The 144,179-nt window shown below is 41.9% G+C and overlaps 3 protein-coding genes across 3 annotated transcripts; 1 reads left to right on the top strand and 2 right to left on the bottom strand.

The window, feature by feature from the left end:
• Positions 1 to 33,819: 33,819 nt before the first annotated feature.
• Positions 33,820 to 38,447, bottom strand: LOC123729872 (uncharacterized). The gene is made up of 3 exons (XM_045706417.1): positions 37,392 to 38,447; positions 36,712 to 36,994; positions 33,820 to 36,180 (listed from the first exon to the last, which is right to left on the bottom strand). The coding sequence occupies exons 2-3, from the start codon at positions 36,919 to 36,921 to the stop codon at positions 35,347 to 35,349; spliced, it is 1,044 nt and encodes a 347-aa protein (XP_045562373.1). The 5' UTR covers positions 36,922 to 36,994; positions 37,392 to 38,447; the 3' UTR covers positions 33,820 to 35,346.
• An 8,422-nt stretch (positions 38,448 to 46,869) lies between these two features.
• On the bottom strand, positions 46,870 to 115,923 carry LOC106583972 (cytosolic phospholipase A2). Its single transcript, XM_014168697.2, has 18 exons — positions 115,798 to 115,923; positions 88,861 to 88,990; positions 86,293 to 86,374; positions 85,779 to 85,927; positions 83,256 to 83,372; positions 82,774 to 82,811; positions 80,576 to 80,720; positions 79,551 to 79,687; positions 79,118 to 79,340; positions 78,860 to 78,974; positions 76,491 to 76,628; positions 76,229 to 76,318; positions 75,320 to 75,385; positions 64,958 to 65,203; positions 57,043 to 57,227; positions 53,467 to 53,656; positions 49,001 to 49,158; positions 46,870 to 48,326 (listed from the first exon to the last, which is right to left on the bottom strand). The coding sequence occupies exons 2-18, from the start codon at positions 88,891 to 88,893 to the stop codon at positions 48,198 to 48,200; spliced, it is 2,241 nt and encodes a 746-aa protein (XP_014024172.1). The 5' UTR covers positions 88,894 to 88,990; positions 115,798 to 115,923; the 3' UTR covers positions 46,870 to 48,197.
• A 1,100-nt stretch (positions 115,924 to 117,023) lies between these two features.
• On the top strand, positions 117,024 to 125,646 carry LOC106583970 (prostaglandin G/H synthase 2). The gene is made up of 10 exons (XM_014168694.2): positions 117,024 to 117,181; positions 117,539 to 117,655; positions 117,754 to 117,897; positions 118,103 to 118,246; positions 118,559 to 118,740; positions 120,739 to 120,822; positions 120,931 to 121,177; positions 123,170 to 123,456; positions 123,725 to 123,872; positions 124,729 to 125,646. Exons 1-10 carry the CDS (start codon positions 117,118 to 117,120, stop codon positions 125,139 to 125,141), a joined length of 1,830 nt encoding a protein of 609 aa, XP_014024169.1. The 5' UTR covers positions 117,024 to 117,117; the 3' UTR covers positions 125,142 to 125,646.
• Positions 125,647 to 144,179: the final 18,533 nt, after the last annotated feature.

Here is a 144,179-nt window from a genome sequence, read left to right as displayed (position 1 = left end):
GCCTAATATGTTGGCATGTATAACCTTTTTTTTCTAACCAATTCTGATGGTTGTTAATAACACATTTGGACAATATTACCCTTATATCAACACACGCGTCGCTCCTGTTTAAAAACTCTAAATCGCTTTGGCAAAGTAGGCATCAAGTCACTTGCCGATAATGTTGCATACAACGTTTTAATTAAGGTCTGTCATTTTCATCTAACACAATCAAAGTTAACGTAAGCCGGATACACTGAGTATACCAAACATTAGGAAAACCTGTTCCTTCATCTTCACTGATTGAAGTGGATTTAACAAGTGACATCAGTAAGGGATCATAGCTTTCATCTGGATTCACCTGGTCAGTCTATGTCATGGAAAGAGCAGGTGTTCTTAATGTTTTGTATACTCAGTGCATTCAATTGCCCAACTTATAGGAATGCCCAATTTAGGCATATTTTTTTACATCGTGATGTTGCGCTACAAAGTGATAACATGATGTAGGTAATTAAGTAATCCAAAGAAAGGCGTATTTATTTATTAGCGTAGAGGTTATAATTATTTAGGCATATCATGTGAATAGGCTTCATGTGAAATAATTGTCAAAAGCAGAAGAGATACTGTTGCATGTAGGTCTAGATTATATATGGATTGATCATATAGAAATATCAAAACATTATTTTAACAACTCCAAAGCAACTGCATGTGGCGCACAAACCACTGACTCGCTGAGTAGCTTTTATTTTTACCCATAAGACTAGGAGCAAAATGTCTATATTGTCAGCATTAACGACCAATTTCCTACTCTGAGACGCTTTGTGAATACTGGCCCAGGACTTAAATCTGAGTATATCATAAAACTAAGTCTGAGAGACAGTGGATTTTATATACACCACTTTCTGTTTTAAACAGTGTTTATTCAGTAATTGATGGGGTAATTGTTTCAAAGTCAAATATCTATATTCAATCTAAAATCTCCCTATAGATATAGATGAGTGCAGAGACGGGACCCACCAGTGCAGATACAACCAGATCTGTGAGAACAGCAGAGGGAGCTACGACTGTACCTGCCCCAGGGGCTACCGCTCTCAGGGTGTAGGAAGCCCTTGTGTGGGTACGTCCCCCCTCTACCCCCAAACCCCCTCACCCACTACCCCTCACCCCTGCCCTCATCTTCCCTGCTTCTGTGCGCAGACCTCTGTCTCTCTCCATCCCCCTCTCCCGATGCCTGCTCAAAACTTCAATAATACCCCAGCCAGCTGTGACATCACATCCCCCTTTGCTTTCTAATGCTAACGTTGCTAAAGCACTGCTAGCTGTCTGCTGTGGAAACCCTGACTAACCATTACAAAGAGAAGTTGAACATGCTGAGTACTGACTGAATATATGTGTAGTTAGAGTACAGCAGGTAAAGACAATGGAAACAACCAGCAAGGTAAAGAGGATGAAAAGGAGCCACAGACAGGAAAATGACCTGGCAGAAATTTGACGAACTGACTTGTTGGAAGGGTGGCATCCTATGACGGTGCCACGTTGAACGTCACTTAGCTCTTCAGTAAGGACATTCTACTGCCAATGTTCTTCTAAGGAGATTGCATGGCTGTGTGCTCAACGAGTGTTGCTGAAATAGCTGAATCCAGTTATTTGAAGTGGTGTCCACATACTTCTGTATACATGGTGTATGATCCCAAATTGCAAAAACTGTCCAGTTGTGCTGACATTCATATAATGTTTTTGTATGTGTGTGCACAAAACCTTCCTTTGATGTTGCAAGAATATTAACAAAACAGCAATTCTGAGTTCTTTAAATGTTCCCAGAACATGTAATTTGGTTGTGGGAACAGTGTGGGTACATTGCAAGAGATTCCCGAAACACAAAATATACCCAGTTGTGATGATGTGTAAGTTAGCTTGCAGAGGAAATTCCCTTAATGTAGTAAGAATGAAATCAGTCCGTTTTTATGACATTCGTAGAATATTTTCTTTAGGTTTAACATAATAGTTAATTGATGTTCGCGCATATACACAGTGTGTACAAAACATTATGAACACCTTCCCATGGCATAGACTGACCAGGTGAATCCAGGTGGAAGCTATGATCCCTTATTGATGTCACTTGTTAAGTCCACTTCAATCAGTGTAGATGAAGGGCAGGAGACAGGTTAAGTATCAAATCATTAAAAGTCCAATTTCCAGTGTCAATATCAAGTCAAACTATATTATAATGTAATGACTTCAATGTGTATTTATTTTTATTTTTTATTTTTTTTATTTCACCTTTATTTAACCAGGTAGGCTAATTGAGAACAAGTTCTCATTTGCAACTGCGACCTGGCCAAGATAAAGCGTAGCAATTCGACACATACAACAACACAGAGTTACACATGGAATAGACAAAACATACAGTCAATAATACAGAACAACAAAAGAAAACAAAAAGTCTATATACAGTGAGTGCAAATTAGGTTAAGGCAATAAATAGGCCATGGTGGCGAAGTAATTACAATATAGCAATTAAACACTGGAATGGTAGATGTGCAGAAGATGAATGTGCAAGTAGAGATAGGGGCCAGAAGTATACAGAATGGTGTCGTCTGCGTAGAGGTGGATCAGAGAATCACCAGCAGCAAGAGCAACATCATTGATGTATACAGAGAAGAGAGTCGGCCAGAGAATTAAACCCTGTGGCACACCCATAGAGACTGCCAGAGGTCCGGACAACAGGCCCTCCGATTTGACACACTGAACTCTATCAGAGAAGTAGTTGGTAAACCAGGCGAGGCAATCATTTGAGAAACCAAGGCTGTCGAGTCTGCCAATAAGAATGTGGTGATTGACAGAGTCGAAAGCCTTGGCCAGGTCGATGAATACGGCTGCACAGTAATGTATCTTATCGATGGCGGTTATGATGTCGTTTAGGACCTTGAGCGTGGCTGAGGTGCACCCATGACCAGCTCTGAAACCAGATTGCATAGCGTAGAAGGTACGGTGGGATTCGAAATGGTCGGTAATCTGTTTGTTAACTTGGCTTTCGAAGACCTTAGAAAGACAGGGTAGGTAGATATAGGTCTGTAGCAGTTTGGGTCTAGAGTGTCACCCCCTTTGAAGAGGGGGATGACCGCGGCAGCTTTCCAATCTTTGGGAATCTCAGATGATACGAAAGAGAGGTTGAACAGGCTAGTAATAGGGGTTGCAACAATTTCGGCAGATAATTTTAGAAAGAGAGGGTCCAGATCATCTAGTCCGGCTGATTTGTATGGGTCCAGATTTTGCAGCTCTTTCAGAACATCAGCTATCTGGATTTGGGTGAAGGAGAAATGGTGGGAGCTTTGGCGGGTTGCTGTGGAGGGTGCCGGGCAGTTGACCGGGGTAGGGGTAGCCAGGTGGAAAGCATGGCCAGCCGTAGAGAAATGCTTATTGAAATTCTCAATTATAGTGGATTTATCGGTGGTAACAGTGTTTCCTAGCCTCAGAGCAGTGGGCAGCTGGGAGGAGGTGCTCTGATTCTCCATGGACTTTACAGTGTCCCTGAACTTTTTTGGTATATATGGTGTAATACAAGCCAGAATATAGCCTAGAGCAAGTTTAAAACTACCTGGACCAGTGAAATTGTCAAAGTCTGCTCTGATTTAGTTTGTACTCCCTTTTGCACTGTATTGCTTGTTAGCCAAGTAGTTTGTGCTAGCCGGGGAGGGCTTGTCAGAACATAAGTCACAAAAGCCTCACGTACGTGGAGACCCAAACTGTCCTATTCCTAGCTCATCCTCTGTTTGACGTAGTGCACACTTCCTCTCTATTCTTCAACACGTTTTGTGAAGTAGTTCATACGTGCAGCCTCTCGTATATCTTGTGACACGCATGTGCTAGGATCGGTCATGCCTGTGTGTAAGCCACTCACAGGGATGAGAGCAGAAGTGGGAACAACATCAATCTCCATTTGTTCATCTGCTGGGAGACATGATTAAGTGGCACAGATATGATCCAGAGAAACGCCTCACTCTGAGCCCCTAGACCCAACACACGTACACACACACACACATGCAGACACACGGACACACACACGGACACACACACGGACACACACACGCACACACACACACACACACACACACACACACACACACACACACACACACACACACACGTGCACACACATACACACACACACACACACACACACACACACACACACACACACACACACACACACACACACACACACACACACACACACACACACACACACTGTAACCACACATGTACATGCAGCACACACACACACCAGCCACACACACAATCACACAATGTGACGGCTTGAGTTTCAGACCCTGGGTAGATTGACTGGCCGCTACTCCCTGTCCTGATTTATTTTTGCAAATTGAAAGATTCCAAGAAGTAAGTCAGTTTTTTTTGGCAAGGCAACCGCCCAGATCGGTTACAGGCTGCACCACGTGCCCCCGCTGCTCGCTATTTTCATGGTACACACTGTATCAACCATGAAATGATACCAACACTAAAACAATATTAATTAATTGAGATTGCTGCAATACTTCAGGGTTTTGGCTCTGGGCCCTGGAACCTGGGGCTGTCCGGTCGGACCTCCGGTTAGGGCCTGGAATTCTCCCAGGCCCTAGCCTGAGTGATGGCTGGGCTGGCAGGGATCAAAGCAGCGGATTGTAGCTAACGTTGGTGAGATGTATGCTACGGTACAGTAATCTGACCTCACTGCAAACACAGGTTATCATAGAAATGTTCCTAACACTGGCTGGGGGTTTCTGATTATATTGAGTACAGCTTGGCACAGCCTCCCTCCATCATTCTCCACTGCAAGGACCCTGCTCTGCCCTGCCCTGGCACAGGGCTTATAATGAGGAACAACAAAATAAATACACTGCTAAATACTTTTTTCTTTACATAGTTGAATGTGCTGACAACAAAATCACACAAAAAGAATCAATGGAATCCAATTTATCAACCCATGGAGGTCTGGATTTGGAGTCACACTCAAAATTAAAGTGGAAAACCACACTACAGGCTGATCCAACTTTGATGTAATGTCCTTAAAACAAGACAAAATGAGGCTCAGTAGTGTGTGTGGCCTCCACGTGCCTGTATGACCTCCCTACAACGCCTGGGCATGCTCCTGATGAGGTGGCGGATGGTCTCCTGAGGGATCTCCTCCCAGACCTGGACTAAAGCATCCGCCAACTCCTGGACAGTCTGTGGTGCAACGTGGCGTTGGTGGATGGAGCGAGACATGATGTCCCAGATGTGCTCAATTGGATTCAGGTCTGGGGAACGGGCGGGCCAGTCCATAGCATCAATGCCTTCTTCTTGCAGGAACTGCTGACACACTCCAGCCACATGAGGTCTAGCATTGTCTTGCATTAGGAGGAACCCAGTGCCAACCGCACCAGCATATGGTCTCACAAGGGGTCTGAGGATCTCATCTCGGTACCGAATGGCAGTCAGGCTACCTCTGGCAAGCACATGGAGGGCTGTGCGGCCCTCCAAAGAAATGCCACCCCACACCATGACTGACCCACCGCCAAACCGGTCATGCTGGAGGATGTTGCAGGCAGCAGAACGTTCTCCACGGCGTCTCCAGACTCTGTCACGTCTGTCACGTGCTCAGTGTGAACCTGCTTTCATCTGTGAAGAGCACAGGGCGCCAGTGGCGAATTTGCCAATCTTGGTGTTCTCTGGCAAATGCCAAACGTCCTGCACGGTGTTGGGCTGTAAGCACAACCCCCACCTGTGGACGTCGGGCCCTCATACCACCCTCATGGAGTCTGTTTCTGACCGTTTGAGCAGACACATGCACATTTGTGGCCTGCTGGAGGTCATTTTGCAGGGCTCTGGCAGTGCTCCTCCTGCTCCTCCTTGCACAAAGGCGGAGGTAGCGGTCCTGCTGCTGGGTTGTTGCCCTCCTACGGCCTCCTCCACGTCTCCTGATATACTGGCCTGTCACCTGGTAGCGCCTCCATGCTCTGGACACTACGCTGACAGACACAGCAAACCTTCTTGCCACAGCTCGCATTGATGTGCCATCCTGGATGAGCTGCACTACCTGAGCCACTTGTGTGGGTTGTACACTCCGTCTCATGCTACCACTAGAGTGAAAGCACTGCCAGCATTCAAAGTGACCAAAACATCAGCCAGGAAGCATAGGAACTGAGAAGTGGTCTGTGGTTACCACCTGCAGAACCACTCCTTTATTGGGGGTGTCTTGCTAATTGCCTATAATTTCCACCTGTTGTCTATTCCATTTGCACAACAGCATGTGAAATTTATTGTCAATCAGTGTTGCTTCCTAAGTGGACAGTTTGATTTCACAGAAGTGTGATTGACTTGGAGTTACATTGTGTTGTTTAAGTGTTCCCTTTATTTTTTTGAGCAGTATACAAACGAACCTAACTGAAAACAAATGTGCTGCCAGGAGTGGTAATATGGTATGTGGGTCAAGTTTTTCCATGACCATGCAACATCAGCAACAACAACAAAAAAAGGTCATATGCACAACTCCTGGACCTAGTGTGGAGGGCACTCCACACTAAGCATTTAACTTCAGGCGATGTCTTTTGCACATATTTCTTTGGTCCTTCTGTCTTTTTTAGGGTCTTTTTTTGGTGCAGTCCCGACCGGTCTTGATTTCAATGTTCACGGACGTTTAGTTTTGGTCCAGACCGAACCAAATCTGAATCAATCATAAACATCTATGTTTCACAAATTTGGACAGCACAGTACAGTAGAGCACATCAGAGTACAGTACATTGCAGTACACAGTACAGTAAAAATAAGTATAGGACAGTACAGTACAGTAGAGCATACTAGAATACAGTAAAGAAAAGTATACTGTACGATATTGTGATCTACTTTACTCTAATCTACTGTACTCTGCTGAACTAAACTGTACTGTATTGTACTGTACTCTACTGAATTAAACTATACTTTACTATAGTATTCTCTACTGTACTGTACTCTACTGTACTCTGCAATGTTTGATTCCCAAGACAGGTTTTTTATGCTCTGCACCACCTTGGAAGCTGTCTTTCATTGTCTTTTTTTCAGTATATATCCATGGCAGTACAGTAGTGGTGGTGCCTGGGTAAAATCACTGAGGAAGCCAACCCAAGCCTGTAAAAAAGCCATATTACAACCTATGTTGTGATAATTGCTTTGTAACCCATTTATTCATATGCCACCATAATATATAATAAGGCCGTGACAACAAAACGACAACGGTCACACAGTGGTGGAATACATTCCACTACACATACGTTTGTTTCATTACAAAACCGGAGCGTAACATCTGTCCTGTGAAGTCCACAAAGCAAATATTACATGTAACAAACAGTTATATCACCTGCAGCATGGTCAAGCAAGTTAATCTTTTCAAAAGTTTACTAAACCATTACCACGGAGTTACCGCAAGTCAGCACAAAGACAACAGGAGCACTGCCTCAGCTATTCCAGCACCATTTCAAATTAAACACTTAATCATCATCAAATCAATAAGGCTTAGTTTATTCAATGAAAACAAACTAAAAGATACCAAAAACGATTTAGTCCAATCAATGTTGGTAAATATCATGTTGCTGTCCATACCACTGACGTGTGTGTGTGTGTGTGTGAGCGAGTAAAACAACAAATGTTGACTCACCCTACTTGTAGACTAGTTGAATGCCAATGCCATCCTCTCTTTCATGTTGGAAAAACGGTCTATGGCTCTGTCACACAGTACACTTTTTTAACGTTTTTTTTGTCATAGGCTACCGAGCTGAAATGCTTGCTAGCCTAACTTCATCGCATGGGCAACAATGAACCAGCTAAGTGAGCTTGCTTGTTAATGTGAGCCTACTAGGCTATATCTAGGCTACATCTTGAACTTCAATAATCTCAGGCCAGTTGCACAACATATTCATTTATGGTTAGATCAGAGTAGCCGTCATAACCTTGGCCTGTACAGAGAATCAAGAACAGTCCACCACCCAAAGGACATCCAGCCAACTTGACACAACTGTGGGAAGCATTGGAGCCAACATGGGCCAGCATCCCTATGGAATGCTTTCGACACCTTGTAGAGTCAATGCCCCGACGAATTGAAGCTTTTCTGAAGGAGAACTAAGGCTGTTACAGTGACCGTATTACCGCCACACCGGCGGTCACGAGTCTTGATGGCAGTCAAATTCCATGTGACCGTTTAGTCATGGTAATTAGGCTTCTCCAAGCTCTGATGCTGCTGATGGTCATTAGTAGCCTACAAAACTTTGCTAACTGCCTGTTACTCAGCACTCTATTGTACCTCTAATCACTCAGACATCAATGCAAATGTAATCGAAAATCTAATCAAACACTTCATGAGAGCCCATGATTTTGTGTGCAACATTTCTATAGGCTATGCAATTGTGTGAGAAAACAGAGTGATGGTTTGTATCACAACTAAAGTGGCCAAATAACTTCTTAAAATTAAGCACATTAATCAGCTTTACAACAGGTTTAGAGCCTAACTGGCATACATACGCAGCACATGAGTTTCAAGTGTGGTGAAGATCATTTTCACCATAAAAATTGCACCTTTATAATAAAAGCATTACATGAATAATTGCATTTGTGGTCACTTTTGAGAATGGTGTTTTCCCGCGAATATAATATTTGCGCTTATAGCTCTAATGTACACATTGCTGCGTTTATAATGTGAAGAAATAGCCTAATAGTTTATCAACATTTTAAGCTAAATATTCTGATCCATTGTGTCAGCCTCATTGCTTAAAAATGTTTTTTTTTTTATGCTAGTGGTTGTATAAATTTGGGATCTATCCCATCCCGCAACTGTCCCAGACTATGTTTTGAATATTTATTTCTGAAAAGGTCAACTTTTGTACTATGGGGGATAATAGATTGACATAGGCTAGTAGTTTTGCTGTTCATTAGGCCTACTCATCTTGTTGGCTGACGAAAAGTAAATGTGGACAGTTCTTCCAATATCTTTAATATTCACCTCAGAATTGGATAAGGATGCGTGCAGTTGAGTCCCCGATGGGTCTGTCTTCACTTCTAGCCTGTGAGAAAGACCCGATCAGGTGACGGAGAGCCATTTGAGTGAGAGGTGCTTTGGAGCGTGCAGCTGGGAGAAGGGAACGATAATTATTATATTCAGCCCAAGAGCATAACGGCCATTGGCTGCAAAAGGCATGGATTTGTTTAGGGGGGATATGGCCACGCAAAGGGATGCCTGCCACGCCCTGACCTTAGAGTTCTTTTTAATGTCTCTATTTTGGTTTGGTCAGGGCGTGAGTTGGGGTGGGCATTCTATGTCCTTTTTTCTATGCTTTGTATTTCTTTGTTTTGGCCTGGTATGGCTCTCAATCAGGGACAGCTGTACATCGTTGTCGCTGATTGGGAGCCATACTTAGGCAGCCTGTTTTCCTTTGGGGTTTTGTGGGTAGTTGTTTTCTGTCTTGTGTTTTTCACCTGACAGAACTGTTGGCTTTCGTTTTTGTTTCTTTGTTTAAGTATTTTGTCATTTATAATAAATCATGACCACTTACCACGCTGCATCTTGGTCCCCTCTTTCAGACGATCGTTACAGACCTACCCACCACAACTGGATCAAGCAGCGTGCTCGGGAGAAGATGGACACCTGGTCTCATCAGGAGTGGATTGGGAGGAGAGACTGGACTTGGGGCCAGGTGATCGACAGATATCGGAGCCTACCCGGGAAGAACGAGAGGCAACCCCAAAAATGTTTTGGGGGAGGGCACACGGGTAGTTTGGCTGGACCAGGGGTGAGGCCTGAGTCAACTACCCGTGCTTTTTGCGGTAAGCAGGTGCCTGCCTCTCGCACTCTCTCTCCAGTGCGCCTGCCCAGCCCAGTACGTCCTGTGCCTGCTCCCAGAGCCAGGCCTCCTGCATGTCTCCCCAGTCTGGTGAGTCCTGTGCCTGCTCCCAGAGCCAGGCCTCCTGCATGTCTCCCCAGTCTGGTGAGTCCTGTGCCTGCTCCCAAATAAATAATGGATTTATTGTGAAGGTGTAGACTTTATTACATGGATTTATTGGACTTTTTAAAATGTAGATGTTCCAAAGGTCTGCATTAGTGGCTTGTAGGCTATGTGTGGATGACAGGAAATGCTAAATGTGTATATGATAATTAACAGTCAATTACCGTGAGTCCGGCAGTTACTTGCTTGACAATCACTGGCTGATGAAATGACCGCTACAGCCCTAGGTGCAACCCAATATTAGGAAGGTGTTCCTAATTTTTGGTATACTCAGTGCATGTTAATTAATTATCTGGCAAGGGAACCAAACATTGCAGGTTCAAACCCCACATGTACTGTACATATGAAGTGTAAAAAATATCAAATCATATGTTATTTGTCACATAAGCCAAATACAACAGGTGTAGGACCTTACAGTGAAATGCTTAATTACAAGCCCTTAACCAACAATGCAGATTTAAGAAAAATACCTAAAAAAAAGAAATAAATATAATTTACACATAATTAAAGAGCAGTAGTAAAATAACAATAGCGAGGCTATATACAGGGGGTACTGGTACAGAGTCAATGTGTGGGGGCACCGGATAGTTGAGGTAATATGTACATGTAGATAGAGTTATTAAAGTGACTATGCATAGATAATAGCAGAGTAGCAGCGGTGTAAAAGATGGGGGCAATGCAAATCATCTGGTTAGCCATTTGATTAGACGTTCAGGAGTCTTATGGCTTGGGGATCGAAGCTGTTTAGAAGCCTCTTGGAACTAGACTTGGCACTCCGGTACTGTTTGCCGTGCGGTAGCAGAGAGAACAGTCTATGACTAGGGTGGCTGGAGTCTTTGACAATTGTTAGGGCCTGGATAGCCGGAAGCTTGGCCCCAGTGATGTACTGGGCCGTTCGCATTACCCTCTGTAGTGCCTTGCGGTCAGAGGCCGAGCAGTTGCCATACCAGGCAGTGATGCAACCCATCAGGATGCTCTCCATGGTGCAGCTGTAGAACCTTTTTCCTGAGGGGGAATAGGTTTTGTCGTGCCCTCTTCACGACTGTCTTGGTGTGCTTGGACCATGTTAGTTTGCTGGTGATGTGGACAACAAGGAACTTTAAGCTCTCAACCTGCTCCACTACAGCCCCGTCAATGAGAATGGGGGTGTGCTCGGTCCCCCTTTTCCTGTAGTCCACAATCATCTCCTTTGTCTTGATCACGTTGAGGGAGAGGTTGTTGTCCTTGCACCACACGGTCAGGTCTCTGACCTCCCTATAGGCTGTCTCATCGTTGTCGGTGATCAGGCTGACAGGAGTGGACGGAGCACGCACGCCTGAGGGGCCCCCGTGTTGAGGATCAGCATGGCGGATGTGTTGTTACCTACCTTACCAACAGTGGGCGGCCCGTCAGGAAGTCCAGGGTCCAGTTGTAGAGGGAGGTGTTTAGTCCCAGGGTCCTTAGCTTATCAATGAGCTTTGAGGGCACTATGGTGTTGAACGCTGAGCTGTTGTCAATGAATAGCATTCTCACATAGGTGTTCCTTTTGTCCAGGTGGGAAAGGACAGTGTAGACTGCAATAGAGATTGCATCATCTGTGGATCTGTTGGGGCGGTATGCAAATTCAAGTGGGTCTAGGGTTTCTAGGATGATGGTGTTGATGTGAGCCATGACCACCTTTCAAAGCACTTCATGGCTACAGACCTGAGTTCTACGGGTCGGTAGTCATTTAGGCAGGTTACTGTAGTGTTCTTGGGCACAGGGACTATGGTGGTCTGCTTGAAATATGTTGGTATTACAGACTCTGACAGGGAGAGGTTGAAAATGTCAATGAAGACACTTGCCAGTTGGTCAGCGCATGCTCGGCGTACACGTCCTGGTAATCTATCTGGCCCTGTGGCCTTGTGAATGTTGACCTGTTTAAAGGTCTTACTCACATCGGCTGCGGAAAGCGTGATCACACAGTCGTCTAGAACAGCTGGTGCTCTCATGCATGCTTCAGTGGTAATTGCCTCAAAGTGAGCATAGAAGTATTTTAGTTCGTCTGGTAGGCTTGTGTCACTGGGCAGCTCTTGGCTGTGCTTCCCTTTGTAGTCTGTAATAGATTGCAAGCCCTGCCACATCTGATGAGCGTCAGAGCTGGTGTAGTACGATTCGATCTTAGTCCTGTATTGATGCTTTGCCTGTTTGATGGTTCGTCGGAGGGCATTACAGGATTTCTTATAAGCTTCCGGGTTAGAGTCCCGCTCCTTGAAAGCGGCAGCTCATTGCGGATGTTGCCTGTAATCCATGGCTTCTGGTTGGGGTATGTACGTACGGTCACTGTGGGGATGAAGTCATCGATGCACTTATTGATGAAGCCAGTGACTGATGTGGTGTACTCCTCAATGCCATCGGAAGAATCCTGGAACATATTCCATTCTGTGCTAGCAAAACAGTCCTTTAGCTTAGCATCTGCTTCATCTGACCACTTTTGTCAGAGTCGCTACTGCTTCCTCCTCATTTTTGCTTGTAAGCAGGAATCAGAAGGATAGAATTATGGTCAGATTTGCCAAATGGAGGGTGAGGAAGAGCTTTTTACGCGTCTCTGTGTGTGGAGTAAAGGTGGTCTAGAGTTTTTTTCCTCTGGTTGCACATTTAATATGCTGGTGGAAATTAGGTAAAATGGATTTAAGTTTCCCTGCATTAAAGTCCCCGGCCACTAGGAGCGATGCCTCTGGATGAGCGTTTTCCTGTCTGCTTATGGCCGTATAGAGCTCATTGAGTGTGGTCTTAGTGCCAGCATCGGTTTGTGGGGGTAAATAGACAGCTACAAAGAATATTGATGAAAACTCTCTAGGTAGATAGTATGGTCTACAGCTAATCATGAGATACTCTACTTCAGGTGAGCAAAACCTTGAGACTTCCTTAGATATCGTGCACGAGCTGTTATTTAGAAATATACATAGACTGCCACCCCTCGTCTTACCAGAGGCTGCTGTTCTATCCTGCCGATACAGTGTATAACCTGCCAGCTGTATGTTATTCATGTTGTCTTTCAGCCACGACTCGGTGAAACAAGATATTACAGATTTCAATGTCCCGTTGGTAGGATATACGTGCTTGTAGTTTGTCCACTTTATTATCGAGAGATTGTACGTTGGCCAATAGTACGGATGGCAAAGGCAGATTAGCCACTCGTCGCCAGATCCTCACAAGGTACCCGGATCTCCTTCCGCAAAACATCAGTCTCTTTCTTCTGTGAATGACGGGCATGAGGGCCTGTTCAGGTGTCTGGAGTAAATCCTTCTTGTCCGACTCATTAAAGAAAAATTATTCATCCAGTTCAAGGTGAGTAATTGCTGTTCTGATGTCCAGAAGCTCTTTCCTTAATAAGAGATGGTAGCAGCAACATTATGTACAAAATAAGAAAAAAACTAACAAAATAGTGCGGTTGGTTAGAAGCCCATAAAACGGCAGCCATCCCCTCCGGCGCCATCTTACCGACAATTAATATGCCTATGTTTCTGTAAGTAAATTCTGTTAAAATGCTCTGTGAATGAAATTAAAATGCCATGTGTCTTTATTTCACCTAAAATACAGTCAGAGTTTCTAAACCCAGTGGCGAGACTTCTCGGGAATGCTTGCCAAAAAGTCCAGGCTGGGGTTTGAGAAGTGAAATATTCTTCCTTAGTTGTTAATTTTCACAAAATCTGAAGACACAACTAAGGCTGTTGCGGTGAATAGAATAGGTTAACTTTTGTACTTTGGGGGATAGTAGATCGACATAGGCTAGTGCTTTCGCTGTTCGTTAGGCCTACTCATCTTGTTTGCTGATGAAAAGTAAATGTGGACAGTTCTTCCAATATCATCAATATACACCTCAGAATTGCATAAGGACGCGTGCAGTTGCTTCCACGATGTGTCTGTCTTCACTTGTAGCCTGTGAGAAAGGGCTCCCGAGTGGTGCAGCGGTCTAAGGCACTGCCTCTCGTACTTGAGGCATCACTACAGACCCTGGTTCGATTCCAGGCTGTATCACAACTGGCCGTGATTGGGAGTCCTATAGGGCATCACACCCTCAAGCGCCAGAGAGGGAGAGCGGGAGCAGGTGTGACAGTCCCCCTCTTCTAGGGGTGCCGAACGGTACATGTGGAGGCTGTCAAATCAAAGGCAATCAAAACGTGAATGAGTCCAATGAGCGATGATGCGCGTAATGATGGTTACAGATGTGCGAATTGAAAGGAAGCCTGGTGCCCTCGAGTGCCAAAGAGGGAAAGCGGGAGCATTTATTTAGGGTGCAGGGGATGCAGGGGATGAAGGGGATGAAATTCTAGGCATTATCAAGTGCTTGTCAAATAGTGAATGAGTGACTGATGTAGTGTCCAGTCTGCACAAATAAATTAGCAGAGATCATGCCTTTCAAGCAACTTTTTTCAAATCATCAGTCGCATCATGCAGCCTTACAATGTATTAAAAACCTAACATATCTACAATGTTCGTAGAACAACCAAAGTTACATGAATAACTCTAAGTTATGCATATATGAGATAATATCCTTTCTATTTTATTCAGCTATGTTTGATTGTATGATTCATACTATAAAATAATCCCACGGAATTCAAAGCAAAACTAGTGTAGCCCACAGCCATTTGGCATAGCCAGATCAGGACCTAACATAAGGACAATTCAGAGTATGCTATTCTGTTCTCTGAAATAGACTAAATTTTCTCCATATCATGCTTCTTTAGACCTGTCTAAAATAAATAATGGATTTATTGTGAAGGTGTAGGCTATATTAAATGGATTTATTAGACTTTTTAAAATGTAGATGTTCCAAAGGTCTTCATCAGAGGCTTTGAGTCTATGTGTGGAAGCTAGGAGATGCTAAATGTGTTTATGTTAATTAATGGTCAATTACCGTGATAAAGTTTATTTGCTTGACAATCACTGTCTGACGAAATTCTATGACCGCCACAGATCTAGGCACAACCTACATTCGAGCTAATGTCTTAAGTAGTTGAACATGTTATTACTCCAACCACATGAAAGTAACAAACTGGGACATTTTTATTTGTCAAAAATAACTTTGTATCGAAGGAGTGCCTTTAATTTGACGGCCTCCACATGTGCAGTTCGGCGCTAGATGACCGTTAGACTCTATGATGTGTTTCTACGCATGAGCTTTGCTAGCCAACGTCACCATGACATTGCCTACAAGTGTGATCAGGGATTTCTATTGGAGAAGCAGTTTTAGTTGTACTGTCTTTAATAGTACTCATGCTAATTGCCATTTCATCTGGAGATAAACATAATGGGGATGTATTCCAATCTGCTTTAAGGAGCTACAAATGTGCATGCTGAGAATGTTGTGGTAATATTAGGTAAAACTAAAAGACAAGGTAAAATGTATATTGTGTGAACATCAGTAGAATATGTCCTGTGCAACCTAACTTAAACATTGTATGAATAGCATCACAACTGAGCATATTTTGTGTTTTTGGAACTTATAATGTACCCACACTGGTCCCACAACCTAATTAAATGTTCTGGGAACCTTTAAATAACTCAGAAAGGCTGTTTGTCAACATTCTTGCAACAACAAAGGAATGTTTTGTGCACCCTGATATGAACATTATCTGAATGTCAGCATAACTGGAAAGTTTTAGTGTTTTGGGAACCTATTTCTTGTCGTATCCCCACAATGTTCCCACAACCTAAATAAATGTTTTAGGAACTTTTAAGGAAAATACTAAATGTGTTCTGGGAATGTTCTTGCAACTTTAGGCAAATGTTTTTTGCAACCTAATAGAAACGTTTTCATAATCAGCACACCTGGAACGTTTTTGTGTTCCCATAACCCAGCATTTCCCAAACGGGAAACGCTGGGGTGCACGTTTTGGTTTTTGCCCTAACACTACACAGCTGATTCAAATTATTAAAGCTTGATAATTAGTTGATTATTTGAATCAGTTGTGCAATGTTAGGGCAAATAACAAAACGTGCACCCCTTGGGGACTCGAGGACCGAGTTTGGGAAACCTTGTCATAACCTAATGAAACATTCTGGGAAATCTTTAAAGAACACATTAAATGTGTTCTGGGAATGTTCTTGTAACATCAGGTGAAAGTTTTTTGCACCCTAAAAGAAACATTGTAGAATGATTTGCACAACTGTACAGTTTTTGTGTTTTGGGAAGATATCTTTTGTGATGTCCCCACATTGTTCTCACCAGACTGTTTCCCCAACCTAATGAAACATTCTGGTAACCTTTAAAGAACATATTAAATGTATTGTAGGAACGTTCTTGCAACATCTGGTGAATGTTTTATACAAACATTGTATAATCATCACTGGACAGTTTTTGAGAACATTTGCCGCAACCTAACGAATGTTCTGGGAACCGTCACAGAACCAATTTTGTTTTTCTGGGTACACACTAAGAATGTCCCTAAATGTCCATGTTGTGTTCTATGTTGTAGGTTCTGTCTGAAGAACTGCCCACCCAATGACCTGGAGTGTGCCATGAGCCCTTGCGCGCTGGAGTACAAGCTGCTGTCCCTCCCCTTCGGCATCACGGCAAATCAGGACCTTTTCTGGCTGGTGGCGTACACGCACAACGGTGTGGTGCACCCGTGTACCTCTTTCCTGGTGGTGGATGAGGATGCGACATTACACTTCGCCCTGTGAGACGAGAACTTGAAGAGGATACTGTTCACGACCTGGGCCCTCAGAGAGCCCCACACCTACCGGATGAAGGTCCGCTCCTTGTCTTAGAGGGCTGACGAAGGCATCGAGTACCAGACCACCTTCATCGTCTACATCGCCATCTCCGCCTACCCCTACTGAGAGCACTTTAAAACAACAACATAAAGGGGCCCTGAAAGGTTGCGACCTCTGTATGCAGCCCCACTGAGAACGACTGTATGTGTGGATGTAAAGGTAACTGCCAAAATAATGAAAACACTTGAGTAAATGAGGGATACACAGTATATTGAAAGCAGGTGTGGTTCCTGAGTTAATTAAGAAAATAACATGTTTAGGGTCATGTATAAAAATGCTGGGCAGGCCATTATTTTGGTTACCATGGCTATGACCCCATAGGATGACAATGCCCCCATCCGCAGGGCACAAGTGGTCACTGAATGGTTTGATGAGCATGAAAACGATGTAAACCATATATCTTAGTCACCAGATCTCAACCCAATGTAACACCTATGGGAGATTCTGGAGTGGTCCCCGAGACAGCGTTTTCCACCACCATCAACAAAACACCAAATTATGGAATTTCTTGTGGAAGTATGGTGTCGCATCACTTCAAGAGTTCCAAACACTTGTAGAATCTATCCCAAGGTGCATTGAAGCTGTTCTGGCTCGTGGTAGCCCAACACCCTATTAAGACACTTTATGTTGGTGTTTCCTTTATTTTGGCAGTTATCAGTATGTGTGGTTAGGAAACTGCCACATATGTGGCCAGTTGCACGCTCCCTCAAAACTTGAGACATCTTGTTGCATTGTGTTGTGACAAAACTTCACATTTTAGTGGCATTTTATTGTCCCCAGTGCAAGGTGCACCCGTGCAGTGATAATGCTGTTTAATCAGCTTCTTGATATGCCGACCTGTCAGGTGAATGGATTATGTTGGCAAAGAAGAGATGCTCACTAACAGGGATGTAAAGAAATTTGTGCACAAAATGTTAGCAAAATACGTTTTGTGCGTATGGACATTTTCTGGGATCTTTTATTTCAGCTCATGAAACATGGGACCAACACTTTACATGTTGCGTTTATATTTTTATTCAGTGTAGTAGAAAAAGAGTGTTCATAAGTGAGAACTAAGACAGGACCGGAGAACAGAACAGCAAACCCCAGGAGGCAGATTAGGAAAGTTCAACACTCGCCCCTGGTGCACAACAGAGTTTACACATGAGCAAGCTCCTCTTGGATGGACGTAAACACATTAATTGGCCAGATATCCTAAAAAGAATATTGTACTCTCCCATGCTAAAGGATTTTTTGGTTCCCTGAATGAATTGTTTTACCCTCTTCTTGTACTTTACCCTGCCCTCCTCTCTCCCACCCACAAGGTGTAGTGATATTTAGAGATGACCCGGACTTATTCTCCAGGGACGATGATGAGTCCACCGTTGGCCCAGAATGTAGGCTCCCTCCCGCAGGCTCAATGTGGTGGAGACAAGAAACACTAGCTAGCCTTTATTTACATCTACCTATTAAGTTATTGGGAAGTACTTTAATACGAAAAAAAGGGTCAGTTCCCTCCTTTGCTCAACTCTCGTCTAGTTGGTCACAGAATGTTGTGACATCAGACCGGATAACTGAGCTGTCCATTTGATTGGTCAGAAATGGTGCTTGTAGAGACTAGTTGGCAAGAGAAGTTTGGCTGTCTGTCAGTATAACCCACCTCAAGTAATCACTCCTCCTCCCCAGGATACACAATACACTCCATCCTTCATTATCAGTGTCAGATAGGATCAGTATTTATTATTTGCAGTACTACATTATAGTCAATACAACCCCATCATTAAAGGTTCATGTAACTTTTTTTAACCAGTTCATCCATAGTCGGTTACAGTGCCAAGATGTATTCTATTGTTATGTTTTGTATATAAATGTTTTTTCTTATGTATTTCTATACTGTATTAAAAAATGTTTTAAACATAAATGAACAGACATACAATCAAGATAAAGGTAATGTGCTTCTGTGAATAATTATACCAACTGCACCACAAGTACTTTTCAAGTACAATAACTCATAACTTCAAATCTGTTTTCATATCAATTATATTATTTCATCACAAAGCACAAACCATTTTTTGTATTGTTATCAAGTAAGGCAGTTTGTACACCAGTTTGGTATGTTCAGTTGTATTTAGGGTGCCATTTGGGACTCACAGTCCCTTTGGAGACGAAGACATAATACTGATAGTGGTCCTCAAACAATAAGTGCTTGAGAGGAATGAACAAAAGACACTGATTTGAACATAAATAATAGAAAAATAATCATTTAAAACCTTGCATCAATTAACTTTTTGTAAATGTCCTGGGTCCCACCGCGAATGACACAAAACCCAGGGAAAGTGTTTGGTTGTGCACCACAAAATACTGTCCTACATAATGTATGATAGCATTTTTAACTGAACACATTCCCTGGGATCATATTCCAAATACATGGCCTTTAAAAAAGGAGTAAGCTCAACTCCTATTTAATGCAATATGTATTGATAATTCAATGGCTTTTTTTGAAGTACTGACCAATTAACAGGAAGACGCCCAAAGAGAGCTGTTTAAAAATAACAATAGAAAAGCATTACAATTAAACAAACAATTGCACAGGTTAAATAGTGCAAGAAAGATACACAGTGATTGTCTAGCAGTGATGGTATACAAAAAGGTAAGTTAGGACTCTGGTGAGGGAATGTGTGAGTGAGAGAATCAATGGCAACACAGAGCAAAGAATAAATCTGAGTCAATTTCTCTGGTAGTCCAAATAAAAATAATACAAAAATGAATAGGTCTAATTTCCTGAAAGTTCAACAAATGCCTCCCTTATAAAACAGTATAACACAAAACCTGACATGATAATGCTGTGTAGGTGCGAGTGAGTTAGTGATTCAGTGAGAATAGGGCTACATCTCACTACACCCATAGTAGCATACCACTTAGAATGCATGACCATTACATTTGTGGTAGGCTAGTGTGTTTACTGGAACACAGCCTAGGATTATTTAGTAGTAGGAGTAGTAGTTATACATTGTGGGTAATAATCCCTAACTAGGGCAGGCAGGATGGCTGGATCCCACCTTGTAGGAGCAAACGCTCTATCTGTGGCTGTGCTTTTCAGGAGCCTCCCACTTAATTAGGGATTTTGGAGGGGAATTATAGGCTTTTGTTCGATCTGGAATTCACTGATCAGCTTTTTAGCAAAGACAACGGACTAACAGAGCTTTAATGAAAATAGTATTACGGTAAACAAATGAGCTGACAATAATCAGAGATTTTTTCAGAAAGAAACAAAGCCAGACCTAAAAGCGTGCTGTAGCATTGTTTGTGTGTGTATTTGAGGGTCTAGGGAGGGAAGACAATGGAGTAAATACCATGCCAATTTGGTGTGTCTTATGTGTTTGGGTGAATGTGCGAAAAAGTTTGTCATTTTGTATCTGTATAGGTACAGGAAGACAGTGGGAAGTGAGATCTGACTACAAACAGACAGGTCTCCCATGTGGCATCCTGTGATCTACTGTATAATACACATATCATCCTTGTGTTGTGATGTGTACCAGACAGTTGCTGTGAAGAACATGGATCCTTTCCTCATTTGTAAGTTAGACAGTCTTTCTGGCTGTTAGTACTCTGAAGATGCATTCCACTCCACCTGCAGATAGAGCCTGGGGGAGGGGGAATACAGGGATAAAGTGTAATTTACATAAGTTTTCATATGTAACTTTGTTTATCAAGTCTAATTCACGTGTGTCTTGCTCTCTCTCTCTCTGTGTGTGTGTGACCACAGCAACTTGCCCAAGTCTCCCCTAATTTCTCCTTCACCCAAATCCAGATAGCTGATGTTCTGAAAGAGCTGTAAAATCTGGACCCCTACAAATCAGCTGGGCTAGACAATCTGGACCCTCTCTTTCTAAAATTATCCGCTGCAATTGTTGCAACCCCTATTACTAGCCTGTTCAACCTAGCTTTTGTATCGTCTGAGATCCCTAAAGATTGGAAAGCTGCCACGGTCCTCCCCCTCTTCAAAGGGGGAGACACTCTAGACCCAAACTGCTACAGACCTATATCTATCTTACCCTGCCTTTCTAAAGTCTTCGAAAGCCAAGTTAACAAACAGATCACTGACCATTTCGTATCCCACCGTACCTTCTCCGCTATACAGTCTGGTTTCCAAGCTTGTCATGGGTACACCTCAGCCACCCTCAAGGTCCTAAACGATATCATAACCGCCATCGATAAGAGACAATACTGTGCAGCCATCTTCATCGACCTGGCCAAGGCCTTCGACTCTGTCAATCACTGCATTCTTATCGGCAGACTCAACAGCCTTGGTTTCTCAAATGACTGCCTTGCCTGGTTCACCAACTACTTCTCAGATAGAGTTCAGTGTTTCAAATCGGAGGGGCTGTTGTCCGGACCTCTGGCAGTCTCTATGGGGGTGCCACAGGGTTCAATTCTCAGGCCGACTCTCTTCTCTGTATACATCAATGATGTCGCTCTTGCTGCTGATGATTCTCTGATCCACCTCTAAGAAGACGACACCATTCTGTATACTTCTGGCCCTTCTTTGGACACTGTGTTAACAAACCTCCAGACGAGCTTCAATGCCATACAACACTCCTTCCGTGGCCTCCAAATGCTCTTAAATGCAAGTAAAACTAAATGCATGCTCTTCAACCGATCACTGCCCCCACCTGCCCACCCGACTAGCATCACTACTCAGGATGGTTCTGACTTAGAATATGTGGACAACTACAAATACCTGGGTGTCATTAAGCATCTCCAATCATTAAGCATCTCAAATCCAAAATTAAATCTAGAATTGGCTTCCTATTTTGCAACAAAGCATCTTTCACTCATGCTGCCAAACATACCCTTGTAAAACTGACTATCCTACCGATCCTTGACTTTGGCGATGTCATTTACAAAATAGCCTCCAACACTCTACTCAGCAAATTGGATGTAGTCTATCACAGTGCCATCCGTTTTGTCACCAACGCCCCATATACTACCCACCACTGCGACTTGTAGGCTCTTGTTGGCTGGCCCTAGCTTCATATTCGTCGCCAAACCCACTGGCTCAAGGACAACAACCACCCGAGCCACTGCCTGTTCACCCCGCTATCATCCAGAAGGCGAGGTCAGTACAGGTGCATCAAAGCTGGGACTGAGAGACTGAAAAACAGCTTCTATCTCAAGGCCATCAGACTGTTAAACAGCCATCACTAACATTGAGTGGCTGCTGCCAACATACTGACTCAACTCCACCCACTTTAATAATGAAAAAATGTATGTAATCAATTTATCACTAGCCACTTTATATTATATAATGTTTACTTACCCTACATTACTCATCTCTAATGTATATACTGTTCGCTATACCATCTACTGCATCTTGCCATCTGATGTAATTAAATGTATCACTAGCCACTTTAAACAATACCACTTTATATAATGTTCTCATACCCTACATTGCTCATCTACTGCATCTTGCCATCTTGATGTAATGTATCACTAGCCACTTTAAACAATGTCACTTCATATAATGTTTTCATACCCTGCATTGCTCATCTCAAATATACTGCTCAAAAAAATAAAGGGAACACTTAAACAACACATCCTAGATCTGAATGAAAGAAATAATCTTATTAAATACTTTTCTCTTTACATAGTTGAATGTGCTGACAACAAAACCACACACAAATAATCAATGGAAATCCAATTTATCAACCCATGGAGGTCTGGATTTGGAGTCACACAAAATTAAAGTGGAAAACCACACTACAGGCTGATCCAACTTTGATGTAATGTCCTTAAAACAAGTCAAAATGAGGCTCAGTAGTGTGTGTGGCCTCCACGTGCCTGTATGACCTCCCTACAATGCCTGGACATGCTCCTGATGAGGTGGCGGATGGTCTCCTGAGGGATCTCCTCCCGGACCTGGACTAAAGCATCCGCCAACTCCTGGACAGTCTGTGGTGCAACGTGGCGTTGGTGGATGGAGCGAGACATGATGTCCCAGATGTGCTCAATTGGATTCAGGTCTGGGGAACGGGCGGGCCAGTCCATAGCATCAATGCCTTCTTCTTGCAGGAACTGCTGACACACTCCAGCCACATGAGGTCTAGCATTGTCTTGCATTAGGAGGAACCCAGTGCCAACCGCACCAGCATATGGTCTCACAAGGGGTCTGAGGATCTCATCTCGGTACCTAATGGCAGTCAGGCTACCTCTGGCGAGCACATGGAGGGCTGTGCGGCACCACAAAGAAATGCCACCCTACACCATGACTGACCCACCGCCAAACCGGTCATGTTGGAGGATGTTATAGGCAGCAGAACGTTCTCCATGGCGTCTCCAGACTCTGTCACGTCTGTCACGTGCTCAGTGTGAACCTGCTTAAATCTGTGAAGAGCACAGGACGCCAGTGGCGAATTTGCCAATCTTGGTGTTCTCTGGCAAATGCCAAACGTCCTGCACGGTGTTGGGCTGTAAGCACAACCCCCACCTGTGGACGTCGGGCCCTCATACCACCCTCATGGAGTCTGTTTCTGACCGTTTGAGCAGACACATGCACATTTGTGGCCTGCTGGAGGTCATTTTGCAGGGCTGTGGCAGTGCTTCTCCTGCTCATCCTTGCACAAAGGCGGAGGTAGCGGTCCTGCTGCTGGGTTGTTGCCCTCCTACGGCCTCCTCCACGTCTCCTGATGTACTGGCTTGTCTCCTGGTAGCGCCTCCATGCTCTGGACACTACGCTGACAGACACAGCAAACCTTCTTGCCACAGCTCGCATTGATGTGCCATCCTGGATGAGCTGCACTACCTGAGCCAGTTGTGTGGGTTGTAGACTCCGTCTCATGCTACCACTAGAGTGAAAGCACCGCCAGCATTCAAAAGTGACCAAAACATCAGCCAGGAAGCATAGGAACTGAGAAGTGGTCTGTGGTCACCACCTGCAGAACCACTCCTTTATTGGGGGTGTCTTGCTAATTGCCTATAATTTCCACCTGTTGTCTATTCCATTTGCACAACAGCATGTGAAATTTATTGTCAATCAGTGTTGCTTCCTAAGTGGACAGTTTGATTTCACAGAAGTGTGATTGACTTGGAGTTACATTGTGTTGTTTAAGTGTTCCCTTTATTTTTTTGAGCAGTGTATATATACTGTACTCTATACCATCTACTGCATCTTGCCTATGCCGTTAGGCCATCACTCATTTATACATCTTTATGTACATATTCATTTCATTCCTTTACACTTGTGTGTATAAGGTTGTTGTGAAATTGTTAGGTTATATTACTTGTTAGATATTACTGCATGGTCGGAACTAGAAGCACAAGTATTTAGCTACACTTACATTAACACCTGCTAACCATGTGTATGTGACAAATAAATTTGATTTGATTTGGCTCCAGGTCATCTATAAGTCTTTGCTAGGTAAATCCCCACCTTATCTCAACTCACTGGTCACCATAGCAGCACCCACCCATAGCACACGCTCCAGCAGATATATTTCACTGGTCATCCCCAAAGCCAACTTCTCCTTTGGTCGCCTTTCCTTCCAGTTCTCTGCTGCTAATGACTGGAACGAATAGCAAAAATCACTCAAGCTGGAGTCTTATATCTCCCTCACTAACTTTAAGCATCAGCTGTCAGAGCAGCTTACTGATCATTGCACTTGTACATAGCCCATCTGTAAATAGCCCACGCAAATACCTCATTCCCATATTGTTATTTCTTTTTTGCTCCTTTTGCACCCCCAGTATCTCTACTTGCACATTCATCTTCTGCACATCTATCACTCCAGTGTTTAACTGCTAAATTGTAATTATTTCGCCACTATGGCCTATTTATCGCCTTACCTCCCTAATCTTACTACATTTGCACACACTGTATATAGACATTTCTATTGTGTTATTGACTGTACGTTTGTTTATTCCATGTTTAACTCTGTGTTGTTTGTGTTGCACTGCTTTGCTTTATCTTGGCCAGGTCGCAGTTGTAAATGAGAACATGTCTTCAACTGGCCTATCTGGTTAAATAAAGGTGAAATATAAAAAAATAGCAGTACCTTTTCTTGTCAATGTAGCAGGACGGCACTGCTGTTATCCGATGGCGTCTCAAGGTCTTTGTAGATGTACTTCATGAGCAGGTCCACTCTGTCCTTATCCAGAGATTGGACCACATGCTCTATTATACTACTCTTAAAGGAGCTCAGCACCTTCAACACAAGGTCCGCACAGTCCTAAAAAAAACACAACAATCAAGTTCAAGAAAAAGTACCCCAGGAATGTACGCAAGGAAACCTCCAGGGAATCAAATTTAGCAACAGATCATGGCATTGCTGGCAAAATAAGCTACAATATAGCCTACAGTGCCTTGCAAAAGTATTCAGATACTCAACTAGTCTAAAGATGGCCAGTTTTATTGCTTCTTTAATCAGGAACAACAGTTTTCAGCTGTGCTAACATAATTGCTAAAGGGTTTTGTAATGATCAATTACAATGGAATGGTCTGCCTACCCATGTGAGAGACGCAGACTCAGTCTCAACCTTTAAGTCTTTACTGAAGACTTATCTCTTCAGTAGGTCCTATGATTAAGTATAGTCTGGCCCAGGAGTGTGAAGGTGAACGGAAAGGCTGGAGCAACGAACCGCCCTTGCTGTCTGGGATTCCACTGGGATTCTCTGCCTCTAACCCTTTTACAGGGGCTGAGTCACTGGCTTACTGGTGTTCTTCCATGCCGTCCATGGGAGGGGTGCGTCACTTGAGTGGGTTGAGTCACTGACGTGGTCTTCCTGTCTGGGTTGGCGCCCCCCCTTGGGTTGTGCCATGGCGGAGATCGTTGTGGGCTATACTCGGCCTTGTCTTAGGACGGTAAGTTGGTGGTTGGAGACATCCCTCTAGTGGTGTGGGGGCTGTGCTTTGGCAAAGTGGGTGGGGTTATATCCTGCCTGTTTGGCCCTGTCCGGGGGTATCATCGGATGGGGCCACAGTGTCTTCTGATCCCTCCTGTCTCAGCCTCCAGTATTTATGCTGCAGTAGTTTATGTGTCGGGGGGCTAGGGTCAGTCTGTTACATCTGGAGTATTTCTCTTGTCTTATCCGGTGTCCTGTGTGAATTTAAATATGCTCTCTCTAATTCTCTCTTTCTCTCTTTCTGTCTTTCTCTCGGAGGACCTGAGACCTAGGACCATGCCTCAGGACTACCTGGTATGATGACTCCTTGCTGTCCCCAGTCCACCTGGCCGTGCTGCTGCTCCAGTTTCAACTGTTCTGCCTGCGGCTATGGAACCCTGACCTGTTCACCGGACGTGCTTGTTGCACCCTCGACAACTACTATGATTATTATTATTATTTGACCATGCTGGTCATTTATGAACATTTTAACATCTTGACCATGTTCTGTTATAATATCCACCCTGCACAGCCAGAAGAGGACTGGCCACCCCTCATAGCCTGGTTCCTCTCTAGGTTTCTTCCTAGGTTTTTGGCCTTTCTAGGGAGTTTTTCCTAGGGAGTTTTTCCTAGCCACCGTGCTTCTTTCACATGCTTTGCTTGCTGTTTGGGGTTTTAGGCTGGGTTTCTGTACAGCACTTTGAGATATCAGCTGATGTACGAAGGGCTATATAAAAATAAATTTGATTGATTGATTGATTGAATTAGCCTTTTAAAATGCTAACCTTGGATTAGCTAACACAATGTGCCATTGGAACATGGTCAGCCACCTTGGGCGGCTGACCATGTCGCCTATAATGGTTGCTGGCCTATGTAGATATTTCATAAAAAATCTGTTGTTTCCAGCTACAATAGTGCGTCCTCCGAAACACAACCCAACCAAGCCGCACTGCTTCCTGACACAACGCACATCCAACCCGGAAGCCAGCCGCACCAATGTGTCGGAGGAAACACTGTACACCTAGCGACCTGGTCAGCATGCACTGCGCCCAACCCGCCACAGGAGTCGCTAGTGCACGATGAGACAAGGATATCCCTGCCGGCCAAACCCTCCCTAACCCGGACGACACTGGGCCAATTGTGTGTCACCCCATGAGCCTCCCGGTCGCGGCCAGCTGCGGCAGAGCCTGGGGTCAAACCGAGAATCTCTGGTGGTACAGCTAGCACTGCGATGGAGTGCCTTAGACCACTGCGCCACCCGGGAGACCCCTGACCCCAAACTTTTGAACAGTAGTGTATATATTCACAGTATTATGAATGAATTGTGGTTTATTTGGTAGAATTTCATATTGTGACTGATTTTACTAATTGCATTAGTAGTGTACAAAGCCAGAGGTGTGCTATTTGATAGATTCCCCTGCTCTCTCTACCTCGGGCTTCCAGTGGGGAGACCTGAGGTCAACCTACCCCAGCCCCCCTCCCCATCTTGTATTTTTGAGTGGGAGACCTTCCCAGGCAGTAGCCTGCCTAGCTCACAAACTAGAATCAGGGAGCCCACTCTGACAAGGTTAATTGACCTACAGTCCCACACGGTGACATGATATCATTGATGTGACGTGCAAATGAGCGATAGAAAACCAATAGCGCAAATGTCACCATTCCCCCAAAAATTGTGTGGGCGCCCCGTGCCGCCCCCGGCAAGATGCCACCTTGGGCGGCTGACCATGTCGCCTATAACTAAATCCGCCACTGTGGTACAGAGATAAGGTAGTCATTCAAAATCATGTTAATCACTATTATTGCCCACAGATTTAGTCCATGCTACTTATTATGTGACTTAAGATTTTTACTCCTTAACTTATTTAGGCTTGCCGTAAAAAAGGGGGTAAATTCTTATTGGCTCAAGGCATTTCAGCTTTTCATTTTTTATTAATTTGTAAACATTTTGAAAAACATATTTCCACATTGACATTATGGGGTATTGTTTGTAGGCCAGTGACAAAAAAACGAAATGTAAATTCATTCTGTAGCACAACAAAATGTAGAATAAGTCATGGGGTGTGAACCCTTACCGAAGGCACTGTATGTACTTTACCGACCGTGCTGTGCTGGTCCAGGGGTTAGAAACTGCCAGCCAGTCGACCGTGGTGGTCCCCCATGACAGATGAAAGAGAAACCCGGTGCAGCTCACACTCCATGATGTCACAACTACATCAAATTATTTTGAAGTGGTCTTTTTAAGTTTGCAGGAAATAAGGGAACGTTTCCAGCTGGTTTTAGCTTTGTCATCATGAAGCCCACCGAGACGGTCTTTGTTAAAAGCACAAAAGACACATCTTCCCAAAAAACAGTACTTTTAAATAAATTCCAGACTCAAAACAAACTGCACTTACTGGTAGGCCTAAATATCATTTATGAGAATGGACACACCCTAATATTACTGGGGCATTAACATTTACTGTAACACGTCTAATGGGCCGTGTCTAGACAGTTGGCCTTTTGCCTCTTATTGAAGAGAAAGGATAACATAAACACACTACTTCCCATTGGGTCAGACATGCTGGACCTGACCACTCTATCTGCCAGTTTCCAGTCTGTGTCAGATGTGTGAGAAAGGATTGCTCACTGTGTCGGGAGTGCATGTGGTGGAATCTGACTAACTGGAATAGAATAGCGCTGTGTAGTGTCAGAGAAAGTGTGAGTAAAATGGGAAGAGTGTGTGAAGCACTCTCTAATGTCCTCAGATGTGTGACCCGGCTGACCTTACATGTACCATCCAGACACATCCATGCACACCCTCCGAAGCAATGGCGAAAGCTAGTCTTACTGGGGTCTGACACATAATGAAAAAACATTGCAAACCAAATTCTTGACAATTTAAAAACATTAACATGTAGTGTGCGTGCGTTTGCATCTATCAGGTGCACATACTTGTCAGTACATACACACAAAAAGTAGGTCATAAAGTGGAGGTGGTGCTTTGTTTTTGAAACCAGGTATGCTGTTCACTTGCGCTATATGAAATTGGATTTCCATGCAATCATGGCTTTATATAATACTGTATGTTTTCTTGAATTTGTTCTGGACCTTTGAAAATACCCCTGGTGGCATGTCTGGTGGGGTAAGTGTGTGTGTGTGTGTGTCAGTGCTGTGTGTAAGTTGACTATGCAAACAATTTGGAATTTCTAACATATTGTTTCTTATAAAGACAACTCTTAGCCAAGAGAAACTTCCATGCATATTATTGATATTAGCCCTCTGATTACAATGAAGAGCAAAACATGCCACTGTTCTTGGCCAGCTGCAGCTAAACTAGGTCCAACAGTTTCTTTGCAGCACTTGACCATATGACTGGACAATAATTAAGATAAAACTAGAGCCTGCAGGATTTGCTTTGTGGAGTGTGGTGTCAAAAAAAGCAGACCATCTCTTTATCACAGACAGACCTCTACCCATCTTTACAAACATTGAATCAATATGTTTTCAACCATGACAGTTTACAATCGAAGGTAACACCAAGTAATTTAGTCTCCTTAACTTGCTCAACACCTACATCATTCATTGCCAGATTCAGTTGAGGTCTAGAATTTAGGGAATGATTTGTACAAAATACAATGCTGTTAGTTTTAGAGATGTTTAGGACCAGTTTATTACTGTCCACCCATTCTAAAATTGACAGGAACTCTTTGTTTAGGGTTGCAGTGATTTCACTAGCTGTGGTTGCTGACACTATAGGGTTGAATCCGCAGCATACATGGACACACAGGCTTTGTTTAATTCCAGTGGCAGATCATTGCTAAAAACAGAAAAGAGTAGAGGCGAAGAGAGCTGCCGTGCAATACACCACACTTTACATGTTTAACATCAAAGAAGCTTCCATAAAATAAAAATTCTGTTCTATTAGATAGCTCTGAATCCACAATATAGCAGAGGTTGAAAAGCCATAACGCAAAAGTTTTTGAACAACAGGTGATGGTCAATAATTTCAAAGGCTGCACTGAAATCTAACAGTACAGCTCCCACATTCTTCTTATTATCAATGACTTTCAACCAATCACCATTAATTTGTGTCAGTGCAGTACATGCCGAGTGACCTTCTCTATAAGCATACTGAAAATCTGTTAATTTGTTTACAGAGAAATAGAATTGTATTTGGCCAACCAAATTGTTTTCCAACAGTTTGCTAAGAGCTGGCTGCAAGCTGATAGGTCGGCTGTTAGAACCAGTAAAGGCTGCTTTTCCATTCTTGGGTAGCGGAATTACTTTGGCTTCCCTCCAGGCCTGAGGACAAACACTTCAAGTTGTATTAATCGTATGTACAGGATATGCATGGTATACATCTTCCAACGAAATGCTTACTTGCAGGATCCTTCTCGAAAATGCAACAACAATAAGAAATAATAAAAAATAAGAATACAAACAAAGTAAATGTCAATAGAATATAATATATTTTTTAGCATAAGTGTAATACAGGAAGGCACACTTTATAGTCCAATATTGACATGTGTATGGGGAAGGGAGGACAGAAGTTGTGATGTGTGTGTGTGTATGTCTGTGTGGGTGTTTGCATGAGTGAGTGCATCAGTGGACGCTCCTCCGAGGAGGAAGGGGAAGACCATCCTCCTCAGTGAATTTCATAAAAATAGTCAAACATTACTAACTATATTCATGTCACCAAATAATTAATTAAAACACGCTGTTTTGCAATGAGTAGTAGCCTCAACAGAACTCTCTGGTGTAGCACATGGTGTAGCCGGAAGACAGCCAGTTTCCATCCTCCTCTGTGTACATTGACTTCAAAACAAAACCTAGGAGGCTCATGGTTCTCATCCCCTTCCATAGATGTACACATTAATTATACCAACTTCTGGAGGACGTCCTCCAACCTATCAGAGCTCTTGCAACATGAACTGACTTGTTGTCCACCCAATCAAAGGATCAGAGAATGAATGTACTACAGAAAGCATAAGCTACAGGAAAACTTTGAGTATCATGTAGAAACCTAAACCTATCGATGTTACATTGAGCTGGGTGAATGGAATATGAATGACAGTGTTACGGATACAGTTATCCTGAGTGTGTATTTCTTTTCTCTCCTTCTCCCCTCACAAGTGACAATCATCATTCCCCAATCAGAAGACACCTGCTCCTTTTCCAATACCCTATCACATCCCCTTGGTTTAAAAAAAAAAATCACTCACTCACACACAAAAGGGGGTACCAAGACAAGTCACCATGGGCATACACTACCTGTAGGAATACTTTGTCTAAGTACCCTAGTTAGAACTGGGTGGACCACCCACTGTATTTTATTGGTTAGATAGCTAGCGGTTATTGAAGTAGGCTAGTCTAGTTTAGGGGTGTTTTTGGATTATTGTTTCTTTCCTTGTGTCCAGCTCAGCCCCTCTTCCCGCCCCCCTTTACCGTGTGTTTTAAAATAAACCTATAGTCTTTGACGGTAGATTTAAGTTGTCTGTGGTTTTTGTTCTCACTGTTCCCTTTTCACTGTTATAATTTGCATGAGTTATGTTACGGGTCTCGTTTCCATCCCCCTTAGACTGCAGGGCCAAAGGGATTCGTAACAGACAGTTATCAAATATGCTGTAAAAGAAATAAAGCCATGCTCATAAAAAATCTAATCGTCCTACCTCATCTTAAATGGCACCGACCACCACTGGAGTGCATGTGTGCTAAAGTACCGAGAATCAGAGCAGGTTGTCAGTCCAGTTCATGTGTTCAGCAGTCTGATGGCTTATAGATATAGTTTCTATCAGACCTCATGCTCCGATACTGTCTGCCCGACAGTAAGGGAGAGAACAGCTCGTGGCTGGAGTATGTGAGGTCTTTGATGATGCTGCACACCTTTCTCAGGCACCTTTTCGAGTAGATGTCCTGGATGGGTGGGAGCATGGTCCCAGTGATGTACTGGGCTGTCTTCACCACGCTGGAGGGAGTGGATGGAGCAATTCCTGTACCAGGCCATGATACAACCGGTGAGGACACTCTCAATGCTGCAGCCAGAGTATTTGGAGAGGACCCGGCGTGAGATGCTGAATTTCTTCAGCCGGCTTAGAAAGTAGACACTGTTGCGCTCTCTTGACAAGTGTGATGGTGTTGTTGGTCCATGACAAGTCCTCGGTGACTCTTTACTGCAATCCCGTTGATGTGTATCTGAGCATGCTCCCTCCTTTGCTTCCCGAAGTCAACAATCACCTCCTTTGTTTTGCTGACGTTGAGGGAGAAGTTATTGTCATGACACCACATTGCAAGTTCACTTACAGTACCTCCTCCCTATAGGCTGACTGTTGGTTATCAGGCCTACAACTGTGGTGTCGTCAGCAACCTTGGTGATGGAGTTGGTGTCGTGCTAAGCCACGCGGTCATGGGTGAACAGGGAGCACAGCAGAGGACTGAGGACACCCCCCTGAAGGGACCCTGTGTTAAGAGTCAGTGTGGTGGAGGTGTTGTTGCCTGTTGTCTGCCCATCAACAAGTCTAGGATCCAGTTGCAGAGGGTGGTATCCAGACGCAGGGCTCTGAGCTTGCTGTCGAGTTTGGAGGGAACAATAGTGTTGCATGCTAAACTGTAGACAATGAACAGCAGGTATTCCTTTTGTTACAGCTGTGTGAATAGCGATGGACATGGCATCTTCTGTGGATCTGTTGGAGTGGTAGGCAAATTTTCCTCACGTCAGCATCGTAGCAGCAGGAGTCTTCCTTGATGGCTCGGTATTGTCTGCCTTAAAGCGAGCATACAATGTACTAAGCTCCTCTGGGAGGGAGGCTTCGATGGGCACCGCACAGCTGGATTTGCCTTTGTAGTCTGTGATAGTCTGTATTCACTGCGATGCGAGTCTGAGTTGTCGAACATCACTTCAAGTTTGAGTCTGTATTGTCTTTTTGCATCCCTAATGAATTTGCGGAGCTCGTACCTGCTTGACTTGTACGTGTTGCGCGCCACCGAGCCATCAGGGTTCGTTCTGCTGACATTGAATGCTGTAGTACGGGCTCTCAGCATTGTACAGATATCTCCATTCAACCAGAGTTTTTGGTTGGGGTATGTCCAGATTGTTATTGTGAGTACAACATCATAAACACATTTCCTAATGAAGCCTGTGACTGACAATGTATATTCCTAAATGTTGCTGGATGAGTCCTGGGAGGGTGAATCTTTGAAGATATTCCAATCAGTATTCTCAAAACCATCCTGCAGCATCCTCTGTCCAGCACTGCACTATTCTCTGTGTTGGTGGCTCCCTCTTGAGTTGCTGTATGTAGGCGGGGAGTAGGAACAAAGGGACGTGATCCGATTGGCCGACGTAGGGGCATTGTATGCATCATGAATGTTGTGTATACATAGTCAAGCACGCCGGATGCTCTTGTGGTGTATGATACATGTTGGTGATATTTATTTAAATTTTTTAGACAGTCTAAATTAAAGTCACCCGCCACAAAGACTGCTTCTGGGTGAGAGGATTCTTGCTGGCTAATGATCTTGTACAGTTCACGGAGTGCCGCCTTTGTGTTTGCTTGTGGAGGTATGTACACAGCTGTGATAACACATGTGAATTCCATCGGCATATAGTGGGGTTGGCATTTTAGCATCAGAAAATCCAGGTCGATTAAACAGGAGCTCGCAATGTTTTCAACTTCGGTATCAGGAATTGTTTATGAGGAAACATACCCCTTCCCCGACTCTTACCAGAAGCGGACGTTCGAGCCATTCGGAATATGGAGAAGCCGTCTGGTTGAATAGCAGAGTCGAGTGTATTGTCCGTAAGCCATGTCTCAGTAAAAATAAAGACACAGAATTTCCTGATGTCTCTCTGCGATTGAAACCTTGCTCTGAGTATACAAAGTTTATTTTCCAGCAATTGGATACTACGAAGAGGAGGCCGTGTAGCCTTTTCAGCCAAGCTTGGCGTGCTCCTTTCCTTCCTCTTTGTCATTACGCGACTATCATTAATGTGATGATTGCTATTTATCGAATAATTACCTACTACATTTAATAGATATTCAATTAAATTAACCAGAACAATTAACTCATTAGGAATTTGGGGCACCACAGGAAAAGCTCTTTAACGAGTTACTATCTCCCGACTTAAGAGATATTTATATAAATTTAGAGTTTACGTCAATAAGTCAATTATTACCTCAGTCTTTTTCTGAACATTGCACAATTCTTGAATATCTCCACGAACTCTAACCTAAGAGATCAATCAGCAATACACAAATTGGCTTAATTATTTATTTACTAACTAACTAAATCATCACACAGAATACGTAAACACACAGCACATGTTATTGATTACATGCATAATACAATGAAAACAGTGGACTAACAAAAGCTTGACCGTTGGGTTACGCAATGTAAGGGGGAGGGGTATGTAAGGAGAAGGAGAGACAAAGAGAGTCAACTTATCGTACATACATTTGGAAGCTATACTCATGGGAATATGAATACTTTGCACATGAACAACCGCTCATTCGGAAAATAAATGCAATGTATACATTTATGCGTAGATGTCTTTGTCATCTCTCTGTTGAACTCGATGGTTCTATGGGAAGTGGTTCGATGTAAGTCTCTGGTTGTCCACCAGAGGTCATAATGTCCTTAATTGTAGGCTTCTTTTGTTCTGGAGTGTTCGTTAGATACTTCAGATGTACGACACAGTGTTCAGAGGGATCTGACCTTCCCTTTGGTCGTCTTTCCCAGTTTTTTGGTGGCAAAGTCTCTCTGTGTAACAAAGGATTTTCAGCCTTCCAATCCTGCCGAAGCCAAAGGAAGAGTTTCTGCAAGGTATTTAAGTCATAAAACAGGCCAATCCTCAAACATTTGCCTAGCTGATGGGTTCTTTTGATCCTCACCAAGGTGAGAGAGTCATGACAGTCCCTCTCTGGTGGGTTCAACCTTGGAATGATTCTGCAAGTTGCAACCCAACATAAAAATGACCACGGGATGTCCTGGTTGTGGATCATCGTTGCAGTCCCTCTCTGGTGGTTTACCCTGGTAGGCTTTCTGAAAGCTGCCGACCACCACAAGAATGGCCAGGGGATATCCTGGTTGGGAATTGCCGTTCCGGACCAGTCATCCGGTTGTCCAGGCTGGTAGATCTAGGCAGTAACTGAGGCAGATGTTACAGTTTTTCTCCATTGGTTTGGCTCATTTCTTGAAACAGAAATTACATTCTCAAAACTCTAAGATCATTTGGCAAAACAGTCTTACAGTTCAGCACAACACTATAGCTCACTTGCAAAAGCTCATATCTCTCCTAAAACTGTTCACTCATGCTTCAAAACTAAATTCCTTTCCCATATAAAGAGTCAGTGCCACGAAAATGGCAAAGATCCTTCTCAATTGCTTTGGCTCATTTCTTGAAACAGACCGGACGTTCTCAACACTCTTGGTGCTTTAACCAAAACTAAATTTCCTTCTCATTTAAACAGTCAGTGCCCCCAAAATGCTTAGTCCCTTTGGCATTGTGTAAGCACTGCAAGTCAAAATGTTTAGATGTTTTGTCACTATGGCAGAGGACCATTGAAATATCCCTCATGTCCACCTTTCAATCTTAGCCCAGTCATTCATTGACAATGGTTACTGTACTGTTTTTTGTCCAGCTAACAGAATACAATTGTGTATAAAACTGAAAAAAAGAAATAGGATTTTAGGGTAAGAGTAGCCTCCAAGGTTTGACATCACACATTGCACTCATACTGCCAAGGAAATTGTAACCATTATCATTCACACACAAAGTAACTTCCATACATCAGAGTAAAAAGAAAATGTATACAGCATAATATACTGTAATATAAACACACAAACAAAAAACAATGAAAATTATATGCAGCCTATAGTGCTGTAAATAAAGCTGGAGTTTCACAACTAACAGTTCTTCACTGGTCGCTGTCCCCACCCTCCCTCTCCTGACCACCATCCTCACCCTCCTGGCCATCCACACGCTGCTGTCTGTCTGGCCACAGATTCTCGTCCACATCACAGCGTATATTCTCCCTTGCGATGCAACGAGGGAAGAAACGGCGTGCATGTCGCAACCATCCCCTACACTGATCTCCTGTAATATCCTCACATGCAGCGTCCAATGCATGGAGCAGGGACCTCTGATCTTGAGCCCGATGCTCATACACTCTCCACCTCCAAGCGGAGAAATACTCCTCAATAGGATTGAGGAAAGGAGAGTAAGGAACACCATGACCATCCTTGGATGAGTAGTGAACCAGGCCCTGATGAGCGGGCCACGGTGGAAATTCACATTGTCCCATACAATGACATATTGTGGTAGGTGAGGTCCTACGAGACCTCTCTCATTTTCAGGGATCAAATCAAAATGAAGGCGGTCCAAGAAGATGAGGAGCTTCTGTGTATTGTATGGGCCAAGACTGGGGATGTGAGTGGCCACACCATTCTCAGATATGGCAGCACACATAGTTATATTGCCCCCTCGCTGGCCTGGGACATCCGCCGTGGCCCGGTGGCCAACAATATTACGGCCACGTCTTCGGCCCTTGGCCAGGTTGAAGCCAGCTTCATCCACAAACACGAGGATGTGATGGGTCTCGTTTCCTTCCAATGCCATTATTCTCTACAATAGCGTAAAAAAGAAAACATCAAATCAGTCATACAGAAGAGTCATACACTACAGTTACAGACAATTACATAGGAATGTTCTATGTTCTCCACAAGTTCAATATACTACTGGCCACTACTCCAGTGGTTCCAAACCTGGGGTACATGTACCCCTATGCAGAGGTACTACAGGGGGTATTTGACAGAAAGGGGAGGGGGAAATCATCAATGACTAGACTTACTGAAATGTTACAGTAAAACCCACAGTATTAGATAGATTTACATGGGAGGCACTAATTGCAGCTCTTTGACCCCTTTTCTTATTGTATGTTATATTCTTCAAAATAAGGATTATAATGATAATTGCATCATACAGTAAGCTGCAGTTTTTAGGCGAAATGTTGAAGTCAGATAAATCAAATACTTCCATACCTGGATTACCTGGATACACAAATCAGGTAAAGTGGGTACTGAAGCCAAAAAAGTTTGGGAACCACTGCTTAATTGTAAAAAGGTTATAATGATGGACAACCAGTAACTGACTTACATGTACATACTGGTACCGCAGCTCTTTCACTCTATCAGAGTTCCTCTCAAATGGTACCCTGTAAATTTGCTTCATTGTCATCTGATGCTTCTTCAATATCCGGTCTATTGTGGAGTTGCTTATAGAGTTGACATTTTGGAATATGGCATTGTCTTGTAGGATTGCAGCGCGGATCTGTCTCAATGTGATGGCATTATTTGCCATCACCATGTTACAGATCTCTTGTTCTTGTTGTTCATTGAGAAGTTTTCCTCTGCCACCCGTGCAAGGTTGTCATCCAATCCTAGATATAGAAGTCAAAGGACAACACTCCATTCGTAATGTATACCTTATGTATTCCTTACAGAATGAGTTACCTATGTAATTGTATTGTTGTTTTACTTACAGTAACTTTACCACAATTCTAATGCATCACTGCACAGTGACTGGAATACTACTGTAAACTGTATCATCAATACTGTAGAAAATACACTATTCCATAGTTTATTTTCTCCAATGTCTTTCTTGTCATTTTTAGTATCATAACATCCCATTGAGGTAAGATATTACTGTAGGCCTATCACACACACACACACACACACTAAATGAATAGGTAAATGTGTAAATAAATATATTTCTTGCTCTATGCACAGTGTCCTATCCTCTACAACATATAATTCCATCATTGACTGACTACATACCTGTTTTCCCTGCGAAAGGTTTGGATGATGGAGGAGACTGTTGAGCGAGGCACATTAGGCTGCACTCGGCGACCTGCCTCCGCCATTGTGAGGCCATGGTTGATGACATGGTCTATAATTGTGGCCCGAATTTCATCCGGGACAGCATGGTGTCTTCGTGCTCCTCGGCCTCTTCCCCTATTCCACCACCACGCACCCTTACTACTCCTCCTCCTCCTCCTCTTCTTCTTCTTCCTCTTCCTCTTCCTCGAGCAGGCAGTTGCCCTTGTTCATTTACTTGGCCAGGTGCCTCCATGTTCAGAAATTGTACTGGTCCTGCATGGTCAAGCTCTTTACATACATGTTTGGCAGCATTCACAGTCATGGACAGCACCTGTCAGGTAACTAAACATACTGTTTGATTGGTCATCTGAGATGTGTGAAACTCCTCCTTCGTTAGTCAAGTTTCACCTGACTGTCAATTGCTGTAATAAATTTATCAAATGTTCCAAGGGATTCATATATGGTATTCATGGTATTATGTTCTTGACTAATTTTGACAATTGAACAGACTATTGTGCATGTGATGACTTAAACAATGAAATGACGCTGACACGTTTTGGAGCGAACAACCATTAGACTGAGAATCAACAATCAGTTTAGATCGATAAGATCTATTCACTTGGAAATTGTGCTAAATGTAGGCTACATGTACTTAATCATTTGCAAAGATGTACTGAGACATTGAGACATGTACTTAGACATTTGCAATTTGACAAAATGAATGAGAAATTCAATTCTGTTGTGAACAATTGCCAAGTGGTTTGGAGGTTTGTCCATGTAGTTTTGAGAATGTAATTTCTGTTTCAAGAAATGAGCCAAACCAATGAAGAAAAACGGTAATAACTTCTTACGGGTACGTGGGACTGTAGCGTCCCACCTGGCCAACATCCAGTGAAATTGCAGATACTAAATTCAAATATTTAACATTCTTGAAAATATGTGTTATACATCAAAATAAAGCTTAACTTCTTGTTAATCCAGCCACCATGTCAGATTTCAAAAAGGCTTTACGGTGAAAGCAAACCATACGATTATGAGGACAGCACCCCATATACAAACACATGAAAAATCATATTTCAACCAGGCAGGTGCAACACAAAAGTCAGAAATAGTGATATAAAAAAATGCCTTACCTTTGATCTTCTTCTGTTGGCACTCCAAAAGGTCCCAGTTACATCACAGATGGTCCTTTGTTCGATAATGTCCTTCTTTATATCCATAAAAACTCAGTTTAGCTGGCGCGCTTCAGTCAATAATCCACTCAGTTTCCCTCCATCAAAATGCATACAAATGAATCCCAAACGTTACTAATAAACTTTTCCAAACAAGTCAAACAACGTTTATAATCAAACCTTAGGTATCCTACTACGCAAATAAACGATAACATTTAAGACGGAGAATAGTATGTTCATTACCGGAGATAAATAAGAAAGAATGTGCTTTCCTCCATGCACTTGGAAACACTACAGCCAAAATGGGAGCCACCTAGAAAAACTACAATTTGAGCTATTTCTCCAAAAACCAGCCTGAAACGCTTTCTAAAGACTGACATCTAGTGGAAGCCCTAGGAACTGCAATTTGGGAGGACTTGGGCATATAATTATAGAACTAGCCATTGAAAATAGTGGTAAGCTGAATGTTTTGTTTTTGGGATGGTTTGTCCTCAGGGTTTCACCTGCCATATCAGTTCTGTTATACTCACAGACATAATTTTAACCGTTTTAGAAACTTGAGTGTTTTCTATATAAATCTACCAATTATATGCATAGCCTAGCTTCTGGGCCTGAGTAACAGGCAGTTTACTTTGGGCACGCTTTTCATCCAGATGTCAAAATACTGCCCCCTACCCCAGAGAGAGGTACACACACTCATAAAATACATAATTCAATTTCTTTCCCAAATGAGCAGTGTTGTGGCACTAACTGATGGTCATATGGGAAACTTGTTAATGGCTCTATCACTTCCTAAGTGTCAAAGAAAATGAAACAAAAATTAATAAAAGCATTAAAAAAGATATAGTTACCACAACTTAATCATCTAATTGGACTGTATTCTATATATGTCCAAGGTCTTGGCAAATGACTATAATGGCATTGTGTCTAATGTCATATCTAGGGCGTTCCTACTTAGCGGTGTGTTGTTCTAGGACACTATCCTAAGTTGATAACTACATGATAAGTCTACAGCTGTATGGCACTAGCTTCGGACAGTCTAAAGGGATGACCTATGGACCTCTGGGGAGAAACTGGTGAGTACTGTAGCTGTAGAGTCAAAGGCCTCAGTAAAGTTGAAAATGTACCCTAAGGCTGGTATTTTGCTCATTAAATGTTCTGTTGTACGTGTGTGTTTATGCTTACACAAGCGCACATGCCAAGGGAAAGAAAACCAAGTATCTTGGTAGCTGCAACCTGTTCAGAATGAGTCTGACGTCATCAGATAATTTCCATGTCAATGCCTGGAGGTCAGTAACAATTGATGCCGACCTCAAGACATATGTTAAGGGGACCTGTAGTAATTTTACTACAAGTCACTGTGTCTTACACCATTGTAGTGGCGGTAGGTATGAAGGAGTCTATTTCATAGCTATGTTATCCACAGAGGAGCTAACATCACGACGGAAGTACTCTAGAAGCACTGAACCAGTCGTACGCGGTGTGATCATGGTTCATGACTTCTAATAATGTTCCTCCTGAATGGAGGGGTCCATTTATTAGTGGCATGTGTGTTAACCATCAGGAGAATGTTTTGGAGATTCCCTTCCACGTGTTGCAATCTAAGTGATACCCTGGATAGGGTCTCGAGTGAGAGCGGGGATAATTTGAATGTTTACAACCTTGCTAAGGGTGTTAATTCTGGAGGACCTATTGTCTGGCAATTCCACACCTAGTCATAGTGATTTAACTTTTTCCCTTTTCTCAGATTTCTCACTTTAGTACTTATTACGTATTAGAACGTCTAGAGCACATCAATCTATGTTTTGATTGTCAATGAACCCTTTGTTACCCTTGTGCTCTGACACTGTGTGGGTTGGGTGTATGAACGTAGCGATCAGGTTGATTGTAGCGGTAGCGGTAGCTGGCGACGTACTTTATAGTAATTTCGACCACGGTGGGTATTGGTATCGCGGTTTCGTGGTAGAAACAGTTGTTGGGTGTCATCTCTCAACGCTCCAATACCTGATAATGCACCCTCTAATTGGAGTGAGTGCTCCTGTCCAAACTTCAAACCTGAGATGTCAGGGTTCGCAGTGCTGCGCACTTTTGATGCGTCTTAAGCCATGCTCGCAAACTCTCTGAGTTCTAAGATTGGCAAACCAAAGTGGGCCGTAGGGCCCAAGTAGGTAATGAAGTTGGGATACATGTTCGACGAAACATTTGTTTGAATGGTAACAGCTCTTCCATTCCTGTTTCAGTGAGTAAGCCAAAGTAAGCTAAACGAAGCCTATCATAGTAAGCTTGTGAGTGTTCATGCCGAGCTTGTTTGACAGTGTTAGCCAGTGAGCTGTCGTGTTTTCGAGTCGCAGAACCACTGAATTATATTTTCAAAGCCGTGGCAAGTTTAGCGTAGTAGTTTTGCATGTGTTGTTGTTGTAGACGAATGAACCTTGTCACGTGTCTAGTCGACGTTCGACCTCAACAGGTAAAGCCTGTCAGAACCTGTAGTGTTCAGGTAGCCATCCAAGGCGTCCTCTGTCTGCTAGGAATGCCTCAGTGTCGTTTGGCTTACAGTGGTTGCTCCACTGACAGTTTTCCAATTATGCTGCAGTACTTAGAGGTCATGTGTAGTTTAGTACGGTACCCAGCGTCACCACTTCATTGCTCCAGACCAGTGCAAGGGGGAGTTAGAGCACTGATTATGCTTTTGGGTCCTACTGTGTCTCTAACTGACAATGAATGGGCAACATAAACCTAAATATAAACTGATAACTGTGCCCGACTTCAGTATTACTTCTTAAAACTGTTATTACACTTTTTTTGATTTTTTGCTCTTACTGAAGTACTGTATGTCACTCCCGACCGGTCACGTTGTACAGCGCCTAAGTGGCGCAACGGTCTAAGACACTGCATAGCTGTGCAAGCTGTGTTGCTACAGATGCTGGTTCCATACCTGTGCTGGCCTTGACTGGGAGACCCAGGAGTTGACTGTAGGTTTTTGGTTTCTCTCTAATTCTAAATAACTGGCTTTATTTACAAATTAGTAACAATGTCTCACCCCATGTTCAAGAATGGCTTTTTTCCTCGCTAATTTTACGTTACCTGAAAACGAAATCTCCAAAATATTGTTATTTTTTAAACAAAGCGATTATTATTAGTATTATTAATGTAGAATTATATAAAAGCCCCTTGGATATTTTCACAGATATATTATTAACCATGTTACTAGTAGGACAATATATTTAGGCCATATTGGTCATGTCTCCCGAGTGGCGCACAATGTTATTGCCTTGCTGTTCTCCAGCTGTATCCACTGAAAGCGCGCGAGGTTCAAGGCACGAGGGTACGGGGCCGCAAAGCCGCGCACAGAAGACAGACCTATCCCATGGGGAAGGGAGGAAGAGGAGGAGGGAGGGGGGTGGACCCCCACCTCCCCACATTGGGTAGCACAGAGCGACACTTTCATGGGCATTGCACTAATAACGGAGCTGACTAGCAGGTAACTGGACAATAGACTTGCCTACATGGAGGGTAGGGGAGAATTCTATCGTCAAATGTATTTAAGTTAGGTTCTAAGTTAATAATAATAATAATAATAATAATACTTATTTATCACATCCGACCGTGATTGGGAGTCCCATAGGGCGGCGAACAATTGGCCCAGTGTTTCTCTCCCTCTAAAAACAGAAATGTTTTGGCCTTCACAAATATTATTTTGGCCTTTATTCAGATTACAATCGCTCATTTTTTTTTTTTGAAAACGAAATAACCTCCATGTCAGGCGTGTGCGTACTGGTGGTGAAGTCAGGTGCAGGAGAGCAGAGAATTGTGAACAGGTGCACACTTTATTAAGGCAGGAGAGATATACAGATGGACGCAGCTGCGTCAAAAGCCTCCTCCAGCCAACAAGGCAAAGTGTATAGCGCGCACAAATGTCACAACATAAATGTGTAGCAATACAAATACGCTTCGTGAAAACACATGGAAAACAACAAACCCTTAGCCTAGTGCGTACAACACGTAACACAAAAATAATTTCACACAAAGACATGAGGGGGAACAGAGGAATAAATACAATTAGTGTGATTGGGGAATGCAAACCAGGTGTGAATGGAACAAGACAAAACCAATGGAAAAATTGAAGAATGGAGCGGCGATGGCTTGAAAGCCGGTGACGTCGACCGCCGAACGCCGCCCGAAAAAGGAGAGGGGCCGACTTCGGCGGAAGTCGTGACTCTCCAAAATATCGTTATATATTATCAAGTTGATGGCACAGTCACCTACATAAAGCTGAGTGACTCACCCATTCATGGCTTTGGGTCAAAATAAATAAGTACCAAAATTCTTTCTGATAGCCTTTAATAAATAAATGTTCTGGTTATCCTGACCTGGACACCATGTACATTATAATAATCCATTACGGGCTATTAGCAGAACAATTTACCTTTACCAACACCTCTCTGTATTTTGATACTTTGTGGATGGGGTCTCCCCAGTGGTGCAGCTGTCTAAGTCACCGCATCGCAATGCAAAATGCGTTGCTACAGATACACGTGCAGGCCGCCACCGGGAGACCCATGAGGCGGCTTTTGGTTTTAATTTAGAATCCTCTACATGTAATTATTGGCGGAGAGTCACGTCATATTTTTCGATATACTGTAGGTCTACCGTAGGCGACATGAGTCTCACTAGTGTTGAGTAATGTGCTGTTAAAAGTGGTTTAGGTCCTATTTAAAGAGCATATTGAAGTTAGAAGCAATAGCCTACAACTATTTTAGCACCGTTTTGCAGTGCTCTGAGAGAAGCATGGGGACTGGTCTTGATAAATCAATGAGATTTTATTTTCACTGAACCTCCGTTTTGGTATTGGTTAGACTACAATTATGGTGTACAAATGTTATGCTCTTAGTGTAACATTTATTTAACTAGGCAAGTCAAATTCTTATTTACAAGGACAGCCTACTCCTTCCTCCCTGTTGGGGAATTGTACCCCAGTCTCCCGTGTGCCTGCACAACATGGGGATGCTTTAGCTAAATAGCCCAGTACTGTATAGCCTACACCCAACTGTCACTTTGTACAGCACCATATTTTCCATTCCATCCTAAAGGTAACCCAGAGGGTTTTTCGTTTTTCTTGGAATATAAACACCATAATATTAATCAAATTAATCACAAACTCTAAAAATAATTGGAAAGGTTGATACAAATTAATTGATGTCGTTACAATAAAGAAAGTAAACAAGATGCTGTGTTTTTATTTACAGTAGTGATGGACAGCTGGTGCCATTTTGAAAACAGGTTTTCAAACACTTGTAGCCCGATTAGCAGGACAATACTCTTTATAGCCCGGCTACTGTAGGAGTGAACATCCCCCTACCTACAATGTGTTCAATGCTTAAGTATTAAGTACTGAAGTGTTACATTTCTAACTAAAAACAGCGGTACAGTATTTCTTCATCAACATCTTTATGCTTTCGTTAATAAAATAACTAGAAAAAAAGACTTTCAAAATGCAGATGGTTATTTAAAGTACATTTTAGTTGCACTTCCACCCAGCTCCCCAACCACAGGTAAAACCTTGCTGAGATGATCAATGTATTTGTTGCATTGTAGCATCTCAATTTCTCTAGAGAAAACATCTTGATGGCCTCAAAAGTTTGGACACACCTACTCATTCCAGGGTTTGAAGTTTCTAAAACTGTTTGAATGGTGTCTGTGAGTATAACAGAACTCATATGGCAGGCAAAAACCTGAGAAAAAAATCCAACCAGGAAGTGGATTGTAGTTTTTCCAAGACTGGGCCTATTCAGTATACAGTGACTTCGGGTTCAATTTGCACTTCCTAAGGCTTCCACTAGATGTCAACAGTCTTTAGAACGTGTTTCAGGCTTTTGCAGTCAACAGAGAGCGAACAAGACCTCCTGGAGTCTGATGACCGAGAGAATGACAGGCCACAATTACGCGCTTTCATGTGAGGAGGTAGCTGTGTTCCATAACGTTTTTCAAGACATTGGAATCGTCCGGTTGGAATATTACTGAAGTTTTACGTTAAAAAAGGCCCTAAAGATTGATGTTTTACAACGTTTGACATGTTTCAACGAACGTAAATATAACTTTTTGTCGTGAAATTTTCGGCGCGCTTCCTACATTTGGAGTAGCTTACTGAACGTGCAAAAAACAAGGAGTTATTTGGACATAAATTATGGACTTTATCAAACAAAACAACATTTATTGTGGACCTGGGATTACTGGAAGTGCCTTCTGATGAAGATCAAAGGTAAATTAATATTTCTAATGCTATTTATGATTTTAGATGACTCCAAAATGGCGGGTATCTGTATTGCCTGGTGTATTTTTCTGAGCACAGATTATTGCAAAGTGTGCTTTCCCCGTGAAGCTTTTTTTAAATCTGTCACAGCGGTTGCATAAAGGAGATGTTCATCTATAATTCTTTGAATAACAGTTTAATATTTTATCAACGTTTATGATGAGTATTTGTGTAAATTGTTGTGCTGATTCACTGGCAGTATTGGAGGCAAAATATTTTCTGAAAGTCACGCGCCAAAGTAAAATGCTGTTTTTGGATATAAATATGAACTTTATCGAACAAAACATAAATGTATTGTGTAACAATGTCCTAGGAGTGTCATCTCATGAAGATCGTCAAAGGTTAGTGCTTCATTTCGCTGTGTTTTGGGTTTTATTGACACATGTCCTTGCTTGGAAAATGGCTGTGTGATTATTTTTGTCTATGTACTCTCCTAACATAATCAAAATGTTTTGCTTTTGCTGTAAAGCCTTTTTGAAATCGAACAATGTGGTTACATCAAGGAGACGTGTATCTTTAAAATGGTGTAAAATAGTCGTATGTTTGAGAAAGTTGAATTATGACATTTTGTTGTTTTTGAATTTGCCGCCCTGATATTTCACTGGCTGTGTCCCGCGTCCCACCTAGCCCATAGAAGTGAAACAAATATAAATATACAGTTGAAGTCAGAAGTTTACATACACTTAAGTTGGAGTCATTAAAACTTGCTTTTCATCCCCTCCACAAATTTCTTGTTAACAAACTATAGTTTTGGCAAGTCGGTTAGGACATCTACTTTGTGCATGACACAAGTCATTTTTCCAACACTTGTTTAGAGACAGATCATTTCACTTATAATTCACTGTATCACAATTCCAGTGGGTCAGAAGTTTACATACATTAAGTTGACTGTGCTTTTAAACAGCTTGGAAAATTCCAGAAAATGGTGTCATGGCTTTAGAAGCTTCTGATAGGCTAATTGATATCATTTGAGTCAATTGGAGGTGTACCTGTGGATGTATTTCAAGGCCTACCTTGAAACTCAGTGCCTCTGTTTGACATCATGGGAAAATCAAAAGAAATCAGCCAAGACCTCAGAAATAAAATTGTAGACCTCCACAAGTCTTGTTCATCCTTGGTAGCAATTTCCAAACACCTGCAGGTACCAAGTTCATGTGTACAAACAATAGTATGCAAGTATGAACACCATGGGACTACGCAGCCGTCATACGCCTCAGGAAGGAGATGCGTTCTGTCTCCTATAGATGAATGTACTTTGGTGCGAAAAGTGCAAATCAATCCCAGAACAACAGCAAAGGACCATGGGGACAAAGATCGTACTTTTTGGAGAAATGTCCTCTGGTCTGATGAAACAAAAATAGAACTGTTTGGCCATAATGACCATTGTTATGTTTGGAGGAAAAAGGGGGAGGCTTGAAAGCCGAAGAACACCATCCCAACCGTGAAGCACTGGGGTGGCAATATTATGTTGTGGGGGTGCTTTGCTGCAGGAGGGACTGGTGCACTTCACAAAATAGATGGCATCATGGGGTAGGAAAATTATGTGGATATGTTGAAGCAACATCTCAAGACATCAGTCAGGAAGTTAAAGCTTGGTCGCAAACGAGTCTTCCAAATGGACAATGACCACAAGCATAATTCCAAAGTTGTGGCAAAATGGCTTAAGGACAACAAAGTCAAGGTATTGGAGTGGCCATCACAAAGCCTCAATCCTATAGAAAATTTGTGGGTAGAAATGAAAAAGCTTGTGCGAGTAATGAGGCCTACAAACCTGACTCAGTTACACCAGCTCTGTCAGGAGGAATGAGCCAAAATTCACCCAACTTATTGTGGGACGCTTGTGGAAGGCTACCCAAAACGTTTGACCCAAGTTAAACAATTTAAAGCCAATGCTACCAAATACTAATTGAGTGTATGTAAACTTCTGACCCACTGGGAAAGTGATGAAAGAAATAAAAGCTGGAATAAATAATTCTCTGAACTTTATTTCTGACATTTCACTTCCTAAAATAACGTGGTGATCCTAACTGACCTAAGACAGGGACTTTTTACTAGGATTAAATGTCAGGAATTGTGAAAAACTGGAGTTTAAATGTATTTGGCTAAGGTGTATGTAACTTCAGACTTCAACTGTATGTGACTCACCACCTGGATTCGGTCTTATGTAGCAAAATTTAAATTTCTGTTTTTGTACATTGGCTAAAAGTAGAGAGTCAGAGCTACAACAAATGGTATATCATACACTGCATTTAAGGAAACAATGGGAAATTAATTCTGCTTTGAAAGTTGATAAACTTGTAAACTCACTTTTGAGAAAACTGTCTGTTTTGGTACTACTATTTGTCTACACCCATTCAGCATTGCTCACACCCTCTTAAGCCTTAGCCCCACCCATCTCTTTAAGGGTTGATCTGAGCATTCTGTACTAACTTGCCAGCTTCATCCAGACATCGAGAGAGAGAGAGAGAGAGAACAGGTCACTGAACATTACTCGCCCTAGCAGAGCTGGTTAGGCTGTTATGTTATCCAGAGCGCTGATGACTGCAACTGTGCTGTCAGATTGTCCGTTGGTAATTTCAGAGCGTTTCTTGTTCAGAGGGCACACTGGACTCTCTGGCCAATAAGTAGGGTTGAGCCGAAAGCTCTGACCTCACAACAACAGTCAAGCACCCAAGCTAACTGGCTAACATTGGCTAGCTACTTCCAGGCACATAATGAGAACACCCCACTCTGACCATTTTACTCACCCTAACAGAGCTGGTATCCAGAGCGTTGGTGACTAACTGTGCTGCTGGCAACAATTGAATTACGCTTTGTTGCCGACGTTAACTGACACTGGACATATTCAACGGGTGTTGAGCATAAAAATGAATCAGTTATTCTGCGCTCTGGCACACTAAGACGAGAGTCTTTAGTTAAGAAATGTAGCTAGCTAGGTAAACTATGAATCCCAACGCATGACGTAACGTTAGTTAGCGGGCCAGCCAGCTAACGTTAGCTAGCTAGCTAACGGTACACTTTAACTTGAAATAAATACTTTATGTCGAGAGAATGTCAAGAGTGTGCAAAGCTGTCATCAAGGCAAAGGGTGGCTACTTTGAAGAATCTTAAATATAAAATATATCTTCATTTGTTTAACACTTTTTTGGTTGCTACATGATTCCATATGTGTTATTTAGTAAAAAAAAAATAAATGTAGAAATAACTTTTGAATGGTACTGTATGTCAATTCGCAAAGTCTTCTCTGATAGCTTGACGTCGCTTCTGCCAGCATTCTGGCTCTCACTTCTGGGCTTTCTCCCGCTTCAGGAACATTTTGTTCTGGATCTCGTTGAGTGAGAGGGACACAGAACAGCGTGAGGGATTCTCCTTCCTGTACATAATGCTCTCCTTAATTGCCTCTTTTATCACCTAGAGAGGTGGATGGAGGAGGTGGAATGGATTAAACACTGTATTAACCTACACATGGTTAGTCAATTGACCGTTAACAAGCAATCATAATGAATTCAAATGTGGTTATAGGTTAGATTAAAAAAAACAATCAGCATAGGCCTACACACAGGTGTTTGATGTCCGGGGGACCCATAATTAGTGATGGATAATTGAGCAAACTTTGATGTTGCTGGAATGTTTAACATACATTACATCTGGCTGGCTGAACTGACATTTACGTTGTTGAAATATTGTTTTACATACATTAGTTTTGGCTAACCGAACTCACCACTTTGTTGAGGGTGGTTTGAACAGGAGTCAGGATGCACATTACCATCTACCACATACAGTACTAATGTCATATTGGGAAACCCCTTCAGTCCCTGCATTTTAGTTCTGACCGACTGAACTGACTTTTTGATTCGTGGGATCTTTTTACACACCCACACACAGTGCTTAAGAATCAATTTGACCTTGATATTGTAAAACACTTCACAATAACGCACCAACCACAGACAAAACTAGATGGCTCCACATCAACATATTTCCTGGCTCTTTTAAGAGCACTTAATTGTTCCAAAAACTGTCTGACCTAACATATTAGAGATGGATGTATAGTAGCCAGTGGTGATGTTGTTGAAGGCTGAACATACCTCGATGTTGTTGAGTGTATTGAACTCCATGAGGTCGTGGAGTTGTGTGAAGGCCTGGTTTGAGTACTGGAAGTTAAACGTGGAGTACGGCGTCTCGGGGTCATCAAAGATGTCAAAGTCAGCCATCTTCTTCTCCTGTTCTGTCTCACGAGGCACTCCTTCAAACACACAGCAAAGGGATGATATGTATTTCAGGATGATAGTGACTATGACTAACTAATAAATGGTCATATACAGCTAATAATAGCCTATATCATATGACTAATTCAGAACTACGGTTATTTCAGCCCCAACTCCAGTGGATTACGCACTGTCAATCCATTTTAACAATGGCGAAGTTACGTGATGTCTAGTCATTTGTGACTCACAACCTGGATTCGGTCTTATGTAGCAAAATTTGAAATCATGTTTTTGACATAGAACAAAAGTAGAGACAGAGCTATAAAATGGTATATCATACACTGCATTTTTGAGAAACAATGGGAAAGTAATTCTGCTTTGAAAGTTGATAAACTTAAACTCACTTTTGCAAAAATGGCATTTGAATGTTTTGGTATCTAGTGTAGAGCTCTTTGTTTACACCCATTCAGCATTGTTCACACTAGAGGTCGATCGATTATGATTTTTCAACGCCGATACCGATAATTGGAAGACCAAAAATTTATTGATTAATCGGACGATTGTTATATATGTATTTGTAATAATGACAATTACAACAATACTGAATGAACAATGAACACTTTTATTTTAACTTAATATAATACATCAATAAAATCTATTTAGTCTCAAATAAATAATGAAACATGTTCAATTTGGTTTAAATAATGCAAAAACAAAGTGTTGGAGAAGAAAGTAAAAGTGCAATATGTGCCATGTAAAAAAAGCAAACATTTAAGTTCCTTGCTCAGAACATGAGAACATATGAATGCTGGTGGTTTCTTTTAACATGAGTCTTCAATATCCCCAGGTAAGAAGTTTTAGGTTGTAGTTATAATAGGACTATTTCCCTCTATACCATTTGTATTTCACATACCTTTGACTATTAGATGTTCTAATAGGTACTTTAGTATTGCCAGCCTAATCTCGGGAGTTGATAGGCTTGAAGTCATAAACACCGCAATGCTTGAAGCATTGCGAAGAGCTGCTGGCAAACGCAGTAAAGTGCTGTTTGAATGAATGCTTACGAGCCTGCTGCTGCCTACCACCGCTCAGTCAGACTGCTCTATCAAATCATAGACTTAATTATAATATAATAACACAGAAATACGAGCCTTAGGTCATTAATATGGTCAAATCCGGAAACTATCATTTCGAAAACAAAACATTTATTCTTTCAGTGAAATACGGAACCGTTACGTATTTTATCTAACGGGTGGCATCCATAAGTCTAGATATTCCTGTTAGATTGCACAACCTTCAATGTTATGTCATAATTATGTAAAATTCTGGCAAATTAGTTCACAACGAGCCAGGCGGCCCAAACTGTTGCATATACCCTGACTGCGTGCAATGAACGCAAGAGAAGTGACACAATTTCCCTAGTTTAATATTGCCTGCTAACCTGGATTTATTTTAACTAAATATGCAGGTTTAAAAAATATATATACTTCTGTGTATTGATTTTAAGAAAGGCATTGATGTTTATGGTTAGGTACATTCGTGCAACGACTGTGCTTTTTTCGCAAATGCGCTTTGTTAAATTATCCCCCGTTTGGCGAAGTTGGTTGTCTTTGTTAGGAAGAAATAGTCTTCACACAGTTCGCAACGAGCCAGGCGGCCCAAACTGCTGCATATACCCTGACTCTGTTGCACAGAACGCAAGACAAGTGACACAATTTTCCTAGTTAAAAGAAATTCATGTTAGCAGGCAATAACTAAATATGCAAGTTTAAAAATATATACTTGAGTATTGATTTTAAGAAAGGCATTGATGTTTATGGTTAGGTACACATTGGTGCAACGACAGTGCTTTTTTCGCGAATGCGCTTGTTAAATCACCCGTTTGGCGAAGTAGGCTATGATTCAATGATAAATTAACAGGCACCACATTGATTAACCTCTCTAGGATAGGTGGCACCAAATCGTCTCACCTACGTAACAGCCAGTGTAATCCCGTGGCGCGTTATTCAAAAACCTTAGAAATGCAAAAACTTCAATTTTTCAAACATATGACTATTTTACACCATTTTAAAGACAAGACTCTCGTTAATCTAACCACACTGTCCGATTTCAAAAAGGCTTTACAACGAAAGCAAAACATTAGATTATGTCAGCAGAGTACCCAGCCAGAAATAATCAGACACCCATTTTTCAAGCTAGCATATAATGTCACATAAACCCAAACCACATCTAAATGCAGCACTAACCTTTGATGACCTTCATCAGATGACAACCCTAGGACATTATGTTATACAATACATGCATGTTTTGTTCAATCAAGTTCATATTTATATCAAAAACCAGCTTTTTACATTAGCATGTGACTAGCATGTGACTAGCATTCCCACCGAACACTGCCGGTGAATTTACTAAATTACTCACGATAAACGTTCACAAAAAGCATAACAATTATTTTAAGAATTATAGATACAGAACTCCTCTATGCACTCAATATGTCCGATTTTAAAATAGCTTTTCGGTGAAAGCACATTTTGCAATATTCTCAGTAGATAGCCCGGCATCACAGGGCAAGCTATTTAGACACCCAGCAAGTTTAGCACTCAGAAAAGTCACATTTACTATAAGAAAAATGTTATTACCTTTGCTGTCTTCGTCAGAATGCACTCCCAGGACTTCTACTTCAATAACAAATGTTGGTTTGGTTCAAAATAATCCATAGTTATAGCCAAACAGCGGTGTTTTGTTCGTGCGTTCAAGACACTATCCGAAAGGGTAAATAAGGGTGACGAGCATGGCGCAATTCGTGACAAAAAAAATCTAAATATTCCATTACCGTACTTCGAAGCATGTCAACCGCTGTTTAAAATCCATTTTTATGCCATTTTTCTCGTAAAAAAGCGATAATATTCTGACCGGGAATCTGCATTTAGGTAAACAGAGGAAAGAAAATAAAGCATTCGGTCGACTCGGGCACGCGCCTAAGCCCACAGTACTCTGAGCGGCCACTTGTCAAACGCGATAATGTGTTTCAGCCAGAGCCTGCCTCGATATCCTTCAGCTTTTTCCCGGGCTCTGAGAGCCTATGGGAGCCGTAGGAAGTGTCACGTTATTGCAAAGATCCTAAATCTTCAATAAAAAGAGCCCAGATGAAACACAACTTGTCAGACAGGCCACTTCCTGCATGGACTCTTCTCAGGTTTTGGCCTGCCATATGAGTTCTGTTATACTCACAGACACCATTCAAACAGTTTTAGAAACTTTAGGGTGTTTTCTATCCAAAGCCAATAATTATATACATATTCTAGTTACTGGGCAGGAGTAGTAACCAGATTAAATCGGGTACGTTTTTTATCCAGCCGTGTCAATACTGCCCCCTAGCCCTAACAGGTTAAATTCAACGCAGGACAAGCTAGATAAACTAGTAATATCATCAACCATGTGTAGTTAACTAGTGATTATGTTAAGATTGATTGTTTTTTTTACAAGATAGGTTTAATGCTAGCTAGCACCTTACTTGGCTCCTTGCTGCACTCGCGTAACAGGTAGTCAGCCTGCCACGCAGTCGCCTCGTGGAGTGCAACATAATCGGCCATGATCGGTGTCCAAAAATGCCGATTACTGATTGTTATGGAAACTTGAAGTCGGCCCTAATTAATCGGCCATTCCAATTAATCGGCCGACCTCTAGTTCACACCCTCTTAAGCTTTAGCCCTACCCATGTCGTTTCACTCTCGGAGCGTTCAGAGTGCACACTTGACGCTCTGGCCATTGATTTGTTTACCACTCACATGACAACATGTGAGTGGCCCTCGTCATGAGGCCCTAAACACTATAATTCAGTGTGTGAGGCAGCGCAGAGGCCAGGCCAGTGTATATATGTGTTCCTACGGCTGATGATGTATACCCTATTTACACACTGCTCTCCCAGCATAGTGAGAGATTCCCCCCATAGCACCTGGTCACAGATCTGCTCCTTATGGGTTCATAAGTCACCCCACTAGGCAACTCGTAAAATACCAATCCCACATATGGCCCAGTTCTACACCATAAACCCTCAACTTCCTTAGGGGCATATTCCCTATGGCTAAACAGTCAGTAAGGGGCGTACTATTATGTATGGAATACATTGGAACAGACCAGACTTGATCGGAATACACTGGAATTGATCTAGGAACCAAAACCAAGATGTGGAGACCAGTCACTAAAATAACATTGCTTATAGCTAAAAGCCCCATAGCTTAATTGAAGAGGAAATCACTTTCAAACAGGGCTCACATATTTCACATGTACACAAACAACATGTACAGACATACATATGGTATACACTGTACATATACAGTACTTACCAGGGGCTTTGAACATCCTGAAGTTGATGTTGACCAGGACAAAATGGATGACAGTGGGGCAGTTCCGTTCCCCCTTTATTGGCTTGAAGATGTAGCACTCTTTCAGGCCCTCGCGGTCAAACACTTTGGGGTCGATCTTAGGGAATGGCAGCTTGTTCATCCGGGCCCACTTCTCAGCCAGCAGCAGCTCCTATATACCAAACACAAGTCAAAAAGTTCACATCTTGATTACTACGGCATAGTAAAATGATTAACTTTTATCCTAACTCATAACTACTTAATCATCACACAAAAAAATTGCTCACAAAATAATCTTCAATGATAAAATGAAATAAACATTTTAAAGTAAACTACTGGCAGGCGGAGCTTGGCAGTACAATGATCTGACCTGAAGGGTGACCACATTTAAAATACCTAATATATTAAAATGCACCCTCCATTTGCATTGTACTGCCTATGACCACACTTATTGTCTCAAGAATTTTTTTCAAACACCAAGTTAGGCATACCTAATTTCAAAATAGGCCATCATCACTGTCAATCGTGAATAATATTACTTAAACTGCATCTGCATGACAACCATTCGATCTTCTTGAACTACTGTTCGTGTGCAAATTAGAACAGATGGTGTTAACAAACTACAGTGGCTTGTGAAAGTATTCACCCCCTTGGCATTTTTCCTATTTTGTTGCCTTAGAACCTAGAATTCAAATGGATTTCTGGGGGGTTTGTATCATTTGATTTACACAACATGCCTACCACTTTGAAGATACAAAATATTTTTATTGTGAAACAAACAAGTAACGAGACAAAAAAAAAGGAAAACTTGAGCTAGTCATAACTATTCACCCCCCCAAAGTTAATACTTTGTAGAGCCACCTTTAGCAGCAATTCCAGCTGCAAGTCTCTTGGGGTATGTCTCTATAAGCTTGGCACATGTAGTCACTGGGATTTTGCCCATTCTTCAAGGCAAAACTGCTCCTTCAAGTTGGATGTGTTCCGCTGGTGTACAGCAATCTTTAAGTCATACCACAGATTCTCAATTGGATTGAGGTCTTTGGATTGGGGCTTTGACTAGGCCATTCCAAGACATTTAAATGTTTCCCCTTAAACCACTTGAGTGTCGCTGTAGCAGTATGCTTAGGGTCATTGTCCTGCTGGAAGTTGAACCTCCATCCCAGTCTCAAATCTCTGGAAAACTGAAACAGGTTTCCCTCAAGAATTTCCCTGTATTTAGCACCATCCATCATTCCTTCAATTCTGACCAGTTTCCCAGTCCCTGCAGATGAAAAACACCCCCCACAGCATGATGACGCCACCACCATGCTTCACTGTGGGGATGGTGTCCTCGGGGTGATGAGAGGTGTTGGGTTTGTGCCAGATATAGCGTTTTTCTTGATGGCCAAAAAGCTCCATTTTTGTCACATCTGACCAGAGCACCATCTTTCACATGCCTTTTGGCGAACACCAAACGTGTTTGCTTATTTCTTTCTTGAAGCAATGGCTTTTTTCTGGCCACTCTTCCCGTAAAGCTCAGCTCTGTGGGGTGCACGGCTTAAAGTGGTCCTATGGACAGATGTTCCAATCTCCGCTGTGGAGCTCTGCAGCTCCTTCAGGGTTTTCTTTAGTATTTTTGTTGCCTCTCTGATGAATGCCCTCCTTGCCTGGTCTGTGAGTTTTGGTGGGCGGACCTCTCTTGGCAGGTTTGTTGTGGTGCCATATTCTTTCAATTTTTTAATAATGGATTTAATGGTGCTCTGTGGGATGTTCAAAGTTTTTTTTATTAACCCAACCCTGATCTGTACTTTACAACTTTGTCCTTGACCTGTTTGGCGAGCTCCTTGGTCTTCATGGTGCCGCTTGCTTGGTGGTGCCCCTTGCTTAGTGGTGTTGCAGACTCTGGGGCCTTTCAGAACAGGTGTATATATACAATGAGATCATGTGACACTTAGATTGCACACAGGTGGACTTTAACTAATTATGTGACTTTTGAAGGTAATTGGTTCCACCAGATCTTATTTAGACGCTTCATAGCAAAGGATGTGAATAAATATGCACATACCACTTTTCTGTTTTTATTTTATTTTTGGAAACATGTTATATTTTTCATTTCACTTTACCAATTTGGACTATTATGTGTACATTTCCATTACATAAAATGCTAATAAAAATCCATTTAAATTAAAGGTTGTAATGCAACAAAATAGGAAAAACGCCAAGGGGGATGAATACTTTTGCAAGGCACATAGCCTTCCTGTATCATTCTGCATGGTTTGAGTTTGGCCGCATAATTATAATTTTTTTACTATTCAGCTGACCATCCTAAAATCTCATAACAAATTAGGTGGTGTTTTTGGTGTAACAGTGACGTTATATCATGTGATTATACTTGGTTCTGTTATGTACAGTGCTAATTATTCATTATGTGATCTTCCTAGACATTGATTTAGCTTTGATCTAACTTCACTAAACGAGAACCATTGTGAGAAGTGGCGGCACAATGCTCCGGCCACACCTGCTCCCGCTGCACTGAGCGAGCAAAGGGAATGTAAAACAGTTAGGAAGGGAGACTTAAAACAGGTTTGAGTGAAGTAGCAGCAAATATGTTGAATGAGAAACTAATGAGCATGGAGAGCCTCACAAGTTTGATGAAATTACCTTATATCTTTCAGTTTAATACGTCTATTTACTTACATTTGTAGCTCTTCGTCAGAAGTACGCTTTTTATAAGTTGTTAGGCCTAACCAGTCCCTCCAGGATTTTGCGAATTGTTTTTGTGATTTCTGCAGCCAAAAATGCTTGATTTTGTGGCAGCTTTTCTGAAATTCTGCGATACATTTTGCAATGTATTTTTTTTCAGGGTAATTTGGAAATTGTTTCGCACGGTCGTTAGCTGTTATTTTTTTTGGCAAATAAGATTGATTTCTGTTCATTGCACCCATCATCTTCGTACGTGAATATGCTGACAGGCCAGGGGGAAAACTTTGTTGACCTGTGGTTGGATTGGGCCATTTTCCATGGTAACAGTGCAGTAATTAGTCAAAATTCCAAACCCGCTTTTGATTGGAGCCTTTTATGCGCTAAAAGTGCGGGAATTGTTCAAAATTGCGAACTCTCGCATAATGTGCACCGATTGGTTGATTTTGCATTGAATTATGCAATCGCAGAATCGCGGAATCCTGAAGGGACTGCCTAACTGTCCTCTCCAATTTTAGCTGGAATTTAACCCGAAAGGATTTGAGAAATATGATTGATTGACAATAGGCATATGACATTGGCCTACGTCTCATCTTGCGTTGCGCAGAATATCAGATCTCAACAACGATTGAAGAAGTGTTTAACATCAGCAGTACCACATCCTTATGATATATATTTTTTCATAAGCACAACGTGACTGGAAGAGACAGGTTGGAATGTCTGACTGAAATATGGAACAAAACAACTTTTTAATTCTAAATTAGTGATGTTTGAATTTGTTGATAAAATGTGGAACATGATTGGTTGCGGGACTCAGGACAAAGGTCCAAATTGCGGGACTGTCCTGCACAATCCTGGACATGTGGTCAACCTACTGACCTTGAAGGGTGGGCTGGAGTCACTGGGGCGGGCTGAGAAGTCGAAGGAGATGATGAGGTCGACGCCACGCTGCGGGCGCAGGATGAGGGGGTATGGGAGGTTATAGGTCAGACCACTGTCCACTATGTGGATCTTCTTACTCTTCACGTCCAGTGGCTCGTAGATACCAGCAAACTCATCTGGGTCTGAGAATGTTATGGAATACAATGCAGAATAAATACAGAACGTGTTATAGTAAATGCATAAGGGAACAGATGTGTGTTAATTGTGTGTGATGGTCATGTTATAACTGTTTCCATATGTACACAGTAGATGTCTTCATGGATCCACCTGTACCCAAATACCCGAGATCCGATCCGAGAGGGTCCGGATCCAGAATTCGAAATAATGTCAGGGGTCTGGGTCGGATGTCATATGATGTGATTGTCACTGGTATGTGTAATTTTAACCAACTTGTCTGGAAGGGCCCATACAGATCCGAACGCGACTGTTGCAGTAGAGAGAAGTTCTATAATTTTTGCCGCTGCTCTTGCTTTTCACTAGAGTGGACGTGGCGTGTGTAGCTTGTTGTTGGCCAATCATAAGTCATCATTGCGGCAATAGGTTACAGTCATAGAGCCTCAGTGTGTGGCAAATGTTAGATGTCTAATCAATGGAAGATGGAATTAAAATTACCGAATTTAAAAGTTAAAGGAGAAGGATAGTCTACAACTACCAAGAGCCAACAGGTAGGCTGCTACTTAATATTCTGAATGGAGTTGATGTTATTTGTAAGTGTAGGATGAGAAAGTGCATGCACTGCAGCCTCAATTAGCCTAGCTAGCTAATGTTGGCTTGCTTGACTAGTGTCTCTCAGTTTTATGCAGTCAAGACCGGTACTACGTAATCATATTTGATGAACGTTAACCTAGCTATGGCAGCTATTAGACTACTATAGCGCAAGTCGGCTTGGTTGGTTGCTGTCTCTCATGTCTCCCTCCTTCCTGCCTGCCCGTTTCCCTCGCTCACAGTATGGCCCCTCCCCCGCCTGCTAGAGCAGCACCACAACCTCTCTCCCCCTCCTCTCGCGCTTTATCAGCTATGCTTAATAAAGTAGCTTAAAAAATGACTTTTCTAGTGCTTCCGTCACCAGGTTTGGACCAAGACTGGATCCAACCAGGTCAATACAGAACAGATCTAGTTGTCCTCAGGTCTGTTCGGAACCATTCTCTATTTCATGCATATCAGTTCCAACTTTTTGGACAAGTGAAGACCTCCCTGTGGCTCAGTTGGTAGAGCATGGTGTTTGCAACGCCAGCATGGTGTGTGCAACGCCAGGGTTGTGGGTTCGATTCCCACGGGGGGCCAGTACAAAAAAAATGCATTAAATTAAATGTATGAAATGTATGCATTCACTACTGTAAGTCGCTCTGGATAAGAGCGTCTGCTAAATGACTCAAATGTAAAAAATTTAAATGTTCCCAAACTGTGGGGGGCGCAAGGGGTCAGCAGGAGGGGGCGCGCCCTACAATTTATTTTTTAAAGGAACCCAGTCTGGCTTTATCCTTACTCTTGAAAGTAGTAATAGTAGAATGTACAAGCTGACATTTCGAAATTGAGTAGTGCATCATCAGTTCCTCATGGCATGTTCGTCTTTGCACACCTTAGAGGGCTATTTATAATTTGTCAGAAATGTCCTGATCAACTAGCCCATGTCAGCTATCATAGTGTCCATTGAGTTTTTTACTCTGAGAATTAGAACCTAACAGTTGGCGCTGCGAGCAGGGTTCACCACGATTTGTAGTCAAACCAGAGAGTCCAGATCAGTGGAGTAGGAGCTGGCAACAAACAACGTAGGCACAGTTCCCACACCTGTTATCCACTCATTCTGACATCTTGGGGAGATGAGAATCGTAGTCTGAACAATTATAGGATGTAGACCTAGAGAGCCTGAGTTTATTCGGTAGGCCCATTGTGTAACGACCAGTTGTAAATATCTGGTGGAGGGTAGGTTCCTTAAGGATAGGTCCCGAGTAGAGGTTTTCCTCTGAAAGATCTAGGAGTGACAATACAGTGTAGGGTACGTTCTGAATTAGGATAGGTCCCTAGTGGGGTATTCCCCTGCGAGATCTGTAAAAGGGACAAAAGTCCCAGCTGCAGTGAGTTTTAGGAAGACGAGAGTTCTAGAAGCTATTGAGTTTTAGAAGAAGATGAGTGTTCTAGAAGATAGTGAGTAAAAAAATAAAACAAATAAGATATTCAGACACTGTTTGAGTTACGTGTAGTAGCAGTAGCAATACAGAGAGAGGTTGGTTTATGCCCTATGGGGAGGGGGAAGCATGAAAGATTATGTGGAAATAGGAAGACAAGGATGAATAATTTTGGTAACGTGTGTTATCAACAACAGTGATTTTTGAGGCGCAATATTGGAATCTGTATTCTCCAGTAATACATTTGCAGACGCTATAGTATTGGTACTAATATAAGGTATTAAGTGCAATGACCAATTAATTAGGCACAAAAACCATAACCATTCTCCGGGGAAGTGGGTAGCGCTACCGTGGAAAATAGTTAATAGGTGTGTATTATAGACGGGAGTTAAGAAATCTAAAACACCCTAAACACAAATGGGAGAGGTTGGGGAATAATAACTATTGATATGGCGACAGACGGCCCCGATTCTCCATGCGGAGCTAGAGGAGTTTAATAAAGCCATGGAGGCGCTGAAAGAAGCGCACGAGCATTCTACCAATTCGGCTCAAATATGAATGAATAGATGTACTTGGCTACAAAACGACAGGGTATGTGAGTTCATTCATAGAATTTGTACTTTGGCTTTGATGGCAGGTTTGAAACCTGTGATCAAAACGGCAATTGCGGGGGTTGTGGATGAAATAGAGCAAGATGCTTTGAGAGTGGAATATAACTCCGCTCACTTCTCAGACGTGCGAGGAGTTAATACGGCCACAGTGAAAGTCACTAACAGTGGCTTCAATGACCAAGGTAAGACAAAGAAACGTAGCAAAAAAAACATCAAAGCGTAAGGAGATAGCTCCCTGTTTTAGATGTGGGACTATCAGACTGGAAGAATGAGTGTAAGTAGGAATGGAACCTGCTGCATTCGGAGGGAATGCTGCTATGCAAGTGTTTGCTTTTTTTCGGTTCGATCTATAGTGGTTCATACAGTTTCTATGTGAAGGAAGACATATGAGATCAAGTCTTACCCAACTTTTTAATAGATGCCAGGATCAAATATCACGGATTCTTTATGATGAGAAATTGGCTAAATTTGCCACAGGAAAAAGTATTTTGGGTTGAAGAATTTAGGCGAAATGCCAGAGGAATGGATTCTAGAGGTAACACATTTAAATTATCTGGCCAAATACTCAGAAAGCCTTGTTTTATTTTTATTTTTTTATCTCATGAGACATTTTGTGTGGTTTTATTATGAAATAGATTTACATTTTATGTTGTCTTATTCTGAAACAGATTTCTAGAATGTACGAAAGGGTGGTGGGGTAACGAGGAATTAGGAAAGGGGTTGAAATGATATTTTCTTTTTTTTAGTTCATGAACATTGTGGTGCGGTGGTTATGGAGAAAGGTACATGCTAAATACAAGATAAATAAATTATGGAGTAGGCCATAAACAGAGTTCCAGATAAGTGAGGCCTGTTCATGTGTGTTTTTGACCTACGGTTTACCACACACACACCAGCACGCACACACAACTGGTTATGAATGTGTTAGTGGTGTTGATACTGTGGGATTTATTTTGGATGGGGTCTTTTCAATTCAGTTTTAAATTGGGTATACAGAAGGATGGACATGTCTGGAAGGTTTTGAAATGGTTTCTGAAGAACAGGGAAAGAAAAGGGAGAGGAAATATTTAATTGTGTCAAATGCCCTGTATCCTGGCTTTCCGGTGAGCCCTGATCAAACTCACAAGAAATGATAGAAACAGGTGGGCTTTAATTATAAAATGAATGAGAAACACCAGTTTCTACTCTATTTTACCATTACTTTATGAGATACTATTATTTCCTTATGGGGTTATCAACAGTTGTAATTCTAAGTTGATTGGTTATTCAAATTTGTTTATTTTTTATTTAACAATGTTTTTGAATCCTGATGTGAATCATGTGTTCAAAGGGAAAATTACCAGTTTCCTGGGGTCCTGGTCCTTGGGTAAATATACAAATGTACTTTGTTTAGTCTGCATATAGAAGGAAAAATATGTTAAATAGGGATGACAGTTACTCCAAATGGATTGTGATATGTGTATTGCTGATTTCCTCTTTGTCTCGATACAAATTTCACCAGATTGGGACTTATGGAGTGTGGGATTCCCCGATGGGTTAGGGTGCTAACTTCCTGATCTGGTAACTCTTCCGAGAGCTTGCCAGTAAAATAAGGGAGTATGAACTAATTTGAAAATTGTTTTAACAGTAACAGTATGTTGCTATGCTTTTTGACATTTGTCGTAGAGATAATGTTATTAAAAACTTCTTAGGGCTAGGCGTTCTGGTGAAATTGGAAGGCGAGCAATTCAAATAAATAATCATAAAAATGATGGATATTAAGGTTAATGTAATAATTTGTCATATAGTCAATGCTTGTTTGGATTTCCTGAAACAGATATGAATTGAACTAAACTGTTGTTCTGATCTGTCCTTTTTTGAGGTTATCATGGAAGGTGCCGTCAGATCGTGTCTTAATGCATGGTAGGAATAATTTGACCACAAACAGTGAACCCGTGTGTGAACCTCAAAACCCCTCCCTAAATGGCTGAAGAAAGAGAGACAAATGCATTCAATGCGACAGTAACTTTTAACACTCCAATCTGAGTCCGAGCCAAACCGGGGTAAGGACGCCAGGAGGGCTGAGAGCCCGTGTGGAGTGAGCGTGGAGAGAGATAACGGCTCAGGTGAGAGACTTGTGTACGTGGTAGAAACGGATGTATATATTAGGATATTAAAATCGGGACATTATCAAGGGCCAATCTAATGTGACAGGCAGGAGTTACATGTGCCGTTGGGAAGATGAACTGTAAACGCTATCTGAAGAAGACACGCTAGAATGATAAGTGCCGGTAGAGGGGGGAGGGGGGTTGGTCTACACATAGCGAACAATTTAGACTAAGTATGCATTGAGATACTGATCTTACATTACCAGGCCAAACAGGGACAAAGGGGGGGCTGTAATGAGAAGTTCTGTTTATAAATGTACATTCTAACCGGGATGATGTGTGCTAAGTTGAGAGGCTTGAATTCGAGTCATAGACACAAAGTACACACTAAGGACTGTCATTATAAATTTGGGTTGGATCATTTATAAATGTTGTATTCATGATTCGGATACAGCGACAGAGTTGCTATAAAACAGTGAGGGGTGGGGGCACTGCTCAAATGTATGTGCCCTAGAGAGGTTCTAGAAACCTTATTCCAGTATCCTCCGACAGGGAGGTTATAAGTGAACTCACTGAATGATAGCTTGGGTCAACCATGAAGGTTTTTTTTGTTCTCTTTTGTTTTACCATGTCAAATCAGAATTTTTATGTTAAATCGCATCGATACATAGAGATTGCTGGATGATACAGTACAATTAATTGCATACAAGGCTCATAGTCTGTGTTTTGCGATAACACCCAAGAATGAAAATGAAGGATGGGGCATGGAGACCAGCATAACATGGCTATAGAATGTAAAGGATGGACGGTTCTTTCTCCAGTTTTAGTCACATCAAGGGTGGTGTGAAATTATTAAACATGTACTTTTTTTCCTCTTTCCTTTTTGAGTCAATATGTTTTTAGGTTTCGTGGAACATAAGAGTGCTATTTTTTCCAGAGGAGGGAATGATTTAGAAGTAATTTCCAAGTTTATGTAATGTTGAACAGTATGGAGTTAAATGTTCAAAACGGGGGACTGTTAGATTCTGGTTAAAGTTGGTACATTGTTACCCTAGAGACATGATACATCAGGAGTAATACTATAGTATCTGAGGAGTGATAGAGACTGCTTTTTACATCAGAAATTAAATGGTTATCTGTAGGAGACAGATGGCTTTGTAATGTGCTCGGTAGAGGGGAAGCAGTTAACCTCTCTAGGGTAGGGGGCGGTATTTTCACTTCCGGATGAAAAGCGTGCCCAAAGTAAACTGCCTGCTACTCAGGCCCAGAAGCTAGTATATGCATATTATTAGTAGATTTGGATAGAAAACACACTGAAGTTTCTAAAACAGTTTGAATGATATCTGTGAGTACAACAGAACTTATTTGGCAGGCGAAACCCCGAGGACAAACCATGCAGGATTTCTTTTCTTTTTTAGGTCACTCTTTTCAAAATGGGTTTTCTATGGGGATCTAGATTTCTAAGGCACTTTCTTGCAGTTCCTATCGCTTCCACTGGATGTCAACAGTCTTTAGAAATTGGTTGATGTTTTTCCTTTGTGTAATGAAGAAGTAGGGCAGTTCAGAACGAGGGTCGAGTGAAGTGTACTGTTTGTTACTGGCGCGTGACCTGAAAGCATGCTCCACTTTGTTTTCGTCCGGTATTGAACGCAGTTTATCCCGTCTTAAATTTGATAGATTATTTACGTTAAAAATACCTAAAGTTGTATTAGGAAAGTTGTTTGAAATGTTTGGACAAAGATTACAGGTAACTTATTAGATATTTTGTAGTCATGTTGCGCGAGTTCGAACTGGTGTTTTTCTGGATCAAATGCGCCAAATAAATGGACATTTTGGATATATAACGACGGAATTAATCAAACAAAAGGACCATTTGTGATGTTTATGGGACATATTGGAGTGCCAACAGAAGAAGCTCTTCAAAGGTAAGGCATGAATTATATTGTTATTTCTGAGTTTTGTGTCGCACCTGGCGGGATGAAATATGATTGTCTGTGTTTGTTTGATGGGGTGCTGTCCTCAGATAATCGCATGGTTTGCTTTCGTCGTAAAGCCTTTTTAAAATCTGACACTGTTGCTGGATTAACAAGAAGTCAAGCTTTAATTTGACATATTGCATGTGTATTTTCAAGAATGTTAAATATTTACAATTCTGTAGTTTGAATTTGGCGCCCTGCACTTTCACTGGATGTTGGCCAGGTGGTCCCACGTACCCTAGATTGGTTAAGGGAGGGCTATAGGTGATAAGGGTGGAGAGCTTTGGATTAGGCATCATGGGGGTTGAGGTCAGGTCACCTTAATTAAGGGAGGAGGAACAGTTTATTACCCCATCACTTCATCTTCCTGTCGAACCATAACAGATGTCAGGGTTGGAGAGAAGGAGGAGTGCATCTAAATTGGAGTATATATACACTTGTGTTGGTGGTAACATGTTTTGTCTAATGCAGCTGTATTGATCGTCTAGGAAGAATAAACTTGGTTAAGCTTTCATAGTGTCCGTTCAGTTTTTTACTCTGAGAATTAGAACCTAACAACCCTATGACAAAATGTGCAGAATTGCAGGAAATAAGCTTTAAACCTGCACAATTCTCTCCACCAACAAGATCGGTGTGAACAGTTTTTGTTATGAACAGTGCTTGTGCCCATAGAAATAGATGTGGCGCATGCACACGGGCACGGAATGTTCCCCAATACTGGAAGGGGGTCCCCGAGTGAAACATTTTGGGAACCTTTGCTGCAGTGGAGAGGGTCAAAAGCTTCAAGTTCCACAGCGTGCACATCACAGAGGATCTGACTTTTTATTACTACTTGTTATTTTTTTTACTTTTGCATTTGATTCTTGATGGATATTGATCATGTAATGCATTGTTGAGGAGAGTTAGCAAGTAAGCATTTCACTGTACTGTGCACCTGACAAATAAACTTTGATTTGATTTGCTTTAACTAGAATCTAACAACGGTCATAGACCTGTCATATCTGGAATGTGTTACATCTAGAACTCCTAGATCTCCAGATTTGACATCTGACCTGTGACAGCATCAACCTCATCCTCGAAGGAGGCGCAGGAGTTCTGGTACATAAAGTCTCCGAAGGTAGAGAAGGGCATGTTGGTGTTGAGGTTGAGGCCTAGCATGAAGTTATGGACCTTCCCTGCCCGCCCCTCTCTCGTGTTAAACAAGGAGTCGCCGCTGAAGAGGGAGGTGATCATTCGCTGGACCCAGCTGTTCTGGGCGGTGCCGTACTCATCTTCCGCCTCTGGGTTCTCCTTGCCTCCTGGAGAGGGGAGAGATGGAGAAAAAGAAGGGAGGCAAGGAAGAGAAAAGGGGACAATGTTGATAAAGAGAGGCCACATGGGATGTACAGTAGGCTTACAGTATGCATTTGGTGGCTAGAGGTGCTTGATAGGCCTTGATCTGAAGTGCACAGTTCCGAGGGTCACAGTTTAATTGATCAATCGTTTAGTCTACACGCCCAGGTATAAAAATATTATATACAGTGCATTCGGAAAGTATCAGACCCCTTCACTTTTTCCAGATTGTGAAATTACAGCCGTATTCTATAATTGATTCAATTGTATTTTTTCCTAATCAATCTACACACAATACCCCATAATGACAAAGCAAAACCAGGTTTTTTTTATGTTTGGAAATGTATTAAAAATAAAAACTGAACTATCACATTTTCATAAGTATTCAGACTCATTACTTTGTTGAAGCACTGCCTCAAGTCTTCTTGGGTATGACGCTACAAGCTTGGCACACCTGGATTTGGGGAGTTTCTCCCATTCTTCTCTGCAGATCCTCAAGCTCTGTCAGGCTGGATGGGGAGCGTCACTGCATAGATATTCTCAGGTCTCTCCAGAGATGTTCGATCTGGTTCAAGTCTGGCTGGGCCACTCAAGGACAATCAGAAACTTGTCCTGAAGCCACTCCTGCGTTGTCTTGGCTGTGTGCTTAGGATCATTGTTCTGTTGGAAGGTGAACCTTCTCCAAAGTCTCAGGTCCTGAGCGCTCTGGAGCAGATTTTCATCAAGGATCTCCCTGTACTTTACTCCGTTCATCTTTCCCTCAACCCTGACTAAACTCCCAGTCCGTGCCGCTGAAGAATATCCCCACAGCATGATGCTGCCACCACCATGCTTCACTGTAGGGATGGTGCCATGTTTCCCCCAGCCGTGATGCTTGGCATTCAGGCCAAAGGTTCAATCTTTGTTTCATCAGACCAGAGAATCTTGTTTCTCATGGTCTGAGAGTCCTTTAGATGCCTTTTGGCAAACTGTCATGTGCCTTTTACTGAGGAGTGGCTTCGGTCTGGCCACTACCATAAAGGACTGATTAGTTAAGTGAGTTAATGGCACCGGAGGGGAGTTAATGGCATGTTGTTTGTAACACATTTTTTCACTTATTTTGTACATAATGTTGCTGCTGTCGTCTCTTATGACCGAAAATAACTCCTGGACATCAGAACAGCGATTATTCACCTCGAACTGGACAAAGAATTTTTCTTTAACGAGTCCGACGTGAAGGATATACTGCTTTCTCGGGAATGGGCCCAAATCCCCGCCATTTGCGGGAAGAAAAGACAGAGAAAAGGGGGGCGGAGGTCAGGCTTCATTCTGAGAGTTCGTAGGCGCTTGAGTAAACTTCCACTATCATCTGTTTTCTTGGCCATTGTGCAATCATTGGAAAACTAAATGGATGATATATGGTCAAGACTATCCTACCAACGGGACATTAAAAACTGTAATATATTAGTCGTTTGATAAGGAAATGTACTTTAGAATGGATCTTTCACAAGTACCACCCGGTGGTTATTGGTCGAGGTTACTAGAATAGATACTTTAGAGGTATCTATAGTGGTGAAAGGAGATCGTTCTTCTCTCTCTTCTTCGTTCAAGTTTCCTAGACCATTTTACATATACAGTTGCAGACTGTGAGGGTTGTGGGTTCGATTCCCACGGGGGGACCAGTACGGAGGAAAAAATGTATTAAATGTATGCATTCAATACTGTAAGTCGCTCTGGATAAGAGCGTCTGCTAAATGACTAAAATGTAAAATATGTAAATGTAGTGTTTAGTTTTGTAGATTTCTTAACCATTCGTGACTTCCGGTTCACACCATCCGCCTGCTTGGTCTCTATTTAAATTGCCAACCATTTCAACATGTAGCTACAGCTCCAAGCTCTCTGGTCTATAGAGTAGTAGCCATTTCAACGTGGGGACTCCCGTCCCTGCATTTTCTTGACTAAATGTACATTTATTTAAGCACTCGTGGAAACAGGGGCGTTACATTCTTTTGTCGTAATGTCTGTGCTCACGTGGGTGTGGCCACTGACTTGGTTAAGACTTCATATGAAAAACAATTCTCTCATTTAGATCACATTACGTCTTCTCACAAATAGTTTAATCATATCACATTGGATGTGAATCTGATCACTGAGAATTATACACATTCAGAGATAGAGTTATGTTGTTCGACTGTCCTTAGTTACATTGCAATTATTAACAAATTCAACAGGATTGTTCTTTACGTGCCCATGGACCCTTCCAACTGGTTGGAATACAGAAATATTGTTTCATTATTGAACCTTTTAATGTTAAAGTTTGGCCAAGTCTCTCTGTATTCCACAGTCACACATTCCACTCTCAATATGGCAGAGCCAAAAAGCAGAGTTTTTACGACCGGTCATAAAACTGGTGGGGGAGAGAGAGCGAGAGAGGGGTATGGGGGGATTTTGGCACCTATAATCCTCACCCAACAGGGCAAGTCATGACACTGTCGTCCCCACAGTGACCGTACGTACATATTCCAACCAGAAGCCATGGATTACAGGCAACATCCGCATCAAGCTAAAGGCTCGAGCTGCTGCTTTCAAGGAGCGGGACACTAATCCAGACACTTATAAGAAATTCTGCTACACCCTCAGTCGAACCATCAAACAGGCAAAGCATCAATACAGGATGAAGATTGAATCCTACTACACCGGCTCTGACGGTCGTCAGATGTGGCAGGGCTTGAAAACTATTACGGACTACAAAGGGAAACCCAGCCATTAGCTGCCCAGTGACACAAGCCCACTAGACGAGCTAAATAACTTATGCTCGCTTCGTGGCAAGCAACACTGAAGCATGGATGAGAGCACCAGCTGTTCCGGATGACAACGCTCTCGGTAGCCGATGTGAGGAAGACCTTTAAACAAGTCAACATTCACAAAGCCGCGGGACCAGATGGACTACCAGGACGAGTACTCGAAGCATGAGCAGACCAACTGTCATGTGTCTTCATTGACATTTTCAACCTCCCCCTGACTGAGTGTGTAATACCTACATGTTTCCAGCAGAACAATCTCAATCGTACTCCACACTGCCCTTTCCCACATGGACAAATGGAACACTTATGTGAGAATGCTGTTCATTGACTACAGCTCAGCGTTCAACACCATAGTGTCCACAAAGCTCATCACTAAGCTAAGGACCCTGGGACTAAACACCTCCCCTGCAACTGGATCCTGGACTTCATGACGGGCCCCTCCCAGGTGGTAAGGATAGGCAACAACACTTCTGCCACGCTGATCCTCAACACTGGGGCGCCTCAGGGGTGCGTGCTAAGGCCCCTCCTGTACTCCCTGTTCACCCAGGACTGCGTGGCCAAACATGACTCCAACATCATCATTAAATTTACTGACAACTCAACAGTGGTAAGCCTGATTACCGACAACGATGAGACAGCCTATAGGGAGGTCGTCAGAGAACTGGCAGTGTGGTGCCAGGACAACAACATCTCCCTCAATGTGAGCAAGACAAAGGAGCTGGTCGTGGACTACAGGAAAAGGCAGGCCGAAAGAACAGGCCCCCATTAACAGCGACAGGGCTGTAGTGGAGCGGGTTGAAAGTTCCTTGGTGTCCACATCACCAACAAACTATCATGGTCCAAACACACCAAGACAGTCATGAAGAGGGCACAACACATTTTCCTTCTCAGGAGACAAAATATTTGGCATGGGTCCCCAGATCCTCAAAGTTCTACAGCTGCACCATCAAGAGAATCCTGACCGGTTGCATCACTGCCTGATATGGCAACTGCTTGGCATCTGACGTAAGGTGCTAAAGAGGGTAGTGCGTACAGCTTAGTACTTCACTGGGGCCAAGCTTCCTGCCATCCAGGACCTATATACACTAGGTGGTGTCAGAGGAAAGCCCCAAAAATTGTCAAAGATTCCAGTCACCCAAGTCATAGACTGTTCTCTCTGCCACCGCACGGCAAGCGGTACCGGAGTGCCAACTTTAGGACCAAAAGTCTCCTTAACAGCTTCTACATTGAGCTAAAAGCTCAAGCTTCTGTTTTCAAGGAGCGGGACACTAATCCAGACACTGACATTTTCAACCTCTCCCTGACCGAGTGTGTAATACCTACATATTTCAAACAGACCGCCATAGTCCCTGTGCCTAAAGAAGCGAAGGTGACCTGCCTAAATGATTATCGCCCCATAGCACTCACGTCGGTAGCCATGAAGTGCTTTGAAAGGCTGGTCACGGCTCACATCAACAGCATCATCCCGGATACCCTAGACCCACTCCAATTCGCATACCGCCCCAACATATCCACAGATGATGCAATCTCAATCGCACTCCACACTGCCCTTTCCCACATGGACAAAAGGAACACCTGTGTGAGAATGTTGTTAATTGACTACAGCTCAGAGTTCAACACCACAGTATACACAAAGCTCATCACTAAGCTAAGGACCCTGGGACTAAAACACCTCCCTCTGAAACTGGATCCTGGACTTCCTGACGGGCCGCCCCCAGGTGATAAGTGTAGGCAACAACACATCTGCCACACTCGGGCCCCCCCAAAAAATTGGCCTCCTTATCAGCTTCTACCCCAACCCATAAGAATGCTGAACAATTAATCAAATGGCCACCCAGACTATTTACATTGACACCACCCTCCCCCCATTTGTTTTTACACTACTAATACTCACTGTTTATTATCTATGCATAGTCACTTTACCCCTACCTACATTAACAGAATTACCTCGACTAACCGGTACCCACACACATTGACTCGGTACTGGTACCCCCTGTATATAGCCTCATTATTGTTTATTATGTTACTTTTTATTTTAGTTGATTTGGTAAATATTTTCTTAACTCTCTCTTGAACTGCATTGTTGGTTAACGGCTTGTAAGTAAGTATTTCACCGTAAGGTGGACGTGTTGTTTTCAGCGCATGTGACAAATAGTTTGATTTGATTGGAGTGCTGCTGGAGTGGATGGTTGCCCTTCTGGAAGGTTCTCCCATCTCCACAGAGGACCTCTGAAGCTCTGTCAGGGGGATCATCGGGTTCTTGGTCACCTCCCTGACCAAGGCCCTTCTCCCCTGATTTCTCTGTTTGGCCGGGGCGGACAGCTCGGTGGTTCCAAACTTCTTAAATTTAAGAATGATGGAGGACACTGTGTTCTTGGAGATCTACAAAGCCACATAAATGCTTTGACACCCTTCCACAGATCTATGCCTCGACACAATCCTGTCTCGGAGCTCTCCGGACAATTCCTTCGACCTCATGGCTTGGTTTTTAATCTGACATGCACTGTCAACTGTGGGACCGTATATAGACAGGTGTGCGCCTTTCCAAATCATGTCCAATCAATTGAATTTACCACAGGTGGACTCCAATCAAGTTGTAGAAACATCTCAAGGATGATCAATGGAAACAGGATTCACCTGAGCTTAATATCGAGTCTCATAGCAAAGGGTCTGAATAGTTATGTTAATTAAGTATTCATGTTTTTTCCAAACATTTCTAAAAACCTGTTTTCATTTTGTCATTATGGGGTAATTTGTGTAGATTAATGAGGAACATTTTTAATTTAATCAATTTTAGAATAACGCTGTAAAGTAACAAAATGTGGAAAACGGGAAGGGGTCTGAATAATTTCTGAATGCACTGTACTGTATAGTAGGTATATTGTCTGATACTACAAGGCAAGGGGAGAGCCGGGACGAAAGTAACACAACCCTTTTCTCAGATAAGACAGAAGCTTGAATGATGTAGAGGAGTCAGCATGTTCCTAATGCGGAGGAGGAGCTCCCAACAACAACAAAACACAGCCCAGTTCGACCATGCTTCACCGAGTTATCAACAAAAAGAGGTTTAGAGCAATGTAAGTAAAAAAACATTCCCAGAAGTGTTTTTCGGTTGTACAGTTATGTTGTTTAAGATTCCAAACATATGTCATTTTCTTAAGCCATCTAATGAGACAGGATAGGTTTCAAGTATCATGCTAGCTAGTCTTGGGTGTTAGCCTGGGAGAAGTTACAGGAGAGACGGGTGGGCCAAATGTAACACAATGTTAACTGATGACCTGGGGGGAAAAAATAAATAATTTAAGCACAGGCCATTGTCTCATCTAGTTTATATTGATTTTATAATGTTAGCAAAATATCAACAAGTGACTGAATGTTTGAAAATGATATGACAGAATTATGTCTTAATCAATTGACTTCAAGCTTCTCACATAATCCTTTAGCGACAGGTTAGTGGTTAAAAATATACTGAACAAAAATATAAACGGAACATGCAACAATTTTTACAATGGGAGCCAGGGGAGCCAGGCCCAGTCAATCAGAATGAGTTTTTCCCCGCAACAGGACTTTATTACAGACAGAAATACTCCTCAGTTTTATCAGCTGTCCAGGTGGCTGGTCTCAGACTGTCCCGCAGGTGAAGAAGCTCAATGTGTAGGTCCTGGGCTAACGTGATTACATGTGGTTTGTAGTTGAGGCCGGTTGGACGTACTGCCAAATTCCTAAAACGACGTTGGAGGCGGCTTATGGTAGAGAAATTAATATAAAATTCTCTGCCAACAGCTCTGGTGGACATTGCTGCAGTCAGCATGCCAATTGAACGCTCCCTCAAAACTTGAGGAATCTGTGGCATTGTGTTGTGACAAAATGTCACATTTTAGAGTGGACGTTAATTGTGCCCAGCACAAGGTGCAGCTGTGTAATGATCATGCTGTTTAATCTGCTTCTTGATACGCCACACCTGTCAGGTGGATGTATTTTCTTGGCAAAGGAGAAATGCTCAGTAACAGGGATGTAAACAAATTTGTGCACAAAAATACGCTTTTTCTGCAGATGGAAAATTACTGGGATCTTTTATTTCAGCTCATGTCACATGTTGCGTTTATATTTTTGTTCAGTATATACCTTACCAGTCAAAAGTTTGGACACACCTACTCAGTCAAGGGTTCTTTATTTTAGAAACATTTCTACACTGTGGAAAACTGAAGACATCAACACTATGAAATAACACATATGGAATCATGTAGTAACCAAAAAAGTGTTAAACAAATATATTTTAGATTCTTCAAAGTAGCCACCCTTTGCCTTGATGACAGCTATGTACACTCTTGGCATTCTCTCAACCATGAGGTAGTCAACTGGAATGCATTTCAATTAACAGGTGTGCCTTGTTAAAAGTTAATTTGTGGAATTTCTTAATGCGTTTGAGCCAATCGGTTGTGACAAGGTAGGGGTGGTATACAGAAGATAGCACTATTTGGTAACAGACCAAGTCCATATTATGGCAAGAACAGCTCAAATAAGCAAAGAGAAATGATTGTCTTAAAGTAATGATGGACTAAGGTCACACAACATTTCAAGAGCTTTGAAAGTTTCTTCAAGTGCAGTCGCAAAAATCATAAAGCGCTATGATGAAAATGGCTCTCATGAGGACCGCCACAGGAAAGTAAGACCAAGAGTTACCTCTCCTGCAGAGGATAAGTTCATTAGAGTTAACTGCACCTCAGATTGCAGGCCAAATAAATGCGTCAGAGTTCAAGTAACAGACACATCTCAACATTAACAGTTCAGAGGATATTGCGTGAATCAGGCCTTCATGGTCAAATAGCTGCAAAGAAACCACTACTAAAAGACACCAATAAGAAGAGACTTGCTTGGGGCAAGAAACCCGAGCAATGGACATTAGACCGGTGGAAATCTGTCCTCTGGTCTGATGAGTCCAAATGAGCGATTTTTGGTTCCAACCGCCGTGTCTTTGTGAGACGCAGAGTAGGTGAATGGATGATCTACGCATGTGTGGTTCCCACCGTGAAGCATGGAGGAGGAGGTGTGATGGTGTGGGGGTGCTTTGCTGGTGACACTGTCTGTGATTTATTTAGAATTCAAGGCACACTTAACCAGCATGGCTACCACAGCATTCTGCAGCAATATGCCATACCATCTGGTATGCGCTTAGTGGGACTATCATTTGTTTTTCAACAGGACAATGATCAAAAACACACCTCCAGTCTGTGCAAGGGCTATTTGACCAAGAAGGAGAGTGACAGTGCTGCATCAGATGACCTGGCCTCAACAATCGCCTAACCTCAACCCAATTGAGATGATTTGGGATGAGTTGGACTGCAGAATAAAGGAAAAGCAGCCATCAAGTGCTCAGCATATGTGGGAACTCCTTCAAGACTGTTGGAAGATCATTCCAGGTGAGCTGGTAGAGAATAACAAGGGTGTGCAAAGCTGTCATCAAGGCAAAGGGTGGCTACTTTGAAGAATTTTACACACTCCCAGGAATGTCATACAAAATGGATCATTAGCTTCCCTACATAACCTTCACACATCTAGATGGGTTCCTACATTTGAATATAGAAATGGCTTTTTTCCCAAAAAAACGACCCTGTATTTTATCTCTGGGACCCTCAGGATGACAAATCAGAGCAAGATTACTTAAAGTACATTATTTACCTTCAGAGGTTAATATATCAAACTAGTTGCCATGATAAAAGTGTTTGTTGTTGTGCACGATCCTCAAACAATAGCATGTATTTGTTTTCTGTAATAGCTACTGTAAATTGGACACTGCAGTTAGATTAACAAGAATGTAAGCTTTCAGCCCATATAAGACGTCTATGTGCCGGAAAGTTGGCTGTTGTATACAACGTTTTCTAGTCACATTATCATACATTGAGCAACAACCGTCCCGGTTTAGGGACACCGATCCCATCGAGGTTAAATCCACTTTAATCAGTGTAGATGAAGGGGAGGAGACAGATTAAATAAGGATTTTTAAGCCATGAGACAATTGAGACATGGATTGGGTATGTTTACCATTGAGAGGGTGAATAGGCAAGGCAAAATATTTAAGTGCCTTTGAACGGGGTATGGTAGTAGGCGCCAGGCGCACCGGTTTGTGTCAAGAACTGCAATGCTGCTGGGTTTTTCACACTCAACAGTTTCCCTTGTGTATCAAGAATATGCCACCACCCAAAGGACATCCAACCAAATTGACAACTGTGGAAAGCATTGGGCCAGCATCCCCGTGGAACGCTTTTGACATCTTGCTTTGACGAATTGAGGCTGTTCTGAGGGCACAAAGGGGGAGGGGGGGTGCAACTCGATATTAGGAAGATGTCCTTAAATGTTTTTTTTACACTCAGTGTATATAAGTTGTTTGTCATGAAAGACGGTCTCTCTAGTTCTATCGATCTTTGAGTGATTAGGAAAAAAAATAAAGTGTTAATTTCATCACGGTTTTCCCCTACTTGCACATGGAAAAAACAAAAAGTGTTACTTTCGTCCCGGTTCTTCCCTACATGCACGACTAGGGTTGGGCGATATTACCATAGCATCGTCGATAATTGACTGCCATCGCTGATGGTCACAACATTGTGATGTGACAGACAATGGTTTAGCCTATTTTAACTATATAGCCAACTATATAGAACGAGAGGAATATAGAAAGAGAGGAATTGCAAGAGAGGACTGTAGGCCAGACAGAGCAGAGAATTCCACCAAAGCAGCGCGCAATGTCCAGTCAGAAAATAGCCTATTGTTTCTCTCTCTGTCAGATGCATGGGCATTAGGCAATAGCCTAAACGTAATTTTGTTTTATAATGGACACTCCTTAACTATCTAGTGTCAAGCCATTTAAAGAAATGTAGCCTATATTCCCTTCTCTCTAGCCTAAAAACTAAAAGGTATTCTAGCCTGTTGTGGCTTTCAAAAATAACAAGAATGAAAGTCTATAGCCTAAGCATGTGCTATTGTCAATCACAGCTTTATGAGAGATAGAACAAACAATATTATTTATTTTCTATTTTATGAGGCAAATAAAGCAATTATTATCCAGTTCTGAAGATGGTAGACTGCTTCTATCCAGCCCATGATGTAGGCCTATAACCTAGCTCACTATGTCGAGACAGCCTGTTCCTCATCAGACAGTCACTGCTCCATCAATGCAGCATCAAGGCGGTGACTTCCCCTGAACAGTTTGAATGTGTTAAAATAAATGTAGACCACACACTTATTCAGGTTTCTGTGTATTTCGTATGAATCATTATGCATCACGGATATTGCAGTTCTCACCTTTCCAAGGCCTCTCGTCATTATCTAGACTGTCCTCCCCCACAATGTGTTGAGGCTTTAACTGTTCTGCAGGAAAAGACAAGGACATCTTCTTTAATCACACTTTCACTCATATCCAAGTCAGAGGTTATCATAGCATGACATGTATCACTTATATTAGGCTGTCCAATTAACTTTCAATTGTTTAGGCACTACCTTTTTATAAACTCATTTGCAACAATGGCTTACATAGCAAACACAATAAAACAATTGGCATTTAACATAAACCAGTGAATTATTGGAATGGGTGTAGGTGTACCTGCTTGCAGATGCAGTGAGTGCACATGTGCACTCACTACATCTGCAAGCAGGTACTGTATGTATTCTATTGTAGATGTGTGTTGGTGTGCTAAAAGGTCAAATCAAACACCAACAGCCCATAAAACAAACTTAAAAAGCAGTTATAAATAATAACAGGAAGCTGAACATTATCTTTGTTTTGACCGAAGGGAAATCACACACACATCTGTGAGCTGGCATCAGGTACTAGCATGTCACATAAATCTGCGTTCACACAAAGAGTCAGGCGTACCGTACGTAATAAAGAAAGCAGACTACAATGGGAGATGCAGTTGGCTTGTGTTGCGCAGAGCAGATCCAACACATTGGATTGGGACTATGGGCTAACACAACACATAGGAACTAAGCCTTTCGGCTAAGCACAGTCATTGTCTTCAGGTCTATAAGCTGCAATGTATGAGCTTCACTGTGAGTAGATACAAGACAAGTGTATGTGCTGTACTAACTGTGGGGGAGACCACGATGTGGTACTTTATCTGTACAGGGTGCATGACTTCATTTGGGTCAGGGGTAAGACCAGAGGTCAGAGTTAGGATTGGGGTTATAAGAAAAGTGTGTGTGGTTTCTTACCGAGCTCTTCCTCCATGGTGCTCCCCCCGACAGTGTCTTTGACACCCAGCACTCTGTTGAAGAGGATGGAGAAGGCACTCCCCCAAACCCCTGGAGAGAGATAAACCCACTAGATCAACATCAATATCATGTGATGACTTATGAATATCATGTTTGATGATAGCTTATGTGAGGAATCTCTTCAGGAAGTCCTATGCTGAAGTGCCAGCAATATTCTGTTGTTTGTGTATGTATGCGTGTGTATATTTCTGGATTTTCTTACCCATAAGGAAATGTAGTGGGTTCTCTTCATACTGCTTCACAGTGATTCCCATGAAGAACTTGCTTCCAAAAAGATCAGGGGTCATGAACGTTCCGTACTTTGCCATTCCAATCTCATATGGGCTGAACTCCACCCAGTCTGTCCCCCAAAAAATGTTAAATATAAAATGTTAAATAAAATAACATCCATTGATAAAAATCAATCTGTGCATGTAACTAGCCACCTCTTTAATTAGGGGAGCACACTGTAAGTGCAATGTAATTGGGAAAATGTGTATATCCTGCAGTAAATGTGTGTATGTTTTTGTTATGGAAAAAGGGTAGCCCAGGTTTACAGTAACAGTGCAGCTCAGAAGCAACTGTCATTATGACCGCCATTACTGGAACCAGGTGACAGGGGGTATATACCCTACCTGACTCTAGTGACAACAACACCCACACATATAATTGTAAGGCACAACACACTGTTCACACATTATACGTCTGACAGAGTTCCTCAGAATGACAATACACTATCACCTTTCAGCCTATCATTGGTCCTGGATTAAGGAGTATAATGTTACTACTGTACTGTAAATTATGTGGTGTTATTTTAGCCTTAATCTGGAATAGTTGTGACAGCATTACCTTGTCACACCAGAGATAAAAGGTGGGGGATTTACAGTAAAAAAAAAAGTAAATGACTAACTGATTTAATATTCTATTCCAGCTAATCTATAAAATACACTGGAACACCAACATTCATTTGCATGAATATTATTACAAATATGTTGGTCACAGTACCAATGACTCAGCATACAGTAATGGACTCAGTCACCCTAACAGGGGACAGGTTGTCCCTAAGGACTGTTTTGAGGTCCGTTTTACATGTCATGTCATTATGAGTCAAGCTAAAATTTGAGAAAGATCCTAGATCAGACTAGGGGCGTACAACAACCACATTGACACCTATATAACATTTCCCTTCCACATTGTACTACTACACCTACTAGTGATGGTGGGAGAAATCTATACAGTTACATATCGGGATTTTATTTTTGATGATATATCGTTTTGACAATATCGCAATATTATTTTTGAGCTAGTTAGCAGTACCTGCCCCTATTTCCTTCATAGCTTGTTCTCCATCTTCTTTTTAAATACGCAGCCAATTTGTTTTCAGCACTTTTATTTCCATGACTAATCAAAACATGTTGTTTTCTCATGGCTCTCTTGTCCCTCTGCAGCAGACATATGGGGAGCAATATGTTTGGAACATCGAATCGCAATAAATTCACAGTATCGAATCGCAATACATATAGAATTGTGAGAATCAGCGAGAATCGCAATACATATCGTATCGGCACCTAAGTATCTTGATAATATCGTGAGGTCCCTGACAATTCCCAGCACTAACACATTGTTGACGTTCCTTCTCACACTACAGCACTAAAACTACAAGAATGCCTGGGGTCAATATGTTGATATCATCATTCACTGTTTTGGAATAACATTGTTTGCATAATCCTTTGTTCTTCATCACCTCCAGTTCCTCCTTACCTTCAGTAACAGAGACTGTTTCAGATCTGCAAATTGTTTAGACTCGTGTCACTATTAATTTGTTTAAAATGAATGGGACAAACTTAGCCACTGTGCATATGACCAGCGCTGGTTATCTGCAGTACATTCATGGATGACTCTCTCAAAGCAACATTTGAATATCAGCCAACCATGACACATCAGTGTGTGTGAAATGAGTGATGCTCCAAGGAAATGTAGAGAATGGAAATTTTCATGCGGGAGAGATTATCTGACCATCTTTGATTACTCATAATGCAAAAGGCATACACATATTCATTGTACTAGAGATGCAAACACACACACACACACAAACATATACACACACTTCAGAACTTGAATCCTCCATTCCAACTACATGTCCAATACTGCGGACACACTCACACTACGTGCATGACACAGGCGGCTGGTGGTATGTTAATTGGGGAGGACGGGCTCATTGTAATTGCTAGAACAGAATAATTGGAATGGTATCAAACACAGAGTTTGAGTTTGATACCATTCCATTCACTCCATCCCAGCCATTATTATGAGCAGTCTTCCTCTCACCAGCCTCCTGTGGTGCATGAACTCCTACTGAAATGACCTTGTGATCTACAGTAATACACACACAAACAAACGTTAACACACCATTATGAATGTAAATCAGTGAGGTAAAGGCAATGACAGGGGCTCATCACTCTCTCCTCCCCCTCTTACGCAGGTCTACTCAAACTGACAACATTGATTGTTGCGTAACCATTGTGTGAACAAACACACACTCACACAGACCACCCACACAGACACACACACAACGCATACACGCTCACTGACCTGCGAACATGAGCTCGGACACGTCTGGTTTGACGTGCAGACAGGTGAACAGAGGGAGAGGACACTGGCCCTCGTTCACCTTCTCCTGCAACTCACTCAGCTTTGTGTCCATCCTCTGATGAAAACAGAGAAACACTGGGAGTTATAGTCAGTTTAGTTTCACCCTCTTGAAGAGAGAGAGAGAGAGAGAGAGAGAGAGAGAGATGGGTGTAATAATGGAGTAACAACAAAAACAGGTGTGTGTGGTTCTCTTCTCACCGCAGGGATGAGTGTCTCTCCGATGAGCATGCCGAAGATGTCAGTGAAGGTGACGGGCTGTCCGTTGGCCTTCTTGCTCCACAGAGACTGGATGTAGTTGGTGATGTGCTTGGGCAGCAGCAGTCTCAGAGGGTTACTGCTCACTCTCTTCATCAGCTCCGCGTTGATCTCCTTAGGACCCTTAGAGGGGAACTCTGGGTGAGAGAACAGGGTCGACATGTACCTGTGGGAGGGACGGAGATAAGGAGGGAGGGAGAGGGAAAGAGATAGTAAGGGAGGCATGAGAACACACAGGTAGAGCACATACAGTCCTCCATCTAAAAACGGGTTACATTTTAGTGCAGAGGTAGATGGGTAGACACTGTAGGAGAAAAGAGGAGTGGGAGGGAGGGAGAGAGAGCGCATGGTATAAACAGATGAATAGTTGACTGACCAGGTGGATCCAGAGAGGCCAGCAATGTAGGTGGCACAGTCCAGGACCCCAGACTCATACAGGCCCTTCATAACCCCAGAGAAGCCCACCATGGCCCTGAAGCCTCCCCCTGAACCCACTATGGCGATCACCGGCACCTGCACAGACACAGACAATGACAGCCACAGACAGGAAGAGATTGGAAAGGATTCGGATCCCTGTCATAACATGACTCCTTGAGATTCATAGCAGGTCAACTGTCAGTAAGCCCCACTTCCTGATGTTACTTCCGTCAGTCAGTCAGTCTACAGTAGATGACTGTTGTTGCCTCACTCTACTTGCTGTAGTTCCTGGGCCTCTTTCCGCCTCTGCACTGACTTCTCTGAACTAGAACCACAGTAATTTCCGTAGACAATTCAAATATTATAACCCACTCTGACAACAACTGCACTTCACTGAGTTGTGAAATGTTCTAGTATTTATTAGCCTCAATGGGAATGCGGTGTGGCAGCTCAGAAGTTCTGCAACAACACTTTTATGTGGTGGATTATTATCTCATTATGGCTGGTAGCTTCCGGATCATCTGAGAACACAGGCAGGCAGTGAGAGGTGTCGGTAGAGGCTACAACCAGGAGAACAGGGCCAAATGTCAGCTGCCTCTGAACCAGCCTTCAGAGCTTTCAGTGTGAGAGGAAGTTAGTGCCTATAAAATTATCACATTTGAATACTAAGAGACCTGTGGATGTGGTGTACGTGTTCTTGTCTCGTCTATGAACTTGACCACTATGCTCAGTAATACTGCAGAGTAAGCCCCCTTTCTATGGCAATAAATGCTTTATTTAGTTCATGTCTATTATATTGCCCGTTCATTTTGAAATGGTTACCATTCTATGACCCATTGACCCTGCAATGCATCCTAATACATGAGGTTTCACATGTAAAACACTGCATTTGACTATAAGTCAGAAACTGATTTAGAAAAGAACACTGGGGTTGGCAGTAGGCCGCTTTGCAAGCCTGGGCCCACAGTACTCAGGTATGCCCACCTCCTTAGGGGTGCTGGGGAGGAAGCGGGGCTTTTCCATGTCCAGCAGCTTCTTGATGCCCAGCATCACCCTCTCTCTGCGGGCCTGTCTGAATAGTTTCTCCTTGTCACACAGGGTCAGGCTGAACCGCAGGTCCAGGTTCGTACTGCATGGGGACACAGAGACAAGATAAGGTTATAACCCTGCATATGGCCATCATAAGCGAGACAAAATGTTTATCAAATAAATAGGTCACACTTTATTTGGATAGTCTGGATTTTCATACTATGAATAAACTATTTGTTGATAAGCAACTGCTTGCTAAGGTTACGGTTAGGGTAAGAATAACCCTAACTAGGGTTAGAGGTTGTAGATAGTCTGTAGATGCTCTACATACTATCCAAATAAAGTGTTAACAATAAATATTTGTCCCATTTGACAAATGTAATAATTTACTATCAATTTAGATTGTTAGAGTGCTCAGTTGAATGTGTCCCACTAGCAAAAGCCTGTTTGTGGGGTCAGTGAGTTTAGGATGTGTTGTTGTTGAGTGAAATGAAGTAAGATTAGTTTAGAAGACCTACAATAATAAGCATAAACAAACGCAGGCAAAACATATTCACACTTCTGTCATTACATTTCAACAACTGCTTTAAAACATCACGTTTTCCCATATGGAAACAGACAGACGTCTCTGTATTCTCTCTAGTAGACCTGTTAGTCAGCCGTGATGATTGATTTGATGTTCTGTAGGTTAGCCAGCCATGACTGAAGTTAACTTAGGCTCCAGATGTGATTAGATCTGGTTCCAAGTTGGTCTGGTCTGAGATAGACCTCCAGAGACAAACACACCCAAGGCCTCCGACCTCCCACCTCCGCATTACTGAGACTACAATCATGCCAAGCATGTCCTCCCCTTTACCTAAAACAACAGTCTGGTTAGAGCATTGGGCCGGTAACCGAAAGGTCGCTGGTTTGAATACCCGTGCCGACAAGGTGAAAAATCTGTCCATGGGCCATTGAACAAGGCATTTAACCCCAATTTGCTCCAGGGGCGCTGTACTACTATCACTGACCCTGTAAAACAACACGTTCCAGTGTATATGACAATAAAACATTTATTTTGGTCTTTTTTTGCAACGGTCCAGTAAATCTAAGCCATGTGTTTACTGAAAACAGTTACAGTTGTTAAAAAAAGGAATAGAACGAAATATGGTGGCTCCCATTGCCCTGGAAGAAGTGGATCTCTCTCTTAAACAAACTACACTTTGACCCAAACAACCTATTTGGTGCAAAATTGAAAAACAATTAAACTGGGAAATGAAATGGCACCCCCAGCCTCCAATATTTAACAATAATGCCTTGCGATCTGGAGGATGGCCTTTCACATCGCCTCAATGGTCCAAATGTGGCATCCGTACCCTTTGCGATATCATGGATAGTAATGGTTTGAGGATATTCCAAGATCTGAAAGAAGCATTTATTTATATTAGCAGGTAACTCTTTTTTTCTTTATCTCCAACTTAGGTCAGCTGTGCTGGTTTATGGTGTTCCATGGGAAACCCAGTTGTCGATTCATCCAATGATGGAATTTGTAAACAGATTATCTGGTCTCATGAAAGGACTAATCTCGGTAATATTTCAACAACTTTTGGAAAGCTCGCCATCAGAACGGTATGGCCCACAGATCTAAATGTAACTGAATCATCCTTTAACTGGACCAGAATATGGAAAAATTACGATGAAGATGTGTGAAGAGGGGGGCTAGGAGGGATGGGAAACATGGTTTCCGGTAGAGGAGGGAGAATGCAGGCAGGTGGATGGGGACTGAGAGGGTTGGGGGGAATGGGTTTGGGAGAGGGAGTTTTTTAAATGCATTTTCCCTTCATACAGAATATTACTTAAACTGCTGATGCTGTTCTTTGTCTTTGTATGCACTTCTCAGATTTCTTTGTTTGAGTGGTAGCCCACATGTACAGGAAGGTGGTACCTGTAAACACATTCGGAAAAATTGACAAACAAAAAAAAATTGAAAATAAATGTTAAGAGTTTTGTACTAAACCACACTGGTGTGGGTTACATAGCCTGATGTGAATTCCTGTGCTTTGTTTAAGCTGACACCAGTAAGAGTAGCTGCTGCTTCTGCAAAAGCTAAATGGGGATACAAATAAATAAACAGACAGAGACGAGGAGAGGAGTGTTAATGGAAGTACACGTACCAGACCTCCAGGACCATCTCTAAGTACACATTGGTTGCCTGTCAAAACAACACAAAGACGCTGTGGTTGTTGTAGAAGAGAAAAAATTGATTAATCTGTCAACAGCCTGGGATAAAACTAAACAACAAATGAATCTGTCAACAGCAAAACACCCTGGGATACAGTACAACATCCAGAAGGAGAGGGGATGAGAAATACTGTAGGAGGATGAGGGTAATGAGAGGAGAGAAGGGGAGAGCGATGCAGGTAGGTAAGCTACAGTAAGGAAAAGGAAGAGTGGATGAAGAGGGATAGATAGAGGGTGAGAGAAGAGAAAAGAGGGATATTCAGTAAGAGGTAGGAGAAGAGAGGAAAAGCTCACTGCCATAGATGAGTCAACATCACTCAACAGACAATTATATTTGTGTGAGCTAATGTCTTTCAGGCACACTCTTTCCTTCAGGATACTCTACAGACAGACAGTGAAAGTATAGAGGTCTTACTTTGCCGATGAGGAAAGGCACTGTCTCTGTGTGGCCAGTTTTCAACATCTTGGAGATGTTGTACGATGCAGTCCCAAGCTTTTCGTCCATCACGTAATTGGCGTCCATTAATGTTATCTGATTGAGTACAGCACCAACCAACAAGCTTAAAACCTCTTTGGGATAGGGGGCAGTATTTTCACGTCCGGATGAAAAGCATGCCCAAAGTAAACTGCCTGCTACTCAGGCCCAGAAGCTATGATATGCATATAATTGGTCGATTTGGATATAAAACACTCTAAAGTTTCTAAAACTGTTAACATAATGTCTGTGAGTATAACATAACTTATTTGGCAGGTGAAACCCCGAGGACAAACCATCCAGGACATCATTTTTTTTTTTTGTTGTTGAGTGCACTGTTTTCTATTGGTTTTCTATGGGAAACTAGATTTATGAGGCACCTGATTGCAGTTCCTATGACTTCCACAAGATGTCAACAGTCTTGAGAAATTGGTTGATTTTATCCGCTATTGAACACAGTATATTCCGTCTTAAATTTGATCGATTATTTACGTTTTAGGATACCTAAAGTTGGATTAGGAAAGTTGTTTGAAATGTTTGGACCAAGTTTACAGGTAACTTATTAGATCATTTGTAGTCATGTTGGGCGAGTTGGAACCGGTGTTTTTCTGAATCAAATGCGCCAAATAAATGGGCATTTTGGGGATATAAAAAAAATAGTTTATTGAAAAAAAAGGACCATTTGTGATGTTTCTGAGACATATTGGAGTGCCAACAGAAGAAGATCTTCAAAGGTAAGGCATGAATTATATCGTTATTTCTGACTTTCGTGTCGCACCTGCTTTGTTGAAATATGATTTTCATGTGTTTGTATGATGGGGTGCTGTCCTCAGATAATCGATTTAATCTGGTTATTACTACTGCCCAGAAACTAGAATATGCATATAATTATTGGCTTTGGGTAGAAAACACCCTAAAGTTTCTAAAACTGTTTGAATGGTGTCTGTGAGTATAACAGAACTCATATGGCAGGCAAAAACCTGAGAAGATTCTGTACAGGAAGTGCCCTCTCTGACCATTCCTTGGGCTTCTTGACTCTTTTTATTGAAAACTTAGGATCTTTGCTGTAACGTGACACTTCCTACGGCTCCCATAGGCTCTCAGAACCCGGGAAAAAGCTGAACGACGTCTTTGCAGCCCCTGGCTGAAAAACATTTGGTAAGTGGTCTATCAGAGGACAATGAGACTGAGGCGCGTGCACGAGGCGACCCCATGTTTTTATTTTCTCTCTTTGTACTAAAACACGGTTTCCCGGTCGGAATATTATCGCTTTTTTTACGAGAAAAATGGCATAAACATTGATTTTAAACAGCGGTTGACATGCTTCGAAGTACGGTAATGGAATATTTAGAATTTTTTTGTCACGAAACGCGTCGGGCGCGTCACCCTTCTTTACCCTTTCGGATAGTGTCTTGAACGCACGAACAAAATGCCGCTATATGGATATAACTATGGATTATTTTGAACCAAACCAACATTTGTTATTGAAGTAGAAGTCCTGGGATTGCATTCTGACGAAGAACAGCAAAGGTAATAACATTTTTCTTATAGTAAATCTGACTTTGGTGGGTGTCTAAATAGCTAGCCCTGTGATGCCGGGCTATCTACTCAGAATATTGCAAAATGTGCTTTCACCGAAAAGCTATTTTAAAATCGGACATAGCGAGTGCATAGAGGAGGTCTGTATCTATAATTCTTAAAATAATTGTTATGTTTTTTGTGAACGTTTATCGTGAGTAATTTAGTAAATTCACCGGAAGTTTGCGGGGGGGTATGCTAGTTCTGAACGTCACATGCTAATGTAAAAAGCTGGTTTTTGATAGAAATATGAACTTGATTGAACAAAACATGCATGTATTGTATAACATAATGTCCTAGGATTATCATCTGATGAAGATCATCAAAGGTTAGTGCTGCATTTAGCTGTGGTTTGGGTTTATGTGACATTATATGCTAGCTTGAAAAATGGGTGTCTGATTATTTCTGGCTGGGTACTCTGCTGACATAATCTAATGTTTTGCTTTCGTTGTAAAGCCTTTTTGAAATCGGACAGTGTGGTTAGATTAACGAGAGTCTTGTCTTTAAAATGGTGTAAAATAGTCATATGTTTGAAAAATTGAAGTTTTTGCATTTCTAAGGTATTTGAATAACGCACCACAGGATTCCACTGGCTGTTACGTAGGTGGGACGGAATCGTCCCACTGGCCCTAGAGAGGTTAAGCTTTATTTTGGGGTATTGCACTTGTGATTTTCTTAAAGTTAAATATTTCTAATAATTTAATTTGAATTTCGCGCTCTGCAATTTCACCGGATGTTGTCGAAACGTTCGGCTAGCGGAACGTCTAGCCGTAACAGGTTTTAAGGCTTCAGCTTCCACATCTTGACCTGACTGGGAGTTCAGTTGATTTGACTTAAATTAAACTGTGCTGAACTTAGTTGAACTGACATGGTTCCATCTCTCACCTCTAGAACATTATCCTGGTTTGGGTCCAGTATGAAGTCAAAGGTCTCATTCCATTCTGGGTGGATGTCGTTGTCTATGTGCCTCGTTCGTTTCCTGCTCTCAGGGGTGGTGGGAATGAACAGCTCCACATAGGGGTCAGGAGTGTCCACTGCAGACACAAACACACGAATGCATGCGTTACATACAGTACATACATTTACATACAAGCTAACATAGAAATAGAAAGAGTGATACAAACATACTGTACATATGTTCAATAAACACATAACAGATGAACACAACTACAATATTGTTATTACACAGCTATAAGTGCAAGTTAATATGAAGTGTTTGAATATTCTGGCAGGTCTTGAGTATTTGGAATAATTACATTTCACGACACAATATAAATGATTTGCTTTTACATACTGAAGTGACAACTCCCTGTGATATGTTTTTACGTTGGAGAATTTGTGATTGTTAATTAACATGTGAACTAGGAGCATGTGGAATAACAGGTGATGTCAGACTCACACAGGTCACCCAGTGCTCCCTTAGTGACATTCTTAGCTCGCAACACCGTCACTCTGAATTTGTGAGAGAACTGCTGCTCCACCTGCACACCAACAGAAACATAGTCTGTGAGCAAGGACACACTCACCACACATGCACAGATCTATTACACTTGAACTCCAACAACTGCCTAGAACTACTTAGGGACAGCGTGTACAATATTAACTGTGCTTATTGTCAAAACGTAAGCTTTGATACAATCATGTGATGCAAGAGGTGTCAAGGTGAGGTGTGAGTCCTACTCCTTTTCTTTAAGATTATCCGAGCTCCCTTACCCCAAATAAGGGGCAGCCGCTGGTCTTTTTTGTTGCTGTGTTATTGTTTTGCAGTCAATTGTAAACATAAGGTAAGATGGTGTAATTTTGTCTTATCACCATTCCTCTTGTAGTGAATCTGTAGATCTGCTAGTCTTCACTACAGTGTAACAGTGATGAGTGAGCAGCAGGCACAGACTTTCACTGGGATCTAGACTGCCATGGTGGGGCTATAGTACAGTGGCATAACTCAAGCCAATTCGGCGCCTTCTTCATTTAAAAATAGTTTTTATCTGTGTTTTCTTTATTGAAATAGAAAGTCACAAATGAGAAGAGCAGACAGCTAGGTAGAGTAATACATACACTGCTCAAAAAAATAAAGGGAACACTTAAACAACACATCCTAGATCTGAATGAAAGACAAAATCGTATTAAATACTTTTTTCTTTACATAGTTGAATGTGCTGACAACAAAATCACACAAAAATAATCAATGGAAATCCAATTTATCAACCCATGGAGGTCTGGATTTGGAGTCACACTCAAAATTAAAGTGGAAAACCACACTACAGGCTGATCCAACTTTGATGTAATGTCCTTAAAACAAGTCAAAATGGGGCTCAGTAGTGTGTGTGGCCTCCACGTGCCTGTATGACCTCCCTACAACGCCTGGGCATGCTCCTGATGAGGTGGCGGATGGTCTCCTGAGGGATCTCCTCCCAGACCTGGACTAAAGCATCCGCCAACTCCTGGACAGTCTGTGGTGCAACGTGGCGTTGGTGGATGGAGCGAGACATGATGTCCCAGATGTGCTCAATTGGATTCAGGTCTGGGGAACGGGCGGGCCAGTCCATAGCATCAATGCCTTCCTCTTGCAGGAACTGCTGACACACTCCAGCCACATGAGGTCTAGCATTGTCTTGCATTAGGAGGAACCCAGGGCCAACCGCACCAGCATATGGTCTCACAAGGGGTCTGAGGATCTCATCTCGGTACCTAATGGCAGTCAGGCTACCTCTGGCGAGCACATGGAGGGCTGTGCGGCCCCCCAAAGAAATGCCACCCCACACCAAGACTGACCCACTGCCAAACCGGTCATGCTGGAGGATGTTGCAGGCAGCAGAACGTTCTCCATGGCATCTCCAGACTCTGTCACGTCTGTCACGTGCTCAGTGTGAACCTCCTTTCATCTGTGAAGAGCACAGGGCGCCAGTGGCGAATTTGCCAATCTTGGTGTTCTCTGGCAAATGCCAAACGTCCTGCACGGTGTTGGGCTGTAAGCACAACCCCCACCTGTGGACGTCGGGCCCTCATACCACCCTCATGGAGTCTGTTTCTGACCGTTTGAGCAGACACATGCACATTTGGGGCCTGCTGGAGGTCATTTTGCAGGGCTCTGGCAGTGCTCCTCCTGCTCCTCCTTGCACAAAGGCGGAGGTAGCGGTCCTGCTGCTGGGTTGTTGCCCTCCTACGGCCTCCTCCACGTCTCCTGATGTACTGGCCTGTCTCCTGGTAGCGCCTCCATGCTCTGGACACTACGCTGACAGACACAGCAAACCTTCTTGCCACAGCTCGCATTGATGTGCCATCCTGGATGAGCTTCACTACCTGAGCCACTTGTGTGGGTTGTAGACTCCGTCTCATGCTACCACTAGAGTGAAAGCACCGCCGGCATTCAAAAGTGACCAAAACATCAGCCAGGAAGCATAGGAACTGAGAAGTGGTCTGTGGTCCCCACCTGCAGAACCACTCCTTTATTGGGGGTGTCTTGCTAATTGCCTATAATTTCCACCTGTTGTCTATTCCATTTGCACAACAGCATGTGAAATGTATTGTCAATCAGTGTTGCTTCCTAAGTGGACAGTTTGATTTCACAGAAGTGTGATTGACTTGGAGCTACATTGTGTTGTTTAAGTGTTCCTTTTATTTTTTTGAGCAGTGTATATGAAGGTGGAGGCAGTGTTTGAACCCATGCCCCACAAGAGACAATGTGTGGTTTTGAGTCAGCAGCACTACCACTAGACCAGACTCCAGCACCAGCAGGGCGTTTTCTTTATCCTACCATGATATATAGTATGCCTAGAGCTTCAATGATGAGAAACATGCAGTGCTGCCCACTAATGTGCTGATAGAGTGAGACAGGAAACAGAGAGGTTTTCAACTGAAGTTATACTGCTGTTTAATTCCTCAACAGGGTCTGAGCTTACACACAAGCCAAGGCAGTGGGTTCCCCCTGCCATAGACTTTAAATGCAAGTGGACATGTGTGGACTTACAATAATGTACTGGTAGGGGTCAATGGAAGACATTGTTGGCTGGTTGGTGTTACCCTCTTGTCCAGTCTCTGTCCAGTCTCCAGTGTCCTTGAACTCAGGAAGATCCTCCACTGGGTACCATCTACAGACTCTGGGGACACACAGAGCATCATAATGTAAGGCTGGGGTACTCAACTACTATTTGAGAAGGTCCAGAGACACAAATTTACTACGTGGCAAAGTTCCAGATGGATATCGTCCTATATTGGTGCTGTGGTACAGGATAGTAACAAACAGTCATCTATGACTTAGGAAACATGTTGCTATATAAAATGTACATTAAATACATTAAATGAGACTAAGAATTGGAATTAATTACAACTTATTTCAAATGTAAACATGTGCAACATTGCATCAACATTGCTGAAGAACAAAAGTGGTTGCATAATTGTCTATGCAAAAAGTGCACTATGAACCATTGTACATGGGCCTCAAATTATTATTTCAATTTTTTATCAAATAAAGTGTATGTTTTCTGGAGAACAAAGGAGAGTTGAACAAAAATAATAGTCTAAATGCACCGAATGTTACTGTGGGCCATGCGATATTCATATATAAGTCACTCTGGGCTCAATCAACCCATCTGAAGATCAATTTAGCTTCTTCTGAAAACTTTGTCACATTTGTGACCGAGAAGTAGTTTTGGATGAGCAACAGCAGTTGTCTTCCAACAGTGAAATCATCAAAGCGTGCCTTGAAGTTATCCATCAGCTTCTAAATGAAAGAACATGGTTGGGAACATCTTTATCTCCCTGCATTTGCACCAGAGAGATCATTCTTGAAAAGCTCCAATTTCTTCTGGAAAGTCCAGACTGCTGTTATGATATCACGCACTGTGTTGTCCCGTCCTTGCAGCTTAACATTCAGTTGATTAAGGTGTGATGTAATGTTTGCAAAAATGCAACTGTTTCCATCTTCTCCTCATCTTCCAAAAACTCCAAAAATTGAGTTGGCTTGTCACTCTTTTGCTCTGATAAGAAAGCTTTGATTTCCTCCATGAATGGCCCAAAAGCATTCCAAAACCCTGCCTTTGCTGAGCCCTCTGACATTGGTGTGCAGTAGTAAGTCATCAAAACTGGTATTGGCCATTGTCAGAATGCCTCGTAGCAGGCGGTGTTGTAGGGATGATGTTGCTGTCAAAAAGTTGACCAGTTTCATTATCGTTGGCATGACCTCAGAATACTATTGTCCCAGACTGGCACACAGGACAGATTGACGGATTATGCAGTGATATGAAGTCAGGTCAGGGTTGTCCACTTTCAAACGTGCAACCAGTCCCCTCCCTCTTCAAATCATGGTGATGTGGTGATGGAGACCACTGACTTCAGATCTATCCCCCTTTTTGTCAGCATCCCTTTGATGGCCTCAGGTACAGTATCAGTCAAATGTCTGGACACTCATTCCAGGGATTTTCTTTATTTTTACTACATTGTAGAATAATAGTGAAGACATCAAAAACTATGAAATAACACATATGGAATCATGTAGTAACCAAAAAATTGTTAAACAAATCTGAATATATTTTATATTTTTCAAATTAGCCATCCTTTGCCGTGATGACAGCTTTGCACACTCTTAACATTCTCTCAACTAGCTTAATGAGGCAGTCAGCTGGAATGCAATTCAATTAACAGGTGTGCCTTTGAGCCAATCACAAGGTAGGGGTGGTATACAGAAGAAGGCACTATTTGGTAAAAGACAAAGTCCATACTATGGCAAGAACAACTCAAATAAGCAAAGAGAAATGACAGTCCATCATTACTTTAAGACATGAATGTCAGTCAATGCTGAACATTTCAAGAACTTTGAACGTTTTTTCAAGTGCAGTCGCAAAAACCATCAAGCGCTATGATGAAACTGCCTCTCATGAGGACCGCCACAGGAAAGGGAAACCCATTGTTACCTCTACTGCAGAGGATGCTTCACAGAGTTCAAGTAACAGACACATCTCTACATCAACTGTTCAGAGGAGACTGCATGAATCAGGCCTTCATGGTTGAATTGCTGCAAAGAAACAGGACACCAATAATAAGAGACTTGCTTAGGCCAAGAAACACGAGCAATGGACATTAGATTGGTGGAAATCTGTCCTTTGGTCTGATGAGTCCAAATTTGAAATTTTTGGTTCCAACTGCCGTGTCTTTGTGAGATGCAGAGTAGGTGAACGGATGATCTCCGCATGTGTGATTCCCACCGTGAAGCATGGAGGAGGTGGTGTGATGGTGCTTTGCTGGTGACACTATCAGTGATTTATTTAGAATTCAAGGCACATTTAAACAGCATGGCTACCACAGCATTCTGCAGTGATACGCCATCCCATCTGGTTTGCGCTTAGTGGGACTATCATTTGTTTTTCAACAGGACAATGACCCAACACACCTCCAGGCTGTGTAAGGACTATTTGACTAAGAAGGAGAGTGATGGAGTGCTGCATCAGATGACCTGGCCTCCACAATCACCTGACCTCAACCCAATTGAGATGGTTTGGGATGAATTGGACCGCAGAGTAAAGGAAAAGCAGCCAACAAGTGTTCAGCATATGTGGGAACTCCTTCAAGACTGTTGGAAAATCATTCCAGGTGAAGCTGGTTGAGAGAATGAAAAGAGTGTGCAAAGCTGTCATCAAGGCAAAGGGTGGCTACTTTGAAGCATCTCAAATATAAAATATATTTACATTTGTTTAACACTTTTTTGGTCACTACATGATTCCATGTGTTATTTTATAGTTTTGATGTCTTCACTATTATTCTCCTATGTAGAAAATAGTACAAAATAAAGAAAAACCCTTGAATGAGAAGGTGTCCAAACTTTTGACTGGTACTGCATATCTTCTTCCCGTGTGTGTGCTTCTACATTTGTTAATCCCAACAGCTCCTCACAGAATTCCTCTGTTTCGTTATAAAATCTGACAAACACAAGAAGCTGGGCATTATCAGTGTTATTTGTTGATTCACCCAGAACTAATGAACTGCATACTGAATGGCCTCATGAAGTTGTGAAGTTAAATCTTCACTAATATTTCAGTTCTCCTCATTGCTGTGGAATCTGACAGTGGGATCTGTTTGATCTTTTCCCTGAGCTCATCTTTTTGTTTACCTCCAAGCAAGGTGTCAGCAAGTTTACACATTCATTCCATCTCAGTGTCTGAATTTTGAATTTTTTTCCCCCAAAACCGAAGCTATACTCAGTGAACACTCTATTGCACGTTCTTGGGCTTTCAGGGATTGACAAGGACTTTGTTGGACCTCTCATATTGGGATTTCAGTTGGTTAATCTTGTTTCTTCTCACCTCCGTGTTCAGGGGATACATCTGATCGAATTTGCTATACCTGGTGTCATAATGGCGCTTAACATTGGCACTTTTCATGAGAGCCTTGGACTCACTGCATATCAGGCACATTGGTTTTGTGCTAGTTGCGGCAGAATGAATAAATACTGTTCCGTCCACTCAACTTTGAATATACGGTTTTCAGAATCAACTTAAATTTGTTTTAACAAGCCATATTAACAAAGACACTGGTAACTAAGCTCATTCTATCTGTGATATTTACAGTTGAATCGCGGTCACATATTTCTGTTTCTTTCTGCCTGCTTGTCCCAAGGTTCAACGGAGGATATTTGGATTAATGTGATTGGGTAAGACACGGCCTCTTGTATTTGCATATAACCACACGAATGGATTAGACAAGCACTAGTAGTGGTGGGCGTTGCTTCGAGAGAGAGCGAGAACGAGAGGTTGCTGAGTTAAAGAGGCTGCTGAGCCGGGTAGTTTTTTTTAAAGATGTCTAAAAAATAATGTATTCATTTTTATATAACAAAATGCGACCCGGATTGACCCTTCTGAGTCTGGACCCCTGACCGCGGTCCGCCAGTTGAGTTTGGCTGATGTAAGGGATGGTGTTGTAGTATCGAGACTCTGGTGACGCACAGAGAATCATCATGTAAGGCAGTATTCAAACTTTTTCTGCGGGGAACCATTCTTTTCACAACAATTTCTTGTGACCCCACCCCGAATCTAATGACACAACATTAGAGTCGGTAAATGTATATTTTTACATCAACAAATAACCAAATAATCTCTTATCAAGATAAAAAGAAAACAGTAAATAAATGTACTCAATAAAATTGTAAATTTCAAATTATCTTACTTTTTTTTTTTTGCATATTGTTCCATACAGTAATCTGTACTCATACATTTTTGTAAAGAAAAAAAAAAAATGCTAGTATTTACTTTTATTTTGGTGACCCCACTGCAGTTCCACCGAAACCCCGACTTTGAATACCACTGATGTAAGGCACGGTGTGGTAGCATCTACAGACTGACAGTTAGTGAAAAAATGTATTTGTGCTGGTGTGTGAAACAGTTTATTTTTTACTTAACCTTTATTTAACTAGACAAGTCAGTTAAGAACAAATTCTTATTTACAATGACGGCCTACATCGGCCAAAGCTGGGCCAATTGTGCACCGCCCTATGGGACTCCCAATCACAGCCGTTTGTGGGACCTCACGATATGCCTCTAGCACTGAGATGCAGTGCCTTAGACCGCTGCGCTACTCGGGAGCCGGTCAGGTTTACTGTAACAGTGATGATGCAAATACTAAAATAATGCCTTGAAATAACTGTGTAACTGGTTAGCAACTACTGTAGTGAGTATAGGACCAGGGAGAGAGGAAGTGTGCTAAAGCCACAGGACTGAGATATGCCTGTGTGTGTGTGTGTGTGTGTGTGTGTGTGTGTGTGTGTGTGTGTGTGTGTGTGTGTGTGTGTGTGTGTGTGTGTGTGTGTGTGAGTGTGAGTGAGTGAGGCCTAAGTGACTCAGCGAAGTAAAAGATGCTACCACAGTCGAATAATGTTGTGTGTGTGTGTTACCGTGCGTGTGTGTCTCACAAGCTCAGTGTGGATAAAAGGCTTTCCTCAGTTCTCACTTGTTCAATAAAGCGTAGCAATTCTGTGAGCAGTTCATGCACGTATTGTGGGTGTGTGTGTTCACAGTGCTGGTCACGTAGTTTGAATGGATGGTCCAAGTTCTGAATGAGCTTGTTCGGTCTGCGACGTGGTGACCTGCATATGCACCATATTTCTGAATGATCCACAACGCAATAAGAGCTGAGTAGATTGGACAGGAACACAGACACAGCAGGGCCTGACGTTCTGCCACTGCTGAGTGGTCGTCTGGTTCTTTAGCTGCCAGGGATATTAAAGAAAGCAGTGCCAATGTGCTTAATAACTACTGGCATTATTATTGGATTAATGGAATGGAATAACAATGGTTAATCACATTTAAATGACAATATCATGACTGCATTTTTATGTTCCTAAGCACAAAACCATGGTCAGAGAATGTAGACCATTTCTCTCTATTTTAACAACATATTCCAAACTCCTTTCGCAGACATACTGGTAACTAACATGCAGTAATATGCCATGTTGGAACACTTGTGTTATTATGTTAAGGTATCACTCTGCTCATAGAGAGTGGCGGGAGACAATAGCATTTAACTAACCTAAATGCCTTGACTTTGATCCAAATGAAAGTCAATAACAAAAATAAAGATAAAATAATAACATTTTACATGGCCAGTAGGGCAGAGAATTGCCAGGGACCTCAAGATACGATATTATCACGATACTTTGCTGCCGATACAATATGTATTACGATTCTCACGATTCTATATTTATTGCGATACGATGTTCCAAACCTATTGTTCACCATATGTCTGCTGCAGAGGGAAAAGAGAGAGCCTTGAGAAAACAAGTTTTGATCAGTCATGGAAATAAGAGCTGAAAACAAATTGCTTCCCTATGTAAAAAGAATATAGAGAACAACCTATGAAGGAAAAGTACTGGAGTTTTGGTGGAGGTACAGCCAACTAGCTCAGAAATAATATTTAGATATTGTCAAAAAATAATATCCTGATATGTAACCGTATCGAGCTTCAACTTTCAAATAATTTCTTAGGAGTTTTCCGGACCTCACTAAAACTCAAACTCTGGTTACGGCCCTGAACTTAACATGCAGTGCACAGAGCTACTGTCTTCTAGCACTCATTGCTAGGTTAGCCATGTCCCACTGGGCACACCACGTAATTTCAACGTGGACATTTTGTTAATATTTGGTTGCGACGTTGTTCAACGAGATTATTCACCCACTCAAAAAGAACCAGAAGTCTGTTGAATTCCCAATGTGTTATCACTATACTTCAACCATCTAAAAGCACAACCAATGGAAAAGCAATGACTGATTTTGGGTTTAGTCATCTAAATGCGTCATCACTGCACTTTCAATCATTTCAAAGCACAAAGTTCAAATGGGAATACAATATCAGATATTTTGTATTTATTAAACAACTTCATTTGTTATCACTGTGCATCATTAAATACCACTACCAAATTACAAGGACTGCAGTTGAGATTACATTAGAAGTACACAGTGCAAGTGATCAATGCTGTTCAAGATTCTGCATAGATTATTATAGCAATTGTGAAGATCTACACAGACCTGCGACCTTTGCATGCTATCTTGAACATGCACGGTTTATATGATTACATAAGAAGCCATTTATAGGCTAACCTCAAAATGTGGCTATGGATGTGTTACTCAATTTAACACAACCAAATATCAGCATTTGAAGGAGATGTACTGTATCCTTTGTGCCACTGACTTAGTCTGGCTTTAATTCCAGTTTGTCTACAAATGAATAATTTATATGTTGGATTCACATTTCCATCTCAACCAAAAATCTAAGCTAAACAATAGGACTAAATCGAATCAAACTTTAAATACACTTTAAATAAAGTTTGATTTGATTTAGTCCTATACTTTAACTTAGATTTTTGGTTGAGATGGAGACGTGAATCAAACATATTAATGATAACATAGAAGATTACATTTGAAACTTGAAACCCTAGGCCTAAATATGTATTGTCTATTTTTAGTTGAACCCTGGGTTGAATTGAAACAATAGCTGTTGATGACTTTTCAAATGCTATTAAGGCCTATATAGTATCATTGATGATACAGTATGAGACTTATATGGGTACATTTAATTTGCTCTGTTAAACCTACCCTTTGGAATGACTGATAGCAACAGTGAATGTCCTGTATTTAGTTAAGAGATCTCAATAATCATTCTCACGATAGCACATTGGTAGTAGTTAGTGACAAATATCAAAGCTAAACTGGGCTTGGTTAAAATCATCAAAGGGAGACCAAATGAATAGCTGTAGATAGATCCGCTCTAGTAGGAGGTGCTGCCCAGCCTATATTTTATTTTCGACAAGTGGATATAACATTTAAGATCTGACGTTGTTTCAAAGGTACATTCAACATATTTCATACAAGGTTTGTCTATGTTGAATCCAAGATGGCGTAGCAGTCAGACGTGTGTTTGTCTTGTCCCGTCTTGTCCCATGTAAATAGTCAGTTTCGGTGTTTTTTTCGTATATATTTTAATCTCACTTCCCACCTACAATCTAAATATACTTTCCTGCAACCCGCCTCACCCAATGTGGTACAGATCTGCTACAGATCTGCTATTTTTATACGTGATAACTGGAACCTCCATCAGAAGCTAGCCAGCTAACTAGCTAGTAGTCACTGTTAGCCACGTCTAGCGGTCTTTATCTTTAGCTCGGACACTAGCCAGCTTTAGCTCGGACAATGCCAGTCTGCACAGCACGATATCAACCCAGAGCATATAGGACTGCTTTTCTCCACCACATCACCGGATTCCTGCCGCAAGCTCTGGGCCATTACACCAGATCATTGCAGCTAGCTAGCTGCAACCGAGTGGCCACTGCTGGCTAACTCCTCTGTCCCAAAGCAAGCACCAGTCAGCCTTGAGCTAGCCTCGAGCTAGGCCCATCTGCCGGCTAGCCGAAGCGGTATACCCGCTAATTCGTGGGCTACAACACCTCTTTCGCCAATTGGCCTGGACCCTTTATTGCCAACATGGAGCCCTGCCAATCCATCATGACTGGTCTGCTGACGTAATCGTCCGATGTGGTTTCAACTGGCTTTTCCGTTGCGATGTTGCCGAAGACCCATCTGCTAGCCCCAGCCCGCTAGCTTTCTGAACGCTGTGCCTCCCGTACGCCTAGCATAAGAGCGACTACCGAACAGCACCCTGACTCACCTATTGCTGTTCATTGGACCCTATGATCACTCGGCTACACATGCCTCTCTCTAATATCAATATGCCTTGTCTACTGCTGTTTTGTGTTAGTTAGTACTGTTTTATTTCACTGTAGAGCCCCTCGTCGAGGTCAACATCTTTGCTAGGTAAAGTCCCCCCTTATCTCAGCTCACTGGTCACCATAGCAACACCCACCCATAGCCCTCGCTCCAGCAGGATATATCACTGGTCATCCCCAAAGCCAACACCTGCTTTGGCCGCCTTTCCTTACAGTTCTCTGCTGCCAATGACTGGAACGAATTGCAAAAATCACTGAAGCTGGAGACATATCTCCCTCACTAACTTTAAGCATCAGCTGTCAGAGCAGCTTACCGATCACTGTACTTGTACACATCCCATCTGTAAATAGCACACCCAACTACCTCATCCCCATACTGATATTTATTTTTTTGCTCTTTTTCACCCCAGTACTTGCACATCATCATCTGCACATCTATCACTCCAGTGTTAATGCTAAATAAAATTGTAAATATTTCACCACTATGGCCTATTTATTGCCTTACCTCCCTAAACTTACTACATTTGCACACACTATACATAGATTTTTCTATTGTGTTATTGACCGTACGTTTGTTTATCCCATGTGTAACTCTGTGTTGTTTTTTTTCGCACTGTTTGCTTTATCCTGGCCAGGTCGTAGTTGTAAATGAGAACTTGTTCTCAACTGGCCTACCTGGTTAAATAAAGGTGAAATAAAAAATAAATAAATGTTGAAAATTGGTTACAGTGATGACATATTCCTGTGGTTGAAAGTTCACCCTCAACAACAGTTTACATTGATGACTTTTTTCAAATCCAATGTATTTTCCATGTAGATTCCTTGTCACAATACGTTGACAAATGATGTTCAAACAATGTTGATTCAACCAGTTTGTGCCCAGTGGCGTTAACCTAGTCTGCTAGGTTGGTAACATCTTGTTAAGGATGCTGCGCATAACTAATCAATCCCAGATAGATCATACATCACTACATCTCCCCTTTACTGAGATAAATCAAAACTTGTAACATGTATTTTTTATAGTGATGCACCGATATGATTTTTTTGGCCGATACCCGATATTTTCCTTGCCAAAAAACCCGAAAGTCCCATAGGTTGGCGCACAATTGGTCCAGTGTCGTCCGCCACACACACACACACACACACACACCACACTGACCAAAAATGCATTTTTGGAGCATTTACGAATGTCCCCATTACCAGTGAAACATAATCAAAACCTATTTCTTTCACTTACATGCTGTGCTGTTTCGTTGTTCAGTCATTTCATTCTCAACCAGGACTTCTTTGGAACGCCGTTTTGGTCTTTGCATGTCAAAAAAAGATACACGTCAAATAACACTTTTTGACACGTCAAATAAGCTTGTTGACCAATCAGGACCTGAATATGACTGCACATCACATAATAATTTAAAGAATTCATAAATGTTTTAAGATATTAGACATTGATTACACTATCACTCGGATTTCATACGTCACAACGATACATTGATACGTATGCTATGATGCTGGTAAAGTTGTCTCGCGCACCTACAGTGCAGGTCATAAACAAAAGATAGCGAGCTCATGGATGCAAACAATGTTCTTACCCAAAAACATAGCAAAATGACATCTGTTTCAGTAGCTATTGTTAGCTAGCTAACTATATAGCTAGGTGTCATCTAAAATAACCCTAATTTATAAAACAGCTCTTATTTTAATAACCTGTTTGGGATAGGGGGCAGTATTTTCACGGCTGGATAAAAAAACGCACCCGATTTAATCTGGTTACTACTCCTGCCCAGAAACTAGAATATGCATATAATTAGTAGATTTGGATAGAAAACACTAACGTTTCTAAAACTGTTTGAATGGTGTCTGTGAGTATAACAGAACTCATATGGCAGGCCAAAACCTGAGAAGATTCCATACAGGAAGTGCCCTGTCTGACAATTTGTTCTCCTTCTGTGGCATCTCTATCGAAAATACAGCATCTGTGCTGTAACGTGACATTTTCTAAGGCTTCCATTGGCTCTCAGAAGGCGCCAGAACGTGGAATGGGGTGTCTGCAGTCTCTGGGCGAAAAACAACAGGAGTTTTTGTGAGTGGTCAGGCTGAGAACAGTGACACTGGAGATGCGCATCCATGAGACAACTCCATTTTGTTCTTTCAGCCTTTGAATGAATACAACGTCGCCCGGTTGGAATATTATCGCTATTTTACGAGAAAAATAGCAGAAAAATTGATTTTAAACAGCGTGACATGCTTCTAAGTACGGTAATGGAATATTTTGAATTTTTTTGTCACGAAATGCGCTCGCGCGTCACCCTTCGGATTGTGACCTGAACGCACGAACAAAACGGAGCTGTTTGGATATAACTATGGATTATTTGGAACCAAAACAACATTTGTTGTTGTAGTAGAAGTCCTGGGAGTGCATTCTGACGAAGAACAGCAAAGGTAATCCAATTTTTCTTATAGTAAATCTGAGTTTGGTGAGGGCCAAACTTGGTGGGTGTCAAATTAGCTAGCCATGATGGCCGGGCTATGTACTCAGAATATTGCAAAATGTGCTTTTGCCGAAAAGCTATTTTAAAATCTGACACCGCGATTGCATAAAGGAGTTCTGTATCTATAATTCCCTCTTGAGCATCTGATCCCGTTAGCGGGATCAAAATCCAGCGAAAAATCATATCGCCAATTAGCATTAAAAAAATATCATAATTTTTTTTAAAAATAAAAAATATATATATTTTTTTTTTATAGATACACCTCTCCTGAATCGACCCACGTCGTCCGATTTCAAAAAGGTTTTACAGGAAAAGCAAATCATTAGATTATATTAGATGAGTCCATCGTAAAAAGCAGCTTCATAGCCATTTTCCGACCAACCACTTGCATCACATATAATCAATAAACAGCTAAATGTAGCACTAACCTTTTACAAACTTCATCAGATGGCACCCCTAGGACATCATGTTATACAATGCATGCATTCTTTTGTTCAATAAAGGTCATATTTATATATAAAAACAGCATTTTACATCTCTGTCTGACGTTGACTACCTAATTTCCCCTCAAAAGCGTCCCGGTAAACAATGCTACGTTTCAATAAATTGCTATACTATAACGATTTTTTAAATGTATATTGTCAATCTAACATTTATAGATGAATATCTCTTGAGAACACCCGTCATACCAGATTTTAAATTAACTTTACTGGGTAATCACACTTTGCGATAAAAGGAGATGCGATACTCAGAAAATGAGCTAATATACAGTGCTCGGCGCCATCTTGGACGCAACACCATGAACCATCTCATCTTCTATAATATTGTCAATAATCGCCTACCTTTAGTTGTCTTCATCAGAAAGCATCCCAGGTCCACAACAGATGTATTTTCGGTCAAAAAGTCCATACTTCACGTTCCATTAGCCTGATGTTGGTAGCGCGTCCTATGGCTCTCTCCAAGCGCAGCTCTGAAGTTCATAATGAAAGCAATCCTCGCGCATGTAGGTTCGTTCAAACATGTCAAACGTTGTATAAAATAAATCTTCAGGGCCTCTAACACCAAGAGAGCCAATAAGATTCGAGGGGGATGATGTCATGGCCTTTAAAACCGTTTCCAAAGGTGGGGGCAGACATGGCCGCCGGCGTCATAATGGTGATGGCCCATCCCCTGTGACCAATTTCAAACTTGTGTCATTCACTGAGTTTTGACTCTATAAGGCTCAAACCACTGTGAAAGGACTGGCGACATCTAGTGGAAGCAATAGGAAGTGCTCACTGAACCATGGTTAACGGTGTGATTAATAAGGAAAGATGAGAAGTCAAGTCCACAATTCAGAATTCCACTTCTTGTTTCAATCGGTCTCGGGGTTTTGACTGCCATTTGAGTTCTGTTATACTCACAGACACCATTCAAACAGTTTTAGAAACTTTAGAGTGTTTTCTATCCATATATAATAAGTATATGCATGCCCTATCTTCTGAGTTTGATTAGTAGGCCGTTGAAAATGGGAACGATTTTTTTTCAAAATGCGCTGTGGCGCCCCCTATCCTAGGGTATCCTCAAGAGGTTAAAATAATTATGTTTTTGTCAACGTTTATCGTGCGTAATTTAGTAAATTCACCGGAAGTTTGCGGTGGGTATGCTAGTTCTGAACATCACATGCTAATGTAAAAAGCTGGTTTTTGATATAAATATGAACTTGATTGAACAAAACATGCATGTATTGTATAACATAATGTCCTAGGAGTGTCATCTGATGAAGATCAAAGGTTAGTGCTGCATTTAACTGTGGTTTTGGTTTTTGTGACATATATGCTTGCTTTGAAAATGGCTGTCTGATTATTTTTGGCAGGGTACTCTCCTGACCTAATCTAATGTTTTGTTTTCACTGTAAAGCCTTTTTGAAATCGGACAGTGTGGTTAGATTAACGAGAGTCTTGTCTTTAAAATGGTGTAAAATAGTTGATTGTTTGAGAAAACTGAATTGTGGTATTTTAGTTGGTTTTGTATTTCGCGCCGTGCGATGCCATTGGCTGTTGGCTAGGGGTTCCGTAGCGGAACGTCTGTCCTTAACAGGTTAACAAGACATTTGTGGAGTGGTTGAAAAACGAGTTTTAATGTCTCCAACTTAAGTTTATGTAAGCTTCCGACTTCAACTGTAAATATGTATGTAATTCATCCGGAAATTCTGGAGTTCTATAAAAATATAGCAACTATAGTCTGATTGTCAACCCAAAATGTATGTCAGTCACTGGATTAGGTCACATAACATAATATCTTGTGTCATGCATTCCTGCTTGGGACATGTTAGATTAAACTATTTATTTATTGAATACCACAGTAGTATATTTATTACACTTCTTAATAAAGCCCTATGAATGACTTCATAAGATGATTACTGACCAAATCATAGGCTGGTGCCACCAACTGTAAAAGTTAGTGGCACCAGTGACACAAGGGGAACATTTTATTCTGATTCAGAGGAACACATACGACAGGCACCAATTTGCAATATAGCCTAAGTAGTTAGCTTAGCTTTTATAAGGTAAAAGGCTTAAAGTGGAACTGACAGCGTTTTAACAACTTTGCACATATGAAACAGACAATCATAATATCTGTCACGCCCTGATCTGTCTCACCTGTCACTGTGATTGTCTCCACCCCCTCCAGCTGTCGCTTATTTTCCCCTGTGTATTTACCCCTGTGTTTCCTGTCTCTCTGTGCCAGTTCATCTTGTATGTTTCCAAATCAACCAGCGGTTTTCCCATTCTCCTGTTTTTTGCTGTTCTCCTTTTTCTAGTCCTCCCGGATTTGACCCTTGCGTGTCTCTGGACTCTGTACCCACCTGCCTTGACCATTCTGCCTGTCTGCCATGCTATACCTCCTGGACTCTGACCTGGTTTTGACCTTTTGCCTGTCCACGACCATTCTCTTGTCTACTCCTTTTAGATTAATAAACATTGTAAGACTCCAACCATCTGCCTCCTGTGTCTGCATCTGGGTCTCGCCTTGTGTCACGATAATATCAGTGAAAATATAAAATTCCTAGTTTATGCTACAAAACCAGCCTTACTGTATAAGAGGTTTTGAAAATATAACCTATTTTAATCAAAATTCCATGACATATGAGCAGTAGCCTGGCTGGCTACTCAACTACAAGACATTTTTCAACCGCACCGGTGATCCATGCAGTGCATAAAAAGAAAAACCTGTTTTAAGTTTAAAAGTTACAACAACCTATGTTTTTGTTATTTGGAGATAGGAAATACTTTTTGATTAGGGTTTCACCATACTATGCACATCTGTAAGCATAGCAGCAAAGGCTGGACAAAAATGTATCTCTTTTGTTTTAATATGTTAAAATGCTTTATACAGCATCTTATGTACATAAATGGACATTATAAAGGGCCATATTATTTTCTAATAAAACAATTAAAACAGTTTGGGTCGTTTGGGTATGGGTAGCTAGCTATGCTGAACTTGAATGATTGTTATCCACAGTTAGCATTTATTTTAGTTGTCAATCAAATGTATTTGGTAGGCAGGCAAGTTCCCATTCAATTGTCAAAATGTGGGTTGGGACAAGCATGCATTGGAAGGCAAGCTGCAGAAGGATGAGCAGGCTTCTATTCCTCATTGTTTATTAGTGCAATTTTGAAGGCCAATGGGCTGAAAACATTTGAGAGCGTTTATCTAGTGTTCTCTCATTACATTTTAGCTCATCTCGCTCTGGCTAGCATTAGTTGTTGATCTTGTTGATGTGCATAGGAAACTGAGGGAGAGAGCCTACCTTTTCATGGTTGTTTGATCAATAGGTCTATGAATTACCTAAATGAAAGGGGACTCCAGTGGTATTTACATATTTGCAGAAATCCATTCAGGTGTATTTTGAGGCTTTTGGCGAACGCGTTCTAATTATCTAAAGTCGTGGTGGTGCTACTGCCTGTAAACACAGCCCAGTTCAAAGTGAATGATGGTAGGCCCCTGTGGCAAATGTCTTATTTGCATATAGGCCTACTGTAGCTCTGATTGGCTATGGCGCACCGGTCTTCGTAGACACAGGTCCTGGACAAGAGATGTTTTTATTAGGTTTTATTTACTTCAGTGTCTATTAATTGTCCAAACGCACAGCCGTTTTCCCACTCTACAGTATTGTTATAGAATTTCGACAAACGCCTTAGCATACATCTTTCCAAAACATTCTATGAATTTATGGTAATGTGAAAATGACGATATCTAAGCGCTCGCTTGTCAGAAAAACAAGAAAAAAAAGGTGTCATATTCTTCCTGGGGGTGTATATGAACAGATTTCAATAATATTTCATGTTGCTAAAACGCTGTCAGTTCCACTTTAAGCAGACAGGCAGACAGACAGCGAACAAGAATAAGCACAGAGTGAAGGCAAACAAAATGGCTAGAGCTATAGTTATAATGGTATCTCCTGTGGTATTTTTACATAATTGTAAATGTGACAAGATAAGCTGTCATCTTGAATTGCTTTGTTTTCTCAATTATTTTTCACTGCCGTATGAACGTATGTTTATATATACACAACATGTTAAGTGTTGGTCCCATGTTTCATGAGCTGAAATAGAAGATCCCAGAAATTCTCCATATGCACAAAAAAGTTATTTCTCTGAAATTTTGTTCACACATTTGTTTACGTCCCTGTTAGTAAGGATTTCTCCTTTGCCAAGACAATAAATCCACCTGACAAGTGTGGCTTATCAAGAAGCTGAGTAGACAGCATGATCATTACACAGGTGCACCTTGTGCTGTGGACAATAAAAGGCCACTCAAATGTGCAGTTTTGTCACACAACAAAATGCCACAGATGGCTCAAGTTGAGGGAGCGTGCAAATGGCTGACTGCAGGAAACAGCTCTACCAAAGCTGTTGCCAGAGAATTTAATGTTAATTTCTCTACCATAAGCCGCCTCCAGCGTCATTTTAGAGAATTTGGCAGTACCTCCAACCAGCCTCACAACCGCAGACCACATGTATGGCGTCGTGTGGGCGAGCAGTTTGCTGATGTCAATGTTGTGAACAGAGTGCTCCATGGTGACGGTAAGCTTATGGTATGGGCAGGCATAAGCTACGGACAACGAACACAATTGCATTGTATCGATGGCAATTTGAATGCACAGAGATACCGTGACGAGATCCTGAGGCCCATTGTCATGCCCTTCATCCGCCGCCATCACCTCATGTTTCAGCATGATAATGCACGGGCCAGTGTCGCAAGGATCTGTACACAATTATTGGAAGCTGAAAATGTCCCAGTTCTTCCATGACCTGCCTACTCACCAGACACCAGTTCTTGATCGATGTGTATGACAGTGTGTTCCAGTTCCCACCAATGTCCAGCAACTTTGCACAGCCATTGAAAAGGAGTGGGACAACATTCCACAGGCCACAATCCACTGTATGAGGCAAATGGTCACACCAGATACTGACATTTTTTCTGATCCAATCCCCCTACCTTTTTCTAAGGTATCTGTGACCAACAGATGCATATGTAACTTGTTTCAGGAAGCTAGACGTATGTCGTGCGTCACTTCTTCACAGGAGAGCCATTTGAACGTAACGTTTTTTTTTTAAAATCAAAATGCAATTTTGGGCAGAAATGCCTTCTGCAACATGTGAACTTTCATGTGCCTTAATAACAAACTTGTATGCCATCTGTAAATACGAATACAATTGTTAAAATTACCAGCCTAGTTGATTTTGCCACAGAAAAAAGTCAGCAACCTTCCCGCTTGCCATGACTGGCTGAGAATGAGTGGGCTGGACATGCTGAGAGATGAGTTCGGATTGGTCTGCCATGTAGCATGCTTTTGTCTATATTATGAGCTGGTCAGTATGTGTAGGTAATCCTTTTAAACGCGACTATTTTGAAAGATATCACGTAGTAGAAGTGCATAAGTGTTGCTCTCCACTTTCTGGGGGACCGAGTTTTGAAATCAGTGGAATTAGAGTATGATAGCTAAGGAGATGGACATTCTGCCGTGTGATTGCAAATATGCAGACGGAATCGAAAAGAGAACACACGGAAGGCTGTTGTAAAACACCTGCCTCCAGATGACATCTTCAAACTATGGGCAACCATGGCATCCGTGACAGAGAGGGAGAAGAGGCCATCCATGTAACGTAAACTCACCCCATTCCGTACAAATGTGCGCAAACGCGACATTCAAACGAGGCTGCAAAGAAAACTAATGGGACTGTAGCGACTGTGTTGACTTCAAAATCTGGGGTGTGAACTACGTTTCTATTCAAGCGTTGATCGACATGGTAATGGCTCTATAGTGTCGGAGAAAAGTTGAAAAAAACTGACCCTCCGTTACATCGTGACGTGTCATGCCGTAACGTACAGCACGCATAAAGCAACTATTTCTGTCTTACAATCCCTCTCCACCAGGTGTAGCACTTCTCTCATCGTTTAAAAACAAGAAATGGACAGTGACGGGGGTAAGGGGATACCTAGTCATTTTTTGCGTCATCACTATAAGCGATCATGACTCTCAAAGCCGCTGTTTACTTCTGAAGATCACTTTAGCACCGCCCTAAAAACCTGATTCAAATTCGACACAAACCTTCAAATAGATATGTAATGACACATTATATAAACTCTTTATAGTGTTTTATTTACATTTTAGAGGCGATAAGGTGGTAAGTTGGACAGAGAGTGAAAAAAAGCAGTTTTGCCACACATCTCCTCTCCTTCTCACTACCACGCATTAGTTTCGCTTCCCCACCCGCCATTTTTAAAAAGACCCGACGGAGCTCATTGCCTTCTTGAATAATGCAGAAACGGGCAGCTTGGAGGTCATGTCATTCATTTTGTTGGAAAGGGGAGAAATTGTGCTTTACAATGGTATTGACATTACAGTTGATCTGGAAGTATTACGTTACGTCAATTGTACGGACCAAGGCGATGTGTCAGTGAGTTTACGTTATACGGGTAAGAGAGTCTAGCTAATTACATTTTCAGATATTACATGTTTCTAATTTTGTCAGAAAGTCATTTTAATTTCAAGTTAAAGTGTGGCTGGCTAGCTAGCTAACATCACGTGTATGATGTGTAGTAATATTATTTGTATCTCAGAAGCATTTGCATTGCTAGTTATAGCCTAATGTTAGCTAGCTACAATTGAACATGGTTGGTTAGCTACCTGCAGATTCATGCAAGGTAGTAATGTTATTAGTTGGGATAATGGTTCATTGTTTAGCTAGCTAGCTACATGTCTAAACAAAAGACTCTGCTATGGAAGTCACTATTTCAACACAATGTTTATGATGTCACTGCGACAACTGTCGATAGACATAGCTGGTAAATTCACTCTGGCTATCTACTCCAATTTCAGAGCACTCTCATCTGAGTGTGCCAGAGGGCAGAATAACTGATGAATTTACGAACTCTCAACACCTTTTGAATATGGCCGGTGTCACTAAACGTTGGCAAAAAATTGTAATTAAATTATTTCCAGCAGCACAGTTGCAGTCACCAACGCTCTGCATAACATAAAAACAGCTTAACCAGCTCTGCTAGGGCGAGTAAAATGGTAGCTAGCAAACTAGCCAACCAGTTAGCTTGGGCGTTTGACTGCTGTTAGGTCAGAACGCTCGGATCAACCTTACTTTTCGGCCAGAGTGCACACTGGACGCTTTTCGGAAAGTAAGGTTGTTCCGAGTGTTCTGACCTAACAACGCTCCAAGAGTGAAACACTTTGAATTTACGAATGCAGAATCTGACAACGCTCTGACTTTACAAACATCCAGAGCACACTCTGGCACTCCAGATTAAATTTACAAACACACCTGTAGTATAAGCCAACCTTTAGTCTTGAAATCTTTGGTTGTTTAGTACATAGCCTCATATGTGAATCCTGAAAGAGATTGGTGGAGCTAAAGCTTAAAAGGGTGTAAACGATGCTGAATGGGTGTAGACAAAGAGCTCTCCAGTAGGTATCAAAACATTCAAGGTCCATTTGCTCAAAAGTGAGGTTAAAAGTTTGTCAACTTACTTTCCCATTGTTCCTCAACTGTAGTGTATGATATACCATTTTCTAGCTCTGAGTCTCTACTTTTATCCAACGTAAAAAACACAATTTCAACTTTTGCTACATAAGACCGAATCATGTGAAGCCCATAGTGTCACATTGTATAAATGATTGGAGACAGGCACAGGAATACGTAATAGGGGGTTTTAATACTCCACCCAAAATTACAACATGTCATGAAAGGCTCGGGGACGAAGCCCAAAACAAACACGTATACAAAAACACAGGGATGTAACCCAAACAAAAGAGCGAGGTTAAACCTCTAATAAATACACGGGACGAGACCCGTAATAACAAGTGCACAACAATACATGGGATGAGACCCGTAATAACGAGTACACAATACATGCAGCACGAAAGCCAAGACAACAAAGCACAGGTACTCACGAGACCAACGGACATAGGAACAATAAATGACAAAACAATGGTGAACAGAGATATACAATTACTAAACAGGGGGAACGGAAACCAGGTGTGTGTAATGAAACAGTTCAGTGATGCCTAGAGGCCGGTGACGTAGACCTCCGGAGCTGGTGCACGGAATGAGCAGCAGTACCGGGGGAATCCGTGACACATAGATTAGGGCCTAATGAATTTATTTCAATTGACTGATTTCCTTATATAAACTGTATCTCAGTAAAATTGTTACATGTTGAGTTTATATTTTGTTCAGTATATGTGTGTGTCCATATATAGACATGATTATTTTATTTTGCTACAGCAAATAGTGTCTTATAGGCCATATGGGATGGCCATCCTAATGATGCATGACATTATAATAATAAAATAAATCAACTAAAATTGTATTTGTTTTAAACATGAGGTGGTTAAAAAAATATGAGGAGGACCATGTCTCGCCAGTCCGTGGCAGGGTCTACAGACAATTACGGACTACAAAGGGAAAACCAGCCACGTTACGGACACCGACGTCTTGCTCCTGGACAAGCTAAACACCTTCTTCGCCCTCTTCGAGGATAACACAGTGCCACCGGCGAGGGCCGCTAACAAGGACTGTGGGCTCTCCTTCTCAATGGCTGACGTGAGTAAGACATTTAAGTGTGTTAACCCTCGCAAGGCTGCCGGCCCAGACGGCATCCCGAGCCGCGTCCTCAGGGCATGCGCAGACCAGCTGGCTGGAGTGTTTACAGACATATTCAATCTCTCCCTCTCTACTGTCCCCACATGCTTCAAGATGTCCACTATTGTTCCTGTACCCAAGAAAGCAAAGGTAACTGAACCGTAGCCTCGTAGCACTCACTTCTGTCATCATGAAGTGCTTTGAGAGACTAGTCAAGGATCATATCACCTCTACCTTACCTGACACCCTAGAACCACTTCAATTTGCTTACGGCCCCAATAGATCCACAGACGATGCAATCACCTTCACACTGCCCTATTCCATCTGGACAATAGGTATACCTATGTTAGAATGCTGTTCATTGACTATAGCTCAGCATTTAACACCATAGTACCCTACAAGCTCATAATTAAGCTTGAGGCCCTGGGTCTGAATCCCGCCCTGTGCAACTGGGTCCTGGACTTCCTGACGGGCCACCCCCAGGTGGTGAAGGTAGTAAAAAACACCTACACTTTGCTGATACTCAACACAGGGGACCCACAAAGATGCGTGCTCAGCCCCCTCCTGTACTCCCTGTTCACCCATGACTGCGTGGCCACACACACACCTCCAACTCAATCATGAAGTTTGCAGATGACATAACAGTAGTAGGCCAGATTACCAACAATGATGAAGACAGCCTACAGGAGGTGAGGGCCTTGGGAGTGTGGTGCCAGGAAAATAACCTCTCACCCAAAGTCAACAAAACAAAGGAGCTGATTGTGGACTTCAGGAAACAGCAGAAGGAGCACCCCCCCTATCCACATTGACAGCAGTGGAGAAGGTGGAAAGCTTCAAGTTCCTCTGCGTACACATCACTGACAAACTGAAATGGTCCACCCACACAGACAGTATGGTGAAGAAGGCGCCACAGCGCCTCTTCAACCTCAGGAGGCTGAAGAAATGTGGCTTGGAACCTAAAACCCTCAAACTTTTACAGATGCACAATTGAGAGCGTCCTGTAGTGCTGTATCACAGCCTGGTACGGAAACTGCACCACCAGCAACCGCAGGGCTCTCCAGAGGGTGGTGCGGTCTGCCCAACGCATCACCAGGTGCAAACTACCTGCCCTCCAGGAAACCTACAGCACCCGATGTCACAGGAAGGCCAAAAAGATCATCAAGGACAACAACCACCAGAGCCACTGCCTGTTCACCCCGCTATCATCCAGAAGGCGAGGTCAGTACAAGTGCATCAAAGCTGGGACAGAGAGACAAAAACAGCTTCTATCTCAAGGCCATCAAATACTGTTAAATAGCCATCACTAGCACATTAGAGGCTGCTGCCCTATCTACATATACTTGGAATCCCTAGCCACTTAATAACAGAACACTAGTCACTTTAATAATGTTTCCATATTTTGAATTACACATCTCAAATGTATATGCTGTATTCTATCCTATTGTACTGCATCTTAGTCTATGCAGTTCTGACATTGCTACCCAAATATTTATATATTCTTAATTCCATTCCTTTACTTTAGATTTGTGTGTATTTTTGTGAAATTTTTAGATATTACTGTTAGATATTACTGCACTGTTAGAGCTAGAAACACAAGCATTTCGGTTCACCCGCAATAACATCTGTATGTTACAAATAAAATTTGATTTGATTTAATGGTTGAAAAACACTTTAGTGTACTACCAATGTTAAGTACCAGCAATACTGCCTGTGTCTAAGTAGGGTGTGTAGGGTCAGGGTGTAGACTGTATGTGTGGGGATGGGGTGTGTGTGTATAGCTGGTGGCCTGCTTGGGGTGGGGGGGGGGGGATGTGAGTTAGCTTGATTTCAGTGATGTAGGCTTGTGTGGATAAAATGGATGGGACGAATTCTTGTCCCAGTCCGGCCCTGGTCTTTGGCTTGTTCAGCGTGACAAGGTCTAGGTCTGCCGCTTAAGTACCACTACGTGTCAAAAATGTAGCCTTTGTCATGTAGTGTGGCTGGTGTTATGAGCCAATCCCAGTGACTGACCAATAGGAACATGGCCGGCACTGATTATACATTTACATGTTACATTTTAGTCATTTAGCAGACGCTCTTATCCAGAGCGACTTACAGTAGTGAATGCATACATTTAATAAAACATTTTCTCCGTACTGGTCCCCCGTGGGAATCAAACCCACAACCCTGGCGTTGCAAACACCATGCTCTACCAACTGAGCCACACGGGACCATTATGCAGTCAGATTAATATAATAGTTTGATTTAAATGTTTACATGCTTTGCAAGATTAATGATTTCCTAACAATCCTGTTTACATGTCATTTCTGAAATCAGGCTACCTGATGGGTTTTTGATAAATGAATAAAAACGTCAATCAAAATAAACATTCTACCACTGCGACCATGTTAGTGTAAGAGGTGTGTAACTGGCTGCAGGGAAGTCAGGCGCAGGAGAGCAGAACTGGGTAACAAACGGAGCAGTTTAATAAAGCAACATAAACTGCACCCAGAACAACAAAATACGGGTTGACAATAACCCGTGGCAAACCAGTCAAAAGTGCACATACACTTAACAACAAACAATTCCACACAGACATGGGGGGAACAGAGGGTTATATGCACGTCAAGTAATGAGGGAATGTAAACCAGGTGTGCGGGAAAACAAGACAAAACAAAAGGAAAATGAAAGGCGGATCGGCGATGGCTAGAAGACCGGTGATGTCGACCGCCGAACGAACAAGGAGAGGAACCAACTTCGGCGGAAGTCGTGACAGTTAGTTTTGGGAATCCTATTTGATTCTTAGTTTGGACTTATAAAGTTTGTATGTGAAACTATTTCTAAGATGGATACTTTTCCAAATTCACTTCACACCTGCATATTGTTGGAGGGATGCTGGTGCTGGCACATGTGCAGATCAAACACAATGCTGCAGCTGACATAGCCTACATCGGCTGACGTAGCCTCGCAAGCCAATTGCAGAATATGACGACAAACTGAAGTAAATCGTACAATCAGGCCAGATTGATATCAAGATAATAATTTTGTAACTTTTGTAACGACTTTCAAAATCCTAACATTGCTGAGCCTCTCACATTAAACAATTCCTCACATTAAACAACACCTGTAGTTTTGTGTCTTGCCAACGCAGGGGTGCGCACACTAAATTATGTGGCCGAGACGGGGTCACACTACAAGATTCACTTGGCCGTGAGGATTCTCGATACCATGCAGTTAACCTAATAAGGATGAGTTATGGCTCAAAGCAGGCTCAAAAAACTTTTTCAGTCAGACATTCACGCATGCCATGTACACAGGTGAAATATCTAGCCAATACATTTTGAATTGAATAACACTGTATTAGGGATGACCATGGAGGCAATGAAAAACACTGATGGGGTGCAAACAAGTAGGGGTTTTATTCTCCAAATTTTCAAAAATACAAATGATTACAATATGAAATAAACCAAGACGTGCTTTAAAATTGACAAAATGGATAACTGAACTAAAATGAAAAAAACTGACTGTCCTATAAAGTCTCAACTTAAAAAAAGAACTGACATCTAAGGTACAGGAACAAAACGTACATAAATCATAATTCAACTGACAAGAAAGGGGTTGACACAGAGAATATGACCAAAAGTATGTGGACAACTGCCGTGACTTGCTTCCATTCAGCCATAAGAGCATTAGTGAGGTCGGCACTGATGTTGGGCGATTAGGCCTGGCTCGCAGACGGCGTTCCAATTCATCCCAAAGGTGTTCGATGCGGTTGAGGTCAAGGCTCTGTGCAGGCCAGTCAAGTTCTTTCACATTGATCTTGACAAGACTATTTCTGTATGGACCTCTGTTTGTGCACAGGGGCATTGTCATGCTGAAACAGGAAAGCACCTACCACAAACTCTTGCCTCATAGTTGGAAGCACAGAATTGTCTAGAATGTCATTGTATGCTGTAGCGTTAAGATGTCCCTTCATTGGAACTAAAGGGCCTAGCCCAAACCATGAAAAACATCCTCAGACCATTATTCCTCCTCCACCAAAAGTTACAGTTGGCACTATGCATTCGGGCAGATAGCATTCGCCTGGCATCCGCCAAACCCAGATTCGTCTGTCGGACTGCCAGATGGTGAAGCGTGATTCATCACTCCAGAGAACGCGTTTCCACTGCTCCAGAGTCTAATAGAGGTGAGCTTTACACCATTCCAGCCGACGCTTGGCATTGCGCATGGTGACCTTAGGCTTGTGTGTGGCTGCTCGGCCATGGAAACCCATTTCATGAAGCTCCTGACGAACAGTTTGTGTGCTGACGTTTCAACCAAGGACAGATGATTTTTACGAGCTACACGCTTCTGCGGTCCCGTTCTGTGAGCTTGTGTGACCTACCACTTCGCAGCTTAGCCGTTGTTGCTCTTAGATGTTTCCACTTCACAATAACAGCACTTACAGTTGACCGGGGCAACTCACCATTGCCCCCCAGCAAAATCATATTTTTTAACCACACTATGTTGAGGTAAAAATGTGATTATAATGCTTGTATAGATGTCAACCCCAATACATGTTCATGTCATCAATCAATTGCATTACAGTTAAAAACTACTTTGACTACCACCACCAATTTCTGTATGCTATCTATGCTACAAGCATATACGAATGGCAGTTAGCATTTAGCAGTTTTCCTGAAAAGTGTCTTCTAAATGTTACCCAGTGAAAAAAGCCAAATATGTCCAAATCGGATTTTCCACATTGTGGGCCTGTTACAATTAATCAATCATGATGGATTTGACAAATATCCACTTTTTTGGACAGATTTGTTGAATGTGCGCCAATCCATGTGCACCAATTGCATCTATTCCGTTTACCTCCCCAATCTCTTTCCAGGAGTTCAAACACATTTTTGTGTCTTTGAAATCCCTACGAGGTATCATAAACATGTTTTTGATTTGTGAACTTTTGTCAAAGTTCTCCATGTTTGTTGTCAAGGAAGTGAGATGCAGCAATGGTGGTGGCAGCATCATGCGGCAGGGACTGGGAGACTAGTCAGGATCGAGGGAAAGATTAACAGATCCTTGATGAAAACCTGCTCCATAGCGCTCAGGACCTCAGACTGGGGTTAAGGTTCACCTTCCAATAGGACAACGACCCTAAGAACACAGCCAAAGCAACGCAGGAGTGGCTTCGGGACAAGTCTCTGAATGTCCTTAAATGACCCAGCCAGAGCCTGGACTTGAACCCAATCGAACATCTCTTGAGAGATATGAAAATAGCTGTGCAGCGACGCTCCCCATCCAACCTAACAGAGATTGAGAGGATCTGCAGAGAAGAATGGGGACAAACCCCAAATACAGGTGTGCCAAGCTTGTAGCGTCATACCCAAGAAGACTCGAGGCTGTAATCGCTGCCAAATGTGCTGCAACAAAGTACAAAGTAAAGGGTCTGAATACTTACGCAAATGTGAAATTTCTGTCATTGTTTTTTTATACATTTGCAAACATTTCTAAAAAACATTTTTTCTTTGTCATTATGGGATATTGATGAGGAAAAAAATGCAATTTAATCCATTTTAGAATAAGGTTGTCACAAAACAAAATGTGAAAAAAGTCAAGGGGTCTGAATACTTTCCGTATGAACTGTGTGTGTGTGTGTGTGTGTGTGTGTGTGTGTGTGTGTGTGTGTGTGTATGTATGTATGTATATATATATATGAGATCAATCTGGTCTTGAATTCAAAGAAACAATAGCCCAGGCCAATGAAGCGACACACAGATTACAATATTAGGAGGCTATATCAATCTGTGTGTCGCTTCATTGGCCTGGGCTATTGTTCCTTTGAATTCAAGACCAGATTGATCTGTTTGTCAGAGTAGTCACTATTTCGGCCATGTGTGTGCTATTGAAAAACATTCAGCTGATGTCTTCTGTCATATCTATAATATATTTGATGAAATGCATTTTTAAAAGGCAATTAACAAATGTTCCCCATGTGTGGAAATCGTAAAAATGCTTCTGCTCAAGTGTACTCTATGCCACATTGCAAAAGTTAATATGCCTTTATTATAAAAGGGTTTTTTCTTCAATAGTAAATTTACCACACATCGAATTGCATCGTGGTGCATGGATTTGCATCTTGGTGCACGGATTTGTTTACATGAAATTATAATTTTCCAGGGGAAAAAAACCCAGGGCCTATGATTTCTTAACCAGGCCCTGTTCAGAGCATTCAAGCAATGCATTCCGCCAAGACTTGTTTACAATCTAGTCCGGTTGCGGTCACAACTAGACCTCGTTTCAAATTTATCAAGAAATAGTAGTATTTGTATGCCTAGCAATCAACCAATGTACTATGTTTAAAACACACTGTTACAAGTCTCATTCACAAATGACAGCTACAATAAGCCCCTTATGATGAACGACATGTGAACGAGATGCTTGTAGAATCATGACTCTCTAGAGTTTTCAGTTCATCGTTCGCGGGTAGAGGTACTGCATGCTCTGGGCATTACAGACACAAATGAACGAAATCAGTCGAAAGATTTGTTCTTTTGACTGAACGAGTCGAAAAGATCCGAGACAGTAAAAAGAACCTAACTTCTCATCATTAGTAGCCTACTCATCGCTAGGTTAGTCATGTTAGCCTAATCTGCTAGATTGGAATCATCCGGTTAAATTGCTGTGCATAATCAATCCCAGATAGATCAGACATCACTCACTATTTGCCAAATATCTTCAGTGGTTGATAATTTTATGAATCGCATAAAGGTCATTCAAAGGAGAGTGTATCATTCCTTGCTGATTTGTAGAAAATTAACAAAATTATAAGGATTTAAGGTATTTCAAGTTATGATCGAATGGAATTAAATCGGTCTAATAAGGCAAATATATTATCTTTGACTTGACAATTGCATAAAAATCATGAAGTCAATTCCATAAAGATCAGGAAGTCAATACAATTGACACACCACTGCGCACAGCAATATTGCAAAGGGCAACGTGTCAAAATGGTTAAATAGGCTATGTCCTACATAATAGACCTAATGTGTTTGTATTGTAACAAACATGCAACGTAGAGGAATGCCAGTTATTTTCCCACTTACCTTGAGAACAGTATCAGCTCATAAATCCTAGAACATATGTAATCATATGCAGAAGTATGGTTCCACTGTGTACGAGGAGCAGGAGGTGCTAAACACTGTCTCTCAAAAACGTACGCACCCCTGTAGCGCAATTCAATTTCTAGCTTTGACAATGTAGGAAGTCATAACTTTTGGGGGGACAAATCGAAAACTGAAATGTGGCGCATGGGTTGTATTAGAGATATTGCTATAGGCTAGCCTACCTATCTGACCTCAAAGGCATCCCATGAGAGTCAGTGATGTAAAGTACTTATGTAAAAATACTTGAAAGTACTACTTAAGAAGTTTTTTGGGGTATCTGTACTTTACTTTACTTTTTATATTTTTGCAACTTTATACTTCACTACATTCCTAAAGTAAACTATGTACTTTTTTCTCCATACATTTTCCCTGACACCCAAAAGTACTCGTTACATTTTAAATGCTTAGCAGGACAGGAAAATTGTCTAATAAAAAAAAAAAATCGATATTCCCAAAGTTGAGTGTCTTTGGAGGGGGACTTTTATTTTGGAGACAATTATGAAGCTAGCATGATTTCCTGCTGCTAGGAGAACGTTAAGCCATTTCCCATTATGCTCTATGAGTGGTGTGCGTAAAATGTCTCCACTCGAGGGCGCGCAAAGACTAGGTTGTTTGTTGATTCTCAGACTGGACATTTGCGAGATGCTGTGGAGAGGCTGGCTGGTGGTCTGAAAAAACTGAGATGAATTTTTTAAATGTCACCTATTTGTGGCCTACAATACAAGCTATGAATTACATTTCCCCCAAGCACCCATACCAAATAGGATTAGAAAAGTCTGGCAATGTAATTTAATACACGTTCAATGTGGACATTATTCGTTGACCAGTACTATTACATTGATTGCGATTCAGTCATTATCAAGTAAGATTAACATTAGCAACATAATATGGATTTGTTAAATAAATTAATAGCAAACTCAGCACTCACATTACTGTAATAACTATAGGCTATCCTATATCTTCAAGAAACCTGAATAATATTAAAGAAAATAGTGTGTTTCCTATAGCTTAATTAATGTTCGCTAGACTGAGATGGCTCATTATGATCAAAGTCATCATCAGAAATATTTCCACTGGTCAGTAAGCATAATGCTTCAATGGGTCGACGACACCATTTGGCGAGCGAATAATTTAGGCTGTCACGCTCAAGCCCACACCCAGTAGGCCTACTATAAAACGTGTCCTCGATGCAGACAGCTTCATTCACAACCTCAAACTGGAAAGAAAAACAGAGGTGCGCTATCGGTAAAAGGCATTGGAATGAACAGAAGCATATCGGCGCTTTTATTTCTGTCTCTAGGCATAATATTTGTCTGCGAAGGAGGTAAAAACATGATGGGAGAGTAATTATGAAGCGTTGGTGCTGTCTAAATGTATTTGTTTTTCTAATATCATATCTGCAATGTGTTAACAAAATGTGTCTAAACATTTTATTCACTTTCTTTTTCTTTTTTCTTTTAGTTAGAAAAGTAATTAGATTATCAGCTATCGAACATTATGAGCGTTTTTTTTATGGCTATATAAATTGATAGCCTATGCTATATTTGGATATATAGCCAACCTATAGGAATGATTTGATATGTAGGCCTATATGTACATCGAAGCAATCAGATAATTACATGTTTATGTGATCATAATTTATTACACTTAGTCTAACTTAACCAAAAATGTTTTTATGCAGGCAACCCTTGCTGCTCACAGCCATGCCAGAACCGTGGCGTGTGTACGGCCATGGGCGCCGACGACTATGAGTGCGATTGCACACGCACAGGATTTTATGGCCACAACTGCACACAACGTAAGTTATATCCTATATAAACAAATCTTTTTTTTTTTTTCATCCTTTTTTTTTTTCCCTAGACACCTTATTCATATGCTTTTATCTTGACTTAACAGCTAAATTAGTCACGTGGATTAAAGTGTCTCTGAAGCCAACCCCGAACACAGTGCATTACCTCCTCACCCACTACAAGGGGCTCTGGAACATCATCAACAGCATTTCATTCCTCAGGGATGCTATCATGAGATATGTTCTGACATGTGAGTTGAGTTCAATAGCATCATACAGTAGTCTTGATGAGGGTTTTCTCTCTTGCGATTTGATCATGTCAAAATTAGTGTTGTGAAGTTTTGCTTAGTCAAAACTAGGCCATTCAATAAGTAAGGCTACAAATACAATAACATACAAAGTCATCACAGTTTAATTTGAATTCATGTTCATCAATTGTGCTCTCTCTGTCTCCAGCTCGCTCTCATCTGATTGACAGCCCCCCGACTTTCAATACAGACTATGATTATAAAAGCTGGGAAGCCTACTCAAATCTCTCCTACTACACACGCACCCTTCCTCCTCTGCCCAAGGATTGCCCAACTCCTATGGGAGTCGTAGGTAAGCAAGCTCTCTCTCTCTCTCTCTCTCTCAGATTTTTGAACGATGCCTCACCTCCATAGCTTTATTACATCATGCACATGCCTGACAGTCCCTGTAAATCATACTCACTGAGCCACACCAAAGTTCGTGTGGCATTCCCATGCATGCGTCTGGTTTGGTGGACATAGGATCAGGTTATTCTATTGTATTGGCAATATATTTCATTTAATGATAAAAACAAGCACCTTCTCCTGTATATATTATAAAACTACAACATTTAAAAAAGCAAACCTCTAAATTAAACCAATCTCTCTGCTTTCCTCCATCCAGGTAAGAAGAAGCTGCCTGATGCTGAGATGCTGGCAAAGAAGCTCCTGATCAGGAGGAAGTTTATCCCAGACCCTCAGGGCTCCAGTCTGATGTTTGCCTTCTTTGCCCAACACTTCACCCACCAGTTCTTCAAATCTGACCAGAAGATGGGGCCGGCCTTCACTAAAGCCAAGGGCCACGGGGTGAGTACCAACACTGGACAGCACCAGCACAATAACAGCACATAATAGACCAGCACTGAACATTAAAACATGGTTTTGCCCATGGATCAAATGACAGGGGGGCAAGTGGGGTCATACAGTGCATTCGGAAAGTATTCAGACCCTTTGACTTTTTCCACATTTTGTTACATTACAGCGTTATTATAAAATCTATTATATTATTTATTTTTCTCATCAATCTACACACAATACCCCATAATGACAAAGCAAAAACAGTTTTTTAGAAATGTTTGCAAATGTATTAAAAATAAAAAACAGAAATACCTTATTTACATAAGTATTCAGATAGGAGACTTTCTATGAGACTCGAAATTGAGCTCAGGTGCTTCCTGTTTCCATTGATCATCTTTGAGATGTTTCTACAACTTGATTGAAGTCCACCTGTGGTAAATTTAAATTGATTGGACATGATTTGGAAAGGCACACACCTGTGAATATAAGGTCCAACAGTCGACAGTAAATGTCAGAGCAAAAACCAAGCCATGAGGTCAAAGGAATTGTCCGTAGAGCTCTGAGTCAGGATTTTGTCATGGCAAAGATCGAGGAGCGGGTACCATTTCTGCAGCATTGAAGGTCCCCAAGAACACAATGGCCTCCATCATTCTTAAATAGAAAAAGTTTGGAACCACCAAGACTCTTCCTAGAGCTGGTCGCCCGACCAAACTGAGCAATCGGGAGAGAAGGGCATTGGTCAAGGAGGTGACCAAGAACCTGATGATCACTCTGGCAGAGCTCCAGAGTTCCTCTGTGGAGATGGGAGAACCTTCCAGAAGGACAACAATCTCTGCAGCACTCCACCAATCAGGCCTTTATGGTAAAATGGCCAGACGGAAGCCACTCCTCAGTAAAAGGCACATGACAGCCTGCTTGGAGATGGCCAAAAGGCACCTAAAGGACTCAGACCATGAGAAACATGGTCTGATGAAAGGAAGATGGAACACTTCGGCCTGAATGCCAAGCGTCACATCTGGAGGAAACCTACCACCATCCATACGGTGAAGCATGGTTGTGGCAGCTTCATGCTGTCGGGATATTTTTCAACGGCAGGGACTGTGAGACTAGTCAGCATCGAGGGACAGATGGACGGAGTTAAGTACAGAGAGATCCTTGATGAAAACCTGCTTCAGAGTGCTCAGGACCTCAGACTGGGGTGAAGGTTCACCTTCCAACAGGACAATGACCCTAAGCACACAGCCAAGACAATGCAGGAGTGGCTTCGGAGCAAGTCTCTGAATGTCCTTGAGTGGCCCAGCTAGAGCCAGGACTTGAACCCAATCGAACATCTCAGGAGAGACCTGGAAATAGCTGTGCAGCGACACTCCCCATCCAACCTGACAGAGCTTGAGAGGGTCTGTAGAGCAAAATGGGAGAAACTCCCCAAATACAGGTGTGCCAAGTTTTTAGCGTCACACACAAGAAGACTCGAGGCTAATTGCTGCCAAAGGTGCTTCACCAAAGTACTGAGTAAAGGGTCTGAATACTTATGTAAATGTGATATTTCAGTTTTTAATTTTTTATTAATTTGCAAACATTTCTAAAAACCAGTTTTTGCTTTGTCATTATGGGGTATCGTGTGTAGATTGAGGGAATCATTATTTTAAAATCAATTTTAGAAGGCTGTAACGTAACAACATGTGGAACAGGTCAAGGGGTCTGAATACTTTCCGAATACACTGTATGTAGGATCTTAAATTGATCACCCTGTTGCAGGAGAGCTTTCCTGCAGTGTAGGAAATGTAACCTTTGTAGTGTATTTCAGGTTTAAAAAAGCTTCTGAAGTTTGTAATTTCTATTTTCCCTTACTAAAAATGTATCAACCTTTACAAAAATATCCATTATTATAATCCACATAATAATTCACTTTTCCTGTTGCTGCAGGATTATCATCCTGCTGTAGCAAACTTGCTCAAATGAAGATCCTACATCTGTATGTGACTCACTTCAATGCTTGATTTCCAGGTGGACCTGGGCCACATTTACGGTGATAACCTTGAAAGGCAACACAAACTGCGGCTCTTCAAAGATGGCAAGCTGAAGTTTCAGGTACTGGACAGATCTTGTCAACTTTAAATAACCTTGAACATCACTGAACAGATTCTGTTTGTCATATGCCCAGCTGACAGTCTCTTCTCTCACCTTTACTCTCTATAGGTGTTGGAGGGAGAGGTGTACCCACCTACAGTGAAGGAGGTAGGGGTGGATATGCACTACCCTCCCCATGTCCCTGAGTCTCACCGCTTCGCTGTGGGCCATGAGGCATTCGGCCTGGTGCCTGGTCTTATGATGTATGCTACCATCTGGCTGAGAGAACACAACCGAGTCTGTGATGTCCTGAAGGAGGTACACCCGGACTGGGATGATGATAGGCTCTTCCAGACATCTCGCCTCATTCTCATTGGTAAGCAGTCTAAACGAGCAGTATCTGAAGAGAGATGTATAGGACTTTCTGCTTATTATCACAAGGAAGCCATGTGGTCAGATCCTGCAGATCTTACATAGTATCTGGATTGACATTGTCTATTGTAAATATTGCATTTATTTGCAAACAGCTATTATATTCTATAATATTGGATGCAGACCCAATATTCTACAAAATTCTATCCAGACCCAAAATGCTATTGTATTTCGACCTAATGAACCAAAGTGTGAACCCATATTTACAGCAGTGCTCATCGTTTTCACTTCATCTCTATGGGTCTGACCACAGGAAGTCCTTTTACATGAAGTTCTTGATAGTAAATCAAATCAAACTTTATTTGTCACATGCGCCGAATACAAGAAGTGTAGACTTCACCGTGAAATGCTTACTTACAAGCCATTAACCAACAGTGCAGTTCAAGAAGAAGAAAATATTTACCAAGTACCCTAAAATAAAAAGTAATAATAAAAAGTAACACAATAAGAATAACAATAACGAGGCTATATACAGTGGGCACTGGTACCGAGTCAGTGTGTGGGGCTACAGGCTAGTTGAGGTAATCTGTACATGTAGGTGGAGGCGAAGTGACTATGCATAAGTAACAAACAAACAGCGAGTAGCAGCAGTGTACAAAAGGGAGGGGTATCAATGTAAATTGTTGATTTTATTGTACATTTTATGAATTGTTCAGCAGTCTTATGGCTTTGGGGTAGAAGCTGTTGAGCCTTTTGTAGACATGACGCTTGCCGTGCGGTAACAGAGAAAACAGTCTATAACTTGGGTGACTGGAGTCTATGACAATTTTATGGGCTTTCCTCTGACACCGCCTATTATATAGGTCCTGGATGGCTGGAAGCTTGGCCCCAGTGACGTACTGGACCATTCGCACTACCCTCTGTAGCGCCTTACGGTCAGATGCCGAGCAGTTGCCATACCAGGCGGTGATGCAACCGGTCAGGATGGTCTCGATGGTGCAGCTGTAGAACCTTTTGAGGATCAGAGGACCCATGCCAAATCTTTTCAGTCTCCTGAGGGGGAAAAGGTTCTGTCTCGGTATGTTTGAACCATGATAGTTCGTTGATGATGTGGACACCAAGGAACTTGAAACTCTCGACCCACTCCACTACAGCCCTATCAATGTTAATGGGGGCCTGTTTGGCTCGCCTTTTCCTGTAGTCCACGATCAGCTCCTTAGTCTTGCTCACAATGAGGGAGAGGTTGTTGTCCTGGCACCACACTGCCAGTTCTCTGACCTCCCTATAGGCCGTCTCGTCGGTGATCAGGCCTACCACTGTTGTGTCGTCAGCAAACTTAATGATCACGTTGGAGTTGTGTTTGGCCACGCAGTCGTGGGTGAACAGGGAATACAGGAGGGGAGTAAGTACACACCCCTGACGGGCCCCAGTGTTAAGGATCAGCGTGGCAGATGTGTTGTTGCCTACTCTTACCACCTGGGGGCGGCCCGTCAGGAAGTCCAGGATCCAGTTGCAGAGGGAGGTGTTTAGTCCCAGAGTCCTTAGCTTAGTGATGATCTTCGTGGGTACTATGGTGTTGAACGCTGAGCTGTAGTCAATGAACAGCATTGGAGTGTGATTGAGATTGCGTGAGCAAGGCACTTAACCCTAATTGCTCCTGTAAGTCGCTCTGGATAAGAGCGTCTGCTAAATTACTAAAATGTAAAATGTGTTAATGTCAGTTACCAAAAGTTGTCGATTGGTCACTGTGTAAATGAGCCTAATATGACAGCAGTTTAATGGCGCCATGTAAATTGGGGTTCAAAACAACACTTGAGAGTTGATATCACTCTGTGATGTTATGTCAAAATTAACTTTATGGAGATTTTTAATAACTTCCCTCTCTTGTAAAAGGGGTTTTGTTCCAGTGGGACAACCTGAAGTAAAGAGTAGATGTATGCATATATAAACCTCAAAGATTATAAGTAATTGCCCCTCTCCTTGCTCCTTGCTGTAGGTGAGACCATCAAAATTGTGATCGAGGACTACGTGCAGCACCTGAGCGGCTACCACTTCAAGCTGAAGTTCGACCCAGAGCTTCTCTTCAAAGAGCGTTTCCAGTATCAGAACCGCATCGCATCAGAGTTCAACACCCTGTACCACTGGCACCCACTGATGCCTGACTCCTTCCACATCCAGGAGCAGGTCTACTCCTACCCACAGTTTGTCTTCAACACCTCTGTGGTCACCACACATGGAATCACCATCCTGGTGGAGTCCTTCACCAAGCAGATTGCTGGACGGGTAAGAGGCTCTTTCTGTGTGGGATTTAGGTTGTACACTGTGGTCTCTGGTTGGCTGCTTAAGGTGTGGTTCAGAATTAGGAATGTAAATGGGGCCTGGTGAACCAAGGTTGAAATGTGGGTGTTGCATGTTATTATGTGAGTTTTAAGCAGACTTGATATTTGACTTTAGTACTTACCCTGAGGGAATGTCAGTCATTCAAAATAAAGAGAAACTCATTGTTGTTTAAGGCTGGTCGACTTACATCTTGTCCCTTGTTCCTCCTTAGGTTGCTGGAGGTCGTAATGTCCCCCCTGCAGTGCTAATGGTGGCTCTGAAGTCCATAGAGAACAGCAGACAGATGCGCTACCAGTCTCTAAACGCCTACAGGAAACGCTTCTCCATGAAGCCATACATCTCCTTCGAAGACCTCACAGGTGAGAACCACCATTAGCATCACAGCTATTACATAAACACTTATCATCCTAAGCATTGGGATTGAGTATATAGTGATAAGATTGTAATACAGTGATCATTTAGTGTAATTCACTTTTAAGAGTAGAATTAACAGTAGAAGGTGTGACATCCTGTGGTGTACTGCTTTCAATTAAGCCCTGTAAAGGGATGGATGGAAGGTCATTGAAATAGTAATAAAACTAGCCTGGGCAGATGGTGCCTGCTGCTGTAAGTTATATTGGAGCAATACTGAGCTCCTTTTAAGGGCTACAGCAAAGGCAAACAGATGTGCACTTTAGTTAAAGATAGTGTAAACAGTTAGTGATGTCAGAGAGCCGGGTTTAAACAGGCAGAGGCAGAGGGGCGTCTGGGAGGTCGACAAGCTCTGCAATGCCTCATACAGGCCTGCTGCATTCCTCTCAGAAAGAGCTTTTTTTTTAATGACAGTGTGAGAATAAACAAAATGTGTGTGTGTGTGTGAAAGAGAGAGAGTGTGTGAAAAAGAGCGAGTGAGAGGGAAAGATGTTGAATGAGTTTGAAGTACATTCCATGTGTATTGTACTGCATTAAGTATGCAAACTCAATCTCTAAATGCTTATGAAACAGCTCTCAAACTTGTAATATTTTCACTAACACTTGTTCTGTAGACAAAACACAGACGGCAAGACACGAGGTCAGATGTAGATACATTACATCAGTGTGTCGTCATCATAATGTCCACATCAGCTTAGTCAGAGACTAAGATAAGCCAGGTTGAGTAGAGTACCTAACATAACCCTTTCTCCCAGAAGCCATACTGAGTAATGTAACATTTCCCTCTCTCTCTGTGTTTCTCAGGGGATACGGAGATGGCTGCTGAGCTGGAGGAGATGTATGGACATGTGGATGCTGTGGAGCTCTACCCAGGCCTGCTGGTGGAGAAGCCAAGAACCAATGCCATCTTTGGGGAGACCATGGTGGAGATGGGCGCCCCCTACTCCCTGAAAGGCCTGATGGGAAATCCCATTTGTTCGCCAGAGTACTGGAAGCCCAGCACCTTTGGTGGGAGCATCGGCTTTAACATCATCAACGCAGCGTCCCTACAGAGGCTGGTGTGCAGTAACATCAAGGGCCCCTGCCCTTTGGCATCCTTTCATGTGCCCGACGTAAAAGACAATGGATCCAATGTCATTAATTCCAGTGCGGCACATTCGGGAAGTAACGATCGCAACCCCACAGTACTTCTAAGAGAAAGGACCACTGAGCTCTGATAAGACAATTCAGCATTTAAATGTATAAGCATTTAATGTATTTATTTATGTTAATATTTATTTAATTTATTGTATTCTGGAAGCGTTATTGAGAAATGTTGTTGAGCATTTTTTTGTAATGCCTGTTTTGACATGACTTTTGTAAGTTTAAAGAAAATCAATCCTTACGTTTGGGTTATATTTATTCTACGAGCTAATTTAAGGTATTATTTTATTGACCTCAGAAATAGCACTAGCAATATTGTTTATGTTTGTCATTTTACTTTGTTTAACAACTGATACTTGAATTCAGCACGTTTAGTTGACAACATGACTCTAATATTCCGTCTTAACTGCATGTTACATTCCACCTAACTTACAGCTGCTTCTCCACTTATTGTGCAAGGGAAAAGATAGCTAGGTATGTAAAGTCCATTGTACTGTGATACTGTAACCCTTAAAGTATTTTCTTTGTGTATTTTATTCTTGAGCTGACTCCTTATTGTTCTAATAAAACACTGTCTATAATGAAATACGACTCCATCTTTTCACATTTGCTAAATGACACTGCAGCAGAGGTTGCTATTCAGTCCTCTTACTGCATCACTGTGATATTCTCAACTCATGTATTTTTGTTTAAGAGGGCACTTTGTGCGAGGATAAAAATGTAGTTCTTGTCTCAGTGCTGCAAAACCTCCCTCTTCTTCTCTCCCCCTTTCTGTCCTCCATATGTGACCGACCGCCTTGACTCAGTCTTATGTAGCAAAATTTGAAATTATGTTTTTTACATTGGATAAAAGCAGAGACAAAATGGTGTATCATACACTGCATTTGATGAACATTGGGAATGTAATTCTACTATCAAAGTTGATAAACTTATAACCTCACCTTTGAGAAAATGGCCTTGACTGCTTTGGTACCTACTGGAGAGCTCTTTGTCTACACCCATTCAGCATCGTTCACACCCTCTTAAGCTTTAGCTCCACCAATCTCTTTAACCTGTTGGGGCTCGGGGGCAGTATTGAGACATTTTGAAAAAAATATGTGCCCATTTTTAACTGCCTCCTACACCAACTCAGAAGCTAGGATATGCATATTATTAACACATTCGGATAGAAAACACTCTGAATTTTCTAAAACAGTTTGAATGGTGTCTGTAAGTATAACAAAACTCATATTGCAGGCAAAAACCTGTGAAAAATAGATCAAAAAAAATGTGCATTTTGTGACTGTACTATTTAGTGTCATTGTTTTATAGATACCATAGTGAGAAAGGATTCATTTCGCAACACCTACGGCTTCCACTAGATGTCAACGATCTTTATAAAGTTGTTTGAAGCGTCTATGATAAACAGAGAGCAAATTAGAATCCAAGGAAGTTGACATGTCATCACTTCATTTTTTTGCGCCTGCGCATAAATCTGAGAAACGTGAGTTTTGTCTTCATTGTTTATCTCGACATAGGATAGGTTGTGTGAAAATATTACTGATGTTTAACGTTAAAAATGGACCAAAAGATTAATGCTAAACAACATTTGACATGTTTGAACGAACATAAATAGATTATTTACTAGGTTTTTTTAGCTTTTCGGCGTGATTTTACAGTCCCCCACCACGTTTTGTGGGAGCATAATGAACGCTAAGTACTTGGTGTTATTTGGACATAAATTATGAACTTTGTCAAAAGAAACCACATTTGTTCCGGACCTGGGATGCCTTCCGGACCTGGGATGCCTGTCTTCTGATGGAGATAATCAAAGGTAAGGGGATATTTACAATGTTATTATCGATTTTAGATGATGCTAACTGTATAGCATAGCCTGTTGTTCTTAGCATAGCACCCCGTTTATTGCAAAATGGGATTTCCCAGTAAAGTTATTTTGAGATCTGGCCATTCGGTAGCAATTACGAGATGATAATATATTATTCTTTGAATGACAATATTATAATTTACCAATGTTTTCGAATAGTAATTTTGTTATGTTCACCGGAAGCATTTCAGAGAAGAAAAAATCTGAATTTCACGCTACTGTAAAATGCTGTTTTTGGATATAAATATGAACTTGATGGAACAAAAAATGCATGTATTGTATAACATAATGTCCTAGGAGTGTCATCTGATGGAGATTGACAAAAGTTAGTGCATAATTCAAGCTGGTTTCTGCTTTTGGTGACGCCTGACCTTGAATTGAAAATGGATGTTTGTACTTTTGTGGCTATGTACTGTCCTAACATAATCTAACTTTATGCTTTTGCCGTAAAGCCTCTTTGAAAATCGAACAATGTGGTTAGATTAAGGAGATGTTTATCATTTAAATTGTGTAAAATAGTTGATTGTTTGAGAAATTGAAATTATTAGATTTTTGATGTTTTGAATTTCCAGCCTTGTTAGCAATCCCGGCTCGGGGTTCATTGCTAACCTGTAGCCCCAACAGGTTTAAGGGTTGATCCAAGTATTCTGTCCTAACAACAGCCGTCAAGCACCCAAACTAACTGGTTAACAGTTGTCGCAGTGACATTCTATTAAAAAGGACACTTGCATAGTGGAGTCTTTTGTTAAGACATGTAGCTAGCTAAACAATGAACCCCAACTCATGACGTTACTACCCTGCATGAATCTGCAGGTAGCTACCCAACCAGGTTCAATGTTAGCTAGCTAACATTAGGTTATGACTAGCCAAGCAAATGGCTCTGAGAAATGAATAATAAGATCATACACGTAACGTTGTTTAGTGAGCCAGCCAGTGCACGCTCGCTAGCTAGCTAACAGTACAATTTAACTTGAAATGAAAACAATGTCAAAATTAGAAACAAGTAACATCTGAAAATGTAGCTAGCTAGACTATCTTACCCGTATACATCATGGTTGGACACTTCTCCCTGTCACGGATGCCATGGTTGCCCTTAGTTTGAAAATGTAATCCGGAGACAGGTGTTTTCTCCATCTCCTTAGCTATCATACTCTGATTCCACTGATTTCAAAACTCGGTCCTCCAGAAAGTGGAGAGCAACACTTATGCAGTTCTATAAAGGCATATATTTAAAAAAAAAGCAGCGTTAGACAGAATTACCTACACATACTAACCAGCTCAAATAGACATAAACGTGCTATATGGCAGACCAATCTGAACTCATTATCTCAGCCAATCATGGCTAGTGGGAAGGTTGTTGACTTTTTCTGTGGCTAAACCAACTAGGCTCGTAATTTAACCATTTTATTTGTATTTACAGATAGCATACAAGTTTGTTATTAAGGCACATGAAACTTCACATGTTTCAGAAGGCCTTTCTGCCAAAAAACGCATTTAGATAAAAATGACTCTTGTGACCCACAACATACGCCTATTTTCCTGAAACGGGTCACATATCTGCTGCAGGAGCTACAAACTTAGATTGGGGCACGCACGCATGCACGCACGCACGCACGCACGCACGCACGCACGCACGCACGCACGCACACACACACACACACACACACACACACACACACACACACAGTTTAATAAGAGTGCCTAAGTAAAACAAGGTGACATGCCCAAATGACTATCGCTCTGTCGCACTCACCCCAGTCATCATGAAGTGCGTCAAGAGTCTGGTCATGGCCCACATCAAGGCCAGGCATGCTGGACCCACTCCAATTTGCCTATCCACCAACAGATCCATGGAAGATGCCATTTCCATCGCTATTCACACTGCAGTAACACATCTGGACAAGAGGAACACCTATGTGAGAAGGAACTTTATTGACTACAGTTCAGCATTCAACCCTATTGTTCCCTCCAAGCTCAAGACCAAGCTCAGAGCCCTGGGTCTGGACACCACCCTCTGCAACTGGATCCTGGAATTCTTGATGGGCAAACTACAGGCTGTGAGGATTTGCAACAACCCCTCCTCCACACTGACTCTATACACAGGGGTGTGTCCTCAGCCCTCTGCTGTACTCCCTGTTTACCCATGACTGCATAGCTTAGCACGACACCAACTCCATCATCAAGTCTGCTGACAACACCAAGGTTGTAGGCCTGATAACCAACAGCGATGAGTTAGTCTAAAGGGAGGAGGTAAGTGAACTGGAGTTGTGGTGCAAGGACAACAACGTCTCCCGCAACGACAGCAAAACAAAGGAGTTGATTGTTGACTTCAGGAAGCAGAGGAGGGAACATGCCCCGATTCACATCAATGGGACTGCAGCAGAGAGAGTCAGCAGTTGTAAATCCCCCTGTGTCCACATCACCGAGGAAGTGACATGGACCAATAACACCACCACTCTAGTTAAGAGGGTGAAACGGCTGAAGAAATGTGATATGCCACCCTGGGTCCTCTCCAGATGCTACCGCTGTACCATCGAGAGCTTGGTCCGGGAATTGCTGACTGCAAGGCCCTCCAGTGGGTGGAGAAGACGGCCCTGTACATCACTGGGACTGAGCTCCCACCCTCCAGGACATCTACAATGCCTTCAGAAAATATTCACAGCACTTGACTTTTTTCATATTTTGTTGTGTTACAGTCTGAATTCAAAATGTATCAAATAAAAAAAATTGTCACTGGTTTACACATAATACCCTATAATGTCAAAGTGGAATTCTGGAATTCATTTTTACAAATTAATAATGAATAAAAAGCAGACATTTCTTAAGTCAATAAGTATTCAACCCCTTTGTTATGGCAAGCCTAAATAAGTTCAGGAGTAAAACTTTGCTTAATTAACAAGTCACCAAAAAAGTTGAATGTATTCACTCTGTGTGCAATAATAGTGTTTAACATGATTTTTGAATGAGTAACTCATCTCTGTACACCACACATACAATTATCTGGCTCTCGCTTTAAATGACGTTCAACTTATAAAGGCTTCATAAAGCCTTCATAATGCCTTCATGAGCACTACATAAATGTGTTACAAAGCATCTGTAACTGTATGTCATGCTTTTTAAAGGGTTATGCCATAAATGTGGCATAACTGTGTGATTTAATCCCCAATGTCAAATGTGACATAACCCATTATGTCGAATATGATATAAACAGCTTTGTAAAGGGTGACATGTTGTGCTGAAGGATGGCATACACTCTAAAGTGATGTCATGTTCTCACATTACACCTAATCTCGTTCCCAGACACTTCCGCCCAAATGCGCGGAAGGTCTGGTGGACCAATGCATGAGTTAGTGTTAGGTTTAAAATCACATTTTAAGAAGATATACATTATGGAAATGGGCAGGGTTTAGCAATAATTATGACGTTGTTTGACTGTGTTAAATAGTGACGATGACAAATAATTTACTCAGTACGGTCACTCCAATAGAATTATATGGTCACTTCCACTAAGGACAATATGAATGGTTGATATACTAGGCTTACATATGCTGCGTGTGCAATATCCTGTGGACAACATTAGACCAATAAACACTTATCTTGATGAAAGCCCCCAACCTAAAGAGTAAGTGTATTTCTTCTGGAACCAAGTTACATGTTCTTCAGTACACAAACACGCACACAACAAAAATTTGCCATAACTTGCGGTGCTGGGCCCAGTCAGTTCTTTGACACATTCACCCACTCCCCTGCTGAAAGATCAGCCACAAAATGTTGGCACCGTTGTAACAAGTTGTGAACAAGCCCTGGTCTCCAGCATGAGAACAGAAGAGGAATACCTGGTGAGGTAGTCTTAGGTTGGACTACTCCAAATCAGCTTGGTTCTGACACACACACAAACTCAAATGCAAACTTTGCAGGCCCATCAACCCATTTGAAAACCTCTCACACCCTACAGTAACCTGTGGATCATGAAAGAATCTTCATAAATCAGAAGAACATTAATAACCTATTTATTGACACTTATATGTAATTTCCTATAATACTTAGTTTGAAGTGAGTTACCTTCAGTCATTCATAACACATCGATAAAGACTCTATATTGTATGACGCTGTACTTACAGTTGAAGTCGGAAGTTTACATACACCTAAGCCAAATACATTTAAACTCAGTTTTTCACAATTCCTGATATTTAATCCTAGTAAAAATTCCCTGTCTTAGGTCACTTAGGATCACCACTTTATTTTAAGAATGGGAAACATCAGAATAATAGTAGAGAGAATTATTTATTTCAGCTTTTATTTCTTTCATCACATTCCCAGTGGGTTAGAAGTTTACGTACACTCAATTAGTATTTGGTAGCATTGCCTTTAAATTGTTTAACTTGGGTCAAACGTTTCGGGTATCCTTCCACAAGCTTCTCACAACAAGTTGGGTGAATTTTGGCCCATTCCTCCTGACAGAGCTGGTGCAACTGAGTCAGGTTTGTAGGCCTCTTTGCTCGCACACGCTTTTTCAGTTCTGCTCACAAATTTTCTGTAGGATTGAGGTCAGGGCTTTGTGATGGCCACTCCAATACCTTGACTGTGTTGTCCTTAAGTCATTTTGCCACAACTTTGGAAGTATGCTTGGGGTCATTGTCCATTTGGAAGACCCATTTGGAAGACCCAAGCTTTAACTTCCTGACTGATGTCTTGAGATGTTGCTTCAATATATCCACATAATTGTCCTCCCTCATGATGCCATCTATTTTGTGAAGTGCACCAGTCCCTCCTGCAGCAAAGCACCCCCACAACATGATGCTGCCACCCCGTGCTTCACGGTTGAGATGGTGTGCTTTGGCTTGCAAGCCTCCCCATTTTTCCTCCAAACATAACGATGGTCATTATGGCCAAACAGTTCTATTTTTGTTTCATCAGACCAGAGGACATTTCTCCAAAAAGTACGATCTTTGCCACATGTGCAGTTGCAAACCGTAGTCTGGCTTTTTTATGGCGTTTTTTGAGCAGAGGCTTCTTCCTTGCTGAGCGGCCTTTCAGGTTATGTCGATATAGGACTTGTTTTACTGTGGATATAGATACTTTTGTACCTGTTTCCTCCAACATCTTCACAAGGTCCTTTGCTGTTGTTCTGGGATTGATTTGCACTTATCGCACCAAAGTACGTTCATCTCAAGGAGACAAAATGCGTCTCCTTCCTGAGTGGTATGGCTGCATGGTCCCATGATGTTTATACTTGCGTACTATTGTTTGTACAGATGAACATGGTACCTTCAGGCGTTTGGAAATTGCTCCCAAGGATGAACCAGACTTGGCTGATTTGTTTTGATTTCCCCATGATGTCAAGTTAAGGGGCACTGAGTTTGAAGGTAGGCCTTCAAATACATCCACAGGTACACCTCCAATTGACTCAAATTATGTTAATTAGCCTATCAGACGCTTCTAAAGCCATGACATAATTTTCTGGAATTTTCCAAGCTGTTTAAAGGCACAGTCAACTTAGCCTCTATGGGCTAGGCGGGACGAATTCGTCCCACCTACGTAACAGCCACTTGAAGCCTGTGGCGCGATTTTCAAAACCTTAAAAATCCTATTACTTCAATTTCTCAAACATATGACTATTTTACAGCTATTTAAAGACAAGACTCTCGTTAATCTAACCACACTGTCCGATTTCAAAAAGGCTTTACAACGAAAGCAAAACATTAGATTATGTCAGCAGAGTACCAAGCCAGAAATAATCAGACACCCATTTTTCAAGCCAGCATATAATGTCACCAAAACCCAGAAGACAGCTAAATGCAGCACTCACCTTTGATGATCTTCATCAGATGACAACCCTAGGACATTATGTTATACAATACATGCATGTTTTGTTCAATCAAGTTCATATTTATATCAAAAACCAGCTTTTTACATTAGCATGTGACGTTCAGAACTAGCATACCCCCCGCAAACTTCCGGGGAATTCGCTAACATTTTACTAAATTACTCACGATAAATGTTCACAAAAAGCATAACAATTATTTTAAGAATTATAGATACAGACCTCCTCTATGCACTCGATATGTCCGATTTTAAAATAGCTTTTGGTGAAAGCACATTTTGCAATATTCTAAGTACATAGCCCAGGCATCACGGGCTAGCTATTTAGACACCCGGCAAGTTTAGCACTCACCATAATCATATTTACTATTATAAAAGTTTGATTACCTTTTGTTGTCTTCGTCAGAATGCACTCCCAGGACTGCTACTTCAATAACAAATGTTGGTTTGGTCCAAAATAATCCATCGTTATATCCGAATAGCGGCGTTTTGTTCGTGCGTTCCAGACACTATCCGAAATGGTAAAGAAGGGTCGCGCGCATGGCGCAATTCGTGACAAAAAAATTCTAAATATTCCATTACCGTACTTCGAAGCATGTCAACTGCTGTTTAAAATCAATTTTTACGCCATTTTTCTCGTAGAAAAGCGATAATATTCCGACAGGGAATCTCCTTTTCGGCAAACAGAGGAAAAAATCACAAAGGCGGGGGCGGTCGGGTCACGCGCCTAAGCCCAGAGTCCCTTGATCGGCCACTTGAGAAAGGCGATAATGTGTTTCAGCCTGGGGCTGGGATGACGACATTCTGTTTTTTCCCGGGCTCTGAGCGCATATGGACGACGTAGGAAGTGTCACGTTAGAGCAGAGATCCTTAGTAAAAGATAGAGATGGAAAAGAAGTTCAAGAAATGGTCAGACAGGCCACTTCCTGTAAAGGAATCTCTCAGGTTTTGACCTGCCATTTGAGTTCTGTTATACTCACAGACACCATTCAAACAGTTTTAGAAACTTTAGGGTGTTTTCTATCCATATGTAATAAGTATATGCATATTCTAGTTACTGGGTAGGAGTGGTAACCAGATTAAATCGGGTATGTTTTTTATCGAGCCGTGTCAATACTGCCCCCTGAGAGATTCCTTTACAGGAAGTGGCCTGTCTGACCATTTATTGGCTTTCTTTGGCATCTCTTTCCAAAACTTAGGATCATTGCGGTAACGTGACACTTCCCACGGCTCCAATAGGCTCTCAGAGCCCGGGAAAAACCTGAATGTCGTCATTCCAGCCCCAGGCTGAAACACATTATCGCCTTTCTCAAGTGGCCGATCAAGGGACAGTGGGCTTAGGCGCGTGCACTGGCCGCCCCCGTCTTTCAGTTTTTTCCTCTGTTTACCGAAAAGGACATTCCCGGTCGGAATATTATCGCTTTTTTACGAGATAAATTGCATAAAAATTTATTTTAAACAGCGGTTGACATGCTTCGAAGTAGGGTAATGGAATATTTAGACATTTTTTGTCACGAATTGCGCCATGCTCGTAACCCTGATTTACCATTTCGGATAGTGTCTGGAACGCACGAACAAAACGCCGCTATTTGGATATAACGATGGATTATTTGGGACCAAACCAACATTTGTTATTGAAGTAGAAGTCCTGGGAGTGCATTCTGACGAAGACAACAAAGGTAATAACATATTTGTTACAGTAAATCTGATTTTGGTGAAGGCTAAACTTGCCGGGTGTCTAAATAGCTAGCCCGTGATGGCTGGGCTATGTACTTAAAATATTGCAAAATGTGCTTTCACCAAAAAGCTATTTTAAAATCGGACATATCGAGTGCATAGAGGAGTTCTGTATGTATAATTCTTAAAATAATTGTTATGCTTTTTGTGAACGTTTATCGTGAGTAATTTAGTAAATTGTTAGTAAATTCCCCGGAAGTTTGCGGGGGGTATGCTAGTTCTGAACGTCACATGCTAATGTAAAAAGCTGTTTTTTGATATAAATATGAACTTGATTGAACAAAACATGCATGTATTGTATAACATAATGTCCTAGGGTTGTCATCTGATGAAGATCATCAAAGGTTAGTGCTGCATTTAGCTGTCTTCTGGGTTTTTGTGACATTATATGCTAGCTTGAAAAATGGGTGTCTGATTATTTCTGGCTTGGTACTCTGCTGACATAATCTAATGTTTTGCTTTCATTGTAAAGGCTTTTTGAAATCGGACAGTGTGGTTAGATTAACGAGAGTCTTGTCTTTAAATAGCTGTAAAATAGTCATATGTTTGAGAAATTGAAGTAATAGGATTTTTAAGGTATTTGAAAATCGCGCCACTGGATTACACTGGCTGTTGCGTAGGTGGAACGAATTCGTCCCGCCTAGCCCAGAGAGGTTAACGTCAGACTCCTTTGGTCATTTATAACACATACATAAATGCCTCGTATCATTTGACGCTGTACTTACTATAAAGTCTGACACCTTTGGTCATTCATAACACATACATAAATGCCTCGTATCATTTGACGCTGTACTTACTATAAAGTCTGACAACTTTGGTCATTCATAACACATACAAAAATGCCTCGTATCATTTGACGCTGTACTTACTATAAAGTCTGACACCTTTGGTCATTTATAACACATACATAAATGCCTCGTATCATTTGACGCTGTACTTACTATAAAGTCTGACACCTTTGGTCATTCATAACACATACATAAAGTCTTAATGTTGTAAACACAAATGTACTTATGAAATTATCACTAACAGTTAAAACAAATAAACATTAAAGACATTTACTTTTATTTCTACAAAAAAATATATAATAAAATACAGGAAGTTTCAAAAAGTCCAGCAATGCAATAACATTGAACATTACACAAGGCTGTGAATAGTGTAGCTAGTCACTGAGCAGGCAGACGAATGGTTCTTGCCTCTTCCTGCTTGAGGTACTGCATGTTGGTTCCAACCTTAAAATTAACAACAAAGAAAGTTAGCAGGTCTGTTAGGAAATGCCTTTGTCACACGATATGGATAAGGGCATTTCTGTGCTGCACCAGAAACTCTAAATGGGAAGATGGGAAACTTCTTTCAATTCGTATTATTACAGTATATTCCTCTTTCATTTACAAATATCATGACATGACTATGAGACATGGCTCTGTCTAGAAGGATTTGTATTTAGCTGAGCCTGCTAGCTAGCTAAATTTCAGCTAGCTAGCAATAGCTTTGAAGTCACCAAAATTATTTGAGATGCAGTATGTAATCTAGCTCAACACTTAACTACTACAAACTAATTCAAATTACAATGAATAAAGGTTAACATACTTGTTTTTTGCTGTCCAGTGGCAGCACACGCGTGGCATTTGATTTGCGAACTCATCACACGATCAGCATCTCGTCAGCAACATTAAAAAAAGACGTCCGGGTCACGGAATTTCAGACATTTTCAAAATAAAACTCCCACACGTAATAGTAGAAAGGTGTCAATAACCACTCAAAAATAGTTATTGAAACATTAACAATGATTCAGGTTTGTTCATATTTAAGTTACATTTGCATAAAATGTGGGTTTTAAATCATGTTCCAATGTCAAATAAATGCCCCCAATGCGAATCACTGTATATGGAATACATATTGGCTTAGAGCAATAACTATTCTCGGTGCTGCAGTAAAAGTATTGTAGACAATACTCAGTAGGGTCTGTAGAATGTACACTGCTCAAAAAAATAAAGGGAACACTTAAACAACACAATGTAACTCCAAGTCAATCACACTTCTGTGAAATCAAACTGTCCACTTAGGAAGCAACACTGATTGACAATAAATGTCACATGCTGTTGTGCAAATGGAATAGACAACAGGTGGAAATTATAGGCAATAAGCAAGACACCCCCAGGATAATAAACAAGGTGTGTTATAGATTAAAACTCCCTTCTTATTATCGTATTAACCCCTCGTTTCATGTGTCTCTCCTCAGGCCGGTGGTAGCTGGTCCCCTCTGGACATCGAGGGGGGCCCGGCGTATACAGTATGCTCCATTCTGGACTCAAGGCGCCGGGTGGGGGGCCTGCAGTACCTCGTGGACTGGGAGGGATACGGTCCGGAGGAGAGGTGCTGGGTCCGGGTGGGGGACATACTGGATCCATCATTGTTAGTTGATTTCCATCGCCTCCATCCGGATCGCCCTGCGCCTCGTCCTCCGGGTCGACCTCAAGGCCGGTGTCGGCGCGCTACGGGAGCCGTGTGTTGGGGGGGGTACTGTCACGACTACTGCCGAGGGCGGTTCCTCTCCCTGTTCGGGTGGCGCTCGGCGGTCGTCGTCACCGGCCTACTAGCTGCCATCGATTCCTTTTTCGTTTTTCTGTTAGTTATGTATTTATGAGTTACACCTGTTTCCCATTAGTAATTAGTTGTATTATTTAAGCCCGCCTCTCCACCTGTTCTGTGTGCGGGCTTGTTACGTGTCGTCACTTTGTATGTTTTGTGGTACATGTATTTTGGACTTCGGGGTTATTGTTTCACCCTGTTGTGTTTGGACATATTTCCTCGGTTTTCAGTACTTATTAAATTACATATTATACCAAACATTTTCCTGCTTCCTGCGCTTGACTCCACACCCACGAAGCCCAAAGTGTTACAATTTTATGGCTTTTCTAGCACAGAGAGAAATTGAAATCACGTTTGTACGTAGGCTAATAAGAAAAGATGTGAAATGATTTGATTACATTTTTTATTTGCATCACAAAGTGACTGAAATGCATTCAAAAGGATTTGGAAAGTTCACGAAAACATTAGGGAAGATCATCAGGTAGGATTTCTGCCTACGTAGAAACGTGGTTGCAGTTTCTATCTGTGCTAGAAAAGTCATGAAATGAAAAAACAAACACGAGAATGGCGCCGGCGGAGATGCCTGCCGTTTTACAGTTTCCAAACCCATTGTGCTATTGTGTGTGTGTTTTTTTTGCGTTATTTGTAACTTATTTTGTACGTACAGTGGCTTGCGAAGGTATTCACCCCACTTGGGATTTTTCCTATTTTGTTGCCTCACAACCGGGAATTAAAATTGATGTTTGGGGGGTTTGTATCATTTGATTTACACAACATGACTACCACTTTGAAGATGCAAAATATTTTTTTATTGTGAAACAAACAAGAAATAAGACAAGAAAAAGAACTTGAGCATGCATAACAATTCACCCCCCTCAAAGTTAATACTTTGTAGAGCCACCTTTTGCAGCAATTACAGCTGCAAGTCTCTTGGGGTATGTCTCTTTAAGCTTGGCACATCTAGCCACTGGGATTTTTGCCCATTCTTCAAGGCAAAACTGCTCCATCTCCTTCAAGTTGGATGTGTTCTGCTGGTGTACAGCAATCTTTAAGTCATACCACAGATTCTCAATTGGATTGAGGTCTGGGCTTGGACTAGGCCATTCCATGACATTTAAATGTTTCCCCTTAAACCACTCAAGTGTTATTTTAGCAGTATGCTTACACGGAACCCAAACTGGCTGCGCGCGTGCGCCATCGTGCATAAATGTATTTTGTCCCCCCACACCAAACGTGATCACGTCACGCAGGTTAAAATATCAAAACAAAGTCTGAACCAATTACATTAATTTGGGGACAGGTCAAAAAGCATTAAACATTTATGGCAATTTAACTAGGTAGCCTGCACTTGCTAGCTAATTTGTCCTATTTAGATAGCTTTCTGTTGCTAGCTAATTTGTCCTGGGATATAAACATTGAGTTGTTATTTTACCTGCAATGCACAAGGTCCTCTACTCCGACAATTAATCCACACATAAAATGGTCAACCGAATCGTTTCTAGTTATCTCTCCTCCTTCCAGGCTTTTTCTTCTCTGGACTTTATATTGCGATTGGCAACTTTCATAAATTAGGTGCATTACCGCCACCGACCTTGTTCGTCTTTCTGTCACCCACATGGGTATAACCAATGAGGAGATGGCACGGGGGTACCTGCTTCTATAAACCAATGAGGAGATGGGAGAGGCAGGACTTGCAGCGCGATCTGCGTCACAAATAGAACTGACTTCTATTTTAGTCCTTGGCAACGCAGACGCTCGTTGGCGCGTGCGAGCAGTGTGGGTGCAATAATTGAATAATATAGATTTCTGACTATTTTGTGACGCGAGCGGTGTAGTCTGCCTGTTAGGGTCATTGTCCTGCTGGAAGGTGAACCTCCATCCCAGTCTCAAATCTCTGGAAGACTGAAACAGGTTTCCCTCAAGAATTTCCCTGTATTTAACGCCATCCATCATACCTTCAATTCTGGCCAGTTTCCCAATCCCTGCTGATGAAAAACATCCCCACAGCATGATGCTGCCACCACAATGCTTCACTGTGTGGATGGTGCTCTCGGGGTGATGAGAGGTGTTGGATTTGCGCCAGACGTAGCGTTTTCCTTGATGGCCAAAAAGTTCAATTTTAGTCTCATCTGACAAGAGTGCCTCCTTCCATATGTTCGGGGAGTACTGCTTAAAGTGGTCCTATGGACAGATAATCCAATCTCTGCTGTGGAGCTTGGCAGCTCCTTTAGAGTTATCTTTGGTCTCTTTGTTGTCTCTCTGATTAATGCCCTCCTTGCCTGGTCCGTGAGTTTTGTTGGGCGGCCCTCTCTTGGCAGGTTTGTTGTGCTGCCATATTATTTCAATTTTTTTATAATGGATTTAATGGTGCTTTGTGGGATTTCAACGTTTCAGATATTTTTTTATAACCCAACCCTAATCTGTACTTCTCCACAACTTTGTCCCTGACCTGTTTGGAGAGCTCCTTGGTCTTCATGGTGTCACTTGCTTGGTGGTGCCCCTTGCTTAGTGGTGTTGCAGACTCTGGGGCCTTTTAGAACAGGTGTATATATACTGAGATCATGTGACAGACCATGTGACACTTAGATTGCACACAGGTGGACTTTATTTAACTAATTATGTGAGTTCTGAAGGTAATTGGTTGCATCAGATCTTATTTAGGGGCTTCATAGCAAAGAGGGTGAATACATATGCACGCACCACTTTTACGTTTTTTATTTAATAATTTTACATACAGCATGCATGCACAACTTTTCCATTTTTAATTTTTTGAAACAAGTTATTTTTTTGATTTCACTTCACCAATTTGGATTATTTCATGTATGTTCATTACATGAAATCCAAATAACATTCTACTTAAATTACAGGTTGTAATGCAACAAAATTGGAAAAACACCAAAGGGGATGAATACTTTTGCAAGGCACTGTAAGGAGGCATTGAGGAGTACACCACATCAGTCACTGGCTTCATCAATTCATCAGTGCATCGATGATGTAGTCCCCACAGTGACGGTACGAGCATACCCCAACCAGAAGCTATGGATTACAGGCAACATCTACACTGAGCTAAAGGGTTGAGCTGCCGCTTTCAAGGAGCGGGACTCTAACCCGGACACTTATAAGAAATCCTGCTATGGCCTCTGACGAACCATAAAACAGGCAAAGCGTCAATACAGGACTAAGATCGAATCGTACTACACCGGCTCTGACTCTCGTCGCATGTGGCAATGCTTGCAAACTTTTACAGACAACAAAGGGAAGCACAGCCGCAAGCTGCCCAGTGACACAAGTCTACCAGATGAGCTACGAGGCTAGCAACACTGAAGCATGAATGAGAGCATCAGCTGTTCCGGACGACTGTGTGATCACACTCTCCGTAGCCGATGTGAGTAAGACCTTTAAATAGGTCAACATTCACAAGGCTGCAGGGCCAGACGGATTACCAGGAAGTGTACTCCAAGAATGCGCTGACCAACTGGCAAGTGTCTTCAATGACATTTTCGACCTGTCTCTGTCTGAGTCTGTAATACCAACATGTTTCAGGCATACCACCATAGTCCCTGTGCCCAAGAACACTAAGGTAACCTGCCTAAATGACTACCAACCCATAGCACTCACATCTATAGCCATGAAGTGCTTTGAAAGGCTGGTCATGGTTAACATCAACACCATTATTCCAGAAACCCTAGACCCACTCCAATTTGCATACCACCCCAACAGATCCACAGATGATGCAATCTCTATTGCATTCCACACTGTCCTTTCCCACCTGGACAAAAGGAACACCTACTATGTGAGAATGATATTCATTGACTTCAGCTCAGTGTTCAACACCATTGTGCCCTCAAAGCTCATCACTTTGACAAAACACATCCCTCTGCAACTGGATCCTGGACTTCCTGATGGGCCACCCCTAGGTGGTAAGGGTAGGTAACAACACATCTGCCACACTGATCCTCAACACGGGGGCCCCTTAGGGGGGAGTGCTCAGTGCCCTCCTGTACTCCCTGTTCACCCATGACTGCATGGCAAGGCACGTCTCCAACACCATCATTAAGTTTGTCGACGACACAACACTGTCACCGACAATGATGAGATAGCCTACAGGGAGAAGTTCCGAGACCTGGCCGTGTGGTGCCAGAATAACAACCTCTCCCTCAATGTGATTAAGACAAAGGAGATGATTGTGGACTACAGGAAAATGAAGACCGAGCACACCCCCATTCTCATCGACGGGGCTGTAGTGGAGCAGGTTGAAAGCTTCAAATTCCTTGTTGTCCACATCACCAACAAACTATCATGGTCCAAACACACCAAGACAGTCGTTAAGAGGGCACAACAAAGCCTTTTCTCCCTCACGAGACTGAAAAGATTTAGCATGGGTCATCAGATCATCAAAAGGTTCTACAGCTGCACCATCAAAAGCATCCTGACTGGTTGCATCACTGCCTGGTGTGGCAACTGCACGGCCTCCGACCGCAAGGCACTACAGAGGGTAGTAATAACATAATAACTTTGGACATGCGTGCGTTCCTATCAAAGTAAGTTCATTATTTTCTGTATATAGTGTTGTCGTTTCAACTGTAGGCACATACAGTATGTATGTATATATGTATGTATGTAAGGAGCATATGTGTTTACAGTTTTATTCACATGTTTTCAATTACTGGTGACAAATAATGCATTCCGATTATTGCATATATTGTAATGGACACCAATGATGTGTGTATAATACTTTTTTGAAGGTTGTACTGATTATAATGCGTTAAGCTGTGACACCAAAGATGTTATAATGAGGTGAAGGAATGGTTCACTCATCTTTCGGGTAAACTTCCGAAAGTAAATTAAGGGAAATGGATGATCGTAGACGACACACCCCCTTCAACATGCATACTATTAACCTCTCTGGGGCAGGCGGGACGAATTCGTCCCACCTACGTAACAGCCAGTTGAATCCTGTGGCGCAATTTTCAAAACCTTTGAAATGCTATTACTTCAATTTCTCAAACATATGACTATTTTACAGCTATTTAAAGACAAGACTCTCGTTAATCTAACCACACTGTCCGATTTCAAAAAGGCTTTACAATGAAAGCAAAACATTAGATTATGTCAGCAGAGTACCAAGCCAGAAATAATCAGACACCCATTTTTCAAGCTAGCATATAATGTCACAAAAACCCAGAAGACAGCTAAATGCAGCACTAACCTTTGATGATCTTCATCAGATGACAACCCTAGGACATTATGTTATACAATACATGCATGTTTTGTTCAATCAAGTTCATATTTATATAAAAAAACCAGCTTTTTACATTAGCATGTGACGTTCAGAACTAGCATACTAGCAAACTAGCAAACTTCCGGCGAATTCACTAACAATTTACTAAATTACTCACGATAAACGTTCACAAAAAGCATAACAATTATTTTAAGAATTATAGATACAGAACTCCTCTATGCACTCGATATGTCCGATTTTAAAATAGCTTTTTGGTGAAAGCACATTTTGCAATATTCTAAGTACATAGCCCAGCCATCACGGGCTAGCTATTTAGACACCCGGCAAGTTTAGCACTCACCAATATCAGATTTACTATTATAAAAGTTTGATTACCTTTTGTTGTCTTCGTCAGAATGCACTCCCAGGACTGCTACTTCAATAACAAATGTTGGTTTGGTCCAAAATAATCCATCGTTTTATCCGAATAGCGGCGTTTTGTTCGTGCGTCCCAGACACTATCCGAAATGGTAAATCAGGGTCGCGCGCATGGCGCAATTCGTGACCAAAAAAATCTAAATATTCCATTACCGTACTTCGAAGCATGTCAACCGCTGTTTAAAATCCATTTTTATGCAATTTTTCTCGTAAAAAAAGCGATAATATTCCGACCGGGAATGTCCATTTAGCTAAACAGAGGAAAGAAAACAAAGCTTTCGGTCGACGCGGGCACGAGCCTGAGTCTCACAGTACTGTAACCAGCCACTACCCAAACGCGCTACTTTGTTTCAGCCAGAGCCTGCAAAGCCACGATTCAGCGTTTTGCCGCCTTCTGAGAACCTATGGCAGCCGTAGGAAGTGTCACGGGACAGCTAAGATCCTCACTCTTCAATAAACAGAGACAAGAAGAACGACACCTTGTCAGACAGGCCACTTCCTGCATGAAATCTTCTCAGGTTTTTGCCTGCCATATGAGTTGTGTTATACTCACAGACAGCATTCAAACAGTTTTAGAAACTTTGGGGTGTTTTCTATCCAAAGCCAAAATTATATGCATATTCTAGTTGCTGGGCAGGAGTAGTAACCAGATTAAATCGGGTACGTTTTTTTATCCAGCCGTGTCAATACTGCCCCCTAGCCAAAACAGGTTAACAGACCAAACTCACCTTGTCTCCTCTTATTATCTTTGGTTGATGCAAAAAAACAAGCATGGCGGTGCGCACAAACTACCCATCGTCAGATTACTTTCGATTTCTAGAGAGTTTTTTACTCAGTTATTTCGATCAGTGGTGAGCTCACCCATGATGTGATTAATTATAAATAGTAATTGCTATTAGCTAATTCATATTGTAGTTTCTGTCAGCCGGGAATTATAAACATATGACCGCTTATGTTATGTGAATCTTTTTTTTATTTTGGGTTTATTTATTTTTTTAATTTTTTTTGTTAAGTCAATCTTTCCTCAGTTAGCGCTAGGATATATGTAGCCTACATTTTTCCGGTTTGGATGATTGTGTTATGCTGTAGCTATTTCTGTGAATGTCTGAACATTGCATCCAAAAATAAACTGCTTACATTCTGGACATAACATTATAAGGACTGTGTTTGTGCAAAATGTTTCTAAAAAAACTGTGTGACCAGCCCAAATGCTGCGTCATACCGAAACAGGACGTTCTAAATAAGAGTTCTAATCACACCGGTTTGATTGTACACTACAGGGACCACTGTAGAATGATCACACCCACCCGTGTGTTGGTACATGTGAAAAGGTTAAAATGCCCTACCAATGTTTTTTGCTGTGCATGACTGCACTTTAGAGTGTGTGTCATCCTGCAGCACAGCATTTTGGGGGAGTTTATGTCAAGTCCAATATTG

This window comes from Salmo salar, chromosome ssa23, assembly GCF_905237065.1.
Source record: "Salmo salar chromosome ssa23, Ssal_v3.1, whole genome shotgun sequence".
In the NCBI taxonomy this organism is placed as follows: Eukaryota; Metazoa; Chordata; class Actinopteri; order Salmoniformes; family Salmonidae; genus Salmo; species Salmo salar.
This window is presented reverse-complemented; position numbering and strand designations above follow the sequence as displayed.

What these genes read in the sequence shown, in the direction of transcription:
- LOC123729872 (XM_045706417.1), bottom strand. Translation starts at nt 36,921, where the DNA reads ATGGTGATGGCAAATAATGCCATCACATTGAGACAGATCCGCGCTGCA. An exon ending in TGCGGTACCAGTATGTACAT is followed by an intron (nt 36,181 to 36,711) that starts GTAAGTCAGTTA and finishes ACGCTATTGTAG; the next exon opens with AGAATAATGGCATTGGAAGG.
- LOC106583972 (XM_014168697.2), bottom strand. Translation starts at nt 88,893, where the DNA reads ATGTCTTCCATTGACCCCTACCAGTACATTATT. An exon ending in ACCAGGATAATGTTCTAGAG is followed by an intron (nt 83,373 to 85,778) that starts GTGAGAGATGGA and finishes GTACTCAATCAG; the next exon opens with ATAACATTAATGGACGCCAA. An exon ending in CCCACTACATTTCCTTATGG is followed by an intron (nt 76,319 to 76,490) that starts GTAAGAAAATCC and finishes ATCTCTCTCCAG; the next exon opens with GGGTTTGGGGGAGTGCCTTC.
- LOC106583970 (XM_014168694.2), top strand. Translation starts at nt 117,118, where the DNA reads ATGAACAGAAGCATATCGGCGCTTTTATTTCTGTCTCTAGGCATAATA. An exon ending in AATATTTGTCTGCGAAGGAG is followed by an intron (nt 117,182 to 117,538) that starts GTAAAAACATGA and finishes GTTTTTATGCAG; the next exon opens with GCAACCCTTGCTGCTCACAG. An exon ending in CATGAGATATGTTCTGACAT is followed by an intron (nt 117,898 to 118,102) that starts GTGAGTTGAGTT and finishes CTCTGTCTCCAG; the next exon opens with CTCGCTCTCATCTGATTGAC.